This window comes from Lacerta agilis, chromosome 8 (genome assembly GCF_009819535.1).
Source record: "Lacerta agilis isolate rLacAgi1 chromosome 8, rLacAgi1.pri, whole genome shotgun sequence".
Classification (NCBI taxonomy): Eukaryota; Metazoa; Chordata; class Lepidosauria; order Squamata; family Lacertidae; genus Lacerta; species Lacerta agilis.
The window spans coordinates 59,734,517-59,856,192 of record NC_046319.1 but is presented as its reverse complement, the minus strand read 5'-3'; the positions used below and the strand labels follow the sequence as shown (position 1 = coordinate 59,856,192).

The window sequence follows — 121,676 nt, the reverse complement described above, 5'->3', positions numbered from 1 at the left end:
TAGAAAAGATCATGTGTTGCTTTTTGGAAGGTGCTTTGTTTCAAACGCAACACCAGAGAAAAGAAAAATCCAAAATGGCAGAACAACCACCCAAAAGTCTCTGCATAGCTTTGTAGTGTCAGTGTTACACTCAAATGACAGCAAACTCGAGGAGGTACTCTTGATGTGTCTCTAATTGTGTCTGCACTGCACAGCTCAGTAATCCCTGAGCTCTAGTTCGACTTTATTTTATATTTACAAGTTCCCAGTTTTAGGAAGGAATGCATGCAATTAGACCTAAGTCTCTGCTTGCTTGCTTTATTTCTCTTTCAAAAAAAATTAGACAGAAATGTTTCCAAATGCTGGTGCTCTCAAGATACATGAAAGTCCTTAAATATATTTTAAAAAATTAAAAAAAATTGCCCAGTAGCACCTTAGAGACCAACTAAGTTTGTTCTTGGTATAAGCTCGTGTGCATGGTATCTGAAGAAGTGTACAACATGCACATGAAAGCTTATACCAAGAACAAACTTAGTTGGTCTCTAAGGTGCTGCTGGACAATTTTATATATATTTTGACTGCATCAGACTGACATGGCTACCTACCTGAAGGTCCTTAAAGTCTGCTTAAATGCTGGTCATGGGGCACACCAAAACAACAGCCTTACCTGGTTTGATAGTCATTCCCTCTTCCCAGGAAACCTGTGAGGAGCAATGACACATGGGCTGGCAGGGCTGCTGTTGTGACGACGCAACCTGAGGCCATTGCCTCAGGCGGTGGGATTCTGCAGTGATCCAGGAGCGGCAGTTCCTACTGCTGCACCATCTGATTGTCTGTGGGTGAAGTGGCCGCTGCTGCCACCTCCAATATGGCACTGGTGCCAAGGTGGATGCCTTTGGCCTGCCCTGAAATTCCTGTTCCAGCAACTGCCCTCCACTGGCCCTGGCAACAGTGCTTGAAGCCAAAGAGGAGCAGCACCTGGATCAAAAGGAGCCAAAAGGCCAAGCCACAGCTTCTTCAAGGGTCGGTCCGGCGTTCAGCTTACCTGATTGGTTTGCCTCCTCCTTCCGGCTCTTCTCATTGGTGCTCTTTTCCCAGGCGTCCATTCATTTTGTGTTCACTGCTACTGCTGTTCCTGCTGGGAACAACACAGAGCTACTTTTTGCCATGCTGAGATGTACAGGTATTTTGATGTTCTTAAAAAGTTGTGTATTTACTCAGAAGTAAGGCAAGGTGCTTGCAGTGGGGGCGGGGCAGGCGGGTAGTATTGTGTGTCTTGGATGTACATTTGGAGGTCTTTTAAAAACTGCATTTACTCAGGAAGTAAGACAAGTTGCCTGCAATTGGGTGTCTTGGATTCCAGCAAAACTGATGAAGGTTATGCCACAGTCTTAAGCACACTTCTCTGAAAGGCATAGTTTGAGTGCAAAGGTCTGGAGCAGGATCTAGCTTTGCAGGGAGGCAGACCTGGCCAAACTGCAATAACTGAAATGGCAAAAGTTAATGCTTGTACCATTAGTCACGTGGGCTATCAACACTTTATGTGCCTGGATCTTGTTTGCTGAAAAATGGATTGGGCAGATTCTGCCCCCAAATGAGGAAATCACAAAACCATGCAGCTGCCAAACAAAGGAGTCATTCCTGTTAAACTTAACTTTTCCTCATGTTAAAATTATGGGTAGAAATAGCAGAACATCAAAGTGTCCCTATTTTCCAGGAATGTCTCTGGTGATTTAGAGAAGCAGTCCCAGTTTCCAATTAGATCCTGGAATATCCTGCTTTTCCTTAAGACGTCCCTATTTTCATTTCAGAAATGTGGGAGGGTATGGAGTTTTCTGACCCCCGAGCTGTCCGAAGGCAATCCTGTATAGGGAAGTTTATTTTAATGTTTAAAGTTTTATTATGTTTTTATATATGTTGGAAGCCGCCCAGAGTGACTGGGGCAACCCTGTAAGATGTGCAGGGTGTAAATAGTAAGCTTATCATTATGGAATGGGGTGTCCCTATTTTCATCGGAGAAATGTTGGAGGGTATGAAATAGCCAATTTCCTTTGCTTTCTTAATAACAATGCAAAAAAAATGCAGGCCTTTGGATGTAGCAATTGAGGAGCGAAACAATGTCTTTTTCAAATATTAAATTATTAGCAGCAACCATTTTAGGGCTTAGCTGCCTTCCCTGGGTCTCTGTAAAATTAACCTCAAGACTGGGTATTGGATGCAATTTATCTCTGTATGTATGTTGATGTGTCGACACTGCAAGGCACAGTGCAGAGGTGGTCATTTTGCATGCTAGGGTAGGATGGCTTGTTTTGAACTACATTACCTCCATCTCAGTAAACTAACAGGGAGAGCGACATTCTGTGGTTTACCTCAGGTGCCAAAATGTATTGAGTGGGCCCTGTGGGCTAGTATTAGAGATGGGCAAATCTGCTCATTTTAGTTTCTAGTTTTTCCAATCTTAAATTATTCACAAACAAACAAAAAATCCTCATGAAAATTCATGAGCATTTAGTGCAATCTTCTCCTAATATTGTTGTTGTTCAGTCGTTCAGTAGTGTCCGACTCTTCGTGACCCCATGGACCAGAGCACGCCAGGCACGCCTATCTTTCACTGCCTCCCGCGGTTTGGCCAATATATATATAATTTAATAATATATATTAATACATATAATTTCAAAATTTTCGCAAAATAATTTTCCAAAGCCATTTTTACTAATACAATGCATTTTTTCATGCTATTCTCACCAATAAATGCATTGTTTATGCACACTGCATCCTAGGATATTAATCTTTGTATATGTTCCTTGGCTGGAGAACTGCATTGCAAAGTTAAAAGTGCAAATTTTGCAGGATGGTTGTGTTTCAGCTTGCATATTGTTTCAGAAAGTGAAAAATTAGATACGGTTGCATTTAAATTCAAACTGAATTGAATTTCTCCCTAGCTGATACAAAGCTGAAAAATAGGTTTGTGAGACAGCTACGCTCATAACTAAATAATCTCACTTTTTACAACAAAAATGCCTATCTTCAGCCATATTCTGGAAATTCTTCAACAACTATTATTTATTTTAAGAAAGTAAACTTCATTCCTGGGTAAGGTTGCTAACCAACATGTATTTTTTTCTAGTTTCATCAGTAAAACTATGATCTGTCACATGTAACCAGTATGTGTCCCATCAGGTAAGATGTAAAATCTAGATTCTGTCCTGGTTCTCCCCAACATTGAATTGACCAGATTCCATCTTGGCCCCTTATCCTTGCTCCACCAGTGGTTTTGAAACTAGAAGTTAGCAGCAAGGAATGGAAGAGAAAACTGATTCAGTTTGCATTTGAAGGAGAACCTACTTAATTTGTACTTTCCAAAATAATACAAAGCCCTCCTTCAGAATTTGCATTTCTCCAAATTTTGCAGTGCCATTTGCAAGTCAAATAGTGTGTGCCATTTTAGGGTAAACTCTGCCTATATTAGTGAAAATAACTTACATAAATATATGGGGGAAATTGCTCTGAAAGAAAATGTGTTTTTTAGGAGAAATTCACTGTAAAATGCTGGTGAATTTTCATGAGTAGTTAAAAGGGGGGGGGGATCACAAACTGGTGTAAAAATGTGAATAATTAAAGACTGGGAAAATGAGAAGCCCAGAGAAACCCAAATGGATAAATTCACTCATCCCTATTACCTGTCCTCTGGAAATCCAGAGTCTTAAGCTAGTACTTTCTCCACATCATTCACACATTTTAGATTGCAGTTACTTGTGACGCTCATTTAAACGCCTACCTCAAGAGGCTGCGGCCTACTTGCTCCCTTCTGCTCTCTCCAGCTTGGCAATGATTATTGTTTACCTTTCAGGGGCTCTTTTTCTCTCCTAAAAAAAGAAAAAGAAAAGGGGGGAAAGATCATGGAACACCCAGGCTTTAATGTATGTAATGAAACTGATACAGTAATTTTATTCCTGGGTCATAAATGGAATGGGCTGTAAAGTAAAGTTGGGTGTTTTTTTGAAACCAGCCTCAAAGAACGAATTGTTCCAAAGGGTCTGGTTAATGAGACAGTGAAACGTATATGAGGTTCATGTTGAAGAGAGACCAGCTCTTGGTCGCTTTTCCTTCCTAAAAGATCTGTGCTCCCTCTCTCTCTCTAAAAAAAGCCAAAATAATATATATTCCTTTCTCCCTCCCTCTCGGCCTCCTCAAAACACACAGCCTTCGAGCAGCAGGAGTCGTGAGCCCTGAATTCATTTCTGGTTAACAACTTGTGTGGCCTTTGTGAGAGGCATTTCCCAGCTCTAGCCCTCATTTCCCTTATTTTGGAACAAAAAAGGGGTAGCAATCCTTAAGCATTCCCAGAAGAGGGGATCAATTAGGAACCCCTCCCCATGTGCTTACACAGAGAAGGAATGGACAAGAGGAGAAGGAGAAGAACTCCACCGCCATGCACATAGTCAAGAGAGATGGGCGCCATGAGCACGTCATGTTTAACAAGATCATGTCCCAGATCCAGAAACTATGTTACAGTCTCATTTTGGACTTTGTCAGCCCTGCTGCAATACCATGAAAGTGATCCAAGGCCTGTACAATGGGGTTCCTACTGTAGAACTGGATACTCTTGGCTTCTGAAACAGGAGCAACGCTGACAACCAAGTACCCTGACTATGCTATCCCCGCAGCAAGGAAACGAAGAAATTATTCAGCGAAAATGGAAGGAGTAAAGCAAATCTTTCTATGGCACGCACACTCAGGAATCTTCCTACTGTCCTATTTTGCACTGAGAGGCGCAGCCTCTCACTGGGTGGTGAGTGGGCTTGCACGTTCCTATGACCCTTGTGAGCAAAGCCATCAGGAGTCTTGTTTATTTAATACTTTGGCTCTGATAAATACCAAAAGAAGAAAAGAAGAAATTCTGTGTGCTCCAAGAATTTCCAGTGGTGGCACCAAAAACAGATTCTGGAATAAGCTCAGGTATAGATCATGCCCAGTTTAGCCTTACATTTACAAAACATTACAGGGGGGACTTCCTATGACATTGGACACAAACTCACGTTTGTTTTTCAAAACTGGGTTACCAAATGGAGCAATGCTTACGCAAAATCATTCCTCCCCCCAGCTAAACTTTCGGTTGGAATGAAAAGGCAACACTGTCTTTGTCAAGAGGTGGAAAAGGGTGTGCCGAGATCTGGGCACATTTTCATTCACAGCGATTTTTATCTAGGATATCAGCAATCTTTGATTCTGGATCATATGCTTTGTAGAGAAAGGCCGTAGCTAATGATTTAGAGGAGACCAAAACTGGTTACAGAATCTGGGCCTGTGATGATGGGGCTGTCTTATCTCATTGTTTCAAGGAGGTACTTTAAGATAATGCTCCAAACTGTCCAAGGTGGGATGAATTGAACTTACACAACAACTTCACAAGCTCATCAAAAAAAATCTGGGAGAGAGGAGATCATAACAGACTTTAGAGATGCCAAAATTATCAATCTCTCTTTTTAAAAAGTGATAGAACAGATTTGTAAATCACTTATGAGGTTTTGATGACGTAACCATATAGAAATCCTCTTGAATGCATAAAAATAACATTTAGTTTTGTGTGGCATTTATACCCCACCCTATAAACAAAAAGGCTCTCAAATTGTGCTTAAAAATAAAAAAATAGTATTAGGGTGGTCTCTGCCCTCAGGCTTGTCTTCTAAAAAGCCATGACACTCAAGGAAAAAGAAGTGGGAGGGAAGAGGAAAAAGCAAGCTCCAGAACAAGTTCTTAAAGTGCCAATTCTTATGACGCAGTTAAGAGCAGCAACTCCACACTGATATCAGTGGTGGTTCTGGGAGTCTTGTCCTTTATATGCCTCTTCATCCAGTCCAGCCCCATGATGGTGATGAGTGGCTACTGCTGCTGCTCTGCTTGCAGTTTTCGGCCACTGGTGCCACCATGCATGTGGCTGCATCTAGGAAGCCAGGCAGAGGTCTGGTGGGAAACACAGAAATGTTTGGTGGGTCAGTTCTGGACTGTGGGACAACAGCACCCCACCCCCCGGCTGTAAATCCTTGCTCTGCACTGGCTATCCTGATACGCCTGGAAATAACAGCAAGTCAAATTTCCCTCCCCAGTTCCCATTTTCATTTTTTTAAAATAATAATATTTATTGCTTTTTTAAAAAACACCACAACATACAAACAAAACACAAAAATTCCACAATCCATCACATTGCTATTTTCCATTGTGTGGAGACTTCCCTCAATTCCCCTCCCTGAGCTGCATTGTCCAGTTATCTCCTATAGCAGGTTCCTCTTCTCAAATCTCAAATTAAATCATATATATTACCGAAACCTATTTGCACTTCCATAAGGATACATTATATATTACAATACTTCTTCAGATACTCTCTAAATTTCTTCCAGTCTTCTTTCACCTTCTCCTCTTTCTGGTCGCGGATCCTTCCAGTCATCTCGGCAAATTCCATGTATTCAAACATCTTTATCTGCCAGTTATTTATCGTAGGCATCTCTTGCGTTTTTCAGTGCTTGGCTATTAATAACGTAGCTGCTGTTGTGCCAGTTCCCATTTTCAAGGGGCCTTTCAGCCCCCATGAAAGCAGGGAGGGAAACTATGGCCATTTTATGAGAGCGGGAGAAAGATTGCAAAGTTTTCAATAGCGGAGCTAACTTACATTGCTCAGAATAGGTGGTGAGAATGTCCCCCACTACTTTAAAACTTTTTGGGTAGACAATCAGAGCATGTGCAAGGCAGGGCCGTAGCTAGGGGGTGATGAGGTGGGCCCCCACCAGGGGCACAGGCAATCTGTTAGAGCCAGATTTAATGTGTTCCCCTCAAATGTTCTGAGCAATAGATTTTCTAATGGTAAAACCTCTGTTTTATGCGCATGTGATAACAAATCAATAGAATCCCTTTACCATATCTTGTTAAATTGCCCTTTATACATTGTTCCCCAATCAAGGATTCTGAGTTCAATCATTCTGGAAATTGTTGCTAAACCACCTGAATTGCATCTAGCTTATCTACTCCAGGACATTGACTCTTATAGAACATTTCAGGTTGCCAGATTCCTGATTTCAGTTCTTTCATATAAAAGACTTCATGGAATGCTGCATGACTATTAAAAATCTAGTAAACGCTATGCGCCATCTTTATCTTTAAGGCCATAATACGGTACATCTAGAGATTGTAAGTAATGCGAAGGAGATTATGCGATGAAATATTTTAGTTGATATTTTAGAATGTAAAATGCTGTTTTATTTACTGATTTGTTTTACCTTGTGGGCTTATAGCCGAATAAAGTATTATCTATCTATCTATCTCTGTGGGCACAGGCGATGGGGGCCCCCACAAAATCAGCTAGAAATATGTCCATAAATATAAATATTGATTATTGCCTCATAAGAAATGGTTTTAAATAGAGGGTGAATTGAATGGGTGGAGGGGGGTGAAGGAGAGGTGAAAAGAAGAACTAACTTGTCTGTGGCTAGGGGGCGCAATCTGGACAGTTCTGCCAGGGGCGCAAGAACACCTAGCTACGGCTCTGGTGCTAGGTATACTAGGACTTCCCAGTGCTGTCTTGTTTCCTGCTGTGAGCAGCCAAACATGTATGGAAGGATGATTTGATACTTGATTTAAATAAGGTGAGTCAGACTCTTCACACCACCCAAGATGTACGATATTCGCCGCCCCCTTGTTCCTACATAGAAACAACAACAACAACACCCCACACAAAAAGTCTAAATCTAGAAAGCAAAGAAATGCTCCTTGTTTGGCTAAAGAAACACTGGAAAATGCATCACTATGCTACCAGACAAGTCCTATCTGCACTATACATTTAAAGGAGTATAAACTTTCAGTATGCTTAACAAACTACACTTTGCTTTCTTTGGGGAAACTCGTGACTCTTTAAAGTGTTGTGGTGCTGCTTTAAGAATATAACAAGAGCCTGCTGGATCAGGCCAATGACCAATCTAGTCTAGCATCCTGTTCTCACACTGGCCAACCTGATGCCCATGGGATACCAGCAAGCAGGATGAGAGAGCAAGAGCATGTGCAGAGTTGTTTCCATTCTGACAAAAACTATGTCATTTGGTTCATTGTTTGCTGTATCGAATACCACATTAAGGGTGCTGAGAATTGTTAGGAGCCCCTATTCGTCACTACAATTCCCAGAGTTCCATGGGAAGAGAGGTTGATTGTTAAACCACTCTGGGAAATGTCTCAAGGGGGGAAAGGTTCTGCAAACAGTACCCCTAACTGTTGCTCCAGCGCCACGCCCCTCACCCCCCGCTCGCCCCCCCTCCCGAGGGGCAGCCAGCACGGGAGGGAGGCGGGCAGAGAGGCGGCACGCCGGGGGCGCCGAGGGATTGCCGCGCAATGGCGGCCAATCCCTCTAAGACGGCCCTGGCTTCATGCTGATTGTAAGGAGAGAGATCTGGCACAGGGATGCACGTAGCCCTCCAGATGTTGTCGGCCTACAATTCCCATCATCCCTGACCATTGGCTGGGGTTGATGAGAGTTGGAGTCCAACAGCAACTGAAGAGACAGGTTCCCCACTGCTGATCTAAGACACCCATTTTGTTTTTCCCAATCAAGTCATGGGCTGAACTTAATTTTCAACTAAAATCCCAACTGTACTTGGTGCAAATGCTTTGTGTGGGGGGGGGAGGAATATAAAAATACAAGGATCATAAGATCATGAAAACAGGAGCGGGGGTTACACAAATGTACTGAAAGCCCAATTGGGTAAGGACGACACATTTTTAACCAAGTTCCTTAAATCAGCCCCACAGTTCAGTTGTATTCCCTTGGAAATCCTCACAAAGAAAAACATGGTGAATGAAGTTTGGTTTTCATTAAAAACTTGAATGTAAGGGTTTTTGTCGTTTTCAATGGGCCTTTGATTCCTACAGATGGAATGTTTTCAGAACCTTTTTTTTAAAAAAAGAAAGACTGTTCCGTACTTTCCTTTCTTACAACGGCAGAGAAATGTAAGTAAATTTGAAATCTCTTGTGTATGTATATGTGTAACCCCACAACTGCCTCCTCAGTCTGTCACAGATACGCATGGACAGATTCCCACGCACAAAACACATAGTAGTGTATGCATACCTGTACACACAACATGCATGCACAAATCCACCAAATTTCTCACACCCATAAACACGACATCCTTCCACTCTTCCCAACATCTAACTGCTGCTGCATCAGTGTATCCTGGGACCTTGAAAGGATCCCAGCTTGAAATCCTTGTTTGTCAATTCCACAAAGCTAGTGGTAAAGATGGCAAGGAACTGGGGCATCCATTGACAACACAGCCAATCTGCAAGAGGCAGGAAATGCTTGGCTCCGGCCAAGTGGCCACTACAGTTGTTCCAAGAGCAGGCTCTATGAAGCCAGCTTTCAGGAGCCTGATGAATGCTACGCTAAGCAAGTAAGACAAACCATGAACTGAGACGACAGAGGCAACAGGTGTCTGGTTCTATCAGCCTGAAAAACACCATACATACTAGCTTCCCAGAAGCAGGTGCTGGGCCTCATCTCAATGCACACAGAAAATTAGAGTAGCTCCCTACTCCTAAGCACTGTTGAGGCTGAGACAAACCTGCTCACCCACTTTTGTGCACCTTTTTAGCCATGCCGCCCGCACCCCCGTGTTTTGATTAAGTTTGGTGCACCTTGCAAAACAGTTCACCCGATCAGTTACAATGGCTTCACTTGCACTCACTTTCAATTGACTTCACTAGCCCTCAGTGACATCATCACATAGCCAAATATGATTGACTGGACAGCTTCATGGTGATATCACATTCACTATGTAATCTCTAACTGGATAGGATCACCTTAGCATCTAATTTAGTAAGCATTGGCTTCATTTGTCCCCACATAGTCAAATATGATTGGCTATGTAATAATATATGTCATCAGATTTGCTGCAGGGTCCCTGGTTGGTTAGGATTACCTATATGGCTAATTCAGAAAGGAGATTCACTATGGGGGATATGATACCCAATTGGATTTTTAAAAGCGGATGAATATGAACAGTCTAGCACTTCTATTGTATAAAAAGCACTATTTTTGACCTAGAAATCAAAACTTTAGAATTTGTGGCATGAAGCTGTTTTTTAAATCCGCGTAGATATGTTTTTTTTTTACTTCTATTTTTTGTTGATACAAAGAATTAAGAAATGCAGTACATCCTCCCCCGCCCCCCCCCAAGAGTCTGAAGTGGTGCAGTCCTGGAACACATGTTACCACATGATCTGCTCTTCGTGTAGAGCAGTGGCGCAGTTCATTTTGACTTCTGAACGATTTCTTTTTTTTAAAAAAAAAGCTGTTTCATCACTTTCCAAGATGCATTCCTTGCCAGGAAGTTCAATGCCCACTGAGCTTGCCACCCAACATTGCCCTTAGCCTAACTCTACATCAAGAAATTAAGAAAAATTGTGTTAATGTTGCATTCATTAAAGCAGATTAGTTGTTAAAAATAAGAAGGCAAACGCCTTTTCCTTCACAGAGAACAGCCCCAGCTGAATGCCCAAGGAAGGAACAGCAGCACCAAGAGCAATAAAAGGGCACGTTAATGATTTTTCAAAGCACAGTTGTTCCCAGCTCAAGCTCATTCTTTTTTTTTTTCTGTAGCACTTTTCATATGAGGATTTCAAAGTATTTTCCTGGCTGACATTAATTTAATTAAGACTCGCTTCAGCCGTGGGAGGCTGTGTGTTAGCAATGGGCATAAAGCGGGTGTCATCAAGTGCAGCCTGTTACACGGCCTTCTGAGCTTGTTTGTGTTTTGAACCCAAGCACGTGAGCCACCGGCCACTTGTGAAGAAGGTTCTGGGAAGGGTTGGTGATGCAAGCTCCTACAAGGGTGAGGAGGAGGAGCAGGAAAGATCTGGCAGGCTGCAAGAACAACTCAACCCATCCTTATCAGAAAGGAGAAAATGAGAGTGGTTTCTGGGATGATGCATTCTGACACTTTCGGTAAAGGTATGGATTCCTCTAAAGTAGGCTTCCTCAACCTTGGCCCTCCAGATGTTTTTGGCCTACAACTCCCATGATCCCTAGCTAGCAGGACCAGTGGTCAGGGATGATGGGAATTGTAGTCTCAAAACATCTGGAGGGCCGAGGTTGAGGAAGCCTGCTCTAAAGGCCTCCTGGGGCCTAGCAGTGCTTAAACCAGGAGCTGCCATCCTGAAAGCTAAGAGAGTTGGTTAGAGCCTGCTGGATCAGACCAGGATACTGGATACTAGTCAAGTATCCTATTCACAGTGGCCAACCAGATGCCTGTGGGAAACCCATCAGCAGACCACAAGGACAAGAGCACTTCCCCCTCCTGCAGTTTCCAGCAACTGGTGTTCAGAAGCATTACTGCCCCCCAACTGCGGAGTCAGGTGATAGTCATCATGGCTAGTAGCCATTGATTGCCTTATTCTCCATGAATTTATTTAATCTTTTAATCCGAGTTGTTGGCCATCACTGCCTCCTGTGGGTGTGTGTGCTGTGTAAAGAAGTATTTTTTTTTATCTGCGTGTGTTTGTTTGTTTGTTTGTTTGTTTTTGTTTGTTTGTTTGTTTGTTTGTTTAAAACTTGCATCCCACCCTTCATCCAAAGACCCCAGGGTGGACAAAGCTAAACTGATTTTTCAGTGCAAATTGAAAAATAACCATTATTAATATAAATTACTGCTGCTGCTGCTACTACTACTACTACTAATCAGGGGCCTGTGGTGAGTTGGGGACATGCGACTTATATGATTCTTCATACCCAAAGGTCTCAACATAACTTCAAAAAACATATTACAATAATAATAACTAAAAATTGTTGCATTAAACAACTCTCCAAGTTAGGGATGGGGGAGAAATTTGATTCAGTTTTTATTTAAAGGCAAATTTTCACTTTCTGAAACAATTCGTGAAGTAAAACACAGCCATCCTTTGAAATTCATAGTTCTCAGAATTTTGCAATTTAGTTCCCTAGCCAAGTTATGTGTACAAAATGCATGCACTAAAGTATAGTGTGCATATAAATACATATATTAGTGGTAGCAACATGCAAAATGCATTCTGTTAGGAGAAAACTGCATACAAATGTGTATATTAAGAGAAATCGGTACTAAAAAGCTGGTTAATTTTCACTAGGACTTCTTTTTTAAAAATTCACCGACTGCTATGGAAATGTGGAGGACTAAGCTGAAGACGGGGAAAATAAGAAACTCAGAGAAGCTGAACCTGACATATTCCCCCAAGTACACACTGCTGGCCATAAAATGATCAGCAGCAATCACACACAAAAAACAGTAGGCAGCTGTTTTGAGCAGGCAAGAGACAAATTGAAATATTCAAATGCTTGGGTGTATTTTTTTTTTTTAAAAAAAAACAACTCTTAGCCAGCAGGTGAACTTTGAGCCTGGCAAAGTTCTCTGAGAGCATTCCAAAGGTGGGGAGCCATTGCAGAAGAGAATGGTTTTACGAAATGGTGCCAGGGACATGGGCAATAGTGAAGGTGCACCAAATTAGATGTATGGCGATCAGATTCACCCACCCCTTGTGTCTCTGCACATACCAAAAAGAGATCCCCTTATCCCTGGTATATCCCCGCCGTTGGCCTTTAACTGGGGCTGATGGGAGTTGGATAGGATTGATGGGCTGGTTTGCAAGTCCAGAACTTCTAGACAGCACCTGGTTGGGGGAAGGCTGGACTAGAGAGTGTGGGGTTTCAAGGCTTCCTTGCCACCTACCACCACATTCTTTTTTATATTAATCGACAACATGTGCACCCTCTCTAACGAAAACCAGAGTGGTCTTCTAAATCCGCTTTTGTTCACAAGAGGACTTGCATCAATGCCCACCCATCTCCCTCCATAATCTGCCATTTTCTCTTCATTTCCAAAAGGTCTGCACTGTCTAGATAGCACTTTCCTGCGCTAGAACCAGAGGAACGAGTTACAGTAGCCAACGGGGTTTGCATCTCCTTTCAGTGTAACAAAAAAACATATGGGGCAGAGGGAAGGAATCGGTCGCAATACATGAATGGGCAATGTTGTTGCAAAATAATATTTCCCCCCCTCATTTGTTTATTTTCTTTGTTGCTTAATACTTTTGATGATACTCTTAACCGTTGCCAAAGGAGGGGGGAATGGAGGGGGGAGAATACTTGGCAACTGACAGGTTACCGACTCCCAATGCTGCCTTGGGGGATACGAGTGCAGCTCCTGCCCTTCCACAGTTCTCCATTTCAACGCAAAAGAGGCTGCTATTAATACTTTCATTGGCCAGTGTACAATTAAAACAACAGTATTTCAAGCTTTCCAGTTAAAAAATAAGCCCATTCACATCCTAATATCTTGATGCAGTTGACAGAAATAACAGTGCATGCCTCTGAATTCCCAGTTGAGGGGAGAGGGCTGGTCCACTCAGGTCCTACTTTGGGGGCTTCGCATTGGGGCATCTGGTTGGTCACTGTGAGAATGACTAGGTGGGCCGTTGGCTTCATCCAGCAGGGCTCCCATTACGTTCTTAACACACTACCCAATGCCTGGATGCTATGCCCATAAAAAGGAGAACATGGGATGAAACGTTCTCCCTTCCCATTGCATGTTTGATGTTTGCTTCATCAAAACAGTTGGGTTTCTTTTCTGATGGCACAGTAAATCACACCACCTATCCTATCCTAGCGAAGAGAAGTCATTAGAAGAGGAATAGAGGTGGTCTGATCGTGCCATGCCGCCTTCAAAATGTGCATACATTTTTTTCTCGTCCTGGGCCCAGTTTGGGAAGTGATAGGGGTCACTGTTCTGCAGGTTTCAAAGGGGTTCGGCTTGAACCAAGAGACAACCAATTGTTATGGGTGCCTATTGGATAGCATATGCGACAGCGCCAACCTGCAGCGCTGGCACAAGCCATCTTGCTGCTGAGGCAAAGCTGACTAGATTGGCAGTTGAGTCTACCCTCAACATTGGTGATAGGAAGGCATCAGACTAGCTCAGGTGGGCAGGGCAGTTGTGTGGTACAGACAGCCTCATCCTTCAGCCCCTTATCTCTTCTACCCACCACATAGCATCGACCACCTGAGAAATTTACCAGCTTACCAATTCAGTGTTATGAAACCTAGAAAGCTGCCTTATACCGAGTCAAACCATTCATCTGTTGAGCTCAGTATTGTCTACACTGACTGGCAGCAGCTCTTCCAGAATTTAGGCAGGAGTCTCTTCCAGCCCTGCCTGGAGATGTTGGGGGTTGAACCTATGCACTTCTGCATGCAAAGGAGACGCTCTGCCACTGAGCTACAGCCCCTCCTAAGCGCATTATTAGCCAGTGTACTCTTATGATTGTTCTGCGTTGTTATAATTACTATGATTTCAAATTCTTGCTTCAGTTTATTACCAGCCCTTCACCATAAGGCCCCCCCAGGGGGGGTTACAACAATTTAAGGTACAATATTTAAAACGGTCTAAAATTACACTCCCAAGAATAGGGTAACAGTGATATAGCTATAGATTTTTTGTTGTTTAGTCATGTCTGACTCTTCGTGACCCCATGGACCAGATAGCTTGACAACCACCAACCTAGATGCCTTTTAAAAGGGGATTAGAGAAATTCATGGAGGAAAGAGGGCTATTGGTGCCTATTAGCCACAGTGGCAATGATCTGCTTCCAGACCAGGTGGCAGTAATGCTTCTGAACACCAGTTGCTGGAAACAACAGGAGAAAAGAGTGCTTTTGTGCCTGAATCCTGCCTTTGAGTTTCCCAGAAGAGGCATGTCCTGAACCCCTGGCCTACCTGGCAGCAAGTCAGTATGTCCAGCCCCCAGTCCAGGGTCAATCCACATGTCCAAAGTCCAGACTGAAGCACAGTCCCACAGAGACCCTGGAGCATCCAAGCTGAGGCCCACCAACATGGGCAGTTGAGCAGACACAGCACCTCAGCTCTGCTGCCCTTTTGTACTTTGCCTGCTGAGTGCAGCATCTGAGCTTGATGAGGTATGGGACCCTCACCTGTCCTGAACCTACTGCAGCTGAGGAATCACAACCTCCTCCCAGAGCTAGCAAGCCCCACCTGGCCAGCTAGGGAGCTGTGCTGTGCTCCTACGCCTCTCCTGGAGACAGGGGCTCCTCTGGCTCTGGTTCTTGTGCACTGCCAGTTCATGACAAGGCATTTGGTTGGCCCCTACGAGAACAGGAAGCTGGACTATATGGGCCAGATCCAGCAAGTTCTTCCTAAATTCCTATGTTGCCATCTCCAGTTTATCAACTCTGGAGACACTGCTTTGAGTTCACACTGCTTCCCTGAAAGATCTAAGAACATTCCTCAGCTTAAGTGGCTCTGCTTTGTTGTTGTTGTTGTTGTTGTTGTTGTTGTTGTTGTTGTTGTTGTTGTTCCCCCCTGGCAGATAAGGTGCTGCTTATTATATAATATGACATAGAAAACCCCCAAGGGAACACATCATCTCATTCCATCACTTGGTATGATCAAGCACCAGCATCACTAGCTTCTAAGGTGCTCTCCTCTCCTCAGGGGGAAATTGGACAAAGAGCTCCACTTGCTGCCTCAACTTCCTCACAGCAGCCGTACCTGCCTGCAGGTGTCTCTGCCAAAGAGACCCACATGATTGCAACCAATCCATCATTCAAAATGATAGCAGCTGCCGGAAGTTGCCATGCAAGAGTAGCCTGTCTCCAAGGCACCATCTGCAAGTTCTGAGGCTGTGTAGGTGGTGAGGAGGTTTCTGTGAAGTCAAGTTCTTGGTAGAGTCTTGCGTGGGCAGGGTTTCTGTGGAACTTGGAGGAGCAGAATGCTGCTTTCTCTCTCGCAGATAACGTGAAGGATATGCTCCTCAGGAAGCTGAAGGGAGCCTTGGGTAGGGAAGAGAAAATCTGTCCATCTCAGTTTCTCAGCTTCTGAATCTTAAGTTCATTGATTTAATATTCCCAATCTTAAATAGCATTTTAGTGTGGAATTCTCCCAATAGACACATTTTAGTATGCAATTTTGCCTATTATGCATATATGCAAAACATATTTTTTATAATGCATTTTTGAATATTATTTTTCACTAGACAAGGGATAAGTGAGGTTGTATTACCCTCTGTGTCTGCCAGGGCCCACTTAAGATTCCTACGATTTTACATCAACCTTGCAAACACTTCAAACACATTATTGGCCAAACAAGCCTTTGTATCTCTTCAAAAGAACACCACTTGGCGTCAAAACCTATCTGAGATCCTGGTTAGATACACCCTACCGGAGTTTAATACTCTCAAACTGTGGAGCCCGGACAAAGTTCGGGAATGGATCCTGGAGAGAGATGCCCTGTTAGACATCACAAAAATACAGAACCCAGGGTCCTCCCACTGGTTTCCCCGACTGAAAACAGTCAAAACCTGCGCCAATTACTTGGCGAATATCACCAATCTCACCCTTCGGAGAGCTTTCACCATGGCCCATTTTCATTTTTTTTTTAATAAGAATTTATTGACATTTTTTACTTATGACAACATACACCCATAACCACACCTACATTTATACACATACAAAACAAATACAGTTATAAATCAAATACATACATTGCCAGGATTTTCCTTCTTATTTAAGCATCTCATAAAAAATTTCTTTTTCTTAATCTTGACAGTTGACTTCCCCTGCCTTTTCACCTTCGATTTTATACCCATAATCTACTTTTTAACCTCTTCTTTTAAAAATTAAACTCAATTATATATATAGAATAAAACATTCATCTTAATCTTGATCATCTTAGCCTATAAACTCAATCGACTTATATTGACTTTACTTATAACACATCATCATAAATCTTCATAAATCATTCTTGTCAAATCTACACTATCTCCTCTGTCCTTTAAACTGCTGCTAATAACATAGAAACTTCAAATATCTCCTTTCTTATTCAAACAAAAAATAAAACTAAATATAGCTGACAGTGTTCACCCTCCGATTTCAAAATGCCATAACAGACTGTTTTAGATTTTACTTAATACTTCACCCCACTCCCCCTCTGTCCATTGTCCTTCTCCTGGTGACGCCAGAACCAAACTTCCAAATGTCTTCTTTTTCCAAATATCCACAGATCCAGGCACAGTTCAGAACACTCCTTGTAACGAGCCTCAGGGTACCCATCTCATCTTCTTTCAGCTGCTCCGTTTCTTTGTACCATTCCTTTTCTTCTTGTAAATATCTTAATTCTTTGTCCCTTGCCCCCGAGCTCACACCTCGGGGACTGGATATAACAAATCTTGTCGTCGTCTTGGGGCTGCCACCCCCAAAAAACGAATTTTTTTCCCGGAGTAGCCCTGTCATTTCTCTCCATCCTTCCAACAACCCTCTCAGCTCCTTAGCAAGGCTTTCTTCCATAGTATCAAAGATTTTAAAAGCCTCCTCTGTGGGCAATAGATTTCTTTTCAAACCCCCACACAAGACTTTCACTTTCCGATAAAGCAGTTCCAGCCTCAAAGCATTGAGCCTTTGTTCATCCGTTAGTCCAGAGTTCAAAACAAGTTCAAAGACGAAGCCCAGCATAATGGTAGAGGGGGAGGGAGTGGGTGTCAGATTACTATTCCTGTCTCTATGTTCGTCGCCATTTTCCTAAGCCGGAGCGCAAATGCCGCAGCTTTAAACGGAGATATTTTCCGCTAGTTTACTTCCCAAAAGAAAATTTCAACAGTCTCATGTATCAAAATTTAAATACTTTGTAACCAGTTCTGTAGCAGCAGTCGCTCAAATTGGTTAACTTCTTTCACTCGAAGGGAGGGAGGCAGGCTGCCTTTCTCCTTCCCCCCGGATCGTCCAAAAAGCACAGTATCTAATCCAATCAAATACTCACGACCACCGGGTTTCTTTAAATCCATACATCAAAGGTAGAACTTAGACGCTCATCACAGGCTCTGTCGCCGCATTTACATCCCGGTTGGGGCATATCCCCTATGGCCCAGCTCCGTCGTCCCTTCACCCCCACTCCCCCTTTACAGGGGGGGGCGAGGGAAGGGTTCGGAGCCACAACGGGCACAGCCGGGGAGCCCAGGGTGCGGGACGCTCTTCCCGCACCCCAACTGGAGCCCCGCTTTGCGGTAGCGGGGCTCCTAACCCCCGGGATGGACTGGGCGCTTCGCAGCCGAAGCGACCCACGACCACCCGCAATGGCGTCGCCGCCGAAAGTCCATCACCATGGCCCATTTTCAAACTATTCCTACGGCCTATCTGTCAGGCAGATATGCAAAAATCCCGGTAGAGCAGCGTATATGTCCTTGTCATATGAGAACCAAAGAGGATCTCACACATTACATGTTGTATTGTCCCATCTATTCGGCCTTCAGGGATGTGATGTTACAAACTATTCCCAAATCAATAGTCAACTCTGAGGACCAAGTAAAGTTTTTGCTAGTGGACGCTGATCCACGGATTTCCCACGTGGTAGCGGTCTTTGTGGTGAAGGCTATGAAAACTAGGGTATGGTTCCTGGATGAAATGGTGAGGTCCCTTCCATTGCTCTCCTAACCTGTTGCTGTATCTTCTTTCCCACCCCATTCAAGTACTAAACTCTCCTTGCACCTTCCCAACCCCATTTCTGGAGCCCCCTCTTTCTTCTATTCCGCAGCCCCACTTTGCACCCTTTTTCATCCATCTACATTTTATCCTCACAACAACTTTGTGCTGTGTGAAGAATTACTTTCTATTCCCTGTCCTGAATCTTTCCACATTCAAGGTCATTGGATGCCCCTGAGTTCTCGTGCTAGGAACAACTCCAGAAAGTGGCAATAGCTAAACTGTTAGCACGCATCCACAAAAGGCAAAACTAACAGCATAACAGGAACCATAGATTGTTTTTCAGGAAAAGGGCATGCTACACCTTCAAAATAAGGACAGTTTGGAGCATTTCCATAAAATACCTCCATGGAACGATGAGCTAAGGCAGCCCCCATTACACGGCATCGCAGGCCCAGATTCTGTAACCGGTTTTGGTCTCCTCTAAATCATTAGCTACAGCCTTTCTCTACACAGCATATGATCCAGAATCAAAGATTGCTGATATCCTAGATAATCACTGTGAATGAAAACGTGCCCAGTGTTCGGCACACCCTTTTCCACCTCTTGGCAAGGACAGAGTTGCCTTTTCACTCTGGCAGACAGTTTAGCTGATAATAATTGATTTTGTGCAAGCACTGCTCCATTTGGTAACCCACTTATGAAAAACAAATGTGGGTTTGTGTCCAATGTCATAGGAAGTCCCCACCCCACCCCCAGTGAAAACTGAGGGGGCTAAGGATTCTGTAATGTCTCTTAAATGTAAAGCTAAACTGGGCATGATCCATACCCGAGCTTCTTCCAGAACCTGTTTTGGTGCCAGCACTGGAAATTCTGGAGCACACAGAATTTCTTCTTTTGGTATTTACCAGAGCCAAACTATTAAATACTGTATGTATTTACAAAAAAAGAAGCAGAGATGTGAATCAGTAACTGAAGTCGCACTGTTGTTATCCTACTATAGGACAACAATATTAACTACATTTTAATTCCACTTCCCTCCAAGGAGCTCAGGTATCCCCTCCTTTCATAACAATCCTGTGAGGTAGGAAAATAGGCTGAAAGATTATGACTGTCTCAAAGTCCCCCAGTGAGTTTCAGGATTTGAGCTCAAGGAGGATTTGAACCCAGCTCTCTCATATACTGATATGGGGGTGGGCAACCTTCCTTCTGTCAAGGGCTACATTGCTGTCTGTGGATGGAGCCATCCCCCTCCCTCTTTGTTTCTGTCTCTTCCCCTCCCACTAGCAGCCTGCTGAGGGAGCAACATATTGCTCTTGCCAGTTATCTGAACTGATGATTGCTTGCAAATGTATTTTGAAATGAAGCCAAAGGCCACATAAAATTAGGCCAAGGGCTGCACACAACCCTAGTACTACACTTGTCCACTACTGTTTGGTAAAACATGCTTTGCTACTACACCACACTTGGTCTCAAAAGAACTTCCCACTTTTAAAACTGATTGGATACAGACTATTGCAAAGTAAATTAATAGAGCATCAAACAAGCAGATTAGGGGTCCTGCCACACTGCCCATGTTTTGTGGGAGGAATTCGAGTGCAATACTGGAAATTTAGGTTTGCGCAGTTGAAGTGGGTTAAAGTATTCTGTCACAGTGGGACAACAAATTGGCTTCTTCTTTTTAAAGGACTTCTTCCAGTTTGGAAACTGATGGGTACATGAAAAGTATAGGCTGGACAAATGGCTAACAAGAAAATGTGTCGATACCCTGCAAGAAAATCAGGATGAAAGCACATTGTCATTTAAACACCCTGTAAACAAACCGCAACAAATGCTCAGTAAAACCTGCTTATTATCTAACCTTCTGTGTCAGCTTTGTGCAAGCATCTCAGGATGAATACTGAATAATCGGGTCACCTAGAGGAGCCCTAGATTCAAAAGCATTGTGAAAAAGTTGGGATGGGGCTCTTGGAGAACGCTGTTTCATTTGAGAATTGGGGTACTACAGATAAGTCCCTATTTTCACCTGTGAAATATTGGAGGGTATTCTGAATGCAGTCCAAAAACAATGTCTCTTCACATGTACAAAATAAGTGCAAAGAAGTCCAAGCACTCTGCTTTGTGATGTACGAAGCCACATCTAGTAGCATTCAGTGTAGCCCTCCAGAGGTTGCTGAGCTATAACTCCCATCACCCTCGGCCATTGGCCATGCTTGCTGGGGCTGGTGGACGTTGTAGCTCAGCCACATCTGGAGGGCCAAAAATTCTCTAGACCTGGTCAGCAATATAGGACAGTAGTTGGGAACTTCAGACCCAGGGGCCCAGTGTGGCCCTCCAGACCTCTCTACCTGGCCCTTGGATTTCTGCCCAGGCCATACCTCTTCTCTAAGGATTCATACCTGGCTGGAATGAGTCATTGTACTCTGATAACAGCTGTGGCTTGCTTGAACAGAGGAGAGAAAGGAAGTGTGTGTAGAAACTAGTCCACTGCACAAAGGTAACATTTACATTAACTGTATACCAATAATTAAGTAGTCAATTACTATTGGTATACAAAACCCTCATCAGATTGGGACCAATTTACTGGCGGCGTTTCTTTATCCCATAGGTGGCAACTTAATCGTTTCGATCTGGCAAACTGGCGGTACGACAAGTGCCACAAAACACTCCTTTCGCATTTGTGAGATATCCATCTTTTAGTGTGGCAGAGCCTACACTGAGGAACTCCCATCCTGCTGACCTCAGGCAGGCACCTCCCCTTGTGCTCTTTCAGCACCTGCTTAAAACATTTCTGTTTGCACAAGCCTATCCAGATGCCTATATGTTGATATGATTTAATCTCTTTTGTTGTTGATGTTAATTGTCTTGAAATGTTTTCAATTGTTTTCAACTGTGTTTCATCGATAATGTTAATAATTCTTGTAAACTGCTTAGGGGCTTTGCTGCAATCAACTGTTATATATGTTTTGTTTAATAAAATGGTTTGAATAATTGCTCCACCCACTTTTGCTTTTGGCCCTGCCCACTAATAGCATACAGTCCCTGGAAGATTGGTGAGAAAGGAATGTGGCCCTCCAGTTGAAAAAAAAGGTGTCTTATCTGTGGTATAGGAGAACCCTTGTAGGTTCTGAAGCTGGCAGCCCTAATAGAAATATTCCTGGTTTCATTAATTTCTTGCGTTATTTTTTACATCTGCAGTGGGGTCACACACTGAGTCCAGTCTTCATGCTCCATCTGTCCTCTATATGCACGTTTTGGTTCAATTTCTGCCATATTTCACAGAGTCTCCAGTCTCTCTCCCTAGACTTTCTGGAGTCCTCTTTGTTAGATGGATTGCTGGATGATTCATTGCACCCAAGAGACTTAATACAGTACATAAAATATTCTTATTCCTAATTTATTTCTCTTCTTTATTTTCATTCTCTTCTTTGGCCCCTCACTGGATTTTTATTTTATTTATTTGGCCATGCAACGTAAAATAAATATTCACAAATAGAGACTGTAAAGGGGGGGGGAGTAGGAGGTGGAATTGGTTTTGGACGCTGTTTTCAGGGTTCACTGCATTTCAATTTATTTAACCAGGGGGTGGAGGGTTGGGAATAGGGATGAGAGCAACCCCTCCTCACCAGTTCCATTCCTTTATTGTCCCCTGGCTCTGTGCTGCCTTGAACTACTTCTGAATTTTGCTCAGACTGGGATAATTTCTAAAATGCATTCTGAGATTGGAGCATGCATGGTTTGCTTTCAGAGCAGACCCAAGACATTTCACTTCCTGAAGTCAAGGGTGTGCTATGTGCTGCTGGCCCAATTCCATATACAAAAAATCATATGGAATAGCAGCTGAATCTTAAGGCAGATCCACACCATTCAAAGCACATTCTATGCACATTTAAAGCACATGAGTTCTCAGGAGTCTTTGCAGGGTGGAGCCATGTGCTTCAAGTGTGTATTGAATGTGTTTTAAACATGTGGATCTGCTACAACTACAGCACCGCAGAGGGGGTAGTGTCTTCCTTTGCACTTGAGGTAGGGATGGGGGAGTTTTGATTGAATCTACCTAATTTGCACCATCCAAAGCAATGCAAGAACAAAAATATAGCTATCCTTCAAAAATCACACTTTTAATATCTGTTTTAATTTTGTTTTTTGGGGGTGTTATATGATTCTAAGTGTTTTCTGTGCTGTTTTTATTAGGGTTACACACACACACACACACACACATATAGACACACACATGCACTGGGAGAAAATACACACACACACACACACACACACACACTGGGAGAAATGCAGGTTACAAATACAATGCATACAAATACAATGCATCTATTTAAGTTATAGCCATCCCCCCTATTTTTTCCATTTCTTGCATCTATGCTTATAAATTAGCATATTCAAATCAAGCCAATTGGTTTCCTTTTTTGCCCTCTCTTTCAGTGATGCTTAAGTGGCCATCCTAATCAGGCATGTTTATTCTGACCACAACATGCCCAGGCCTCATCCTACTACCCACATCTGCTTCATTATCTAATTCAACTGTGCTGTAATGACAGATGGATGTATGGTTAGTTAAATGGAAACCTCCACACATCCGGATTGCTTCACTGAGCCATGTGGCAACACTCCTACAGGAGCAATCCTTTATCTTGGCAGAGGAGCCCAGCACCAACAGTCTGCTGAATCTCCTAATATGTGTCAACATTCCCACATGTTAGCCACAAGTTCTGAGATCAAACGAGAGCATCCTCCCATTCCTACCATCCTTGCCCTGAGGTTAAATCAATGGAGAACAAAGAGATGTTGGAAGGGCGGCACGCATGTTGCTAAACACCAACAACTCCACTGATTATGTATGTCAGTGTCAAGTTTATTAATGCACTGCCTTTCTTTGAGCATTATGCTCAAGAAAGTTTGCATCAAAACAGACAAAAATACAGCGCTGTGTGTGTGTGTGTGTGTGTGTGTGTGTGTGTGTGCGTGTAACACCACCCTGCTATTCCTCAGTCTATAGAATTTAAGGCAGTGAATCAAAATGTAACTGAATAAAGCTTGGCATTTAACATCCCCATTGGGTAAGGCCCACTGATTTCTGTTTGTTGGCCCTATGTATGAATAAGTCTGGAGCTACCCTCTGTTCACCAATGTGCAAGCAACAGCTGATGGGAATTGTTCTCCAAATCATCTGGAGGGCACCAGATTGGCAAAGGCTTACCTGGGCCTCGAGGAAGGGCTGTAAGTCAGTTGCAGAGCATCTGTTCTGCGTGTAGAAGATCCCAGATCCAATCCCTGGCATCTTCAGGTAGGGCTAGGAGAGGCTCCTGCCTAAAAACCCCGGAGGAGCTGCTGCCAGTCAGTGTAGACAGTACTGAGCCTGATAGGCCAATGGTCAGACTCTGTATAAGGCAGCTTCCTGTGACCCTTAAAATACCTGTGCATGCTTCAGTACAGCCGCAGAATATACACACCTGCAAATAAAATAGGGACGTGTGCATAACCAGTGATCAATAATCTGCAACGGCTGATGAATCAGCAGTTCTGGGTTCTCTTGTGTCAAAGACTTGCTGCCATTTTGGCTCGATTTCTTTCGGTGCTTGTGTGATAAGAGGAAGCTATGAGATTAGGGCTTGTAAAAAAAATGAGATAAGAGTTGTCAAACACTTACAGATGATATATACCGATTCAGTTGACACAGGACTGGTTCTCGTAAACAGCAGCTATGGTAGTAAACCTGCATCTGGGCTGCATCACTTCAGACTGTATGTGGGGACTCACATTAACTCAGTGTGCCGACGAAGAAAAACACAAAATACCATCCTCAGAGAAGAGTACCACATTGGGTTTATATTTTTCTCTGTACTATATTTGCTCTAGTCCATCATCAAACTGTTTTTGTTGGCTGTTTGCCAGTGTTCAAAAGGCAGGGGTGAGGGGAAGAGGAGGGGGCTCGTGTCTGTATTAAATTACTTGGGGTGTAAGGGAGGGAAGGCGGCTCTCTGTGTGTGACAGACAGCTTTCATCTCCAGGAGACAGGAAGATAAAGGAGGAACAGGGGAAGATGGAATTGGGTTGTGGTAATTGTGGCATTTGGAGGAATTGGGTGGGGGGAGATGGTCTTAGGACTCTGGCAATGAGGGGAAGAAAGTTGGAGAGGCAGAAGAATTGGGGAAGGGACAGGTGAAGTGGGTGGCATTAAAGGGGCACTTGCAGTGCTGTGGAGGCACAGAGAGAAATAAAGGAATATGTGTCCCTTCTCACTGTGCTCAAACTTCTTTCATTTCTCAACTACCTCATATGAGGGAGATAAAGGGAATGGAGCCCTCAGATAATCCATAGTATCTTCAAGCAATATATTTCATTCTTGGTGGTGCCATGTGCTGTCTTCAACATGGAATTCCAGATTCAGTGTAGTAATTTAGAACAGATCTTTCATTAACAAGCAAGCATCCACGTAGGTACAACATCCATCAACGGAATTTCACCTTCCCAAACTGAACAAGCTAATTGAGAGGCTTGCTCTTAAGATTTTATTCATCTTACTAGGGGTTGTGGCCCTGCTTGCATTGCTTGCCAACCCTGCCTTCCCACCATCCCTTGCCAACTTTCCCCCCTTTACTCTTTGTGCCCCAACCCCCTTCCCTCACAGATCACCCAAACACCCTTTCCTCATAGTGCAACCAAACCTCGTTCCCAGAGTTACCTGGGAAGACGGATTGATTTTTAAACCACTCTGGAAACTATAGCTCTGTGAGAGGAACAGAGGTCTCTTAAAAATTCTCAGCACCTTAAGGAACTATAGTTCTCAGGATTCTTTAGGGGAAGCCATGACAGTTTAAAGTGGTGTTTTAAATGTAGAGTGCAGATAGGGCCTTAATGCAGATTGCTGCATGGTGCGGCTAAAATCGTGACCACGGTGAGGCCTGATGGGTTCATTGGCAACAGGACAGGGGGATCTTTTCTGTCGTGGTACCAGAAACTGAGAACCCCCAACCAAGGTTAAGCTTTCTCCTTCTGTTGTTCCTTGATTCTTCCTCAACACCCCTCCTTCAGCAAGCATTGGACTTCTCTGCTGCTTCGATGTTCTTGCTTATTTCAGTCTGCCTGTCTGGTTCGTTACTAGTTTTTGATGTTTTATTGCTGCTTTTTTTTTTTTGCTCTTGATATTATTTGATATTTTAATAAAGGTTGGCCAGGTAGCCTGTTTGGACATCTTCATGCAGAGGGAAAGCTGGTTATACCTTTTTACTACTAAAATATACATACATAAACACATAAATTTCATTACCTTGGGATTAATTTAGGACATGGCAAAAGGATTAGAGGGTGGAGTTAATGGGCCAGGGATGAATGCTCATCCAGTGTCCAACCCCTTCACTGTCAGGGATTTTGTAGTTTGACCACAAACATCATTGCCTGAGGCTGGAACTTAAAAGCTAGTCACCTAGTAAGTTCTCTGGGACTCTGCACAATATCCAGCCTCAAAGTTATCTTCAAGCACAGAAGGTAGAATAGAGAAGTGCAATACTGGTTCCTATGACTGGCAGGTAGTATAGTGCCTCTGGATTGGCAAGACCCGCTATTAACCCCAGGAGTCTGGTGTCCTGCTCTGGCCCAGCCAACAGAGCAGTGTTATTTGCCTGTTGAACTTCAACCTCCAGAAAGTTACTTCAAGGACACTGGATTACCATTAGGGTGGGCACTTACTTTGCAAAAAAAAAAAAAAAAGTGGAAAGAGGTTTGAGAAACCAGGTGCAGTGTGCCCAAGCCATCGGGAATGGGATGTACCAAGAAAGGAAAATTACAGGACAAAAAGCATGGGATCAAAATGGCCACATCTTTATTGATGACAGATGTAAATAGGTTTTGGAATAGGCAACTGGGTGAATATCCTGAATCACCCAACCCATTCACTGGGTGATTATTCTTTCAGGGTTGATCCTCGGTTTTAGGATCACACTATGACAAGCATCAATTCCAGGCAATTCCACAACACAATATTGGGGACTTCTATGCCTCGTTAGCCCCCGTCTGGGCATTTGGAGAGAATCTGTCCCCCAGACCTCTTTAAAGGGGTACTCGGAAAATTTGCCCTATGGAATACCCTCTGCCAGGTTCCAACCCAATGTCTTTTTCCGCCAACAAGTTGTGACAATTGCTATGAGGTAGGCAACACTTCCAGAGACACCAAATTTGTCTACAGGAAATATTCCTTCCAGGCCCCAAATATGCTATCTGAATCCTTCCATAGCCAGGTCTTGTATACTCATTGGCCATCTGCTGAGTGCGAATGAGGGCAGACCACAACTTGCTTGGGATTGGACATCTCACTTTTTGGGGGGCTTTTCCTGCCATCCTGCACAATTGACAGAGGGGTCTTGTCCAGAGCTGTCAACCTTCCTTTTTTTGCATTGGGAAACAGCCATGGCTATCAGCTTTCCCTTTTTTTGCAATGGGAAATGGCGCTGGAATAAGGGAATTTCCCGCAAAAAAGGGAAAGTTGACAGCTATGGTCTTGTCATCCGCTGCCTGCATGAGATGATCCCCCTGACTCCCCTGAAGCCACGCCAGACCACGGCTGCCGCCACCTTCAGAACTGATAAGTGGGCCTTGCGCAAAAGTTCTCAGTTGCTAATTTAGATGCAAATTTATAAATTGCTGCCACAATTTAAATAGAAATGCAATGCATCTCACCGTAGCAGGGAAGTCTGTGACTGGGAGATAAGCAGGTGTAAAAGTAAGGTGCGCAGCCAAAAACAAACAAAGAGGGCACAGGTTTGCATCAAAACTGCATGTGGTATTTTAAAAGTATAGGTGCACTTTTAGAAATAATTACTAACATTCAAATAGAAAGACAATCCATCTCACCATAGACTGAGAGATCAGGTGTCCTGGGTGTGCCTGCTCAGTCTGCTGTCCAGGTGTAAACCTCTTGCTCTTCCTCCTTTGGGTTCTTTATTTTTCACCTGGACGTAAACTAGGCAGCCCTTCAGATAGAGGTCTGTACTCTCTATATTAAGAAACATGGATATCCTATATAAATGTGATACAGGTACACAGTGTGGATATACCCTTAAAAATCAAGTCAGGCTGCAAAAAATGTTGTTACTGATTAAGTTGCTTTGAAACACCTGTGTCAGGATGGGATAGAAATTAGATTCAGTTCACATTTAAAGGTGAGCCTACCTAATTCACACTTTCTGAAACAATACACAAACTGAAGTGCAGCCATGTCTCAAAATTCACACTTTTCCTTATTTTACAGTGCAGTTCTCCAAGTTATGTGTACAAAAGTGCAAACACTAGCATAAAGTGTACATAAAAATGAATATATTTGTGAAAGAAACATTGAAAGTGCATTATATTAAGGAACGTTACTTTGCAAAAAAAAAAAAAAAGTTTATATGAGTTGAAATTGCATATAGACCTGTGTATATTAGGCGAAATTCGCTGATTAATTTTCATGAGGATGAAGGGGTGGAATTCTCAGCTGAACTTTAGACTGGAAAAATGAGAAATGGAAATTGTCAGATTTGCCCATCCTTACCTGTAGGCTGCTTTGAACACTTTAGTGTAAAAAGCGAGGGAGGAGGAAGAATGGAGGAAGCACAACTATGCAATATATTCCGGCATTGACTATGCAAGTGGCTTTAAGAAAGCATCAAACACATTATTTCCCCCATGCATCAATGCTGCAAGCCCCTTTCAATTGTTTTTCTAGCTTAGGGTGACCTCTGCAGGCAGCTGATCTTATCAGGATTTCTTTAGACTTCTCCGAGTAACTTTGCAGATGACTTAAAGTCTTTGCTAGTACTGATTTTAAAATACATACTTTCCAGCTGCAACAGTATTTGTACTGCAACATCCTGTGCCTATGTAATTTGGGGCAAGGTAACAACATAAAAAAACAACTTTTTTTGTATAGGAGACAGCAGCACCTCTGGGGCAATGGTGTGCTTTTTAAGTTCAGGAAATCCGCTGTGTCAGAAGGTGGTCGCGGGAGTGGAAACTTCAATGGATTCCATCTCCACAAGGCAAGCTTTGATTGGGAGGTGTGGAGCCAATCTGGTCCCAAAAGCAGGCAGTGCTGTCCTGAAACCTGAAATATAGAGGCCCACGGAACTGACATCCCATTGACTTCAATTGCCTTAAGCACAACTAAGAGGGATCAGTAAAGGTAAAGGGACCCCGACCATTAGGTCCAGTCGTGTCCGACTCTAAATCTTGTTGATATTAACCAAGACGGCTTCTACATAAAATGCATTTCGGTTCAAACTTAGATTAAATTTGGGCATTGGGTATGACACTAACTAGACTTCACAAGCCCCAATGTTGTGGAGATGATGTGATAAAACCAAAAACGTCTATTGTTTCAAGCTGTTCCAGGGAGATGTACAAACCTGTTCTGCAAGGAGAGAGAGAATTATAAGGCATCGTAGGCTTTCCTGCCATGGAACTTGTACCATATTGTATTTCTGCAATGTGGTTCTTTTCTTTCTTTCTTTCTTTCTTTCTTTCTTTCTTTCTTTCTTTCTTTTAGAAAGACTTTGGATGCGAACTAGTGTGTAATGAGATTGGGAGCGTAACATTGATTCCCATCCTCAGTTAACAATGTCCCCTTTCAATGTGGCAGAAGATTCCCAGGCCTCCATCCTTACTGCCATGCCTCTCGGCATGTGATCACTGAGAGCACAGTGTGAGAACCGGAGAGACACAAGGAGGACCTCATCTGACTCTTCTGGTAACAATCAACAGCTACTAGTCACGATGGCTATACACGAACTCCAGCATCGGAAGCAGCCATGGTGGGCTGGTGCCCATTGGGACTGATAGGGCAGGCTGCAGAGAGCCCAACGGTGGGTGGAGCCAGGGGCAATGACAGGCAGAGCCAACTCATTCTGGTTTTGTCCCCGTCCTCTTCCTTGTTGAGTCCTATGAGGGCAACATGGAGACTAAGGAGGAGGAAGCTGACAGCCAGTTATACCCCCTGGGCTGGTTGTAAGAAAGATAGACAGGCAGGTGGGGACTGGCTGAGGCAGATTGAGGTTGGTGGGACAGTACCCCATTCACCCTAATGGACCAGCCTCCACAGCTCATGTCCTGTGGAGTTTGAGGCCTTGAGTCCCATATTCTGGTGTTTGCTATTTTGCAATGAGTTGCAACTTCCCCTCAAAGGGCACCAACAGCAGGGGAGGGCTATTGCGCTCTCAAGTCCTGCTTGTGTCTGGCTACTGTGAAATATGGGGTGGTGGTGCCTGCTTGTTTCTCAGAGTAACAGTTGAGGGAAGAGTTCTGAGGCTCGAGATACAGACATACAAGGAGGGGCTTAACTCGTCCCACTGTCACATCCCCCACTCTCCAAGCCTCTGTTTACCTCAGGTAAAGATGGGGAAGAAATCTGATTCAGTTCGCATTTAGCAGCAAATTTACCTACCGTAATTCACACTTCCTGAAACTGTGTGCAAACCAAAACACAACCATCCTTCAATATTCACACTTCTCCAAATTCTACAGTGCAATTTGCCAGGTGAGTAAACGTGTATAAAATGAATATACTCATAGGTAAGTGAAAGTAAGATCCAGAAATGAATAATACTTGGTAAAATTGTTGAAAACCATGTGCATATTGGGAGAAATTCACACAAAAATACTGATGGATATTTGTGGTTTTTTACAAATAAAAATCACACACTGTTGTGGAACTGTAAACAAACCCTAAAGAAAGCAAAATCAAAAACTGAGAGAAACCAAAATTGACAGATCTGCTCATCCCTAACCCCAGAGCAGAAGCTTCATTGGGGCACTAACCATCGCTGCCTGACACCATCCACAGATCATTTTTGGTTTGCCACCACTTAAGGCCGATTTGAAGTGGCTACTAGGCTTAACCCAACCAACCCATCTTACCTACTGTTTGTGGACGGCTAACATTTCCCTGTGGTCACAAGAACAGGCCTCCAGTTTCCCCAAGAACAAGAACCACCAGGTTGCTGCACTCCTTGTCCCCTCCCCTCCCCCAGGATTAATGGGAGTCATCCTCATAAGATGTTGTGCAAACGATTATAATAATAAAACTAATTTCACAGAGTCATAACTTCACCCTGCTTGTCTGATGGCCTCTCTAGCTGCTGCTGCTGTACAAACACAAATCATCTGTTGACAAGCACCCGGTGCAGTCAGCTTGGACCCACCCTTCTTCCAGCGAGTGAATAAGTGGCACACAGAGCATTTTATAAGGAGTGAGGGGGAATCCCTTTGCTCTTCTCCTGACTTCCTGGTGTGGCGTCAAATTGAAACCCAGTTTTGGTTTCTTACCTCAAAATTTGTTCCTCCTCAAAGTCCGATCTTTGTGTCCATTGTGGGCATCCTCTGGATATCCTACTCAATAGTCTTGTTGTTCCTTATTCATTCTCTCTCTCTCTCTCTCTCTCACACACACACACACACACACACACACAGAGAGAGAGAGAGAGAGAGAGAGAGAGAGAGAGAGAGAGAGAGAGAGAGAGAGAGAGAGACATGGCTAGAGATGCAAAACAAGTATGTTTTAATCCGGTCAGAATCAGCTAAGCTGCACACATGACAGGAGCCATGGTCTCAAAAGTTACACCACAAGTAGCGGTGTTAGGTTTAGAAAAGTGATGGCAGAGTGATTAAGGTAGCCATGTTTCCTACTTTACAGAGGGACAGTCCTCTCTTTGACCTCTATTTGAAGGGCTACCATGCTTATGTGCATTTTATGGAAATCTGTGCCACCTTTTGCCCTTTTTGACTACTGTGCATGCACTTGCCCCAATCTGAGCTCTTCACTAGTGATTGCATCAAGTAAAACCACCCAGCTCCCGGTGTTCCCACTGAGGTAACCTCTCCCTCCTCTAACTGCTCTAAGCCAGCTTTGATTCTAGGGCACCATTAAAAGGCAACAAATGGCCCGGGGCTATTTTTGTCAACAGAGATGAAAACCATTTGGATTTTCTACCTCAGGGAATATATGGGAAGCTGCCTGATACTGAATCAGACCATTGGCCCATGGAGCACTGTCCACACTGACCAGCACTGGACCTCCTGTGTCTCAAGTAGGAGTCCCAGTCCCACCTGGAGATGCCAGGGATTGAACCCGAGGCCTTCTGCATGCAATGCAGATACCTTATGGCTCATCTATGTGTTGGCTCATCTCAAAATTTCCTGTGGGTTGGAGAGAGTGTTTCCAACCATATCTTGGCTTGCATCCACACAAAAAATACAAGGACTGAGCCAAAATTTGTGAGAGGCTTTTTCAATAAATATTTTACCCACGGTGAAACACCCAACATTGGGAATTGCTTAGGAAAAGCTATGTAAACAATAGTGAAAAGTGTCCCCATCTTCTCCAATCATTTAGTGCTTTCCCCGGCAAGGGAAGTGGCCAGAATACCATTGGGACATCTGGTTTGTGGCTGTGGAAACAAGATGCTGGATTAGATAGGACTTTGGTCTGATCCAGCAGGGCTCTTCTTAGAGGAAAGATGGCATATGTGTCAGACTTTGTTTCATTTTATGGAATTTTTATTGCATATTTTGTATGCTGTCACCTTGTACTGATTTGGCAATATACTGTTTTGAGCTCTTCTCAATTGATTTCTTGCTATTTTAACCTGCTGTTGTAATTTCACACAGTTTCTGCTTTCCATTATGTAGATTTGTTTTTGTATGCTACATCAGAAATGATTTTTTAAAAAATAAATAAATAAATTAAATTAAATTAAAAGCCAGATATAAATCCTTAACATCAAGAGTGCTTCCAGACAGGGACTTGATTTGGAAACAGACCATTGAAATATCACAAATAGGTCATTTGGCATTCCTTTATTGAACTTATTTTCCCTGGAAAGGGGTAAGTGCAGATTAAATGGCAGGGTGGAGTTGCATTTTTATATCAACATTGTGTGGACCCTGGAAACATTGCATACCTAAGGAGCAGCGCTGCCAAACCAACAACCACCTGGAATTAACCAAAATAAATGAATAATACATTAATTTTGGCAGAAACTTAAAGAGCTCCAAACAGGCCACCATTCAACAGGTGTAGCTCTCCATCCCAACATAAGAACTGTACCTACAGAACCTCTACCCTCCTCAGCAGAGGATTAGTGGGTTGTCTCCAACTAATTTTTACTCAGCAGCCCTCGTAAAATGATATTAGTCATGTTCATTAGTTCCAATGGTTCTTCTCTGAGTAGGACGGGATAAAAACCCTTTGCCACCCAGTTCTTCCCATGCATAACTCGGCTCCAGCCCTCCCTCCAACTTGCCTGGACTTGCCCTGACTGAGGCCTTTTTGCTCATCCGTTGCAATGACTTGGGCAGCATTATGAAATCCTCACCACAGGAGATGTTAACAGCGAAGGTAGAAAAACACATCAAGCGCATAATGCGTTTCCCTTTTAATAGCTTTCACTGGGGAAGCGTTGGCGAGGGATGAAAGCTGTTCAGGGCAAGACGGATGCTGGGTGGAAAGGAACTTCAAACGAAAACCCTGCCACGTCGGACGCATTGCGAGGTTTGACACTGCTCTCCGGCAGCAAGAGACCCTCCCCGTGGAGAAAGGCGAGCTGTTGTAACCATCCTGAGATGCAGCCAACTGCTCGCCTCTTGGTTATAAAACCAGAACAAGGCTGGGCAAGCATGTGTGCCAGAGCCCTCGGGATCTGCTCTGAAGTCACTTTCCCACCCACAAGTGGGCACTGAATGGGAGGGCTTGCCCACCCCCAAGAACCAAGCCCATCTTTCCAGAATCCTCTGCTCTAGGCAGGGGTGCAGGAGGAATGGGCAGCTGGGCTCTCCATGGGGATGGAAGCAGGCTCCATTCCACTCTCCGTTTGTTGCACGCAGCGTGGTTTCTATTCCACTGTAGTTCGCCTTCTGCCCAAAAACGTTATTTTTGTCTCGCTGTCCGTTGTGGCGAAATTATATAATCATGTAAAGTCTGTTGCCATTACCCCGTTCATTTCAATGCGAAGGAAATACAATGCAAATGGTGTGTTGGGCGTAATCAATTCCATATCATTTGCAGACTGAAAGCAACAACAGTGAATACGGATCATGTTTGCTGCGTTCATTTCCAGTTGGGACGTGTGATAAATAAGTGAACATCACTGCAGGGCAGTTGACCTTTGGGTCACTTCCAACTCTACAATTCTATGACCGGCAATTTCTGCCCCAGTTTCTGTTTTCATTGGAATTCTCCAAACTACCACCCCCCAGCTGCCCCTCCAGAATAATGATGACATGGATGGGAAGATTTCCCATATCCCTGCTCTCCTTCCACCAGCAGCAACAGCAGCTGCTACCACGTAAGGTTTTGTTTTGTTTTTAAGGGGCAGGACAACTGTTGTACCCTTCTGCACTCCCGCCATCCTCAGGAACATGACGGGCTCTGACTGCTTCAAAACCAGCTGCAAAAAAAATTGAGTTGGTTTGCGGGTCGGTAAATGTCTTGGTTTGTCAAGCCTAATTATGAATCAAGGCAGGCCCCAGGGGTACAACCATCATGACACACTGCTGAGATGACATTTGCCAAACTAATTTCTGTTTTGTTTTCAAAGGTGACAAACTCTTCCACCAGCTTCCAGACTTGCAGCTATGGGTGCAGTGGGGGAAACCATCTAGCCTTTCTAAGTTGCCTGAATTTCCCATACTAGCTCTTCCAATGAACACAGAGGTAGGTGGCTGTGTTCTTTCACCATTGTCACCTCAGGACCAATGCCTGGGCAAAATGTGCTAGGCCAAGATGGAACCAGGACAAAACGCCTGGCAGGTTGTGGCCCCAAAGGCCCAAGACAGGCCCCATGTTTAAATGCGCCCACAGCAAAGTGCCCTCCAGTGCCCTCCTGTCAGTAGGTGCCTGGGGGCAGCAGTGTGTGGCTGGAAAATGCTATTTTATATTTTCCACAATGCCTCTGGCATAGCACAGTCCCAGGGCCTTGTGGGAAATGTTTTAATAGTGACCACCCCCCCCAAAAAAATAATAATGATCCAACACTGCTCTAGGTATCTGAAGAAGCATGCACATGAAAGCTTATACCAAGAACAAACTTAGTTGGTCTCTAAGGTGCTAATGGACAATTCTATTATTTTTTATATTTGCTCTAGCTAAGCTCCTCCAGATACAGTCCAACTACAACTCCCATTATCCCTGGCCATTAGGCATGGCAGTTGAGGCTGGTGGGAGTTGGATTTCTACACTATCTAGAGGGCCAAAGGCTTCTCCCATGTGGCTTAGGGGGACATATTTTTCTGTTCAAACTCCACCATCCAAATCCTGTAAGTTCAGTCATGTCATCCAGAGCAGTGTCTCATGGAACATGAAACCCTCTCTCAGTCTGGGAGGCATAGAGTCCCCATCCTGTAGGATCCCCACAAAGCCCTTCTACACCTCCATATACAGATGAGACACAAGTAAGTACATATATCCCCCAACTCTTTAGGCTGCAGGGACGAGAAGCCAGAGACAACTGCCCCTGTCTCCCAGAGTTGCACCATTCTTGCTTCAAAGAGCAATCTAGCTTCCATCAGAGCCTTGGTTTAGCAAAATCCTTGTTTTGAAAACCTGACCAAAAAAACAACTCTGATGATGCCCCACCAAGCCCTCTGCCTGGAGCACCAAAGATGTGGAGATGTCATTTGGCATTCTCCTTTTTGAAGTTCCTTTGCTTGATCTTTGTCTTGAAACCAGTTTATTCATCTGTGTGTCCAGTGGTAAAAACACAAGCCTCCCATCAAAAGGATCATGAGTTTGCCTTTTCTCCATCCTTGGAAAACTTCCAGCATCAGAAGGGAGTGGTTGGCAAGACACACACACGCACACGCACACACACACAGAGAGAGACAGAGAGAGAGAGAGAGAGGGAATACACCCATACCAAGCCCAAGAGCCCTGTCTGTTAAAAGCAGTGCCAGTTTGCCCTTTGTTTCTTTCTGCTCAGTGAACCCCCCTTTTGGGGAGTGAGGGCATTGTTGATATGGGCTGCGATCAAGTAGTGATGGGTCCTGGTCACAGGCAATTTTGCACCTTGGGCATCTCATAAAATATAAGAGCAGTCCTACTTTATCAGACCAATCCTCACTTCCCTTCCAGCATCCTTCAGTGCCCAATCCAACACCTCTGGGAAGACCACAAGCAGGACATGTGTGCAATAGCCATCCATCCCTGCTGCCTCCAAGCAACTGATATGCAGGGGTAGAAGCTGGAGGCTGCATACAGCCATCATGGATGTAGCCACTTATAAGGCTTATTTACCTTGGCTTGGCTTAATTCCTTTTTAAGGTCATCTACGCCATCACCTATGAACTGGGGCTGGATCAAGAGAGTGGCACGGTCAGGTACTAAAATGTGATCATGTATGAGGGGGGCATATGTGCTATCCTGTATGCTGGGGTTGGTTAACCTGTGGCCTTCCAAATATTGAGAAGTGTGTCATAGTTATGTCATAGTTAACATAAAACAGGGTTTAATCCTTAGTGCAACAGGTCAAGCGGACCATTGGCCTGAGGTCACCCATGAGAGCTTGCTTCATCAGGACTATGAAGGTGTTTTATCAAAGCCAGCATAGCACACAGCATATCTAAAAAGGCTGATGGAAGATCTAGAAAGAGGGTCACGGTTTCTGCTCTTCCCCATTCAACAGATTGGCTTTGAAATGTTGTTCGGCTGAGGTTCTAAAGTAACAGGTACGAAGAACCACTTCAAAAGGTGCCCAGAAAGCCACAACCCGAGAGAGAGAAAGTGCATCTCAGACGTGGCTCTCTCCCCCCTGCTGGCTTCAATTATGTGCCAGCCTCAGAACAGTTTTCTGTTGAAAACCTGGAGCCTGTAATGAAAGGACCTTCTTACAACGGCTGCCCAGGGAGTGTTCCAGGCCTGCTTCAGGGTTTATACTGCAGCGAAGGGTGCAACAGCATTCTTCCCTCCTGCAGTTTCCAGCAACTAGTATTCAGAAGCATACCATCTCTCACCACAGAGGCAGAGCTTAGCTATCACGGCTAGCAGTCACTGGTAGCTTTATCATCCGTGCATTTGTCTAATCCTCTTTTAAAGCCATCCAAGCTGGTGACCATCGCTGCATCTTGTGGGAGCAAATTCCATAGTTTAGGTGCTGTGTGGAAGAGAAGTACGACTTCTTTCACTTTTCTGCTGGCAAAATAGGCAGCCTAAACAGTGTGCACTGTTTTCTATTTAGGCTCAACTACTTTTACCAATAGTGAACTTATTCCCACAGCAGTGACCCTTCTTTTTTATTAAATATTTTCTTGATTTACAAAGGTAGTGCAATGTCTCTCTCATATTTTTTCCATGTAACGTTTTTACAAGTCAATTAGCAGTGACCCTTCTGTAACCAAAACATCACCACGCAGGCACAAGAGGAAAGTTTCAGTAACCTCAGGGGAACCCCAAGGTTTACAAAAATACAACATACATGTCACTTTGAGATTCCCATCAGCTGCTGGATTAAAATATCCCCCTTGAGAAACAAAAGGTGTTTCCTTACAGCAAGTCAGTATTGTCAACACTGACTGGCAGCACCCATCTAGGATCTCAGCTAAGGGTTTTCCCAGCCTTACCAGGAGATGTCAGGGATCGAACCTGAGACCTTCTGCAAGCAAAGCAGGTGCTCTTCTCTAGACACTGTGTATGTGTTTTCTAAAGATGGCGGAGGGAGACACCTACAGGACAAATGAAAGCATAGCACCAGTTCAAATTCTGCTGTTCAAATTGTGCCTGCATAACTCACTTGCAAGGGAGAGACTGTGTTGGACCACCAAGGAGAGCATTTCTCCATCTGCCCTGCCCCACCCTCTTGTAGGATTTACTCCTGCTCTTTGTGGCATATCTGTGGGGACTGCCCCCTACATTTGGCAGGAACATGAATGTATTTGAATTTTTTTGTTTTTATTTTGTTTTGATATGTTAAGATCTTGTTGTCTTGATTTTATGGGTATGCGTCATCCTTTGTGAGCCACCTTGGGGGCCATTTTTTGCTATAAAGCAGCATAGACATAAATTCTTAGCTAATGTGCAAATGTCTTGGCTGTTCTCTGAGCAAACAGCTTCCTTCCTTCAAAATGTTCATTTCAAATTCAACTTCCAAGACAATCTCATAAATTTCCCACCTCTGAAGCTCAAATTCAAAAGCTAGCGAAACAGATGTAGGAACATAAGAAGCCACCATATATCGACACAGACCCCGTTTGGGTCTATCTAACTTGGTATTGCTTAAATCAGTGTTTCTCAAACTTGGTTCTCCAGCTGCTGCTGGGACTACAACTCCCATCATCCCTGACCACTGGTCCTGAAAGCTAGGTATGATGGGAGTTGTAGTCCAAAAAGAGCAGAGACCCAAGTCTGAGAAACCCTGGCCTAAACCAACCTTCCACCCTCCAGATGTTGCTGACTCCAATGACCATCAACCCCAGCCAGCATGGCCAATGGCCAGGGCTGATGAGAGCTGGGGTCCAGCAACATCTGGAAGGCACTAGGTTAGAGAAAGCAGGATTACACTGCCTAGTAGCATCTCTCTAGGATTTCAGATGGGAGTCCTTCCCATTTTAGGATTAAACCTGTGACCTTCTGCATGCAAGGCATGCACTCTACCCCCTGAGCTATAGCCCCTGCCCCAGAAATCCAAAGAAGAAATAGCCAAGATCATATTAAGTGAAAAATATAAATTTTATTTTTTAAAACAGCTGCCAGCAGTTTGCCAGTATACCTGTAAAAGATATTCCAGAAAAGTGAAAAGAGAAGCATATTACAATATATCACGAGAGATTCCAGGTATCTCTGTACAAACGCCAAATCAATGCCCTGCCCATTCTGGGAATCTATGCCCCCACCCACCCAGATGCAACAGTCGAGCAGATAAAACAGGATGATATATATTTTTAAAACATGTTTTGCTCAGAACGAACTTTTCAGGTATGTTCAAAAGGATAAGAAGGAACTTGACTGTATCTAAGGAATTGTGGTTTCAACATGGGATAAAACATCTACCATTAGTCACAGCTGGGAGGGGACAGTTATTCATTTTTAGCATGAAGAGTTGATTTAGCATTGCCTCTTAAAGCAACATTTCATGGAAAGGCAGGTAGGCAGATGAGTGATAACCAAGGTTCCACAAAAGCCCCCAAAGAATATACATGCTTCAAGCACTAGGGAATGAAGCCAGACCTCAGCTCTCATATGTAGCCCCCCACTATACATAACACTTTTGGTATGAATTAGAACACCTTCGTGTGTTACATTTAGACACTGGTAGGCCCTAGAATGGCCAGATTTTTAAGCTGGTTGCTGTTTGTCACTGTTAATATTTGCACATAGCTCTAGCATAGTTAGATAGGCTAGACCAATTTCTGTGGCCCATTACCTTTAGAGGCTGATAACATAAACAGAACCAATTTGTGTACAAATGCATGTTGAGCCGAGTCCACAGAAAACACTTTTGTTACAGAGGCCTGATCTTCAGCTGTGCTGGCTGGGGCTCATGAGAGCTGGAGCCCCACAGGAAGGACTTGACAGAGGTGGGGAACCTGAGGTTTGCTTTCCTACCTCTCCATGCCCAGAATGTGGCACACTGGTTCGTGTGCGAGTCAGACAAGTGTAATGATTTCACAAACGCTCTGCACACTTTTGAGAGAAGTGTTCCACCTGTTCTCTCTGTTTCTCAAGGCTCTGTCTGCTGAGCAAAGGTGACCTCGTTAAAAAGGCATACCTTGATATATAAATCATGCAATTTTAATTCCCTGGGTTGTAGTCACTGCAGGTGCTACTCAGAGTAGGCCCAGTGAAATGAGTGAGCCCAAATTAATCATTCCCATTCATTTCAATGGGTCTACTCTGATGGAGCATGACTAACGCTGGATATAACCCACAGCTTTTCTTTTAAAAATAAATTCTATTTCACTATAAACAAAATAAGCAGAATGGCCAATTCTCTTATACAAATATGACCCAACAGAGAGCATGTGGACAATCCATCGTCCAAACTATTGGAATCCATAGTGTTGTGACATCAAAGGGTATAGGATGAGGGCAAAGACTTTTCCTCCTGAATTACGTTTGCAGAAAGGACTTCAGGGCTACCTCAACCCTTCTTGTTACTTGTGAAGCAGAATCCAAGCAGCATTCTGCACTCAGAGTAACATTAGATGCAGCCAATTGGTATGTTCCCCCTCAGTAGGAGCTGCTTCGCAGAGTGGTCCAAGCCAGCAGGCTCTTTCAATGGCACAACTATCCTGTGGCTAACAATAATACATGCACAGAATTTCCCCAGACACACCAGTTCTGAGATGACTTCAATCATTCTAAAAATTAACACTCCTGCCTATTTTTAGGGCAAAAGTGATAGAAGCTGTGGCCTTGTTGCTGGACTGCAACTCCCATAATTCTGACCTTTGACGGTGCCTGCTAGGGCTACTGGGAGCTGGGAATCAAGCAGCATCAAGAGGGCCACAGATTCCACCCTCCACCGCCTGGGTTTAGGCAAAGGAGTGATTCCTCAACTGCTCCTAGACTGACAACTAGAATGGGAATTTAAAACATCATTGACTATAGGAGGGGAAAGACATTTTGGAAGTCACATTAATACACGAGGAACATTTAAGGAATTGCTACAAGGAGCTGCTCTTGCTCACACTTCTGGTTCTCATGCAACTATCATCCCATGTTCAAAAGTCTGAGGATGGTGGGTTGGGGGAATGTCTGTGAGAATTAGACCTACATTTGCTATTCTGGATGGCTAGAAGCAGAATGTCTGAAATTCTGTTAAGAATGCAAATGTACATAAAAATTATCAATTTTGTAAGAAACTGGCAAGTGGCAAGATCATTAACTCTTTAGTTTTGTGCAGGTTAGGCAAGTTCCCAAACTATAAATACAGTAGGTACAACACATGTCTTTCCGCACTCCCTTCTCTCCAACCTTGGAAGAATAAACGTTAAGTCAAACTTGGGGTTTTCTGTGTCTTCCAGAAAGTTAATCTATGTATGAATGCTACAAATTTCATAGGCAAAACAAAGGTCAGCTAATAGGAATTCCTTTCACATTTCTGTTGCAAAAACATAACTATAAAAAAATCCCATTTGATGACAGAAGCCCCCCATCCACAAACACACGCCCATCTCTTTATTCATTCAAGAGGAACACTGAATGCTTTCACCCATGTGGGCTGCTAAAGTTAACCAAATGGTTGATCACTTGCAACCACAAATTATGCACCTTAACTTGTGGGAGAAACTGCCTCTACTACCACACCAAGTGGATAACTGGTCACACGAGGGAACATTTGTGCACATCAATATTCAGAGGGAGAGATAATGCTTCTCTCTAAAATATACCGTACTTCCAAATGACTTCTCTGTTCCAACTTAACAGAATCCAGAGCATAAGATTCAACTGCTGCCTACATTTCAAACCGGAAAGGTTTCGTCAAACAGTACTAAGGCATAATCAGCACCAAATGATAAAGGTTGCCCTGTGCTGCGGTGTAATTTAAAATAAATTGGCATGCTGCTTCCTCCCTTTTGACTGATACTGTTGGGAGGTGCCGAGTTATTTACTTTCATGACTCATTAAAGGTAAGCTTTCAAATAAACACAATCCACCAAGCATTAGTTCCGGGCTAAATGGATCCAGTAACCAGATGGGGAAATAGCAGTTACGTAAGAGGTGGTTATGTGGACAGTGAATTGCAAGAATTTGAGCTAATGGCCCACATCTGACCATCTTTTTCCTCAAATCCCATCTGATCACACTGGTCATCCGACCTTCGAATCTGAAACTTTAAATCTGCCAGGCAAAATGACAACTGGAAGGTAAACAAGTGTGGGCATCAGGAGGACAACCACCCTGTGCATAAGATCCACCACGCTGTACAACACAAATGTGTACACCAAGCCAGTCAACTGACTTAAAGCAAGGCAGTGTGGGCAAAATCAGCAAGAAGAAGAATCTGGAGCAGATTTCGAGCCAGTGAAATTAAACTAAGAGGTAGCTAGAAAAGGTTCTACCTTCTAGTGTATTGTGTCAAAGCTGCAGGATGCTTTGGGGCCACCCTTAAGCCTAAGACTGGCTTTTGTGAATACTGGCAAAGAGAAAGAAGGCACCACAAAGGCATGTATAACAAATACAAAGCTATTACTGAAATCACGTGTCTACTTATTGGATCAGGAGATCACAATGTAAGTATGATTCTTAGATTTAAAAGAAGAAAAAACCACAAACCTAAGGCTCTTAATACCAAGTCCCTCACCAAAATGAAATTTGTACACACGTACTTGGGAATAAACCATGCTAAATGCAGTGCAACTTGCTTCTGAGCAAGCATGCACAGAGTTGGGCTGCAGAAAGTCTGTTAACAGGAGCCCTTATATGTGCTTTAAAAATGTACACTCCAGTGTAAAAGTTACAAAAGGTGTGCTGGCAAGAAGACTAGTGTTGATTGGCTGGAATAGTCTTTGATGGCATTTAAAATAAATAGAAAGTTTGCTCCATGCCTTAAATCCTTGACTTTCCTTTTATTAAAGAAAACCCAAGTCAGCAACACAAACCATTTGTTGCTTTTACAGTGCTATTCCTTGGTGCTGTTCTAGAAATACACAACTTGGACCTTGAATGTGTTAATGATTGTGGTGTGAAAAAATATAGATCAGGTACATATGCAGCAGTCAGATGTGACATATTGAAGGGAGAGAAAAATGAAAGAGGGGCTGAAAACTCCACATCCCACGCTTACAAACTACCAGGGAGAGAATCATCAATATGGAATTATGCATGTAAGGCAAAACAGTTGGTATCTAAAGGCCACTTGCACATATTTAAAAATAAAAAATAGTTATTTGCAGGAGTCTGACATTAGCACAGTGAGAAGAAAGCACCCCTGGCACCCAACTGCAGCATTTCTTGCTAGCAACATAAAAGAGTAGTTACATGTTGAGTAGAAACATCTGGCATATTTAGGCTGCTTGACAGCTCAGGTTTGGAATGATGTTACTTAAGAAATAATTCCCACATATTGACAAGCCTCCTAGTGCCTTTTTTTTTAAAGCAACTTGCTATTATGGCCTTGGATTATTGTGCTTCATCCAATAAAGATGTCTTGCTTTTTTATCCAATCAGTTGGAGACCTGCAGGAAAATGCACCCTCCACCCCACCCATACAAGCATATGCAGTGAACCCTTGTCACCTCCAAGAACAGTTTACTGGGTTCCTGGTGTCTATGGGTCACAGCTTGTGGCATTTGAGCTTGTTGAAATGTGCCTTTTCCCTCATGAGCAGGCATGCTTGCCCAAAGGTTTTGCATGTAGCTCTTTTCAGTGAGGCAGTAAGAGACTTTGGTGCGCTGTTCAGAGACAGACCAGCAGGTACAGTGTTTCAGGAGAGCTCTGGTATGCAACAGCATCTCGAAAATACATAAATAATCCTTAAATCACACCAAGAAGTGCTTCCTAGACAAATCTGAAAATCCCAAGATGCAAATTGAGATTTAAAGGCCACTTTATATAATCAGAAGCATCAAGTGGTAAAAAAACAAAAACAAAAAACTTTCCTTAGGCTGAATCACCTAAGTTTGGAGCTGCGGAGGCTGTATTTGCTCTGCAATGAATAAAATTCTCCGCATCAAAATATTCTATCAGAGAGAGTATGCTGAAGCCATCTCCCCAACAAGCCAAGTGTGTGCAGAAAAGAGAGAAGGTGCCTTCTAATATAGGAAAAGTGTTCAAACTTGCACTCCACTCCCACTACCTTAAATGCTCAATCCAGGAAAAGCTTTACCACTCAGTTCCTTGGACTATGTAAGATGGCTGTCCTACCTAATTGAGACCCAGGATCTGCAGGCCCGGGTAGTAAAGTTCTGGGCCCACTCAGCAGTTCTGGGCCAGGTTCCAGAATTGCTTCACTGCAACATTAACTGCTGTGCTCAGTTTGCTTATTATAGGATACAAAGCAAGCAAACGGCATAACATTGGTTTGCATTTTTTGAAAGAAAGAAAAAATACCTGGTCTACCCAATGTAACACTGAATAACTGCAAGTACATGCAAAGTAAATCACTATCTTAAAAAGACAAAAGGGGAGCAGTCTGTTAAAAGAAGCGTTTCGTTATGAAATGTGTGCAAAACACTGCTTATTTAGTGAGTCTCTTAGCTACATCGCTGTAGGCGATTTCAATCTCTTTGTCTCCAGGACAAGTGTTGGTGAATTCATCACGACCGTAGGCATTTGTCAGGTATCTCCAAATCCCAGTCATTGTCTTGGGAATATCAAAGTTGCGATACTTTTTGGCCACAACCTAGGAGCAAAGAAAGGGAAGAACAACTGTTTTACAATGTCCAAAGAGAGATGAGACCAGCCCATAATTCTTGTGCTTTGAGACTGCAACCAGAACCACAACATAGCATCGGACTTGTCTGCATATAAGAATGACAGAGGAAGCTGCTTAATACCAAGTCAGATTACTTGTCCATCTTGCCTAATACAGGGGAAGGGGTGGAGCTCAGTGGTAAAAGCAGAGGTAGAGTGGTAGATCCTAGGTTCAATCCTAGGCATTTCCATGTAATGCTGGGAGAGACTGAAATCCTGGACAGCAGCTGCTGATCAGTGTAGGCAGTACTGAGATAGATGGGCCAAGGATTTGACACAGTGTAAGACAAAGATTGAACCTGCAACCTTATGCATGCAACTTGGGTATGGCCCCTTCCCTGGAAAATGAATAGGAAGCTTAGCATCAGTGGCAACTTGTAGGTGTGCAGGCACCCAATAGAATTTCCCAAAGCCCATTTGCCACTACAGGAAATTACCACGTTCAGTTAAGCACCAAATGCGTGCACATGTAAACTAGCCCTCAAGGTAGTTCCACCCACCTTGACAATATGTAGTTTGGGCAACAAGTTGCAGTCTGCTAGCGTCATTTCATCGCCATCCAGAAACTTGCGGGTGGAAGCTGCAATATCCTCCATGCTGTTCTCATCGATCTCATCAGGGAGAGGTGTATTCAGGTACTCATCCAACTTCTGCAGAGTTTTCAGAAGGCCTCTCTCCAAGGCTAGAAGAGTTAGCCAGTGAAAAAGGAAGAAGGAAAGCCAATGATGCTGGATAAACCAAGCACAGTTGAAACCTATGTACCTAACCCCCAATGGAAACAGCGCCAAGTAATCTATGAATCACCTACCAAGCAAAAAACAGAATCTGTTCATTTGGGGTGCCGTTTATAATGTGGCCCTTTCAGCCCTGATTAAGCACTCAATTTCTGCTTAAGCTCCATTACTCTTGACGTAACAGCAGAGGGCAGTCTTCACCAACATTTCTCTCCTTACAGGAAAGAGAGCTTTGCCCCGCCTGTTTGAAAGGCCATAAAAAGAATGTAGGGTTGGAGAAGTATTTACATAACCCTGCAAAAAGAGGGTATCAGCAATGCTCCTTCTCTAAGACAATCCAAGCAATGACTTCTAAACTTCAGAATATCAAAAGAAACCCTATGTCTACAAGTACTAATGAATCAAAGTAATAAAGGCTTTGTTGCTTCTACAGGCTAGGCTAGGCAAACAAGATTTTACACCCTTAAGCTCTGCCTCCACTGAACCCAGGAAGGTCTGCAAGATGTAGAAAAAGCAAACCCCAGATTGGATTTCATAGTGGGAGCAATGTGCCATCAAGTAAAGTTGCTCTGACAGCATTGAGATGAATTCAAACTAACCTCTGCACATCTTGCATGGCAATTCAGAGAGAAGCACTGCCCTTAGCCTGGAATGAGAACTATGAGCCATTCTGTGGGATTGTCTGCTTTGGAATTCTTCCATCTACTGCATGCATTCTGTGTTAGTCACAACAGTGTCTTTTCCAGTGTTGAGCCAGTGCTGATGTAAGTTTGACTTCAAGACAATGGCTCCCACCCAGAAGCTCCACAGGAGTAGCCTTTTACTCCCCCGCCCCCCAATATCTTTGATGAGTAGGAGAATCCTTGGAGCATTTGGTGCAAAACTCCTCTGGGTGTGTGCAATACTCCCCCCACACACACCTGCTCCAATTCAGAAGAGAAGCAGCCATTGCGCATGCAAGCTGCAAGACACTACTTGGCAGAAGAGTGAAGAAACAGGCCAGCTTACAGTCAAACCAAATTCATCTGAAACCAAGTGAAGTAGAGTCAGTAGAGGGTTGCAGTACCCAAAGACTACTCCACATAATTCTGGAAATTAACCTACTTGGACCTGTGCCTCCATCTTGCCTTCCAACTAATGTCTATCTATATCTGTTTCCCAAAGCTCAACACCATCAGGATTTATTTTCAGTAATCATGGCTATGTGTATGCTGCAATTCCATGCAAGTGCAGAAAAGCCACAGAATGAGATACTTACTGCAAAATTTTAAAAATAATATCTAATGAAAAATAGGTTTCTAGCCCTTGTGGCTGTGAAGACTTGAAAAGGATTGCCAGTGGGTGGGACTTGAGTGCCCTATGCAGCTCCTCCCCCAGGACTACAGAAGCAGAATTATGCAGAATAAAACACGCATTTCCACATGATTTCCACAGATCACAAAATACAGATAGCTAAACTGCAGAATGCTGATCTTCAGCACAGGGCAAACATGAGCTGGGACTATTTGATATATTCAGGGTTAAAGGTGAGCCTGAGACAATCCTCATCAGTAGCTCAGCCTTGCAAATGACTTAAGCAATAACCTACATGGCCCATCTACCCCTAAGCACAGTATTTTACAGGCCACAAAGGAAAAAAGCAGATAGAAAGTGAACAGAAACTGTAACAGAGTACAAAAGCCACCAGAAAAAATGCACCATGGAAAAGATACTGCTGTCAATATTGTTTCCTTACAATGAGCTGCTGTATGAGGTCCCTGTGGCAAAAGGTCGCCTAGCAACCACAGATTTCTCATTTACTAGCAGGAAACATAATCCAAGGTCTATAGGTCTGTGGGTTCCGTTTAAGTGGCATTTTAGACCACCAAGGGTAGCATATTGTTTGATACAAGAGGAAAAAATTGGCAGAGCATTCAGAGAAAATGCCAATGGTAGGTACACCAGGCAATAAAAATTGTGAGTATAGAATTTTTCAGCCAACTCACAAATTATTGGTGGGGAGCTGAAGCTAGAAAAATTCCAGATTTCCACAAGAGTCACAAAGGACAGATTTAAGCTAAAGTAGGGATGGGAAACCTGGATCCCTTCAGATGTTGTTGGACTCCAGCTCCCTTCATCCCCAGCCACTGGATATATGGGCAGTGGTTGATGGGAGCTGCAGTCCAGTATCATGAAGAGTGTATGTTCTCCACTCCTAAGTTAAAGGAAAGTAGATTTGGCTGGAAAGAGGAAAGATTTCCTAAATGGTAGAAAGCTGGACCTTGGAAAAAGCTGACGGGGGGTATTCATCATAGCTACATTTTTTTTCAAAATCTGCTTCCTGGTGTAGATCATAGCATCCCTAAGAACCTCAGCTTTTCTAGTCTAGTGCCTTGCTACTGCTTAGTGTCTTTGAGATTCCATTGTTCACCTCTCTCTTTACTATCAGAGGATTGGTCTACTATAGTAAACAATCCAAGAAGCTTGTGACACATTAAAGAAACTTGTTTTGGCATGAGCTTTTGTGGACCAGCAGATTCTATGGAATTGGCTTCTTTGACACTCACTCAGAAACAGTTCCATGCTTCATGTCTGTACAATTTCACTTTAATGAGGGTTTCCTCTCCACACCCCATGCCAAATAATCATCCTTGGACAGCAGTTCCAGCAGAAAGAGCCACCATGAGCCCAATTTATAGCTATTAAGAGCTGGCGAGATGGTGCAAAATTCAAACAGAAGTCAGAGAGGCAACAACTCCAATTCCATGCAAACGTAAGTTGCTAGCTTTTGATGAGCATGTGCTGTTGAATACAAATAGATGTGAATGACAGTCCTGAGGATAAATAGTTGCTCTTAGAATGCAACAGCATAAGGGCTGTTAAGCATAAGCAAGGTGGTTGCACAAACAATTGTATGATTAACTTTAATGGGCCATTGTTGTCAGCAGAACTTACAAAAATCTCATGAGGCATATGCACACAGCTGGCACATCTTTTAAATGTGAAAAGCCCGGAACTTCAAATCAAGGAATGTAGAGAGGAAACAGCTGGGCCTTAGCTCAAAAGGTGGGAGTCAGTTCCAAGGACCACAATGTATTTTCCAGATGAGTGAAAGACAGAAGCTATGGAAGGACAATCCTTAGGCATAATGACAAAGGAAGCATATTTGCCCATAAATTAGGGCTGAGGAAACGCACTGAAATTAATGTCCTTCAGTGGGTCTACTCTGAGTAGGACTAACACTGGCTACAAACCTTAGCCTTTAAAATAAGAAGCAACTGGCTGCTCATGACTACACAAACTGGGTGTGTGAGTTTTGCTGACTATCTGAGAAAAGGGCCATGTACAAAAACCACAAAGCTCAACATTTCACAGGGTCCTATAGAACTTCATTCATTTCAATAGGGCTTGTACCTGACTATTGTTTTTTGGGGGTGGTGCCCCATGTATGAATCAAATAAAGTTTACCATTTAGCAGCCTCCAATGGCACCCAGAATCTGCTTTCATGAGATAATATATGCTTCCCTTTGTCTCTGGCTACAAAAGTACATTCACAGAGGTCTCATGCCACCAGGCAAGAGGGCCAGCTTTTACTTGATGCCTCAGACCAAAGATCAATATAGAAAGTGCGGATTCCAGGATTGGCCAGACTTAGAAAATTAGAGCTGGGATAGGCTGCATGAGCTATACCTTGTTTGCTTCCAAACATGAGAGCAGAAGGGTTCTGGCCTTGTTCTAGAGCTCACCTGCTGCTCAGAAGTCATAAACAACGCTCTTGAAAGCAGTCTCGCCAGGGCAGCCATACAGATGTTGGTCCCATTGCCATTAATGCAGTGGAATCGCCCACTTCAGCCCCTCGAGGTCTAGAATAGGGCAGGAAAGCCTGTGGCTCTCCAGATGTTGCAGGTTACAAATCCTATCCCTCCCAACTATTGGTTATGCTGGCTGGGGCTGATGGTAATTTGAGTCCAAAGTATCTGGGGGGGCCAGACTTTCCATGCCTGGTCCAGAACCCTTTAAAAGCCTCACTAAGCCTTCTATTCAAATGCATGCACCAAAACACCAATGACACTGTCCCCTACTCCATTTTTTTTATTTTGCTGAAATGCTAGTTCAGAAAATGACAATTTGAAGTGAACATGTGCCAGGGGGTTAAACTCTGTCTGATTACTGCACATTCTCTGCTACCAGTCACTTTTTCCTTTGCAGAGTTGTAAACATGCATTTGAAAGCTTATGGTGGCAACGGGAGTAGAGGTGGGAGCAGTATGGGTAATTTGGAACACAGAAGGCACAGGAAAACGATTGAGCACCTTCTGCTTCCCCACTTCTCTGCTACTGCAGAAGCAGTTCTAAGAAAAGATAATCAAGGCTTCGCTGAATGTATTGCAAAACATGACATTAGCCCTTAAGGCAGTCCGTGTTTGGGAGAAACCTCTACTTGGGCAAGCTAAGAAACTGAAGAGGGAGATGGATAGCAAAGAGAGCTAATGCCACATAACATACTCAAAAATAGATTCCCTACCTTCATTTGCTTCTGGCCTGGAATTCTTGATAAATGCAGAAAATTTAGCAAAGATGTCCATTCCAGCAGTGTTTGATTCTGGATGTTTTGGTGAAAGCTTTGTGTACCTGAAGAGAAACATATATGCATATATATATATATTTGTATATGAATTTACAGTGTGATTTCAATTGCAGCATGGCATTGTACCATATCAGTTGGGCATATTTCCTTCCAGAATGTTTTATTACTGATGGCATCTATTTGCATCATCACTTTGTAGCTACTTAATTCATCCTTCCTGCAAGCTGGGAAGAGCACAGTGGCAGCATAACTACGACCTTGTTCCTGTGTTAAGCACCTGAAAGAAACAAACATAATGCTCCAGTGCTCTTCCCAGAGCACATGGGAGAGAGTTCCATCTGCCTGAACTCACAGGAGTCATTCATTCAGTGTCAGAGGCCATCTGAAATTTTGCCAAAGCAAGCAGTGGCCAATTACATTACGCAAGAAGTGTGGTGGCTTAGAAATGCTGCTTTACCCTCGTAATGAATTCCACAGATTTGCAGAGTTAGCACATGGAGCTCTGCCTTCCCCTAAGAAATATTTAAAAGGATGCAACTTTTAAAAATACATTGCTACTTGAGCAGCAAACCGTTTAGAATTTTGTCCAAGTACCAGATCTGCCCATATTTTTGACAAGCCTTCAGAAACAGGGTGGGGGAGAAATCACACAGACCATGCAAAGAGGCATCTCATTGCTTTTAAAGTCTGTCCAAAGTTCAGCACGAGGACAGAAATCTCAGGGGATTTCTCCAGAATTAAAGAAGAAGATAGCAGTTGCAGGCAAGTGGGCCCATATTGGAAAAGAAAAACACAGTGAAATGGTTACTAGTCTGTATGGAAACTACTGCATTTCACCTTATGAAATTCAAATAGATTAAGAGCAACCCTACGTACTCTTAAGGAGTTTGTAAATGCTAAGGAAAATTATTGTCGACAACAAGACTTTAAACTAAGACAGACTTGGTTTTATCCAAAGTATCGGCAATATCAGTAATGCCAACTTCATGTTGAGTTTTAAGATGGCAATCGCTGGTAATCATCAATCCCCTTTGGTCTCTCCTTTTACTAGTGAATAAAGACACAAAGACTCTTTTCTGTTCAGACCTACTTGCCAGTCTGTTGCGTTTAATAATTTTCAGGTCATAGAAATGCTTAACCAAGAGTTAACTTTCGGATCCGATCCTCGCTCACCCTAGTAGGAAAGAGCAATGCCAAGAGTGCAATAGCCCAGGTGAGAAGTATGATGGGAAGGAAGAAAAGGGGGGGGTCAAGGCAATGGAGAAGCTGACTGGTATGGCTGCACGACCTGCTTGGCTGAAGTAAACCCCATAGTCAAAACAAAATCGAAAATTCTTTCTAGTAGCACCTTAGAGACCAACTGAGTTTGTTCCTGGTATGAGCTTTCGTGTTCATGCACACTTCTTCAGATACGAAGAAGTGTGTAAACCCCATAGTCACTTCAAGCATACCACGTTGCTCCATAAAAACCTTAACTTCTTGTGTCACAAATTTTGATCTTAGAATTCCCTAAGGAGGACATAAGGCACATTTGCTAATATATATGGAAGTAATTTGTTGTTGTTGTTGTAGTTGTTGTTGTTGTTTTTGGAGCTTAAGGTTTTGTTTCCCACTTAAAGTTATGAAACTGGACCCTTAATAAGCATATCTACAGAACCAATGTGGTGTAGTGGTTAGAATGCTGGGCTCAGACCTGGAATGCTAGGATTCAAATCCCTCCTGTAAAGCGCACTGGGAGATCTTGGGCCAGTATCTCAGCCTCACCTACTTCATAAGGTTGTTGCAAATACAAAATGGGAAGGAATGGAACCTTGAGCTCCTTGGAGAAGTTGTGATATAAATGTAATAAATTAATAAATAAAACTATGGACCAAAATGGCTTTGCCAAGGAGACTGTACAGAAAGTCTAACTTCACAGATGGAAAATACCTTACTTAGGACTGCTCCTGTTCCTTCAACAGAGGAGACAGGAAGACATTCTGCCAGTTTTCATCTGAGACATCACAATTGCCAGAATTCTCTTTGTACTACAATGCTTTTGATGGCTGGATGGCAATGTGGGTTAGAAATTTGAAATCCTAGGCATTTCACCTCTATTGCACAAAGATACCACAGATACAGCTTCAATAGGGTAGGAACAGCTTTTTGGTCCTAAGCCTGTAATAAAGCACAGCTGCCATCTCTTATTGCTGATGAAGTAAGCTTGTATGACAAGTACATAGCAATATAGAGGATTAAGCGATAGCATCCTGAGAATTGGCAGAGACTACCACCACCAAAACAACTTTCTGCAATACATCTCCTCCTCCCGCCCCTCCTTAGCGACACTCACTTGGGAGGGCAGAGGACATCTTCAAGAAACTCTTCAATCTTGTTCACGTCCGTCTTCACCTCATTGTTAAATGTTATGAAGGGCGGGTGAGTCCCCGGTGCCAAGTTCTGAAGGTCTGCAGGTTTCCTGCAAAAGTAGAGTTGTCTACATTAAAACTTTCAGTATGCTGAGCAATTCCGGCAGGGTCATGGTGAGTGCTATATCAAGAACGTAAGAGCCTGCTGAATCAGGCCAGTGGGCCATCTAGTACAGCTTTCCTGTTCTCACAGTTGCAAACCAGCTACCTATAGGAAGCACACGCAAGCAAGATCTGAGCACAAAAGCACTCTCCCGTCCTGTGGCTTCAAGCCACTGACATTCAGAAGCATTACAGTGGTACCTCAGGTTACATACGCTTCAGGTTACAGACTCCGCTAACCCAGAAATAACGCTTCAGGTTAAGAACTTTGCTTCAAGATAAGAACAGAATTTGTGCTCTGGCGGCGCAGCGGCAGCAGGAGGCCCCATTAGCTAAAGTGGTGCTTCAGGTTAATAACAGTTTCAGGTTAAGAACAGACCTCCAGAACGAATTAAGTTCATAACCCAAGGTACCACTGTACTGCCTCCAGCCACTGAGGCAAAACACTGCCATCCTGGCTACTGGCCACTGATGGCCTTATCCTCCATGAATTTGTCTAATCTTCTTTTAGACATAAGGCAGTTATGGCCCAAGTACTCTGGGGAAAACTTTTTAAATCTGAGATAAATTAGGACAAGACATGGGGGTGTCCCTGAGGTAGAAGGTGGCTCTGCTGGGAATCCAGAACTCCAAGGACTTTGCCAGCAGGTTTCCAACCAGAGGTATGCTGCACAATTTTACTTTTAAGGACTATGTAGTAAAATCTTCAAACTAATTTGGAAAGCTAGAAATGTCTTTATTGTTGCAATAGCTTCAAGCTAGGAAACCGTTTATAAACCTGTAAGAGAAAAATCAGCAAAATTATGATCAGCTCTCTGTGCTTGCACTTCCATAGGACGTGTCATATTCATCCATAAGCTCACTTTACACCTTGCATTGCACATTTCTTAGATGCATGCAGGTAACATTTAACGTGATGCATCCTATCTGACTCATAGCGGGGGCACAGCTTTGGCTAACTGGATTTTTGATGTTTCACCCACCTACACCTAAACACATCTGTATGGTGCCATGAAGACTGCATTCTGCTGATATAGGCTCTGTTGTCTTAATCTCTGTTCCACAGGAAGTACAGCATACACACGCAAGCAGGCTAACATGAGGAGAGGAGCTCCATTGTGGGGGTTGGTCTGTTAAGCCAAAACACATTTAGCAAAATGTGCAAGAGCAGGTTATCGCATCAAATTTGAGACTAGAGCTACCCCTCTAGGGGAAATATTTAGTTACTATGCTCCAGCCATTTATATTTCCTCCAACAGACAGTAACACTTCCTAGCTCAAAACAATTTCACCACCCAGGGCAAGTGTGGATTTGTTTGGCACAATCCTATTTCAAGAGACTGTAGTGGCAGTTAGACCTGCAGGGGGAAAGCAAAACAGACACTCAGCTGCCATCAACCCTGCTTCCTTCCGGGCCAGGCAGGGCCTCCTTTCCCTCAACACAGACTTAAAGGAATTACATGAAGGGACAAACTACTTTGAAAGTTTGTGTGCATTGGGGAATTCAGTGACAGTGAGACCAGAGGGATACTGAGAAGTCTGGACTTTTTAAAAGGGGAAATATGAGTGTTATTGGAGGAAAGGTGCTGTTAGTGGACATAGTGAAAGGAACATTTATGTTGTGGTTGCAATTTCCAGCGGTGTACAAAGGCTTTAAAAGGAGATCAAAGCAGGAGTAGAGAGTGGGAGCCTGTACAGAGGTAAGCTGCCTTGATCCACTGGGAACAAACAGGCAGACTATACTGTACACCTGAATAGGATTTTCAATCAACATCCTGCAGCAGGTGGCTGCTTCCAGTTTTGTGAGGCAGGGCAAAACCTCATACATTGGAGGAAGCTGTTGGCACTGCTGTGGCCTTTCCCACCTTTGCTAAATAATTCTGGTTGTCACAAAGTGAATGAGTCTTACATCAGTACTTTCTGCTGCAAAACATGCAAAGGGCAAAAGTAAATTGTGCATATACGCATCTTTAAGTCCCTACATATATCCATTCGGAGGGACTCCAATTAAGCTGGATTTCTCCACATGCACAAAGTTGGGCACTTAATCATGTATATGCACATGTCTTTTGCTTCCACACTTTTGCATGTTGTGCTAACACCACAATAATATTTAGCTGATGCTTCCTGCAACAATAACGTCAAGCACTGCCCTGGATTATTGCCCATTTGACGCACACACACAATGCCCATCGGACCTGTACCGCCTACACTGAGAAACTCGGTAGAGACAGCACTACCAGTAAAATGAACGTCAGCATGGATTTGGCATAAGAGAACCACCTCCCCACCATCATTCCCGTGGTAAAAATCTGGCAATCACTCAGTGATGCAAAAGACAAAGTACAGCCTTTCATGTCCAGCTTAGCTGACTTTCTCACATTTGAGGTTCGGTGATGAATGCCCAGTCAATCATGAACTGACCTCAGCACTGCATTTTGCAGGTTAAGTATTAAGCCAGTATTTTAGTAAGCCAGAAGCACACAAGATCTTCACACAAAACCAGTTTTAGAATTTAGCACTGAACCAGACGTGCAGCAAGCAGGACAGGCAGAAGCTTGGTACAACAAGTGGCCAGAAAAGCCATGGGGAGCTGAATAGATGTATAAACTAATAAGCAAAACTAAAAGGAGAAAAGAACCAATGCTTAGAGTTTTGAAAGAATGAGAAAATAGGGCTCTCCATAAAACAAGGTGCCCCATGCCAAAGGTGGATTTAAGTTATCAAAAACTGCAGCTCAGCCACTGCTTCTTCACCCCAGGTATAAACGGATATGCACAAGTATTATCAGAGACTGGACTAATTCAGCCAGCCTACAACTGTTATCTTGGGATTCTATGCAGCAGCCTAATATTTTGCACGTTAGGGTTTGTTTTCATATCCTCCATCCTCCACTTCCACCTCCACCTCCAGAGAGCTAGTTTGGTTAATAATTTGGAAAACTACAAAGCTTACTCAGTATTTGGGAGACAATTTTCTTGGTCCTACCTAAAAAGTATTGCCTAGCAATAATAGGCCTTACTTTTACATGCTAGCCATGCCATTTCTTGGTAGATGAATTTTGTGCAATGTTACACCAAAACCACTATTCAGTAATTCAGGCACACAGGAAGCTGCCTTACATTGAGTCAGACCATTGATCCATCTAGTGCCTAGTCCAATTCAGCCTCTCCCAGATTTTTGTTTCCTGGCAGAGAATAAGGGCAGAACATTCAGCTGTCACAAACCTGCCCCCAACTGTGTGCACACACTCAAAGTGCCCCTAATTTGTCCTTCTCCAAAAGCTGCTGAGATTTGTGAGTCAGTTTCATACCTTAAGTAGCTTAAGCTTCAATTAAAACACTGCTGTGTACACCCACAATAATTACAGAAAATTACTGGAGTGGCTCTTCTCCAATTTCTCCCATTGGTTAGAGGAGGTTCTTTTCAGATGGGAAAAACAGTGGCAAATCATACCTTTCGGGTGTGAAGGGTGCATTCTGTTCTGGGAGCAGGCAAGACCAAACCCTCAGCAAACGTCAAAACAAGTTCTGAAAAGGGGTGGGGCTTCTGGCAAGCTACACCCCCTCTCCAAAAACAGGCAAATTAAACCTATTGCTGTCACAATCCCCCTTAAGCATCATCAACAGAGCTAGTCAGTTCCCTTCGTTTCCTTTACTGTACTCCTTCCCTGTTGGCCACACCTGTTTATGTTGCATGTTTGCACCAGTCTAAATGAGCTTTTAGAGAAACACATCTGGTGCTAATGATGTCAAATGTATTATTATTATTATTATTATTATTAATTATAATTAGGAATCTGTAGCATCTTATTTCCAAACCAATCCTTCTGGCACCTGGCATAAAACTGAAGCGTATTTCCACTCTGCTTTCCAATGCAAAGCATTTAGGGTGTTAACCAGAGAGCAACAGAAAGTTACTAGAGAATTATGGTCAATGTCAGCTCCCAGTTTAACACCGTAGGTTCAGGCTGTGTGGGTGTCTCCCAACTTTGTTATGTAGAAGCATAGCAAAACCATACCCTGCATCTCTAGGGATAGTCTAGTACTGTTCTGGCTGAGGTAGAGGACGTTTTTAAGAAAGGAGACAGAAAGCAAAATAAGCATATGCGAGTAATCATATTACTCAAAAGGGTGCATGACGTCTTAGCCTGGCAGCCTAATTCAAAGACATTGCAAAGTTTGTACCATCTGCCTGCCAACAGATACTAGTATACATAATAGGTGTGCAAGAGCCTGAAAGAGCCAACTCTCATCCCTTCTACAAAAAAACCTCCCCTGCCTGGAGGCCAATCTTACTCACCACAAGCGAGTGCTTTTTTAAGCCTTTCCTATGGCACAAAGCTGAAACCACATCCATTTAACAGGCGTTCCCACCCATGCTGCAAGTGATGCAGCTGTATGGGCCACGACTGCCATGTTGTAACTACTAACTCTTCTTCTGTGTGTCCATGGGAAGGGAACCTGTGGCCCACTGTCACTATACCAGCCTTGTATTTAACAATTTAAATTCATTGCGGGAGACTGCATTGAATTCCATGCAGGGAAGTAAGCAAGTTGGTAGCGGAGGAGGGGTGGTTTCTATGAGAACTGCAGAAGGACAAGCAGCCTCTACTGCCAAAACCATCATAGAAATGCAGCAGGCTGGCTAGGGATGGAGTAGGACCCCTCCATCGGTCTGCTTGCTAGAAGGTCATTTTGTTTTACTGTACAGTATTTATTTTTCACTCGTCTGCTCAGAGGTAGTAGCCTACATTTCATTTTTAGTCAGTAGGGCTGTCCACAAGTGGTGGTGGTAGGTTGGGCAACTCAGTGTGTGTGGGTCCCACCATTGTCTTAGGTACAGGGCTGGGGTAGTAGCTCCTATACAACAACAAATATATGCGGGCTAGACAATGCTACCATTCAGTGGATTTGTAACTGGCTGACTGACCGAACCCAAAGGGTGCTCATCAATGGCTCCTCTTCATCCTGTAGAGATGTGACTAGTGGGGTGCCACAGGGTTCTGTCTTGGGCCCAGTCTTATTCAACATCTTCATCAATGACTTGGATGATGGGCTTGAGGGCATCCTGATCAAGTTTGCAGATGACACCAAATTAGGAGGGGTGGCTAATACCCCAGAGGACAGGATCACACTTCAAAATGACCTTAACAGATTAGAGAACTGGGCCAGAGAAAACAAGATGAATTTTAACAGGGAGAAATGCAAAGTACTACACTTGGGCAAAAAAATATGAAAGGCACAAATACAGGATGGGTGACACCTGGCTTGAGAGCAGTACATGTGAAAAGGATCTAGGAGTCTTGGTAGACCACAAACTTGACATGAGTCAACAGTGTGATGCAGCAGCTAAAAAAGCCAATGCAATTCTGGGCTGCATCAATAGGAGTATAGCGTCTAGATCAAGGGAGGTAATAGTACCACTATATTCTGCTCTGGTCAGACCTCACCTGGAATACTGTGTCCAGTTCTGGGCACCACAGTTCAAGAAGGATACTGACAAGCTGGAACGTGTCCAGAAGAGGGCAACCAAAATGGTCAAAGGCCTGGAAACGATGCCTTATGAGGAACGGCTTAGGGAGCTGGGTATGTTTAGCCTGGAGAAGAGAAGGTTAAGGGGTGATATGATAGCCATGTTCAAATATATCAAAGGATGTCATATAGAGGAGGGTGAAAGGTTGTTTTCTGCTGCTCCAGAGAAGCGGACACGGGGCAATGGATTCAAACTACAAGAAAGAAGATTCCACCTAAACATTAGGAAGAACTTCCTGACAGTGAGAGCTGTTCGGCAGTGGAATTTGCTACCAAGGAGTGTGGTGGAGTCTCCTTCTTTGGGGGTCTTTAAGCGGAGGCTTGACAGCCATCTGTCAGGAATGCTTTGATGGTGTTTCCTGCTTGGCAGGGGGTTGGACTGGATGGCCCTTGTGGTCTCTTCCAACTCTATGATTCTATGATTCTATGCAGCTTTACAACTTTTGTGGGCTATTTACACAGTTACCATTGGTTTATTTATGGCAGGCATAGGCAAACTCGGCCCTATGTTTTGAGACTACAATTCCCATCATCCCTGAGCACTGGTCTTATTAGCTAGGGATGATTGGAGTTGTAGTCCCAAAACATCTGGAGGGCCGAGTTTGCCTATGCCTCATTTCTGGCATTGCATATACACCTCTCAACATACAATGTACAGAACTCAATATTAGCAGCTAAAGCAGTTAAGATACAAAAAACAACTCCAGATAAATTTAAAAATAATACAAAGCAGACACCCACAGCAGAGACATATTCATCCAGCTGGGAAAGCTGGTTGGGACAGAAATGTCGTCAATTGTTTCTGCAAAGTGCAGGTTGTGGGTGCCTGTCATGTCTCAACAAGAACACTGTTCTATATACTGAAAACCCTGCTCTGATTTACATGCAACAAAAACCCCAAGCTTCTACCCCATCCTTCCTTCAAGAAGCTCAGGGAAGGATACAGGATTTACCCCAAAGTCTTCTAATAGCCCCATGAGGCAGATTCAGCCTAGGTATTGACTGACTTGCTCAAAGCCACACAGGGAGCTCCATGAAGCAAGCAGGGTTTTGAACCTGGATTTCACACATCCGCTGCCTCTATGGCACTGGCTCTCACCAGAGGCAAGCAAGATAGACTAGAGTAGTTGGGAGCAAGAGACCAGTTCTTAAAGAGACTTAATAAAATAGTTAACAGTTTGGGCTATTACCCAATTCGGAGTGAAGTATAAGACAGAAATGGCCAAAAGAGGACAAAAACAAGTTTTGTGCGTCTCGGGTGGAGGCTGTTTAGCCCCAAAAAAGTAACAAGCAGCAATGACCTATGGAACATTGCTATAAATACTCTGGTAAAAAGAACTTCCATTTCTTCCAAGCTAGTAAAGAGGGAGTGGCTCAAGCTGAGAGTCATTATAGCATGCGTCACTTGGTGGTGGTTTAAAAAAAAAAAAAAAAAAAGATTCACTGGACAAGTGCCCAGACAATAGGCTGGCCAGAGCTATAAAAAGGCAGCCTATGGGACAGGTTATATGTTAGTAATAGACAAGTTCCACTAGGTTTCCACTGGAACAGATGAAAAGTTAACTTGCTTAACCTCAGACCCAAGTTAGACAATTCCTTCCCCACAAACCTACAGCTACATCCCTCCACCAATAATCCCTAGTGATCTTAACCTGATGGTGGGACAGCCTCCATTAGGGTCTACAGCAGGGGTAGGGGGACCTGTGGTCCGCCAGTTGTTGCTGGACTCCAACTCCCATCAGCTCCAGTCAGCATGAAGAGTGAAGAAACTGAAGCTGCAGTCCAGTAATCTCTGGTTGAGCATTTAACCATTAGCCATAAGGAACCATGGAGGATATGGTTCCTCTAATCACTAACTGGTCTACCAGGAGCTCATCATAATTCTTCCCCATTGCCACTTCAGCAACAGCAGCAGTGTGTAAACACATGGGCTGACTGATTAAGAGTCAGACTCGTATCAGGTGTCTGGATTCTGCTTAACATGGGCTATGGGGTTGCAAGAGTTCATTTCTGAACCTCTCAATTCTACACCTCAGCAGCATCACTAAACGACATAACCAAGTCAGTAGGTTAGACAACTTGTTTAAAGATTTCTACCTTCAGGAAACTTGCTTCAATTTAGTGATGGCCACCAACTGGGGTGGCTTTGAAAGATTAGACAACTTTATGGACGACAAGACTATCAATGGCCCCAAAGCCACAATAGCTATGTTCTTCCTTCACAGTTTGAGGTAGTATGCCCCTGGAGACCAGTTGCTGGGGATCACATGCAGAGGAAGGGCTGTTGTACTCATGTCCTGCTTATAGGCATCCCATAGACATCTCATTAGCCACAGTAAGAACAGGCTACTGGACTAAATGGTCCATTGGCTTGATCCAGCAGGGCTGCTCTTATGTTCCTATTTCGTCTACCAAGTAAAACCTTTCATTATTTGCCAAAGACTCCTTGCAACTTGGAAAGGGATTCTGCTAGGAGCACTCACAGCTTGCTAGGCCTGTTGGCCTCCACTTTAGCAATTTTGTCATGCCAATGCACCCTAGAATAGAGCACCTACATTGAAAAGAACATGTACTAAAGTGTAAGTAAACTATCATGCATGCTTTCCTGAATGTTATTGCTGACAGAGGAGCTTCCAGACTTATGGGGAATGCCAGGATTTCCTGGAACACCACCTGACAAGTACTTGCTCAGGGTTTTGGAGGTGGGGGTTCAGTTCATTTGTAAGAAAGTAGTCCTCAAGCAATTTTTTTAAAAAAAATCCAAGCCAAAAACTTGCCCTGCATTCTCGAACAAATTCTGCACACTGCAGCTATGCTCTGGCCAACAAAAGAAGTCTAATTCTTGCACACAAACACAAGCTGCATTCCTGAAGAGGAAAAAGAATGAAGCCTCTGTCTTTACTGACTACAGAGAAGCAGAAAACCTATGAGCACTTGGGGGGGGGGCACTAAGCATGTCTCCATTTAGTCCACACATATTTTTGCTTGTGGCCTTAGCTACTAGCAGAATTTAACTGGAAATAACCTCTTGTTAGCAGCGCTATATTTAACAAGACTGCACAAAGGAAAAAGCATGTCACAGAACAACAAGCTTGCAAGATTTAAGTTTTTCCTGTGCCCCACAATTGCTTGCTTGTGAACTTTTGTACCGGGAAGAGCCCAGCACAATGTGAAGTCCAAATCCTGATCTCGTTAGCAAAAGAAAAATAAGTTTTGAACCTCATTAACAGAGCTGTAATACAATACATAGAAGAGCAGTCGTGAATAGCAACCTTATTAAGATTATAATGTTTCTTTAAAAATATTAAGTGGGTTATAAATGCCTTAAATAAAAATCTCATTCAATGAAATGAGCACAGAAGTACAAACATGGCAGGCAACCACACTAGCTTAAGCTGTTTTCCTAAAGTCCAAGTCATCATTCCCTTCAACAGGCACTCAACTAGCTGAGTTTGCTATTGTTTCTAAATTGATAGCAATGGCACTGGACAGCACCTATTCATGCAGGTTATTCAGAGAACTGGAGTACTGTTTATGTCTTCCAATGTTCCACATACCGGTAATATATCCTTGCTTCAGTTATTATGTCTGATATAAACTCTCCGATACAGAGGTTTATAAATCTTCAAGGTGTCAAGAAAGTAATCACACAGGATTTATCTCCCATCAGCAGCAGCTAGAATCTGCTGTGTAGGAAAGAATACTCTATTACTTAAATCTCTCAAAGATATCCAGATATAAAGTAGAAATGTAAGGGAGTGTCATGTTTCCTACCTTTTCAAGTCAACTGTTGTTACACTAAATACCACTCCTTTCAGCCAAAGAATCATGAAGAGTCTCTGAGAAAAGGGGCAGTTGCCTATGCTTTCACCATCACTTCCAGCCTGTGAAAAGAGGAGGGAAAAACATTAATACAAGCGGACCAGATGCCCATATCCATTTTCTGTCACCCATTAGCCGTGATGAACTGGAAAAAAAATCATTTGCAAACTGAAGGTAATTCGCATGCATCAGGATTTTTTTAAAAGAAACTTTTCATTGGATTTTGTAAACATGGATCATAGGAATAACAAACGATACAAATAAAAGACCAAGTCTTCTCATGTTATTTGTATATCACAAAAATAGCATAAACTTTAGTAGTAATATCCATAACATATGGTTCATTATTAATAGTTAATGTTTGTTTGTGTACTGGTTTAAACAAAAACAAATGGGGAATAGGATAGAACTGAGTTAACAGATAACATTCAACATCGAACAGCTGAACACCTAACCAGAAGCCCTTGTGGTTGTGCTTAGATTAAATATGAGTAAAAGCCACTTTTCCTATTATGTTACCAATGACACAATATATAGTGTTGGTCTATTGATGAACCGGGGAGCGGAGGAATTTAAATCGAGATCAACCAGATTGAGCCAAATGCTGATGTGGGGGGATTGTTCATTTTCTGGAATACTGGCATGTGCTATGAAGGTAATACCATTTTTTTCTTTATCTGTCGATGTGTCAACTGTAGGTTATTTGTGAATCTCTCATGGAGGGCTGTTTTCCAAACTGTTTTGTACCAAATGTCTATTGTTGTACCAGTAAGGTTTTTCCAGTGTCGGGTTATATTGTTTCTCGCCATATGTAATAAATGGCTTATTAATTATTTTATTATATAAATCCAGATTGTTTTCTTAAACTATATTTAATAAAGCTAATTCTGGCTTGACTTCTAATTGTTGCTTTGTTGTTTTATCAATTTCTTGGAATATCAAATTCCAGAAAGGCTGGATTTTCATACATTCCCACCACAGGTGGAGATATGTACCAGGTGTGAGGCAACGCCTCCAGCAATGTGGTGGTACCAGGATGGATCACTGCCAGCTTCCTAGGGGTTAGGTACCACCTGTTTGAGTTTCAGTGTTAATTATTTCTTGCCAAGATAGACTAAAAGGGGTTTTCCATCAGAAAATTAGAAATTTTCCCAAGAAAGATCCCCTAGAGTAGGGGTAGGAAGCCTCAGGCCTAGAAATAAATATTGCCCTTGGGACTCTCCCTGGGCCACACCCCTCAGTGGTCCTGCTTCACCCTCTCCCTTGAGTGTTTTGGCCTAAATTGAATGTGTCCCTGAAGTTGGATAACCACTGGCTTTAGAATGGATTGAATATGGCCTACTGTGTGCCATCTGCCCACTTTTGCCTCTGGCCATGTCAACTACTGGTATGTGGCCCCATGGAAGGTTGCCCATGAGGAAATGCAGCCCTCAGCTGAAGGAAGTTCCCCATCCCTCCCCCCGAGAGTGATCTCATTTAGCACACTTAGTTTTCTTTACTAGAAAGAAGCAAAATAAAAACTTTGAAACTGCCAAACTTGTCTAATGTTGTATTTGCAATTGGCATCCATCCATTGTTATGAATGAACTTATGAAATGGAAAAATCCCACATCACTGCCCATAATTAGAACAGGTGACTCAGTAGATAGGGTAAGGACCAGAAGGTTGCATCACAGGTAGTTTCATCCCAAGAGAAAGAGGGAGGGATCAGCCCCTTGTGTAGCATTTCCTCCAAGAGAAGAGACTAAAAAGTTAACGCCTTTGAAAGATTAAAGGAAGCCTCTGTTATCATCAGCACTGTTTCAGCTCAATAAGCAGCTTGCTAGATAGTAATTCTGATTTAATATTGAAACCTTTGGTGATATATTTAATAGTATCTGCCTGTTTAGTGGTATCACAAGGTGGGAAGGACTCAGCCAATATAACCATGGATCATTGGCGCTAGGCAGCTTTGCAAATTGCTATTCTAGAAAAACTGACTTACCCCCTAAAGGTCTTAAGAGAAACTGTGGGCTTGGAATATCGTGTGTCAGTCTTTTCATAATTGCCTTTGTAACACAGAGGGAAAGTAGCGAGGAGGAGTTCTCTTTCCTTTTTACCAGTTCTTTGTTATTTTTGTACCAAACCTGCTATATTTCTGTACGTGTAATACTAGTATTTTAGAATTTAAAAAGCAGTTTGATAAAGCTCACCACCTACCAGTGTGTCATAGTTAGCTCACTGAAGTCAGTCCAAGATGACAGTCCAAGGACAGAAAGCTTTCTACATGCATCAGTATCAAGACTGGTGAAACCTGTGACCCACCAAGTCAAACACAGCTCAGAAAAGCCTCCAGGCCCCTTCTGTTTTTGGTGCCTGCCTGAGAATGCAAAACAGGGTGGTATACAGAGCACCATGCAAACCACAATACCTTGAGTTACAACCGCCTCGGGTTACAAACTCCGCTAACCTGGAAGAGTTACCTCAAGTTGAGAACTTTGCCCCAGGATGAGAACAGAAATCGTTTGCCGGTGGCACAGCGGCAGCAAGAGGCCCCATTAGTGAAAGCACACCTCTAGTTAGAACAGTTTCAGGTTAAGAACGGACCTCCGGAACGAATTAAGTTCGTAACGAGAGGTACCACTGTACATGGCTGAGGGGCTGCATTTTGCTTCGTAGGTCACAAGTTGTGCTGAAGGCAAGCCTACACAACTGTGTGACCCAGAAACTCTTACCTTGGGGGTGGTCATGGTAGCCCTTGCTTCTCTGACCCACACGTGCACACTTCTTTCAGACCATGCTGTGGTGCCTCTGCACCTGGTGATATAGGTCTAAATATCAGAAGCCATATTTTAGGTATTCATTGCTTTAGTCATGTGCTTATTTGTCTAAATCCACAATGTATAAAGATAGCTTTCGATGAAGCAAAAAAGCAGCCAGCAACTGAGAAATGGAAAGTGAGACTTACAGAAACATGAAGGCCTCTGACAAATTTAGCAGAAATGGGCAGTGACTGGAAAATTACTATGACTGTGCCAAGAACACCCAGGGATTTCCAACTCCCAAAACCAAAGGGCTGGAAGGGGCATGAAAATCTAGTCCAAACCCTGCTCTCTGCATGCACTGACACACACTTTTCTATAAAGCCATAAGCTCCAAGTAACCACTTCCAAACTACTATCCAGACAAGTAGCATGAATAAGCTGCTCAAACCAGATGTGCCTTAATAATGAAGTGATTTCAGGAGGACAATCTAGATGCCCCAACAAAGTGAGTCAAGAGGAGGAAGACATAAAGCTTTAGAAAATGCTTTCTAGATTTCCAGTTAGAACAGACAGAAACTTGCTACTTTAGTGGCAATCTTTCACTTTAAAAAAAAAAAAAAAGCTCCAAAACAGTCTAGCCTGCTTCACCAGATTAAGGATATCTCTCTAGAGTATCGTCTAGCCCAGGCATAGGCAAACTCAGCCCTCCAGATGTTTTGGGACTACAACTCCCATCATCCCTGACCATTGGTGATGTTAGCTAGGGGTGATGGGAGCTGTAGTCCCAAAACATCTGGAGGGTCGAGTTTGCCTATGCCTGATTCTAGCCTGGGGTCAGCAAACTTTTTCAGCAGGGGGCCGGTCCACTGTCCCTCAGACCTTGTGGGGGACCAGACTATATTTTGAAAAAAAATATGAACGAATTCCAATGCCCCACAAATAACCCAGAGATGCATTTTAAATAAAAGCACACATTCTACTCATGTAAAAACACACTGATTCCCGGACTGTCCACGGGCCCAATTTAGAAGGCGATTGGGCCAGATCCGGCCCCCGGGCCTTAGTTTGGGGGGCCCTGTTCTAGCCCATGGGTGTGCAACCTATGGCTCTCCAGATGGTGTTGGACTACAACACCTATCATCCTTGGCCACTGGTCATGCTGACTGAAGCAGATGGGAGCTGAAGTTCAACATCTGGAGAACCACAGATGGCCTACCTCTGCTCTAGCAGGTGGCCTTAACTGGCAACTGGTCTTTGTTCCACTTTAACTTTTCCCCCTTGAAGTGACATGTTGGGTTGGGAAAGCAGGTCTGCCTTAATCCACAGATCATGCCTCCTGTCCTATTTTTAATCCAAAGTATTTCACATGTTTATTAAAAGGCATTGTGAAGATTGCGACTGCTATCCCAAGAGATGAACTGCTTCTCAGGAACCACCTTACACTTCTTGATCAACGTTGGGAAAAGGGCTGCTACTACATTCCTAAGGGAACACACAGTTTATTAAATCCATACACAGCTGCTTTAATGAGCCATTGGTTAGCAAACCTTTTATTAAAAAGCAAACTGTAGTGTATCCAATTGCCTGGATGAGGTTAGAATTGGACAAATAAAATGACGCAAAACTTCAAATTTTATTATGAAGAAAGGCCATAGCTCAGTGGTGGAGCATTTGCTTGGTGAAGGTCCCAGGTTCAATCCCCAAGACCACCAGGTATGGCTCAGAGACCCCTGCCTGAAATACTGGCTTCTAATCAAATGGATCCAGTGATTTGATACAGTACAAGGCTGTTTCCTATGTTCCTACATGGGTGGTGCTAGGACACATGGCAAAAAGCAAAACAATGCAAAATCTGGATTTAGTGTGTTTCCTCATTCCAAATTTAATTATTGCCATCTCTAGTATATCCGGATAACTGAAGAGAATACTGCTACGAATGTTTGGATAGGGAAGGCAAAGGAACAGGTGACAAACACAGCACCCGACAACCCACAAATTTAACACATTTTTCAGAGTGACAAAATATCCTTTACTCATAAACAATTACATCAGTAGTTTTAAGAACGGCAGCACTTTTGTATCCCAGGATGACACAAGGGAGGGAGTTATTTTAATGCTAACAGCTTGCAGATGTAAAGCATTCTGGAGAATCTCTGGAATCTGAAACTTGTTAAGTGAAATAGTTTCCAAGAAGCACTCTTCCAAAACAGTTTTAATGTAGTGCAATACTGATGGAATACTCTTCCTGAATATTCTGGAGAGGGAAAGCTAAACTTCTAAATACTAATTAAATACTAATTAACACTATGTTACAACGAGATTCTTCCAGAAGTTCCATCATCAATACACTGCCAGAAAATAAATATTGAACACTGAGTTATTAATAATAAATGTATAGCCCAGTTCTTGCACAACCTCATTTTGGCACAAAGCGATCAGGCCCTGGGTATGGACCCCTCCTCCCTTTAACAATGGGACATCTAAACACATTTCCCAACTCCTATTCCCCAGTGTATATACAGTATGTACATCCAGGCAGCAGGTTCAGACAGCCAATAGCAATACAATTGCTACTACCTACATCAGTGGGTAATCTTTTTCAGCCTGGGGGCCACTTTCCCTTCTGGACAACCTACAAAGGACCACAGGTCAATGGCAAGTGGAACCAGAAACAAAAGTGGGCCCAGCAGTGCATGCCAATTTTACCTTTGAGTATTAGTCTTATTTCTACACACACACCTGTCCTCTATCCAGACAAGCAAGAAGCATGATCGGACACCTCCTAACCAGGCAAAACTACTCAAGGAGGATGCAAAGCAGAACCTGAGGAGAGTCCCACAGGCCAAAGGGGAAGAGAGGAGAAATGAAAAACACAGGTAGTACCTTGGGAAGGTTCAGGGTTAGACTATGATTGGCGTTGCACTGATCACTATTTATCCATTAACTAAATTCTTTAAAATGAGCATTTCCCTTTAATGTTAATGTCTCAGAAGATATGGAAACCTCTCACCAAAACAATAGCTTGAATCCAAAATATAATCCAGACCTAGTTCCAGATATGAAGCCTTCAGGAAGCCACTGCATTCTTATGAACTCAGAAAGCCTTTTCCCCATCTGTATTCCCCAAGTGTACTTTGAGCGCAAACCATAAGAAGAATGTTACAGGCATGCCAAGAAAAATTTGGCTTCAGCTCTCAAAACTGATTCTGTCTACATTCAAGAGCCATTTTTGCAGGATACCTGCAACCATGGCAGGTATAAAGCTTGTTAGCATCAGTTTCTGTGGAGGAAATGCCAGCAAAAAAAATTCTAGCGGTTTTTTAAACGTATGTTTGAACAAAAATTAAAACAAACCAGAGTTCTGGAAGCCTGAGAACACCCAAAAGAGAATTTTGGCAGTCTTCAGGGGTTCTCAAGTAGTTAGAATCAATTGCACGTTTCAATAAACATCTTTGATGGTGTACAAAAAGGTACACTCAATGAGTCATTAACGACATAATCGTAAGAAATTGTGCAACAGCTATCAGAGATCTGAGACAATAATGTTAATAGTCCCATTTTCCGAAGTGTTTTATGCTTGCAGAGTAATGAAGTAGGTTGTATTTATGCACATTTATACAGCTAACTGTAGTTTTACATTAAAGTCACCTTCTCCATTTCATATTGCACTAAAAACACAACAGTAAGAAGTAAAACAAAAGTATTTCCTACTGTGGACAATAAAAAGGAAACCGGGCATACCTGGAGACTTCCTGGGAAATCTCTGTTCAAATTTGGAAGTCCTGCTGCTTCTACGTGTTCACCAGCCCCTCCTCACATGGTTTAGTACAGAAGTAGAGGTTCCATATGTTACTAAGACAACACAGGCCAAGCAAATGATTTCAGCAGCAACCACAGTGACATGTGCTTGACTCCAGTTCAATTCACTGAGCAGAAGAGGATAAATCGCCCTAAGATCTTTTGATGAAGGGTGGTATATAAATTGAATTAATTAATAATCTGGGGGGGGGGGTATAGAAAAAGAGGTGCCGGTACTCACCATGAAGTTGTTACAGTCCGTGCCACACTTTTTAACAACAACAACAACAACTCCCAGTACTGTGTACCTTTGAGTACCCCCTGTAAGAAAGCACTGATAATAGTAAAGTAATAATAATGAAAATGATATCTCCATAAGCAAAATATGGCTTCGGCGGGAGGTGGGGGAGACCTCTGCAACTGGACGCCACCTATGTTAATGGATAGATCATGTAGATTTTCTACCAGTTATACACAGGAGCTACATATGGAAAAATAGCTCCTACAATGGGTTGGGGAATTTTAAATACACCCTTGTGACCCTTTAGAACTGAACTATCAATGGGGAAAATCTAGAGCAACAGAAGTTCTTGCTGCACATTGGTTTGCAGCAGGAGCTAATAAGCAGGGGTCAGCAATGCATTCTGGGTCCAACACAGCCTCACATTTTCTGCATTGACTTCCCATTAAAACCTTCCTCGCCCTCATTTTGATTCTCCCACTTTATATTCATATTGTCCTAGATGGCGAACCCCCTGCACAGGAAATGGAAGCTTCTCAATATTATGAAAGCACAAAGACTGATGTGCTGTGCAGTCACTGATATGAAAAGCAGCAGGCAATCTTCACCCCAGATGTTCCCATTAAAAGCAAGAACAAGCAAAGAACGTCACCATGAGGCGGATGCGAGATTTTTTTTTTGCTCAAGGGTGGGATATCAATGTTTTAAATCAGAAGTAGAGAACCTGTGGCCCACAGGACAACCTTGGCCTGCCAGGGGGTCCAATTTGGCCCATGAGGCTATTTTCCACCCAACCACTCCAACCTGTCCATCAGCTGGCATCACCTCCGATGCCAGCTGATGGGCAGGGCTTGACTGCACACAGACAATGGGGCCTGTTTCCTATTGGCATGCACAGATAAAGCAAATAGACCCTTTTTCTCCAAGCATTGATTAGGTGAGAGAAAGGCATCTGCTAAACATCACACGGTCCAAGTAGGTTCATATGGACCGAGGCAGTCCTTGACATACTTATGGTCCTGAGCTGTATAGGGCTTTAAATTGAACTTTTACTGTTTTTTCCTGCTGTTCTTATGGTTATTACATTTTAAAGATCAACATATATGTTGTTTTTTCTTTATTAGTCATTTTAAACCTTTTGTAAATAAGAGATGATTCAATAAATAGGTTGCCATGAGGGTCCCTCCGCCTTGTGCCAGGGTCTTGCCTTTTATGCTGTGACCTTTGAGAATTAAATCTGGCTCAAGAAGGCAACTGCCTCATTTAAGGCTATAAATGCTCATAAACCTCAATGGATGTTTAAAAAGAAAGGGCACACGAGATAGACTAGTGAATTATCTAACCCTGAAAAGTTTCAGAAAGCTGAATTCTCACCAATATGCTTAAAAAAGAAATCAGTGCAGCAGAAGCCTAAGGTAGGTTTTGGGGCATCAAATATACATAAATATGTTTCAGCTATGGACTAATTGCAGCTAACCATAGTTAACAGAAAGGTGATGAAGGCTCAAAGATTCTACATTGTACAAAACTGCAACGCTCAATTAACTAGATGAGTTAAACCATGCCCTAGAAACTCTTCTGTATTTCCCAACTTCATCAAGGAGACAAAATAGAATCACAGGGAAAATTCGTTCAGCCCAGGAAGAAATTTCCTGAATTTCCTAATCAAAAACCCACCTCACTTCCAAATGCTAACTCACCAAGAATGTGAATGCCATGAAATGATGCCTTAACAAGAATAAAACATTTAGCATTTCTGATAAGGCAGGGTAATCGTGCCAAGGCATTTGACAAAAGGGTGGAAAGTATTTCTCAAGTACTGCGTCTCACCCACACTGAAGAAGATACTCTGGCAATTTTAATACTTTCTATTCAGCAACCAACCGATCAGGACATATGGTTAGCAAAGCCAGTGCTAGATTTTATGTTTTATGTTTCCTAACTTGTGGCATCAAATCATGGCACTGTGACTTAGCATAAAGCTTGCATGGGTTTATTCCACCCAATTTCAGGAGCCCATGCAACACAGGCCTGGAGAGGCTTTTTGGGGGTGCAGGGGATGAGAAAAGGGGGTTGCACAATCTGTCTTCCAGTTACACAATCGCTGGAGACAAGCAATACTGGCAAAACAGGGATCCAGTTAGGCTCTACTCAGTAGAACCGGATGCCAATGTGTGGTTGTGTCTGTGGCCAAGATCATCTCCACATCCCACAAAGGGATCAAGGGTTTCAAACAGAGCACTAGCCATATAAGGAAGAAACACTGCAACGTATCCAGGGGCTGGTCTCATGCAGCCCTCTGCTCCTGCTTTAAAGCAGGTAATAAAGTAATGCATGTTTCATATACATGCCTGATAATTCATGAAGTACAATAAATCTTTTTACTCTTTGACTGGTGCATCTTCTCTTCAACTTTTACAAATTATTATCGCTGCAGACAGGGCCGTCTTAAGGAGATCGGCCGCCCTGGTGCGGCTATCCCTCCGGCGCCCCTGCCATGCTGCCTCTCCGCCGCCTCCCTCCCGCGCTTACCGCCCCTTGGGAGGGGGGTGGGCAAGCGGGGGGCGAGGGGGCATGGCGCTGGAGCGGTGCAGGGCTCTGTGCGCCCTTCCAGCGCTTCTGGGACAGGAGGCGAGGGCGGCCGGCTTGCGCTCTCGCGCTCCGCCGGGCAGCTCGCACTCTGCGAGCAGCCGGAGGGTGTGGCGCAGCTGGGCAGCTCGTGCTCCCGCACTCTGCCGGGTAGCCGGAGGGCACGACGCGGCTGGCCAGCTCGCACTCCGCCGGGCAGCCTGTTGGCGCGGTGCAGCCGGCCGGCTTGCGCTCCTGTGCTCTGCCGGGCAGCCAGAGGGCATGGCGTGGCCGGCCAGCTCCCTTGCTCCGCCGGGCAGTCGGAGGGCGCTGCCGGCAGGCGCTGCCAGCGGGGCTGGAGGGCGGAGGCACCCTCCAGGCCATTGCGCCCTGGTGCGCCACGCCACCAGCCCCAATGGATGAGACGGCCCTGGCTGCAGAGCAATGGAAGAGATTTTCCTCTTACTGTGAAAGCAAATGAGGTAGTGGAGCAGAGAGCCCATTTGCTCAGTTATCTAAGTCATGCCCTATAGTCAAATACAAATAAACAGCAGTAAAATTCACTAGATAAGACTGCAGCAACTTCTGGTCTAATAAGTTTCAATCCTACACCTATTCTTGATAATTAGTATGCACTTCTTGCCACTTGTTCATACCATGCATTTTTAGATTCTCAAAACTTATTGATGGTGCCAAGTTCCACTATTCAGTTCTGCAGCCAGTGTGCCACACTAAGCTTTCAAGAGACTAATTGCTTCCATCTATCTCATTTCTTGCAAACAGTCAAAGAGTCAATAGACCCTTTAAAAGGACAAAAGTGCAAGTTCATGACAGATGAGGTCAATACTCCTGAAAGAATCCAAGAACTCTGATGAAATGTGAAAGATGGAAGCTGAAGGTTAGAAGAACAGAGGTCCAGCCCTTATAGCGAAACAGATGGCAAGCTGCATGGATACATAACATCAGAAAGATTGCCTGCCAAGGTTCAGCTCTGTGCAAATCCATCTTACTGGAGAGTTACCATTTATCCACATTCTGTTCCAAATATGAAAAGAACTTACAACATTGACAGGATCCAGTACAGCAATAGACACACAATAATATCATACATCCAACATACTACTTGGCCAAATCAACCTGTGTATCAAGACCCAGGTAGACACTGCACACAGGCACACAAACAACCCTTTAAAAAGAACAGCAACATGAAAAGTCATTTATATGGAGGCAATTGGGACCCAAGTTTTCAAAAAGCCACAGGGGATGAGAAGCGACATTTGGAATGGGGATGGGAGGAAAGAGGACAAAGAAAGCGAACCCTCCTCCTGTCACTGCTCTGGAAGTGGCTTTTCCTGTTTTAAAAAGAGCTATTGGGTAATGTTACATGCATCTACATGAAAGAACTGAGCCCCAGTTTCTCCTTCAGCTTTTTAAATATATATATTTGGTGTATACACAATCAGCTATATGTTTATGGCACACATTTCAGATAGAAGGGGTATCTATTAAAATAACATTTGCAGGAGGTTGTCATTTACTCCCTGCTGAGTGATACTGCTCTCAAAACTATTATGCTATACCTACCTAGCATTTCCAGTTGGGGGGAAATGAGGCTATATCTGCTTGTATTCTTGGTAGAAGGAAATATACCGGTACAAAACTGCCGAGATTCCTTATTTAAACTCATTAGATTGATGGAAGATTCTGATAAGCACTCACTGCTGCCCTAGACTTGCTGTATGGAGTGGACTTTCATGACAAATACAATTACTGGGAGAAAACATTACATGCAATAGAAACACTCTTTAGGAAAGACAGCTAGCTCTCCTACAGTGCACAACTAACAGCCCTTCAAAAACCAACAAGAGCCTTCCTGGACAGAGATGCTTCAGCATCTGGCATTATGTCTCAAGAGAAGATCAGCTATTTAAAAAAAAAAAAAAAAACTTGAGGTGGCTCGTGAAGGAGGCTTATCGCATCCTCCCAGCACAGGTGCCAACCCTGAGGCCCTCTGACCTCACCTTGCTTCAACCACAACTCAACAAATGCAGTACTGCCACACCCTCTCTTGTGAGCCACTGCTGTTCTGAAATTCTCTAAAAACAAAGGTATGTAAAATAAAATAGCTTTTTTATATTACATAATCCATCACTTTCTACCCAAAGAAAGTCTCAAAGCAACTTAGGAGAATAAATTAACCGAAAGAAGCAAAACCGTGAATAGTACCACAGCCATCAACAAGTACTTTCTGATCCAGTATTGTTAAATTAGTTTCAGCTAGTACCTGTACATATTAAGGTTGCATGTCGAGACCCCAAAACCGCCCTCCCAGGAATGAAATAAAAACACCAGGACACAGAATATAAGGTTAATGTTATTGGGCAAAATTTGGCCACAACTTTATTGGTTACAGCATGTGAGCGGTATTGGCTTAGGCATTGAGTGGACCTGACTATATCTGACTCCTGCCCGCAGAGCAGGAAGTCCAGTAAGGGTAAACCACTGATAAGGGGAGCCCCGTCGATTCAGACCAACTCGAGTTCCCCTTGGGTTCCAATGGGGTCGTGGCATGGCCCTAGCCCCGCCCCGGGCTTCGGACAAGATCCCACACCCCCGGATTCCTTTAACGGACTACCCTTAAGCTTGGAGGGGCAGGCGATGGCCAGGCCTCCCCTCCCCCATCATTAGGTCACTCAATGCCTAACCACCACCATTAAGGATATCAACAAGGTACCTGAATACATGCAGGAAACCCCTTGCATTCTTGCCCTTTGCCCTCATGACTGGTAAAATTAAGCAGGAAGGGAATAAACAGTTGGGCCAGAGAGATTATTAATGCCTCATTGGAAAGGGCACTGAAAGAGGCAGTGGGAAGACTTCTCCTTAAGAAATCCTCCATGGATCTGGAATATCTGACAATCATACCAGTCGCTAATGTCCCTTTCCTAGGCAAGGTTATTGGGTGGGTGGGTGCAAGCCAGCTCCACACACTCTGGGATGAAACTGGTTTTTTTTTAGATCCATTTCAATTGATTTTTTGGCTCAGTTTTGGTACTGAGACAGCCTTGGTAATCCTGTATGATATCCTGTATCAAAAGGGAGATAGGGGGAGTATATCTACAATATTACAAATTCTACAGTCACACTTCTAAAACTCCACTTTGATAACATTTTAAGTACTATTTACAGGCTAGATAATAAGTAGCTTAACACTGAACACCACTTCATAGAAGCCCCAAAGCTTTATTGACAGAACAGGTTAACATTGTTTACCAAATACACTGGATAATAGGTATGATGCAGTAATTTGCAGGGGTGGCTACTACAACCATCAGCTCTGCTGAGACCCCAGCAACTTCTGGCTCTTCCTCTCCTTTGAACTGTTTACATTCCACCTGGTCCTTACTAGAGCTTTAACTAAGAACAAGTGCCTGAGCTTGCTTTTTTCCTCCTCCTTCGCAATCCCTTTTCCTTATGCATCAATGCTGCAAGCCTGAGAGCAGGGAATGTTTTATAGTTTCTCTTTGTGCGCCACTCTGGAAACCATTTTTTACTAAGTAATATAAAAATGCTTATAATAAGCATCATTCTAGGTACATCCATCCAGGATGTATCCAGACTCCCATTTGTTGAGCTCATATTCCCAGCTCAGCCTTGAAGCTAACTGAGTGGCCTTGAGCAAATATATTTCATGTCTAAAGTAGCTCACAAGGTTGTTTTGAGTATCTACACTCTATAATCCTACATAAATGACAATAGTACAGTCTACCACCATTGCAGAAGTCCCACAGTGCCTCAGAGTATATCTGTGCCCATGGCATTTGACTGCCACGAAGAGCTACACTTCTGCAGTATAATGAAACAGTTGTCTAGACTCCTTTTATGTTACCAAGCTCAAGTTCAAACACTGCAGTGTTCCAAGTGGAAAGATTATGAAATTGCCAAAATGGCTGTCTGCTGTCAAATTTGCTTTATATTTAAGAACTACTTTGGATCCAATGTTACACATTACCAAGGGCTCTGAAGAGCTATTGTCCAAGAACTTTGCTCCTTTGAGCTAGTTAGCACAGTACAGTATGTGCTTTGGCAGTAGCACAACCCCCTCCCTTCCTAGGGAGCAGCAGAAGCTTACAATTCCATATTGGAAGAGAAGGAAAATTCCCTCCCACTACCCTGAACCACTGGGCTTTGGGGAGGGGAATTATTCATACAGCCAATTATTCATACAGCCTTATAGCTTTCTTAATATCAGAACATCTTTTGTGAAGGTCTTCTACAATCTTTTTATATGAACAAAGAAGAATTTACAAGGCTAAACGGAGCAGATCTGGTTTACGGCTCTTGGGAGAGTCATTTGCTTAGGCCAAAGCTAGACATGACAATAAATTATTAATTTACTGCAAACTCATGAAAATGTAAGTATGTGGGTATACAGAATTTCAACTAAAACCAACTTTAGACTGAAAATTAGTTTCAACAGGAGTCTTTTATGTTTTAAGTAGACAGCTCGATGAAGATGTCGACCCAGTGTGTGGCAGTTGTGAAAAAGGCAAATTCAATGCTAGAGATCATTAGGAAAAGAATTTAAAATAAAACTGGCAGTAACATAATGCCATTACAGCATACAAATCTATGGTGTGAATGCATTTGGCACATTTGGAATACTGTGTACAATTCTGGTTGACTCACCTCAAAGGATATTCTAAGGCTGGAAAAGGTTCAGAAGAGAGCCACCAAAATGATCAAGGGGGTGGAAAGACTCCCCGTTGAAGAAAGGTTGCAGCATTTGGGACTTTTTAGTTTAAAGAAAAGGCAAGTAAGAGGCGACATAATAGAAGTTTATAAAATTATGGATGGCAGGGAGAAGTGGATAGAAAAAAGGTTTTCTCCCTCACTCTCAACACTAGAAGTTGTGGACATCCAATGAAGTTGAAAGCTGGAAGATTCAGGATAGATAGAAGTGAGTACTTCTTCATGAAGCACATAGTCAAACTATGGAACTCGCTCCCCCAGGAGGCAGTGATGACCACAAACTTCAATAGCTTTGAAAGATAGACAAATTCATAGAAGAGAGAGCTATTGATTACTACTAGCCATGATGATTATGCTCAACCTCCACAGTTTGAGGCAGCAATGCTTCCAGATATCAACTGCTAAAAAACACAGGAAGAGAGTGCTCTTGTATTCATGTTTTGCTTCCTGGTTTCCCACTAACATGTGGTTGGCAATTGTGAGAACAAGATGCTGGACTAGATGGGCCACTGGCCCGATCCAGCAAGCTATTCTTACGTTCTGTCCATCCACCATCACCACTTTCAGCATGAACAGAGAAAATGTGGATAAAATGCATGTAACATATCTAGTTGAACCTTCAAAGACAAATTGGTTGTTATTTGGTCCAGCATGTTATCCTTAGTTGAACCTTGGTGAAGACAGGACAAAAATCAGAGCTAAATTAAAATTAGCAACTTAAGAAAGTGACTTCCACCAGATAACAGAAACCTTTCCCATGACTTTGGAAGGATGACCTATAAAAATAAAGGATTTCCACAGCCAACCACAAATGAACAATCACACCCTACGCCAATCCCAACCTCTCTCACCGCCAAAGAAACACAAGTAAACAGAAACCTACACAAACAACGCTGACACCAAACCCTACATATACTAAGGAAAAAAGAAACATCGTCACCCCACCTCACCCATCCCCCACCCACCTCTTTTCCCCTTCTCTCCCTAATGTCTCAACAACCAAAACTGAGTTGTAAAAATGTTACATGGAAAAAATACGAGAGAGACATTGCACACACTTTTGTAAATCAAGAAAATCTTTAATAATAATAATCATAATATTTTTTTTAAGGATTTCATCCAGCAGCTGTCTAGGGAGAAACTGGCAGAGAAAATCTGAACTCAGTTTCAGCGTAACACTTTTAATTATCATTTTGCTGATGTCTACCTTTTGTATTTAATTCTTTTGTGAGTAGCATGCTATCCCTGGAATCAATAAGGGTGGTAGGAAAAAAGACTTAAGTAAAATGTAGTCTTAAAACATTTAAGGCATTGAGTTTTAGCTATTTCATGTGTTTTACCTAATACAGAATAGTATGGTATACCTTTCATGAATTAGTTTAGATGCAAAGTTCTGTACAGAAAAAAAAAAATTCTCTTGAACCATCACAGCCTCAAGTATTCATATTCATGGTGCGTTCTGCACCTAGGATACAGTGCCTAGTCAGAACAGTTCAATGTGTCAAAGTACTTCTTTAGAAAAACTAAGAAAATGCAGGTGTGTTAACCACCACTGCGGCAACAGATGTGCCCACATATATTGGTGCAACTGCTACAAACACCTATCAGTAACACCCATCTGAATGCCAACAGTACTTTTGAAAAGTAGCATGAGTTTGTATATATATACCTGCATGCCATCTCCCTTTGAAGCTAAAAGAATAGTCAGATTTTTGCTAAGGAAGGTAAAGACTTCTGACTCTAAAGACACTTCTCTTGCACCCAAAAAATAGCTAACAGTACACAGCAGCACAGGACTCCCAAACTTAAATCAACAAAGTGACAAGGTTCATTGGGTGGCCTTTGGCAAGACAGCATATCAACCTGACCTATTTAGCTTCACAACTGTAAAGCTTTGTACAGTGAAAAGTGTTCTAGACATTTTAAAGCCATGTTTGGCTCAGCTTTATTTTTAGCAGAATTCAGTATTTTAAACTATTTTGTTTATTTAAAATAAACCCACAAAGTATGCAACAAACTAGTGGACATTAATGGCAAGAGAAAAGCATTCAAGTAGGAGAGGAAAGAGGCAGAAGGCCATCCAACAACAGTGGCTGATCTCATTGCAGTCTTGAAAATTCACAGATGTGACTTCACTCCTGAGTTCTACGCCTATATTTAGTTTATGCCTAATATGGATGTCAAGTCCAGGACACACCACTACTTCCTTTCTCCGAGTAAAGAAACCTCCTTGCCCTTTGTTTAGCCAACAATGGAAAGATTAAATGATGACTTTAGGGAGAAGAACTGCAGAAAGCTGTAATTAACTGAGTCTGATTTATGCTTAGGGTTGAAATTGGAAACTCAATGTAATTTCTTGCAATCAGTTAATGAGACTACTAAAAAGTTCTCCTGGGCAATCATACAGTTAAGAAACTCATTTCCAGGTCAGCAGTTGAACAGAGGTAGCTCCACAATAAAAACAGAACTGTCTACTTGGGCGACATATTATAATTAAGTCACTGACTTAGGAAGTTTGTTTTCCCTAGGTTCCAATTGCCTGCAGTCATGAGAAGTAATGCTGTTTTCACTAGTTACTCTTTGGTTGAGCAGGGCATTCGACTGGGGAACAATAGACAAAATGCACCATCAGAATTCAAACACACCCTCTATGCATTTCTGTGTAGCACACAAGGCTCTTAAAGTCCATGTTCTCTAGCCCTCAATTATTAAGAGAAGCTTGAAAATTTAAATACAAACATGAAGACTGAATATAATAAAATGCCATCAAAATGCATCTGTTCTAACCTCCTAAGTTAAGCACATATCAAAAAGTGTAAAGGTTTGTTTAGTTTCACAAGACATTTTGACATAGTAATGTAAGGGCATGACCCAGCCAAAGTTAATCACTTAAGCTCCTTTGGTTTCAATGGGAGAGTGAACCACTATGTTTCCAGGCAAGTCAAAGTGCTGTTTTTGATCTTTAAAACCCATTGCAGTCCTCCTTACCATGAATACAGCAAATGATATATCCTCCTATATGCACCCTACTGTACACTGAGATTTGACAGAGGCCCCACTATGGGCTACTGAATCTAAGGCCTTCTCCATGACAGCCCTGGATTCCTTACCTAGGCTTGCTAGCTCTTTACATGCATTTGGGGAGATGGCTTAAAACAAGGGGTGGTGAACCTGTGGCCCTCCAGATATTGTTGGGTCATGTCATCCCTGACCACTGACTGTACTGCCTGCGACTGTTGGAAATTAGAGTGCAGCAACATCTGGAGGGCTGCAGGTTCCTCATCCCTGGTTCAGAGTTTCCTTTTAAAGATGGCTTTCCCTCCTTGATGAAAATGTAAGCAACTGTTTTCATTAGCTACTGGAGTCTGTCTTATGCTGCAGTCTAGCTTTTATTTGATACTGCATGATTTTGTATCATCTTATTATTAAGCTGCTTCAGGGCACATAGTTTGCGAAACAGATATAAATAAACTGCTGTAGGTCAGCTCTCATCAAAACTATACTGGTTATATATGTTAATGATATACACCTAAATACTGTTCATTTGTATTGTTTTACTAACATATTTGTACAAGTCTAATATATTTGCACCGCAAACAAAAGTTAAACTAACCCTTTCTATGAAAACATTGTCTTCATCTTCAAAGCCCTGTAAAAACAATTGCTTATGACAGAGTCCTCAGTTGCATTAACAAAGCTACTATAAATAGGAACACTAAAGCAGGATATACCAAGAGCAAAGCAATTCCTCGCAGCTTCACAAGCTCTTTGAATTTGCTGGAATACTACTGTCAGCTCATATTAAACAGATCACACATAAAAACACCAAAAACCCTACTATCTAAAGGAAACTTAGTTTTATGGCTGATTTGAATAAACGTGGTCATTTGTTGCACTTTCAGGCTGGCAAGGACAAACCAGGGCAACTAAAAGGTTTTACAAGCACCTGAAATTATTGCACCAGTGAAATTTCCTTATAATTCCCATATTTAATTTTGTATCTTTATTAAGGCTTTTATTGTCATTAATTTTTAAATTTAACTGTGTGTGTGTATTTGTCTTAGTTTTGTTTTATAAGAGCTTAAAGCTGAAATAAAGTGATTGGTTGATTGCACCAAAACGAAAAGGAACAAATTTATTGTAGCATAAATGTTTATGGATTACATGTCTTGGGACAGTATCCAAAACTATGTGAGGGAGCTTTCCCCCATACACTGAAACTTCCTCTTCCTTTCCTCAATCCAAATCTGTTCTAGAGGATCCTCCAACTCATCAAGAAGAATTTGGGTGGCCCACCAAGGAAAGACGGGGGGGGGGAGTTCAGATATGTAGGAAGAAGTCTGTTCCACTGATGTCTTGACAGTGGGTTCTATTGCTTAAGTCTTTAAAGGTGCCACAAGTCGCTGCTCTTTTTTCCTGCAAGAGACTAGACACAGCTACTCTGCAAATAGAAATTCTTACACAAGAGTACTGAAAGAGGTAAGCTACAAGTCAACTTTCAGGTAACCTGGAAATAAGACATCACATGCTTTTAACTTATAAGATTCTATGATTTAAAACCAGGTTCTTCACAAAGGAAACTACAGCTTAGCACTCAAAATGCAAACCATTGTGAATAAGCATTCTTCTCAAACATTTACATGCTTTATACAGGATCTGGTACTTGAAGTTTCTGCAAGGACTGGATTATGGAGATAAGGACAAGCCATGTTATTCTGTTTCCAGTCACCTCCTGTATGGTAACTTCACTATGACAACTACAGCAACTAGCTGTATTGCTTTATAAACACCAAACAAGTGCAACCAGAGACTCTCACAAATCCAAACCTTGTTCGCTGAAGACAACGAATAGCTTCAGTCATGACTAATTTAGATGCTGCAGGTGAGCAAAGTGTAATAGGCTTTTCCTCCATCAATGTCAGGAATGGATGTCAAAAGGTGAAAAAATTCCAATCCAGACCTTAAAAGCCTGGCTCCCTCCTCCAGAAGTCCTGACCTGGAACTTGAGGCACTTCAGGTGACAGTACCTTCTCAACTATGACTATTTAGTATACCAATACTGTCTCAAGCTGCCCACTGAAAGATTAGCTGGTGCCATGGGCTCTGCTGCTCACTTTTCAAAGAAGAGCCAGCCAGTTTATACAACTGTTCTACTTTTCATCAATTCACATAAGATGAACACCCAAGTTTCCAGCCTGCCCAAACTGTGTTTGCTGCCACTTGTAATGTATACCCACTGGAAAACTTACCCTTTCCTTGGCAGCTGCAAGACAAAGCAAGAGCATAAGCCAACCTTGGCCAATAGTGCTTATGCCAAGATCTACACAGTCAGAAAAAGATCACAGTTGTAGAAGCTTGGTGCAAACATAATGTACTATCGGCTGCATACTTCAGAAGTAAGTTATATGCATATAGACTTGTGCAAACCAATCAAGAGACCTTTCTACATAGCCCAGGTGTATGTTAAGACTTATTGAAGTCAATGGAACTACTGATGAGTGACTTTGCAGAAGTTACCCACATTTGGGATGCCCACCAAAAATAAAGAATTTATGCAGGAGTGACTACAGTAGACAAATCCTGCCACTGACATTTGTACAAGCATCACATATAGCACTTTGGACATTCCTTCAAAACAGAGCAGCACCTTTGTCCACCTTGCCTTCATGAAGGCCTGAGATGTATGTGAGAAGTTGGGTTTTGCCTACAGTTTCTGCTGATACTGATGTGTGACTGAAACGTCAATACCAAATACCAGATGACACCAACCAAGTGTACCTGCATCACTGACAGAACAGAGCTGCATTTTCTCCCCTTGTCTGGTTAATGGCACTTGACCTAGCCAGCTACTTGCAACTGTGCCCACTGAGGTCCAAACCCTTCATAAATTGTATCCTCTTTTGAACTTCAACATAACAATATATTCTCCAATTCTCCAATATATTACCAATTGCATTTGTTATAACAATGAATCCCAGAATCATGGAAGAAACACCAAGAGAGAGAAAATAAGCAGTATGTTTTCAATTCTAGCATTGCTGTCAGAAGATAATCTTATCAAGAGGTCTGGCTTGCCATCAAAATAATCCCATTAGGCACCATCCTCATGCCAGGTGCAGCTTTCTCACTAACACATAATCTTGTAAAAAAAATGCTTTACCTGACTGAGAAATGGTTAGGAAACAGGTTAGGAAGCAGGTTGTCACATATTTGGGAGTGAGAAGCATCAAGCCCAGGGCCATGAGTGGCCCATACTCAAATCTTAACTAGGGGAATAGGCTCTTCAGCTCACAAGTGTGGAAGGTGGAACCTGAACAGTAGCAGGCAGAGGTTCCTGCATTTATAACAGGCCTGGACAACCCAGAGACTTTTGTGCTGCCTGCTTATTGAAGGGCCCAGAATTGCTTTCTTGTATCTTATTTTATGTGGTGGACAGTGATTTGGACTTGCACTTAAATCTGTTCAGCCAAGAACTTATTAGACCCTTTGGTATTCTCTTGGATTAGAGAATGATCTACCTTCACAAGGTTGTGATATGGACAATAGCCATCCAGGCTGCACAATGCCTATTAAGGGCAATACTGGAATTTAGCTTTTCAGCAACATTCTACAGGCTACAGGAAAATATTTGCCGCATGTTCATTATATGCAAGCCTTTAATTCTACAAGGTTCTATTTAGGTGTTTTAAATATCCCTGCTAGACATTGGAAGCAACTCTGCTTTATCAATTATACATGCGCTTTTGCTAGGAAGCTCTTAGGGAATGAAATCTATTAACTGCTTCTGTTTAATCAGCACTAAGATGCAAATATTTGCACTGCAAGTTAACATGGACTTCAAGCAGACCAGAGGCGCTGACTGAAGGCACAAACTTAAGTTATTAATTACCGCAGACCACCAACATAAGTGCTATAAGCAATGCTGTATTTCAACTATGCATCTAGTTTGCTTTGCAAACATGCTTTAGAGCAGGAAGAGGCCATGAATTATAGCAGCACCAGTGTAAATATTTTTCTTTCACAGGCACTACAGAAATTGCAATGATTATGCTTAACCACTTTGTTGGAAACTAGCAACTTCCATCTGTTTTGGTCCCCTAGAGATATAATCCATTAAAAAAAATCTAGTTGGTTTGTAGACCAGCTTTTTATAAATTCTGTTCAAGGTTTACTTAACGTGTTCATTCCCGAGTTTAAGCCTGGCTGCTGGTGTTCTTTGTGTGCCAATCACACTGATACCAGGCATTTAAACATAGGTATTAGTACAGATTCCCAATGAAATAAACTGTTTGCTTAGGATAGATTCAATCCGCACATTGTATACATGCATATTTAAGTTGATCTTGAACTTGGCTTAGAACACTTGTAACAATTTCCTTTGAACACTCGAATTTGAACAATCATGTCTCAGCTTAATAAACAAAGATATGCACAAATTTCAAATATTTCAAAAATGTTTTATACTACTCTTCAGCCAGAGCTAGCAGAGCAGCTTATAAACCATTAAAATGTACAGTGGTACTTTGGGTTAAGAACTTAAGGTCTGTTCTTAACCTGAAACTGTTCTAAACCTGACGTACCACTTTAGCTAATGGGGCCTTCCACTGCCACTGTGCCACCGTCATGTGATTTCTGTTCTCATCCTGAAGCAAAGTTCTTAACCTGAGGTACTATTTCTGGGTTAGCAGAGCCTGTAACCTGAAGCGTCTGTAACCCGAGGTACTACTGTATTCAAGCTTGAAATGGTCAACACAAAGGGAAAATGGATTGGGAGGATGAAACCTGAATTTGCTTGTTTTCATGTTCTTAGTTACAAGTTGTTCTAATGACCAGCTGTTTGTTAATTCAAGGAGATGAGACACAAGTGCCAGAAGCTGCTGGTCTCTCAGCTGCACTGATGTAGTGGCCCTGACTCACTTCTCCTCCCTCCTCTGCTACAGCCTGATGCCATGACTACTATTGGGTCCAGACAGAGCATCCAGACATAGCCATTTGCGCCTTCTTATGCAAGTAAGGAAACCAGGAAGCCTCTATTAACCATAGCTTCCTGATGTATCTGAACCAGGAACTATGGGCAATGGCTTCCAACAATCCAAAATATGGAAGCCAACTTTAAACCATGGCTCCTTATTCTGGCCTGTTTGGAAACTATAAATCATGGTTACTAGTTCAGATGCACCAGGAAGCTGTGGTCAACTGAATTCTTGGCTTGTTTCCTCACAAGCCAAGAAAAAAGTAAAGCAGCTGCATTAAACTCATGCATTTCCAACCTTAAGCTAAGATTTGCATCAATCCGAATCGAGTCATTGCCAAATTCTTCATATGGTAATGTGTGACAGAAGATTCAGACAATTCACAGCTTATTGGAAGTTATGAGAACACTCATTCCTCCAGCTGACTCTTCTCATAGCTAATATGATCAAAGCTACTTTCAGAACGTTCTATTCAAATTTTAAAAATCATTGCCCAGTCCCTGAAGAGTCTAGACATGTAGTTACAGAAGGCTAATGAGAGGATATTCCTGTTTCCAATACATTATCACTTTTCCACAATGGAAGGGATGTAAAAGATGTGACCCTCCAGTCCCTGGATTCCTCAGGGCTGGTACATCCCCAGTGAGAATATGGGTGTGGAACAGATTGTGCGATAAGGCTCTTGTTTACAAGTCAAAAGATTTCAAAACTCCAAAATATGCATCTTCATATTTAAAAAGAACCATGCCTTTTAAAATGATCCCAGGTAGCTCCTTATTATCCCCCCCCCCAAAAAAAACAGCATTGCAGAAGTAGAATTAGAAATCAAGCAAACACTTTTTACACTATCTCCAACAGCAATTGAGTAATGGACTATTCATAGCTTGTATGAAGTAGTATTTCAAAAGAAAATGACTTCATCCAGATTCAGTCAAGTTGCCACCTCTTATTCCCAGCCCAAGACTTCTGCTCTGAGTGAGAGGGAGCTAAGAATGAGTATTACAGAAGCAGGGAAGAATGCAGAAAACAGGAAGATTTTATTATTGGAGCACTTGGAAACAGCTCTTGCTTTGAAAAATACTCTTCTCATAATAAAAAAGTTTTCGTGAATGTTAAGGCCAGAGTATCTGGTAAAACCCAACAAGGCAAGGTTGAGACCAAAGCACACTCCCCAAAGGCCATTTTTATATATCATTTGATGTACTCTCTACCCTACTGGAAACCAGAAATGTTTATGTTTTTATTTATGGAACCAAGTCTTTATCCTCTCTGAAATGATGTCCACTATTAATTAACTTGTTATAGAGAAATGAACAGGAAACAGAAGAGTGAAACTGAATGGAAAGAAGGAAGATTCACATCTATAACTTAACTTTGCAACACAGGAGTCTCTTTCAAAATACTGCACATAGTGATCAACACATCATAAAAATTGGAAGAAGTAGTTTGCAGATTATGACATGATGTGTTTTAACTGGTTCCTAAGTCTACAGATACAGAATCTTTGAAAAGAGGTAGGTAGAGAAGTGCCTGGACCCGCTAGCTTCAGGGGGTGGGGGAAACACCCTCTGTGAAAAAGCTAATAAGACAATAGGATCTTCAAATTGGAGATCATCATGTATGATGCGAAGGATGCCTAAAATCAAACAAGGAAAGAGGACTGAATATACAAACCAAGTATATATCAGGGGATATATGGATTAGACTGGAAGACAACTAAGGATTAGCTGAGGAATGTTGGGATGGAAGGACTCCAGCATGTCACAAAATCAAAAGATCTGCAGGCCAGGGGAAAAGCTTTCTGACCCCATCACCAAACTGACAAATTGCAGGACAGAAGTGTATTTTTATGAAGAATGTGCAGCAGAAGAACCCACAGAGAAAGAGGGATATGAGAAGTAAGTGTCAGGCTGATTAGTACCCATGCTATTTATGAAGTTCATTTCTATAATAAAGTATGGAATAAGCTATATGCAGCCAACAGGTTTAAAGGCACAGAAATGAAGAGATGACTGTGTGGAACGGCAGGAGAATCTGCCCAAACAACACACACTGCTTTGCTACTTACACGATTTCCTTGTCTTATACTCAACCCACGGAACGCTTCCTTGGAAGTTAAGTCCTGCTGAGTTCACTGGGAATTATTTCCAAATACCCACGCACAGAAGCAGACTGCCCCTCCCCAAACTCCAGTTGTGGACACAGCCCAGCAGCCTCCCCTGGAGAGGCGAGAGGGAACGCCATAGGGAAATACTGAGATTGATAACTGCTACGGGGTATTGCAGAAAGCCAAGTCGACTCCCTCAACGAGGAACAGAGAGGGAGCGGCCCCCACCATGGACTAAAAGCCAGTTGCTCAGCCCCCGCTCCCTTGCCTCAGAGATCTTCAACTGGCTCTTTCGCCGAGTATGTAGAAGCTGAAGGCTGAGACCAAGGATGAGAGCAAGAAATGACACCGGAAATCATCGAGGCACATCGCGTTATTTCTGTTCCCAGGCACCAAATTTGCATGCGCTTTTTACTGCCATTATGTTTTGTAAGCCGCTTTGAGAGCCCCCCGGGATTATTAGATAATAATAGAGTGGACCCAGGAGCGTGCAAGACAAATACCATGGCGATGTGGAGTAAGGCGACGAGTCAAGTCGACTCCCTCAATAAGGAGCAGAGATGAACCACACTCTACCCGAGGGGGGGGGCTGTTTAATAAAGGCTGGGGGGAGGAGAGAAGCACACCACCCCTAAGGAGCACCTTTTACCTTGACGAAGAGCTCGATGAGAGGCTGCTTGTCGCCCTCTTCCTTCACCCCGTTGACCGGCACCGAGAGCGCCATGCTCTGTCCTCGCTCGGCCACCCGCTCTGCGTGGAGATTGACCGGCGGCGACGCCCTGCGAGGAAGCGAGAAAACTCCTCCCTCCTCACTCACTCTGCCGGTCCTTCGCTCGCCCGTCTGGCTCCCCTCACGGCTTGTGCGAGCGAGGGAGGGAGGGAAGGAACGCCCCGCGGATTCCGCTCTTTCTCTCTCTCTCCCTCCTGGGCTTCAGCGCCGTCGAACAAGGCGGGACCGCGACTGAGGAGCCGATTCGAGAGACGCCGCCTATTTATACCAAGGGGCGGGGATTGAGCCGCGAAAGGGGCGTGGCGAACCGCGCGGGGGGTGCAGGGAGCAAGCGAGGAAACAAACAGAGACGGGTAAAGGTTGGGAAGACGCCGCCTAATAATATTTGTCGGGTGCCAGGGCGGGGCGTGTTGTGAAGGAGGCGTGACTTAGGACATCAACCCGCCCCCGGCGGCAAAGAGGCGGGACTCTGACGATAGAGAAGCACCGAATGATCCTATGGACGTGGGTGTGGCCTGAGAGGGGTGGGCGTGTTTCAAGGGAAAGAGGGGGCGTGACTGTAGTGGGGAGCCTCCCGCCCCCTTTCCCCGACTCAACCCAGGCGAGGGGGAAGAGGGGGCGAGTGAGCAGGGGGAGCGTTTGTCTTGGCTGGTGATAGGGAGAGTTACGATGCGAAGGAGCAGATGCTGTGGGGTGTAGGTGAAGGTCTCCTCCTTGCATGAAACTCAGGAACAAGTTTCTAGTCCACGTGTTTGTCTATTCATACCCTTCCCTTTTAATGTATAACTTGGCTCAGAGAATCAGTATCGGATTAAAAGATTAACAAAAATAACAAACCCACAAAATCAAACCATTTCCAGGGGGATAGCTGCACCAGTAATTTGCCCCAAAAACCATAGAACCTGGTGGCCTCTTAACGAATTTATTCGTGCATAAGCTTTCATAGACTTAAGACCATTGTTACTGTTATTATTTATTTCATGAACTGATACCCCAAAGCATCCCAAAGCCCCTGGTCAGGGCTGATGGGAAACGGGTTCCAGCAGCATCTGGCAGCACACAACTGCCTCCCCACTGCTATGGTCTTCAGCCAGCATACCTGCAGGTATAGGGTGGTATACAAATTAATAACAACACTTTAAGGCAGTGGTTTTCAACCTGTGTGCCGTGGCACCCTGGGATGCCTTGAAGATTGACAAGGGTGCTGTGGGCAACGCTACCCTCTGTCCCTCTTCCCTTCCTTCTCTGATGCCCTCTTGCGTCTCTGCCTGCCAAAGGTTTTCATGGCTGTTTGTTGCAGCAGCCCTGGCTACAAATGGTGCCTCAGGCTGGCCAAGATGTGCTTCCAGGCCCCCGTGAGAAGGTACTTCTCTTTGGGGCAGGAGGGGGAGCAGCTCAGAGACCAGGGGCAGCTGCCCAGAGTACTCTGAAGGAGAGGGTGGGGGGAGGCTGGGGGAACACTCCACAAGGGAGAGTGTTTGAAAAAGGGTGAGAGGCTGCCAGCGATGCAGGCAAGTGATGACATAACTGGACTCCTGAGCCCCACAGGGGTGCTGAAGAAAGAATGTAGTTGGTCAAGGGAGCCATGGACTCAAAAAGGTTGAAAACCTCTGCCTTAAGGACAGGATTGTGCCCTAAGCATAGAATAGGTTTTTTAAGATAATTGTGAGTTATGTTTAGCAAATACAGCTGCATGCACATGCTCCAGCTGTTCTGATTTTCCAGGCACAATCCCTATTTTCTGGTCCTTTTTCCCTAGTAGAATGCTGTCCCTTTTCTTTCTTTTTTTCTATCTTTCTTTTTGAAAAGCCTTGTTCTCAGCTTGATCTGAAAATGTTATCATTCAGAAGGGTTCAGCTACCACTCCAGGATCGCTGGAACTTAGACCTCAGAGTAGGACGTGGGTGTTTAAGACAGTAATCTTTTGCATTAGGAAGAAAGAAACATGGCACATTTGTGAAACTTGACGTCCGCTTTGGGATATTCAGATGAAGGGCAGTATACAAATATAATAATAATAATAATAATAATAATAATAATAATAATAATAATAATAAATTTTTAATGTTTCTTTATTAATGTACATTAATTCCACTCTATTTAGCCTACATGAGCATAACTAAGATTGAATACAATTATTTGTGTCAGTTTCTATTGCAATTTCAGAGGGAGTAGGATCACATTTGGGTGACAAATAATATTTTGATTGACTTGCACCCACTATAGTGTCCCATTCCATCTTTGATGTTCACTCGCTGCCCCCCGAATGTCCATGAATGCCATCCCACAAACCTTATAAATCTGCTAGCAAATTTAACCATAGCAGTATCAAGCCTTAGATCCCATTCTCATGAACCATGCTCATACCACACCCAGTGCTAATTTGGGAGTATGACTTTTGCTTTTCTATTTTGAATAAAAGCAAAATCTTTTATTTCCCTACATAAGGGAGGGACAAGCATAGACCGCCAGAGCAAGCTGGCTGGTGCAGTGCCCAATGACCTAATGTCTGGGACCAGCCACCGCATGGGCCTGTGCTTGGAAAGAAGGCGGGCAGGAAACCAACTTCCTCCTGTGTCTCCTTCATCCCACAGCAGGATTTGAGGTTGAAAATTGCTCAGAGCAGCTGCTATAATACCTGTGAGATGAGCAAATCCTTCCCTATGCAATCTAATTTGATTAGTGCTGGACTCAGTAGCAAAACAGTAACTGCTTTTTGTTCACAACCCTATACTGAAAGTTAGGGATAGGTGACTGTCAATTTCAGTTTCTTGCTATTTCTCATTTTTCTAAGCTTAAGTTCAGTTCTCCACATTTTGGTAACCAACTCTTGAGTTGTATGCAAGTCAAGTATATCAGAAACTTCTATTTCAATCAAAATAATGATTTTAAAAGGCCATGTGGACAGGCAGAGAAATATCTATGTGCATACTCACAATGAATTTTCAATTTTCCAGGACTCAGGGAAAGTAGAGAAATACTAGTTATGGGGAGCAAACAACAACAGCCAGCGCAATACATCCCATCATGCACCACCCACTAGTGTGAACAGGAACCATTGAACTGGAGTTCAATTGAAAGTGCACAAGTGTAGAAAAAAGTGGACAGAAGCACACACTGAAAAATAGGATCAGTGTGACCCACATACATGTTAACAGGCAGGTGTATATACACTCTGAATTATTTCCCTACTTTTGTTAAGAGAGATCTGTTTAGTGTTGGCATACCAAGTGGCTACCAGCCAGATTATTTCTGGCCAGCTGTATAAGCTCTCCACCCACTTTCTCTGACATCCGCTGAGCTCTTTTCTTGTTATCAGCCTGACCTTTTCTTTTTCAACGGATCCACTCTCCAGCTCTTGCACTCTAAAGCAGCAACATGGGGGAGGGCGGGCAGTGCTGACTTTCTCTAACATGAAACTTAACAAAAATGTGGAATCTAGATTTCAAGTGTGATCTCGGCCAGGGTTGGGCAGAAGCTAAGAATAGTCTGCTAGAATCTCCGGTGTTCTAGAGCATGGAGCAGATAAGAAGAGTGTTGCTCTATACCGGGGTAGGCAACTTAAGGCCCGGGGCCCAGATGCAGCCCAATCTCCTTCTAAATCCAGCCCGCAGATGCTCTGGGAATCGGTGTGTTTTTACATGAGTAGAATGTGTCCTTTTGTTTAAAATGCATCTCTGGGTTATTTGTGGAGCCTGCCTGCCTGGTGTTTTTACATGAGTAGAATGTGGATTATTTGTTGGGCAAAGGAATTCATTCATATTTTTTTTCAAAATATAATCCAGCCCCCCACAAGGTCTGAACAAAGACTGCAAGCAAATAAATGAGTTTTCATTGCAGCTGAAGACACTTTGAACTATCAGTGTTGCACCACTGACACATATGGCTATCCTTAGAGCAGCCTTCCCCAAGCTGATGCCCTCTAGAGGATGTGAACTACAACTCCCATTATCCCAATTCTTTGGCTTTGCTGGCTAGGGCTGATGGGAGTAGGAGTCCAACAATATCCAGCAGGCACCATGCTGGGGAAAACGTTGATGCCATTGTTGCTTCCCACAGGGAGCAAGGCAGAGTTTCGGCTCAACAACCTATTGTACTCAAGGACACGTAGACACAAAGAGAGTATTGTTCTTTAGGGGCATGGGGTCCTGGCATCAAGGCCCAGCAGGAGCTCCCAGCTGATGGAAGCATTAATGCAGGCCTGCCTCTTCCCCTAGCAAATCCAACTGTCTTTCCTGAATAATTTGTCTGGGAAATCTTTGCATGAAATGTGAAGTAGGCATATAGGCTGATACGACATGCTGAGCTTCTCCCATCTTGCTGTGCCCCTTCAGGCCCAAGTCTGTTGCAAATGCCTCTGCAATGCTGCCGGTCTCTGTATTTACCATGGACAGTCCTTGGTTTTTGGCTCTTATCCCTCACAAGTTGTTGTTGTTTAGTCGTGTCTGACTCTTCGTGACCCCATGGACCAGAGCACGCCAGGCACGCGTATGTAATAAAATACTATGTAATAAATAAAAGAAGCAATTAAAATGCCATTTAAAATAATGTGGCCTATAGCACAGCACATTACAATTGTTAAAGCAATGGAAAGGATTTCAGTAGTCCTGTAAGACTCTCAACAATTTTCAAGTGGCCTGCAAACTGGATGAGGAGTTTGGGAACCATTGTTTTAGGTGTCTCCTGAAAACTGGGTTATTCAGTCAGGCCTTTGAAAGGTGAAATTTGTTTTTCCCAACTGGTATATGTTGTTCTTATTGATTACTACAATTTTCTGTGTTGTATACGTACCATTTTTTTGAATAACAGTGTGGTCTGTAAACATTTTTTAAAATTACTATATAAAATACTTATCAATAATAATCCCATGGGGTCTTTTGCTCCCTAAATATCCTGAGCCAAACTAAACTGAGGCTTGAAGTGAGAGGCTTACTGATAACAGTGTGTGTGTGTGTGTGTGTGTGAGAGAGAGAGAGAGAGAGAGAGAGAGAGAGAGAGAGAGAGAGCTGGCATGAGGTAATTCTTTGGCAAATGCCTCTCTCCCCTTCTCTCTCCCTCCTATCTAGTCTTCCTGTCCCCATCTGCCAACAGCGCATTGTCTACAGCATTTGGGACTCTTGTCTCTCTTGACAGTAACGTAGTTGACATTTCCAGCTGCAGCGTTCGCTGCCAGCCTGGCCCTCCACAAGTGAGCTCATAATAGCAGAATTCAAAAAAACACAAAGATGGCTGTCTTCAACGCAGCATTTTGAAGTGATGTCACAGGCTAGGCCTACAACCAGGGGATCACAACTCACACCAGGGCCTGCTTTTGCATGTTTCTCCTCAGAGGAGTAAATCACTAGTTAGCTGCAGCACAGTTTCCAACACTCCCCCGACTCTGTTTTTTTACTTTCCATTTTAATCCAGGGTCTTTGTTTTAACCCATTAACATAAGAAAATATGAAGAGCCCCCTGTTTATTATTTATACCCCGCTACTTCTACCAGCACCTTACGATTCCTGGCAACTGGCATTCAGAGACATACTGCTTCTCTGACCATGGAGACAGAAGACAGCTATAATGGCCAGTAGCAGTCAACAGGCCTCTCCATGAATTTGTCTAGTCTTCTTTTAAAGCCACTGAAGCTGGTGGCCATCACTGCCTCTAGCTGCCATCCGCTAGCTGCCTTTCCCCCCTCTCTGTGCCACTTCTGGTCTCTCCTTTCTGCAGCCCCCTGCATTGTTCTCTCTCCATCCTCTTTGCCTGCATTTCATTGTAAGCAAGGCCAGGGCCAGCCTTTCTACATAACAGGGGGAAACAACGTGCTTTCTTGTGTCTCCGCACAAGCAAAGGTCTGCACCCCAACCTGCTACCCCACCAGTATTTTCTTCCCCTCTTCTTTCTTCAACCTCTCTTTCTGCCTTTCTTGCCTCAATTTGTCTCTCTTATTGCTATTACTTCTTGCTGAGTTAAATGCAAAAGCATACAAGGCTTTTCACATGCTGAGGGAGTATCAGAAGAGCTGTGGGGCATGTCTGGCTGGCAAAACAGACTGGAAGATCTGTCAACCCCAACACACACACACCCCTGAATCAAAGAGAAGAGGCAGTGAAAAGATGGAAACATCCTCTCCCCTTCATGTTTGATGGGTTTGGGTGGTGTGGGCCTTAGCTGCCAGTTCCCCACAGAAATGGTAAAAGATGTAAATAATAGGTATCTGGGAATCCCCCAGAGAGCTGCAAATCATTGTGGGGGAGCACAGTTGACCCACTAGAGCTGTCCATTGGAGTGTCAGCTGAGCAAGTGTTCACAATACTTGGCATATTTTCATTCAAGAATACTTTGGGGTCTGAGCTGCCCCATTTTAATAACAACAAAGAGCTATCAAAAATATAAATAGGTACCAACACTAGTTCTCAGACCTCAGCTTAACTATTTAACTTTGTAATGGTTCGTGGTTCTCTGATAAATGGAAGAGGGCAAAGAGGTAATTTTGCAAGGTCTTCTCTCTTTGGCAATCACTCGTAGCTGAGTAAGATTGCCTTCCACGAATATGGTCTTAACAATTTGTTCATGGGTGGCTGTGGAGGCCAATTCTGGATCCGCACATCGTTTCACAGTGGGGTGGGGATATAGATTTCCAGGTGGGAGTCGATCACAGTGAGAATTTTTGCAAGGTAGGCATTCTGAAGCTTGTGTCATGGAAAAGTCGTTGTGCGCATTCTGCAAAAGCAGAGTTCTGAAATGCAGTTGGGCCCATTTTGGCTTTTAGGACAACCCACATGCCTCACAGCAACTGAGACTGTAAACCAAGCCTTAGCAGGAGTAACTGAAACCACTACATATCACTTCCCAGTTTAGCCCTGTATCCACTTCTTCTAGGCCTGCACTCTTAATACCCTATCAAAAGTAGCTTTGGCATGAAACTGCTATGAATGACAAGGAGGACCAATTTAAAGAGATGGAGCTATGGTGTGCAAAACAAGTTTCAAGACTGAGCTTCAGCTCAAGTTATGCCCTGATCTTCATTCCACAGACATACATATCACATTCACACACAAGTAACCATTACCCAGAATATCCAGCCTTGGCGCAAATTATGCCTGTTCTGCTCCCAATCCCTACACAGAAAAATGACCAGTCAGACTTCAGAATGAGGATGGTTTGATTGAAATGGACCCCTCAAGCCCTCTGCCCCATTACCTGCTTAAGGTTACTTTTGCCCTCCAGCTTACTCAATTATTCATGGCATCTCCTGGCAACTTGGAAGCATCAACAGAGCTAATCTTGCACACGAGAGCGCGATCCCATTCTCTACCACTGAGCTACAACGTCTCCCTGGTAGCATAAATGGTGTTTGTATCAGCGTCAATGGACCTGGGAATTCACATCACATCTACATATGCATTTTAAGCCTTTGGCATAACCCTCTAATCTCCATATCCTACTCACCTTTTGCAACTGAACCTGTAACCAAGTCTAGGCAAGTCTAAGCAAAGACGCAGCCACCCCCACCCCACCCACCTCCAGTAATAAGTGACTGATATAGTATATCTTGAAGGCATAAAGGGGGAGGATGTTCTATGAAATGCTATTGTTCGTAGCAGTCTTAAAGTAAGTAATTCATAATAAAAGTCATTCAGTACCTAGTTATAGAGGAAATGAATCAGAAAGATCTAGCTCTAGTTCCTTTTTGCTGCTCATGCACTTTGTGTGACAATATAATCTCATTTCGTGTCACCTGGTGATGGTGCATGAAGGACCAAGGAAGAGCATCTCACAAGTGATCAAAGAGTCAAGCATTTGTATTTGTGTGTGTGTGTGTGTGTGATGCTTTAGTCAAATAAACTTTCCCCCCTCAGGCAAATGGTGACTCCATCCACATGAGTTGGCAAACCACTCACGGAATGAAAAATGCAAAAGACAAGCTTGATGAATATTTAATGGGAGTCAAATCCCATTTTTCCAGGAGTGGATGTGTGTGCCAAAGAAGAGGGTGATGGTGCGGGGCGGGGGTGGGGGCGGGGGGCTTTAAGTAATATTAAGAATAAGCTGTGGGTCTTTAAAGTTAAACAGTGTATCCCGTTAAACTTTAAACAGTATTTTTTTGTAGACATTTGCATTCTGACAAATGATTGCCTGGGGATTACCTGTCCTATGGGTAGGGATGAGTGAATCTGTCAGCTTCAGTTCCTCTCAGGTTCTAGTTTCTCCAGACTTAAGTTCAATTCTCCGTATTTCCACATTGCATCAGTTTGCAGTCCATTTTAAAAGCCTCATGAAAATTCACCAGCATTTAAATGCTGATTTCTCCAAATATATACATTTTTCTTTGCATTTTGCATAATATTTGCAAAGCAACCTTCCCTACTGTAATGCATTTTTGTATGTCATTGTTACCAATACCTGCCTTTTTATGTACATTGTGCCCTTGAATGTGCATTTTTGTACACATTACCTGGCTGGAGGATGGCTTTTTTTTTTTTTTTTTTGGTTCCCTATTGTTTCAAAAAGTGTGGATTAGGTAGGTTTGCTTTTGTGTGCAAACTGAAGCAAATTTCTCTCCCATTGCCAGCTAGGGGTGTGCTATGTGAGGTCTATTGTGAGGTATTCTTAAAATATTTTTTTTTAATGGAAATTATGCTGCTTTTAACAGATCTTTATTGTATTTGATTTTCATTTGCAATGTTCATTTGCAATGTTTATAAGGGGTTGTTTTTTCCATATTTATTTTAATATGTATAAAAATTCAAATGCCCAAACCATTTCATAGTACAACTATATTACAGTATCTTAAACATACACTCAAACATATGTTCTTTCACTTGTTTTACACTCTTGGGGCTTATAAAAAGAAATAATCCACACCAACACTTGATATTCCTAATTCTCTTTTCATATGAATTGTTAACAGACTCCATTTATCTAATTGCCTTTGATAGTTGTCACTATTCTTTTAGCATGGTTGTTAATTTAATCAGGCTTAACTGCCACCAAATATTTCTAGCAAGATCTTGGTTGGTTGGTTGTTTTGCAGGCACTACCCCACAGCTTTAGCATATTATAATATTGCAGTGGTTCAGATACATAGGATCTGGATTTTGTAGGGTTGTAGGGTTCTATTCTTAACATAGTTTAATGAGCAGTCAGAGGGTCAAATGGAATTTGGGGCTTCCTGACCCTTGGCTAACTAATAAAGGCTGCTTACAGAGGGCTTTGAAATTCACCCTAGGGTGAGATCATGCAACCCTGCAGGGCCCTGTACAGCCCTGGAGTAGTTGGACCTTCAGTCTGATCCGTACTCTCCTTCTGTTTTTATCCAGGAGCAGCAGACCCTATCCCAAGCAGCCATGTGCTTACACTCCTCTAGAGCAAAGGAGGGCACAGTACACCAGAAGTTCAGAATGACCATCAGACCAAGTGAAAAGAATTGGCTTTTATTCATAGGGCTTGCATTTCTAGCCCCCAGTTTCAGCTCAAGGGCCGCATTCTCTTCTGGGCAACCTTTCGGGGGCCACATGCTAAAGTGGATGGAGCAATGCATGTAAATCTTGCCTTCGTATGGTTGGGTGGTTTCTACTCACATTCACTCACGTTTCTCTGCCCTCCAAGCAAGCAGAAGGCATTTTCAGTGTTCAAGGACATACTGCAGCCAAACAAAAACACTGAGAGTGTGAAGCAGAACTGGTGATGGGTGTGGCCTGGGGAGAGTTCTGAGGGCCAAATGGAGGGTACTTGAGAGCCACAGTGGGCCCCTAGGACTGGGGTCCCCCACCCCTGCTGCAGAACCACAAATTCAACTTCTCTCCAGGCTGGCCCAATAGATTTTGCTGCCTGATGCATCCCACCCACTCACCTTCTCCTGCATTCTGCATACAGAAGCCAGTTGGATTGGCAGCTGAATCTTACTCCCACATCAACAATGGGACAGCCTCCTGCTCCAACCACACCTGAGGGAAGCAGGCTAACTTGGGAAGTGGAAAACAGGCCATGTGGCACACTCAGCTCTGTCCTCTAACAGAAGAACTCAGAAGAAGTGACTGGGGACTTACACTGCTCTGCTTCCTGGGGTGGCAGGTGGCTTCACTGCAGTTAATTGTAGGGTTGGCCCCTGGCAGCCAAATTAAAGTGGGGCAAAGTGCTGCAAAAAAAAAAAAAACACCTCCACCCCAGTTGCATTTCCTCATTTCTCAACCTCCAGAAGCCGGTTTTAACAATGCTTCTGAAACTTGCTCAGGAAGAGAGCATCTCCAATTAGTTTCTGTTAATTGGTTTCTGTTTCTTCTGCAGAGGGCACTGACATTTCTCAAAAGCCCTCTTGTTATTTTATTGCTTTATATCTGGGGGTCTCCACACAGGCACTTGTGCCCACCGTGGCCTTCCACATGTCTTAAGGTGATGTGCAAAAAAAATTCAGCTAAAAAACATTTTAAAAAACAACTCAAAAAGTGACAGCAGCTTGATTCTTGAACAATACTAAGTAGACTCCCTTGGCAAAGACCTGTTCATCCAAGTGTGGAAGCTGGTTGAAACAAAAATGTCAGAACAACACACCACCCCAATCTCTGAGCGGTGTAAGATTCCAGGGATGGGGTTTCAGGGAGGGCCCTACCCATTTGTTTTCCAGCTCAAAGCCCCCTTTCCCTTGTTTTCTTAATGACATCTTTAGTGGGCCATTACCAGGCTGGATCCAGGAATGAGAAAGATTGATTAGATTTTTGGGGGGTTACAAAAGTATGTACATTGTTTCTGTTTTCAGGTCATGGAGTCTTTTATACAGATCATTTGCATTTGATATGAGACATTTTTATACAGATCATTTGCATTTGATATGAGACATTAATGTTGTATACAGTACAGTGATACCTCAGGTTACAGACGCTTCAGGTTACAGACTCCGCAAACCCAGAAATAGTACCTTGGGTTAAGAACTTTGCTTCAGGATGAGAACAGAAATCGTGCGGCAGCGGTGGCACAGAAGCAGCGGGAGGCCCCATTAGCTAAAGTGGTACCTGATGTTAAGAACAGTTTCAGGTTAAGTACAGACCTCCGTAACGAATTAAGTTCTTACCCCGAGGTACCACTGTATACGGTTGGGGGAGGGCAACCAACCATGCCCTGGACTCCCCCACAACCAAGCCCATTCTCCTCCTCCTCCTCCTCCTTCTTCTTCCCCCTTTTGAAATGCCCCTCCTCGTTGCTTATTTTTCAGCACCTGGTGACAAATTTGTATGTTGCTGTTGGCCTATTGTTTGTTACTATTTGCTTTTGCTTTTTTTTTTTTTTGCTATCTTCTCGCTAGTTTTACTTCATTATTTTCCACTATTGGGTTGTTGTTTTTGATGGGTCCCCTCTGCCCTGCTGTTATTGTTTTACAATTGTTTAAATTTACTTAAGCGTTGTTGGTAGCTACTTTGGCTGTTGACAAAGGAAAGAGGGTTGCACATTCACTGGAAAAAAAATGTTTGCCTCTGATTTATTAGATCACACTTTATTAAAAGTGTTTGGCTTCTTTCACTCAGTGCCTTTTGCCATTTAACTGCTCATGCCACTGGAGATGTTGCTGGACTGCTGCTCCTAGCAAGCTGTTAGTTCTGGTGCACAAAGCTTATGAGCAGAATACCTAAAAGATCCCCTCACTCCTTATATACCCAACCAATCAAGAGGGCTTCCTGCAGATACCACCTCATCAGGAGGTCTGCTCCAAAATGGTTTCTGTTGACTGTGAGACATTTTATGGGAAGCAATCATGAATGGAATCAAAGAAATGTTAGGAATACATTCTTCATGAAACAGAGTAATAGTTCCTTTAAACTTTAAAAAGCATTCCAGAAGTTTCTTCAGTATGTGGGAGTGGCACTCCAGGCTTAATTGTTGTCAGTTGGAGGTGCAGTTTCAGCACGAGGAAAGCACAAATACATGCTGAGTTTATACCATGCTGGAGAGATATAGAAGGCATGTAAATAGTTTGTATATATTTTGTAAGAGAAATGCTTGTGCAAACAGTCAAGCAAAAAAGCTCTTGACTGAGGACTTTGTCTATGACTACTGTTCTTGTCGTCTGCCGCCAGGGAAATACTCTGCTATAAACAGTAAGATGAGGTTTTACTGAAGTGCCACTACACAAGCAGAAAGCGCAGCGGAAGTGTGTGGGCGGTAACCTCTAATAAGAAATACCTGACCATTGGCCACGCTGGCTGAGGCTGATGGGAACTGGACTCCATCAACATCTGGGCGGCTTCAGGTTCCCCATTCCTGCTTTAGAACAATGTGCTGCTGGTGTGTTACACTAGCATAGATGGACACACAATAACCACCAACCTTCAGGTGTGGGCCTTTAATCTTAAATAATGCATTATGTACTTGTACATATGCCGTTGTTTCTGCTGGGCAGCTAGCTCCCTCCAAAGAATTCAGATCCTAGTGAAAAACCTTTTAAAATTCTTAAAAAGAAACCAAAACATCTGAGTAGTAACCAGGACCGGTGCTAGGGCTTCTTGCGCCCTAGGCGAGACCACCTTCTGCTTTAGCGGGAGGTGGGGGTGGTGGAGAGGCAAGCAGCAGTTTCTCCGCTGTAGCAGAGAAGCTGCAGCTCGCCCGCCACGCCGCCCGCCAAAGCCTGCTTTAGTGGGAGCTGGGGGTTGGTGGAGAGGCAAGCAGCAGTTTCTCCACTGTAGCGGAGAAGCTGCTGCTCGCTCATCCCACCCCCCGCCAAAGCCTGCTTTAGTGGGAGCCGGGGGGTGGTGTAGGGGGCAAGAAGCACCTCTCCGCTACAGCGGAGAAGCTGCTGCTAGCCCGTCCCGCCCAAGCCTGGCCAGTGCCCCCTCCATTTTGGCGCCCTAGGCAATTGCCTAGTTTGCCTTAATGGACGCGCCGGCCCTGGTAGTAACGATTCTCCCCAACCTTGATCCATTCATGAGCTCTGCATTTATTTGTACTTAACATAGCCCTAGTTTAAGTTGGAACTCCAGCCAACCTTCAGTAGGGCTAGACCATTGCACAGTCAGTGGGTTCTGATTAAATAAAAGCAGAAACAAAATAGGTTTGGCTTACACCAGCGGCACTTAAAAGCAATCCCCAGGCATCCTCTATATAACTAGGTTTTGGGTGTTCAAGTAGCTTTATGGAGGAAGGTTTTCTTTTCAATCTACAGTGCCCTATTATTCAGGAAACCGAGCTTAAAGTCACTTTTTGGTTACAAAAATGAGCAAAAAAACATAGAATCAAATCTTTTGATTTGTGCCTTTAAGTTCATGATGGTAGGCAACTGACTATTAAGGTCCATATAGCTCAGAGAGCAGCTTTTCTTATGACACTAACAGCCAATGATATCTATTAAGATATGCTGAGAGCTGCACTGCTTGTCAAGTTGCTTCTGGACCAGGTTCAATATTCTAAGGTAAATTCACAAAGGAACCAAAACACCTGGGCCCCAAAATACCTTAAAGACCGTCTGATTCCTTATGTTCCACCTTGATCACTGTGGTATTCTGATGGAGCACTTCTTGGGGTTCCCCATATCCCCTAGTTTCAGTCAGTCTTTAATAGAGATCACGCCTTTAAGGTGGCAGGTCCTACCTACCCTGTGGAACTCCCTGCCAGTAAAGTGTCAACAGGAATCCTCCTGGCCTTCTTTTAAAAGGTAAAGGTAAAGGTACCCCTGACCGTTAGGTCCAGTTGCAGACGACTCTAGGGTTGCGGCGCTCATCTCCAGAAAACCTATTACTTAGACAGGCCTTTGAAACGAGGGTTTTATTTTTACCAACCAATATTTATGGATTATTTGTGGGTGCTGGCTGCCATTTTTGTATGGTGCCTTGTGGTTGTTTACAAAAGCACCATCTGGTATTGCATGTTTGTAGTGCATTCCAATCGTTGTTTCTTTACTGATGTAGCAGAGTCCCTTGTTAGAATAAAATACAACTCAAAACAAAAATTCTGTCAGTCCCTAAGCAGGCCTTCTGAGCCAGCTTAGCCTTCCGAGGGCAGGGGCAAGTATACACGTTTGCCTGCCCCCCCCCCTGCATGGGCCTGCTTTCCTGCATGTGTTCCTCTCCACATGCTGTTCATCACTCAAGGCCTTGGTCCAGATTCTCCAGCTCTTCAGGTGTGACAGGCTGTGATGAGTAGAATTTCCCATTGTACTACTCACTTTGTGGAATGTCCTTATTAGTGTTGACGCACAGATCTCATGTGTGTATTTGTTTCATTTGTTGTGGCTACTGATGTTTCCTTTATGGATCACTGCTTTATGAATGGTTTTTGTTGTTTTTCAATTGATTTCTGGAATTGCATTGCTAACTGCTGTTTTCTGATTGCAATTCAATATACATTATGTAAGTTGCTAGACTGTGGCCAACTTTAGTCATAGCAACTTAAATCCAGTAATTTAAATGGGTCTACTCTGAGTGGAACTTATTTGGAAGCCTGTTTTATATACTAGAAGCTGTGCATTCAGTGTTGTGAGCCCAATCTTGTGGAACTCCCTTCCAGTCAAATTAGACAGGCATCCATCCTCCTTGCTGAACTTCAGGTACCCCTGTACATGACAAGGACTTTTTATTTCAGCAGGTATTTTCAGGCAAGAGCTTGGATTTATGTTCAGTTTTATACTTGATCTTTTTACTGTTTTATTCTCTATGGGTTTTTTATGTACACTGTTTAGAGATGCTAATGATATTAAGCTTTAAATTATTATTTACATATGGAAGGCATTTATCTTCTCAAACTTGCTGCTTGATCCATCTTGCCCTCTAGTGGTCTTCAGCTGGCACTGCAAGCCAAACAAGTGAAGAACTTGCAGCAAATGGCCTGCCAGACACCATCAGTTTAAAGATGCTGGTGCAAAATAGTCCTTGGAACATGCCATGTCCCACCACAAAAGCAAGAAAAACAGAAAACATCACACCCTGCAACACGAGCCCGTCTGTTGGGCCTATCGTTTATTAGAACTATGCCAAGTCTGAGCAAAGACGTAGTTTGGAAGCATTGACTTTTTTATAAGTGTCAAGGATCCAGCTGGTATGCGGTTTTTAAATATGCTGTCATCGTTTACATGAAGCTCTTATAACCAAGTGGTTCCATACCTGGACCTGGGTCTGAACATGGGGTATATGTGAATACTGAATATGTAAGTACTGTACTGCATGAGTACAAAACCCCCATGGTCCTCACACTCTTCCAGATATTTATCCTGTTCATTACTGGTTTGTTTGTTTTTATTACATTTATATCCTGCCTTTCCTCCAAGGAGCTCAAGGTGGCATACACACTTTTCTTCCTCCCCATTTAATCCCTACAACAACCCTGTGAGGTAGGTTAGGCTGAGAGGCGGTGACTGACCCAAAGTTACCCAGTGTAGTTCATGGATGAGTAGGGATTCAAACTCTGGTCTCCCGGGTTGTAGTCCAGCACTCGAACCATCTTTTTCCTCATTAAAACAAAAGTGAGTTGTAGTATGCCTGGTATAGTAAGTGAATCTCACAGAAACTCTGCAATCATGATATTTTAATATGTTGTTAATCATTATAGATGTGAGAAAGTGAATGAGCCTGCGCACATGCCAGCTCTCCAGTTTCATCTATACCTTTCCGGTTCTGAATGAAACTGGTATACTAGAGATCAAAGTGTAGCACAGCCAGGAAAAGAGCAGGAGGCGGTGAAGAAAGGACTGCCAAGTGGCTCTGTGAAATGACCTCCAGGTTTGGGCATGGCTTAGAAGAAGAAAGCCAGAACGACTGGCTCCCCACTCTCCTAGATCAATGTTTAATGCTAATTTGAAGCCTCTTTAGCCAGGCAGCATTAAAAAATGGTAGTAGAAACAAGGATGAGTTTTAATGAAAAGAAAATGGCAAGCTATGGTAATAGAGAAGTGATGGGGTGGGGGAAGAGCCTGAATGAATTCTCTTCAAGAGCTCTTCCTGCCTGTGAATTTTAAAACAGTGGCATGTTTCTAGCTCCGACTGTTGTGAAGAGGAACTGCCCACTGGATAGAGAGGAAATTCTGCTCATGGAAAATGGTATGCATCTGAAGGCGCCCCTCTGTTAAGAGGGGCAATACCCACACTCACGGGAACTCTAGTGCTCTAGAACTGAGGCAGCATCTGCAAAAGGCTCCATTGTACGAAGGCCAGAGATTTCCCCTATCATTTCCTGGCCACAGGCTCTGCTGGCTGCGTCTGATGGGAGTTGTGAGTGCAGCAACATTTGGAGAGCCACAGGTTCCCCATCCCTGTACTTTAGGACTTTCGTGAAAGTCTTTAGCTCAGTGAACAAGATTAGAATCACACACTTTTCTGCAAAATAAGCAAATTTGTTTACTTGAATTTTGAGTGGGGAGAAATTACATACATAAATCACCAAGATCCTTTAAATTTAGAAATTTATTTTGTTTAATCCACAAGCTTTATAATAGCTTTAGTTTTTTAAAAAAACAAAAAACCCCAGTGAGAACATGACAATATCCAAAGTTCAGGCCCTTCAGGCTTTCAGAGATCACAGCTCTGAAAGTTCCACACTATTCCAAAGGACCGCAACAAGACCAAAAAAACAAAAACAAAAAACAAAAAAACTATGAATGGGGCAACAACAACATTTCACAGAACAAAACTGTATGCCAAACTCTGCTGAGATTGCCGATTATGGAAACTAATTTAAAAAGAAAACAAAGAGGGAGGGGGCGGGAAAGAGAAAAAACAACAAATTAAATTCCAGCATTCCAGATAAACATCATTATAAAACCCACTGGCAAGAGCAGCAGGTTACCATGTAGATACCGTCCTCAAATACTAATCCCGGTTTTAAGCATAGACAATACAGGCAAACAGAGAAATCTGAGAATTTGCAAGTGTTTCTATGCAATTTCTTTGATAACTGAACAGACCACAAACGGCCTAGGGCAAGAAATCAGATTAGAAACTCCATAAGCATTTGTACAACGGCATTTTAGAGGAACTGTGGGATCTGTAAGCTTTGTTTTAAAACCCTTGAAGGGAGGGGAGGGAGAGAATTTCTTACTGCATAAGAAAATTCTAGTGAAACCATGTCAACTGTTGAAGGAGGTCACTAGTACACCGTGAATGCTTTTTTTGTAATGAAGATCCATGCCTTTTTTAAAACATGAACTTCAACCTAGCAATTATTACAACCAATGTTAAAGTCTAAAGCTCAAACACATTTTAGCAATTTGAAATTGAAGTCTGAGTACAAACCAAACAAAATGTACATTATATCAAATGCTGCTTCAGCCTAAGATGGTGGAGACGCTTGCGCCTTCCTCATTGACCTCAGAGCCTTCTCACGCAGATGCTTTTCCAAGTCATCCAGGTTATCTTCTGCTTCACTCTCAGTCTCCTTAACGCAATGGAAAGTCAGCAATTACTTCTATAGTCACAGAATATGAGCCTGAATTAGATTTGGCCAAAGAGCAGAAACTTGCATGATACAAACAGCAAAATTCCTTAGAGTAACACTATCAACATTAGGAATTCTAGTTTGAGACACTGAAGCTATATATAAAATGGAAAGCAGTATTAATAAGTATCACACTTCAGCAGATTTTGGTGAAACACCATCTTTTTTGTGTACTGCCTTTAAAACAGGGATGGAGGACCTCTGACCTACCAGATGTTGTAGGGCTACAATTCCCAAAATTCCTGACAATTGGCTATGAGAGCAAGACTTCCACAACATCTTGAAGGTCACAGGCTCCCCACCTCTGCTTTACAAAGGTCAAACAAGCAGGGCTTCATTCTCATTCACATGGTACAGAGCCCCACAGTGTATTACTAGGCCTTTCCTGCATTCTGGTGTGCCTCTAGCAAGGGTGCCAAACAACCTCCCTCCATTCTGTACTGCTAGTATGGAAACATGTCATCTCCTTCCTTGGGACAGCAGCTACGCTTGCTTGCTGGGAAGATCACAGGTTCCTCCTTTCCAGTTTCTCTCATCACAGCTTCCTTCTTATGTTTTATATATGAACTCACGTTTTATATCAGCATGTTTCAATACTGAAAACACACAGGGAGAGTAGATGGACAGTAGTGAAAGAACTATGCCTCCTTAAGACAAAGGTTCTCAGGATGCCAAATACGGCAAAAAGCTGATCCCATGCAAGATCACAGCCTGCAAATGCCTGGAGTACACAGCTCGTGGGTATATTCAAACAAAGGTATTGGACTGTACAAGGAAGAATGCAAGCTTTGTGTGCCATTCTATAATAGTTTGTAATCTGATTCCTGGACCCTTAATATTTGAACCATGTCAGTCAGTTTCCAACCCACCATCTGGAATATAGAAAAGTGGTTTATAAATGTTTTGAACAAATATTCACCTTTTGGGGCTCCATATTTTTCTCCTGGTCTTCCTGTGCAGACGTGGTAAAAACAGTCATTGCAGCAGCAACTGCAGCCTTCTCTTTCTTATGCTTCTTATGCTTCTTGTGCTTTTTATCCTTTTTATGCTTCTTATCCTTCTTTTTCTTCTTCTTCTTGCCACCCCCTTCCTGATCAGAATTCTGTAATGTTAAGCAAATTGTTTTGTGAGTGTTTGTTTTGCTCTATTTATGGAAAGGCGGCATATAAATGTTTTAAATAATGTGAATTTGAACATACACCGCAAAGGAATACATTCCTAGACAATTCCCTGACAATGATCACTTGCCTGTATATTGGCAAAAATACAACTTTCTCGTGTGAAATTAAAGCAGTAGGAATCCAGTAATAAAATAACTGTCAGTCTAGCATTGTTTCGGTCAGCGTAAAAGGACAGTTGATTAAGCCACATGCATGAATCGAGAGGTGGCCATCGCAGTTGCACTGCAAGATACACACCCTTACAGGTGATGGACTCGCTGTAGGACTTTTAGCCTTCTTTGCAGGTGCTGGTGGCGACCAGTGAGCAGAAGGCGATCGAGATCGAGCAGGAGATGGAGGCACTGGATGTTTCTTGGGAGGTGGCTCAGGAGATCCTGAAACAGACCTGGATGAAGATCCCCTTCTCACAGAATGTGGACTTGGTGTGGAAACCCTTAGGAAAATTGGTAAAAAATAAATAAATCTTGATTTCCATGCTAAGAATGATGCAATTCAATTGGATATGCAAATACACAAGTTTAGTTTAAATGTTCTCCAAGTACAGACTTTATCCTGCAACTGAAACTTCAAGACCCCTTTCCATTTTCCAAGATATATCCTTTCATGGCTTTCCAAATGAAATCTCTTTTTATGTTTATTACAGCTCTAAAACAATTCATTTGAATTTTAAGGTCACAACCAATTTTTATCTCATGTGGACAGAGGTCATTTGCCACATCTGTATGGTAAGTACGATTTAAAAAAAATATTGAAATGGTACATAAATATATGTAAAAAATAAATCATCTTTCCCAGAGGGTTACTCTTAAATCAAAACTATATTGTTTTGACAGCTGATTTCCCCCCTTATGTTGGTTAAAATTTAATAAAGATTTATTTTTTAAACTATCAATATTTAGTCAAACTTTTATGTGCCCTTTAAATAACCTCCAAGTTTTCATTTCTATTTTTTTTAAAATTCCAGTATGTTTAATTTACTCCATTGCTCTAATTATTTGTTTTATTTGCTCTTATACCAGAGGTTCTTGGGGTTTCCCCCCATTTTTCTGTCACCAAGGTATGGTCAGAAACCAACATATTCCCAACCATATTTAATATTTGACTGGAATCAAGTATGCTACAGTAGACTGTAGGATCCTTTAATAATTTATATTCTTTTAAGATTTTGTTACAAATAACCACTGATGGAACAGATGATAGAAAGGTACTGTATCCAACAGGAGTCAGTCCGAGAAGATCCACTCAAATTAACGGAACTGACCAACTTAAGTCCATTAATTTCAATGGGTCTCTCCAGTGTTCTGTCGTGAAATTCCATGTCTAAGTCTTATCAAACAAGTTGGTATTTAGTAGGGAAATTACACAATACACCTCAGGGTTGGTAATATTCTCAGACATTCCTTAGTGACCTATCCAAACTGCTTTTCAAATATCAAAAGCAGCCCTTTGGCTGCCAATGAATTACCGTACTTACTTCTTAGACTTTTTCGGCTCTGGGGTTCTTGAGACTCTTCTGATGGGCCTAGTGCTTGGTGATGGAGAATGCCTTCGTTGGGGAGAAGATGAAGGTCCCCGACGCAGCAGCGGGGGACTTGCAGAAGGACGGGAAGGTCTAGGCTGTGGCGAAGGAGAATGCCGTTTGTTCTGCAGAGGTGAACGGGCTTCACGGATGGACCTGCTGGGCGGAGATCCTTTCCTGTGCTTGGAGGATATTGATGGCGAGCGTCTCTTTGGGGGTGGAGAACTTCTTTGTTTTGGTGGTGGAGAACGGGAGACTCTAAGCTTAGGTTGAGGAGAAGGAGATGCCCTTCGTTTGGGAGGAGGAGAAGCCGTCCTTCTCTTTGGAGGGGGTGAAGGAGAGTATCTTCTTTGTATTGGAGGAGAGTATCTTCTGGGTGTGGGAGAGTGCCGGCGAGGTGGTGGTGATGGAGACCTTAGAAACAAATATGCAAAGTAATTTAAGGGGTACATGAAGGTGTTTCCAAATAATAATAGATAATTGTGTGCACACAGTTTTACTTCACTATAATTGCCTGTAAATGCCACTGCATAATTAGAAAGCAATACCACCTGCTATTTATACAATTTTTCTAAATGTTCTATAACATTTTCACTATCTTTTTTAATTTAAATATGCCTATTGAAATAATCTTTGTAAACCACTGTTCCATTCACAAACAGATACCGTTGCATGTAATCTCTAACCTTTAATTGTGATTGTATTTGTGGGCTGTTTCAGCAGTATTTATTGTTTTAATCTTTTTATAAACTATTGAAACCATTGGCATGTAAAAAGTTTGAACTAAAGTCAATATATAAATAGCATCAATAGTTTCATTGCCAATTTCAAAATAATTAATATTGATGCTTGTATCAAATGTTGATCAAAGGCCATTTCTAAGTTAACAGCACACTTTTTATAGCGATGTGTGTTTCATAAGGTAAGTAGCAAGCATTACCTTCGGCGTGGTAATGAAGGTGACCTACGCCGTCTTGGAGGAGGGGCAGGGGAAGGAGAGCGCCGTCTTCTGCTAGGCTGTGGCGATGGACTGCGCCTCCTCCTACTAAAGGAAGGAGAGAGGGAAAAGGCTCAAGACAGATCCTGGAGAAAGAAGCATACGCACAACATCCTATGCACAAAGTAGCCTACTGCTGGCCAAGGCAACATCATCCTGCCCTTCAGCTATAATCCCTTTAACAAGTGTTGCCACTGAACCATTGGGCTCATATTAGTCATATTAGTGGTAGCCAGCAAGCACAGAGGACAGGGCTTGAACAAAGCCACATGCCTAGCCTCCTGGGATCACTAGGCAAGTTTTTTTAGAAAAGAAAAGAAAAGAAAAGAGGATCAACTAACAACTAGCATAGCCATTTTTGAGCATACAGGCTAGCAAATTTGTATCTCTTTGGGGACACATTTTCAATGTTGCTGTAAGGTGGCACATAGACAATATGTTCTGCTACTATCAGGCCCTCTTTCCTCCAACTATGATTCATTTAATTTACAATATAATCCTGTTGTGTTGCACATGACAGTGGCATGTGTATGAAAAGCAACAACACTGACTAATCCACCACATGCTAGTATGCCAACACCAATGCAATTCCCTCAAGGAGCAAAACCACTGGCAAAACAGTGACAGACCTTCAACTTAAATTATTCCCTTCCAGGCACAGATGTCACAGGTACAGAAGCAACGAGAAGTCTGTTTAGGTGACAACTGAAGTGCATTTAAGCAGGCTTGCCCAAGATTTTAGCTCAGCTCAGTTTCAATATGCATATAAATTTAATGTTATACTGGCCTGCACTTTCCCTTCAAAGGCATATGGTGGAAGTGATAGAGAATTCACTTGCAAGTCACCTGTGCCACTTTACTTTCTTATTTTTTAAACTTTCTGCTTCTTTCCCTCCACAAACTAGGATCCTCTGATCACCACATATGTACATAGCTGGCAACATCCCAAAGTACCCACGTTTCATGAATTTTTTTTACATAGCTTTCTAAGAGACTTGGGGTGTCTGTAATATTAGAGCAAAGTGAAGCAAACAAAAAAAATATTGTACACAAATAATCCTCAAATACAAGTACACAATGCTGTGATGAATTGTGGTTTCTTTTGTAACTAGAAGTTTATAACAATGCAGAAGCCGATTTAATCAAAACAGAAACAATCAAGTTTTGCAGTCTATCCTAAACAAACGTTTAAAAAACCTGAATGTAACCTTTTTAATATCATCATACACTGCTGCTTTACGGGAGGCAGTAAACTATTTTAACTACTTCTGAATATCTATTTGGAAAACACCAAATGTACATTGCTAGACTGTCATCTCATTTTATTATCCCATTTTGTAACTTTATTCTATTTTTCATTTCCTTCATAGCTGAATTTGTGGCAGAGGTGATCAAAGCAGACTTAGGAAAGACTAAGGAGCACCCGCTCCCTACTTCACCACCACCTCCCACAGGCTTAGCATCCCCCCCCTTTATTTTTTACATGGTGGGGCTATGTTAAATATACAATAGGTACTGCCTGCAATATGTTATAGTGCTGCTTTGAATTGTTTTTATTTGATTAATGGAAGCCACACTGGGCTCCTTTCTGGAACAGTGTGTTATAAATTTGAAGTTAGTTAATTAATTAAATAATAATAATAATAATAATAATAATAATAATAATAATAAATGCACCCTTTCTAAAAGCCCTTTAAGACTTTATCCTAATTAGCAGATTAACCTGCTAACTGACCTTTTAACAATTGGCAACTGCCACCTCTTTCCCATCTGCATCCTGACAGCAGTGGAGGGGAGGGAAAAAAATTGAAAAGTCAAACATCCCCCAGAGTTACTTGCTAGGATGAATTAGCAATTATTAGCCCCAAGAAGCTCCCATTATGAATCCTAATGATTAAAATCAGCCAAAGTCATTAAAGTAAGTGGAACAAGAGAAACAACATCACTAAGATGAAACATTAACATATTCATGTTCTCATGGGACGGGTGCTAAATTTAGTTCTGACTGCAGAAAATGCAAAAGCAAAACAAGCTCCAAATGATATAATAAGGTCAGAAAACAATGGCACATGGACTGCTAGAAGTAATTGCCAGCATAAAATAAAGGAAGTTACCGAGGGGAAGAATCTTTTTGCCACTTTCGTGGAGATGGAGAAGGGCTACGGGAATGAGAGTGTCGCCGGCGTCTACCCACTTCACCATTCTTTACGTTTGACTTTTTTGGCCGTTCTTCTTCAGAAGATGATGATGAACCAGAATCTGTAAGAAAATGAAAGATTCTTGTTTCTAAAATGCAACACAATAAGGACTTTAGAATTAATGATATTATTTTAATGACTCTATAAAAAGCAGCTAAATTCCGCTAATTTTTCTTTCAAAACTGTTTCAATAACCAGTTTAAAAGGAAATCAAACTGTGAATGAACCCCTTAAGAATTAAAAAAAAATCAAAATGCAGCAAACTTCTGTAGAATAATTAATAGCAGCTTTACAAATCAATTTGTGCAATTATGTATCTGTGGCTGATTAAAGAGTTGGAAAAAAATAATCTTATGGATTCAATTTTCAAACATCCTCTCTCCATGGATTCCCATCTCCACCCACATGGCTGTCCTTCTAAAACTGGCATGTTAAGAGATATTAGGAACCAGAAGTAATCTAAGCTATAAATATTATATGCTGTTTCTAGCAGGCTTCTCTAAGTTCCCATTCAGTTCATGCAAAAAGCCTACTTCTATAAGCAACCAGGTGCCATTAGCTCCCAATGGCAGTGAGCCAACAGTTTTTAAGGATGTGAAAAAAGGAAAAGATTAAATTATTTCAATATAATTTCAATATAGGTCCATAACCATGAGCAATGCAAGCAGAGAGGGAAACACTGTCATCTGGTTAAGATGTAACAATCTCATTCTAACCAACCATGGTTTATTAGTTCTAAAATGAGCACTGAAGCAATGCACTCCCTTTGTGCTTCAAATGAAAGCCTTCATCTGAACTGGGAAACCCAGTTATCTGCTGTGTGAGAGGAGGTAGGGGGGAGCATATGTCCACAGCGCTCAAACTAATAAATCAGTGTACAGTGGTACCTCGGGTTACGAATGCTTCAGGTTATGTATTTTCAGGTTACACACCATTTTAACCCAGAAGTAGGTTTCCCAAGCGTTCGGAGGCCTTGCTACTGCCCGGAGCAAAGCCCCGACTTCCGCAAGGCCTACAGAGGCCTTGCGGATGTCGGGGCGTGGCTGCCGGTATTGGTAGAGGCCTCCCACGACTGCGCTCCGTGCAGGGAGAAGGGAATCACGGGGCTGCCGTTCCTCCCTCCTCCCTGCACGGAAAGAAAGCGGCAGCCGCTTTCTTTCTGTGCAGGGAGAAGGGACGCACAGAGCTGCTGTGCCTCCCTCCTCTCTGTATGGAAAGAAGTGTAAGCTGCTGCCGCAGGGATGGGGCAGCAGTTGGGAGAGGCGCTGCGCTGCTGTGCCTCTCAACCCCGGCCCCAATCCCTGCTCTTGAGAGCGTCAGAGGCGGGCAAGCGACAGCAGATGGCCGAACGCTTGTCCGCCCACCCCTGCCCCCCTCAGCAGGGAAAGGAGCTTGTGGCTGGAAGAAGTGCAGCACAGCGTCTCTCCCAACTGCGGCCCCGATCTCTTGTGAGCGTTGGAGGGGGGAGGGGTAGATGGGCGAGCAGCCAATCCTCCTCCGCTGACCCCTCCGACACCCGCAAGAACAGGGAGAGGAGCCGGCAGCAGAGGCATCCCTCCACTTGCGACTGCAAGGAAGGCATCACCAGCTGCTGCAGCCACTGCCACGGTAGCAGCAATGTTTGTGGCATACTCCTTGGAAGCTGGATCTGCTGCCTCCTCGCCAGTGCTCCCCCAATGCCGCCTCTACTGCAGCCTCTCAGCAAATAGTACAGTACATTGATTATTGCCTTCATTTTATGGATCAATGGTCTCGTTAGACAGTAAAATTCATGTTAAATTGCTGTTTTAGGGGGTGTTTTTCATCGTCTGGAACGGATCAATCCACTTTCCATTACTTTCAATGGGAAAGTTCGCTTCAGGTTAAGAACGGACTTCCGGAACCAATAAGTACTTAACCTGAGGTACCACTGTATTACTATGATATTGCTGCGTCTAAACTGTGCCTATAGCTGATACATTAGCTCAAAATACACTTTTCAAATGCCTACTGAAACATCTCCAAGGAAACAACAACAAAAAAATATGCCCTACTAATACTCAACACATCAGAGAAAGGGGATAGGGCACTCTCTTGAGCCATTAAAGGCAAACATCAAATACCTTATACCAGCTCCAACAAACCACCTACAACTCTCTAGGAAGGTGCACCTATTTTTTAAGAACCAATGATTTAAGAAATAATAAGCCTGAGGTACAGGAGTGGGGGCACCTATGGCCCTCCAGAGGTTGCTGGGAATTTGAGTGCAGTAATACCGTATTTACTCGAATCTAATGCTCACCTTTTCTGGCCAAATTACGTTGTGAAAAGTAAGGTGCACATTAGATTCAATGGCAGATTTACATTTGCCAGCAAATACTTTTTTTGGTTTCAATGTTCTGAAAATTGAGGTGCGCATTAGATTTGATGGTGCATTAGACTAAAGTAAATGCGGTATCTGGAGGGCCACAGGTTCACTACTGCTGCAGTCCTACATCTGTGAATTTTGTGTACTCAGCTATCTTACCCACATATGCCACTCTCTATTCTAGCAGGGGCTTTTGTGAGCAATAGAAAATTGCACCTCACCCCTACCCCTAATAACTGCAATGTCCTACAGAGCAAAAGTTTATATAGTTAAAAGCCAGCCTCTTAAATAAAGTCTATGAAGGCTGCCACTAATTTCAAAATGCATAAGCTGGTAACAAATATTAAAGGGTTGGGGAATGGTCAGCCTGCAGGCCAAATTTGGCCTGCCAGCCTCTCTTTTGAGGAAGCCATGGCCAACCACCCAGCACCTGACATTATATATGACACCAGGTGTGCAGCAGGTAAGGGTGGGGCTTCAAATGAACAATTAGGATTTCAAAGTGAGCTTCCAGTTTTTCCTTTCCATCAGCAGTTGGGCGGGTGGTAGTGTGCCTTGCTCAGAGAGGGGAAAGCAGTTTCCCTCCCAGCACTACTCTTTGAAGCTCCAGACACCAGAGGTTCAGACCAGTTCAAGGCTGTCTGAAAGCCCTTCTCCAGCTGTTTGGAATCTTTGAAGTCCTGACAATTGGGGCTTTAAAGCACAGCACCACCTGATGTTACTATGGCATCAGGTGATTGACAGGTAGGCAGCCCCACCTATCAAACTGGGCAAGCCACAAGTGGGGAGATAAAGGTCTGGCCCACTGGTCGGAAAAAGTTCCCCACCCCTAAAATACTGGATAGAACCAGAACAGTCCACATAAAGAAATCCAAGTGACTTAGCCAAATTATAGGTTTGCAATAGAAGCCATTTATAACAACTCATATTAGGACATTATTTTTTTTGTACACTTACTTGGGAAGAGGCCCCAATAAACAAGACGGAGCTTATTTCCAAGTATACATTACAAGGATTCAGTCTGCAAAACTATAAAATACCGTACCAGATGAAGACTGCTGGTTCTGCCTTCTATACTGCCGTCTTTGTTGCACAGAATCTGCAGCTGCCATTTTACCACCTTTGTCTTCTTCTGAAAAGTGTGCAAATTAAAAGAAAAACACATTGAAATATTATATTTACAAGTGTGTTTCATAGGAAGTGTTTTTATACTGTCAGACCATTGGTCCATCAGGACTGTCTACACTGACCGGCAGTGGCTCTCCAGTGTCTCCCTACCTAGGGATGCCAGCAACTGAACCTGGGACTTTTCTCATGCAAGGCAGGTGCTCTACCACAGAGCTATAGCTCTCCTTCTGTTAACAGTAACAATATGGAATACATTTCATATTCACAGAGCACAATCTCAGGGCTCTTTCTTAAGACATGGTTCTTTTACAGTGCTTTGGATGTCAAGAGAGTCTAGAGATGATTATGTTTGAACTGCTGCTGCTTTTTCACTCTTATTTTTGCTTCATTTTATAGTGTTCTTAAATGGTTAGCCTTGTTTTAATGAGGCATCTTCACATAAAAAGGGACACACTGGGCACCTAATGCACCAAAGTCACACAAACCACTCCCAATATCACAGAATCTCAAAATAACTCCATATTAAAAATGTACAGACATAAATTGAGGAACTCACCCGATTCTGACAATTCTACTTTTCTAGGTTTCGGTGCTGGTGAGGGAGATTCCCTTTTTTCAATACTTTTACGTTTGGGTGCTGAAAAGAAACAAATAAACAGAATTCTGAAGAAGAGCCAGGAAATATTGTGTGTGTGTGTGTGTGTGTATAGTAACTTATACTATAGTGTTAAGTGCCCTAGAAGCCTTCACAAACCATATGTGATTCCACCACCCCCCACCAAAAAAAGCACACCATTCTGGTGCAGATCCGGTAGTTCAACCTAAACTACCGCATAGGAGCTGCTGCAAGGATGAAATAAGATAAAACTGCGAACAGTTCCCAAGCCCCTAGGACAGGGCAGGTAAGAAACTCAAAATTTAAAAAGAAGCCCCAAAACTTGTCAGATAAATCTTCATTAGTGCTCCCTGTAAGCAGAATCAGAGAGGGAGAATGTATAAAATGCTCCTGCTCCAACCACATCCACTGTGCTGCAATTTGAAATCAGAACTGACATCTGAGGCCATTATAGGCTAATCTACAATGATTATATTTTTAAAAATCTTCTAATGGTGGCATTTTTAAACATACGGTACTGGTAAGTATGGTGTAGTATAAGCAAAGGAACTGCTACTTAGCCTTTGAAACAGTTACTAAACACTGCCAGCCTGCCACCAAGCTTCCACTGAACTCAATTCTCCGAAAGAAGCAATTGAGGTTGATCCCTGTGCTCAACCCACTCATGCAGATAGCTGCCCAAGCAAAAGAACATATTCCACAGAAGTGAAAACAAAATAAAAAATAAAATAAATTCCTTCCAGTAGCACCTTAGAGACCAACTAAGTTTGTTCTTGGTATGAGCTTTCGTGTGCATGGACACCACAGAAGTGTTTTCCTTAGATCTAGGAGCCCAGAAGCAATGTCATATGAAATAATGCTATTGGCTGCTACTGGTGTGCATGTCAAGTAGTCCTTACAGCAACAAAACCTACATGTACTTGTCTAGCATGGTATCTACTCCAGCTCTCTTTTGAGCTACACGTGTGGCCATTGTATTGTGCTTAACTTACAGGTGTACCTGGCCAGCAATACATGAAGTTTACTGCCTGCCTTTTCTGGTCGTCTAGCCTGGGGGACTGGTTTTGGGCTGGAGAATAAAACACAGATGGCCCCTTACATTTTAGTATTTATTATCTCTCTCTCTACAACCTTTCCACTTTAGACAGGCAGGCGTCCTAAGACACTCCACTCATTAACTACTAAAGAGCTATACAAAGCCCCATACACACAATTAGAGCGGCTTGTAAAATTTTTAATTTGCTTCTCTGTACCTGAGGTTCTACTGGGAGAAACTGAGCCTCGGCCTTTTCTTGCACGGTTCGATTGCTGAGGTGTCGGAGATCGGCGGGGCTTTGGGGGTGGAGTTAAGGGTGGGGAGGGGCGGTGCCTTCGCCTAGGAGGACTTGCTGAAGGTGACAGTCTACGTGTCTTACGAGGAGGGCTGGAGACAACTCTCTTAGGTGGTTTCTTTGGTGGAGATCGGGAACGTGAAGAGGAGGAGGAGGAACTACTTCCTGACAAAGATGCTGACGATCGTCTCCTCCTGTAAAATTCAAGTTGACATCAAGTATTCTCTGACTAATCATAATAAGATACTGTAACCAATCTGCATTGTCCTGGTTTCTCAAAGATCTTACTAGCTTCTACTACGATATTTCCAAGAACAGTTGAATAGCACTTTCAATTTAACACATCCAGCAAACCTTAGTAGTTAGTGATGGGAAAGGTTTCAAATGGTTTAGGAGTTGAATGGTCTAGAAGTATTCTATTTAAAGGACTGAATTAAATGGACTCTTTCATATAAGAAACTTGTCTCAAAAAGCCCAATGCAAGGGGATTAAAAATTGTTGAGTTTTCATGTTTGGAAAAACCATCAGTATTGAGAGTTAAATCAGTCAAGTTTCTTTCAGATTACACTTTAAAGTAGGGCCTCTAGAATTCTGCGGCACAATTTGTGGTCAGTACTGTTGCTATCATGTACCTGCTGACTCCACCTTTGGCTGCAGAATTCCTGAGAACCTGAAAAAAAGAAACCCTACCTTGAGCAATTTAGTCTTTGGAAGTGATATCACAAAGCTAAACAATTACGCTTGTGTTAAATTTCCAAAAGCTTTTCTAAGTCCAAGCGCTCAGTATCCAGTCACAAAATTTGCAAAGCAATATTCAAATGTCAGTTTGTCTGTGCACATAAGTTTTCACAAGATAATGGCATCCTATGAAAAGAATAGCAACGAAGTGAGTGTATGTTAATTCTTTAGGAGCAATGTTTTAAAATGGCATTCTGTAGGAAACGGGGGGATCTTCCCCAAAAGGCATTTGGGGTGCTACTACACAACTTCCCTGCTATGTACATTGTCAGATGTACCTACTATTCATGCAGTGGTGACAGAGGTCCCACAGGTCTGGTCAGTGCCCAACATAAATTGTGTGCCCTAAAACATGTCCCAGAATCCTCTGCAAATGCACAGAATTCCATGAAAGAAAAATGGTGGACAATGGTATAAAAGTAAAGACATCTGTCCCATTTGAATCCTAAAACATTTTGCTTTTACAGTTGACAACCCCTACACTGACTCTTTGAAAGTACAGTCTCAAAAATAGTTCAGAAACAAACACACTTTCTAGGAGACCCCGGCCTGGTGGAACGCTCTCTCACAAGAGACCAGGGCCCTGTGGGATTTGACATCTTTCCGCAGGGCCTGCAAGATGGAGCTGTTCCGCCAGGCCTTCCTTTCTGTATAAGAACAAGCATTAGAGGCCTCCTAGCCTGCTCACAGGTGCTTTATAAAACCAGTGGTAACAGTTGGCCCTGGAGAATATTAACCACTCTCAATTTTACCCATGGACTGCCACCTGTCCAGATTTTAATTTGCTCTGAACTAATTTTAAGATGTATTTTAATTAACTGATTGCAGTTTTTATGTTCTTTGTATACTGTGTTAGTTTTATGATGTTAGCCGCCCTGAGCCTGGCTCCAGCCGGGGAGGGCGAGGTACAAATAAATTTATCATCATCATCATTATTATTATCATTGTGTCAACCTATGCTGACCACTCAATATATTTAAAAAGACAGGCCATGGAGAATTGTAAAAATGACAGCGTTCAGTTTCCTTTGATGCAACTTTCATGGTATCTTATTTATTTATCTCTTCCTACTGAGGAAGTCAGGATGTAGACAAAACAGTCACTTATTCTTATTCAAGTCTCTTATTTCTCTGTTTATCTTTTGTCCTGAGCACAAAGAGGAAAGTATTTCATGACCAATTTCAGACCAAATAGGAGACTGTTTTTGACTCTCATGAAGGGGGGAAATGAACTGAAGCCACTAAAATATGAGTACTGCTACATCCCTTAAATACAGGTGACTCTTGCTTCTAAATTAGAGACTCTTACCGTCTCACAGGAGACCTACTCCTTCTGTGCCTGGGTGGAGGTGGAATGCGTCTTGGCGGGGTTCTTCTCCGAGGAGATGGGCGTCGTCTTGGGCTAGGCCGCCTTCTTGGTGAGTAAGACCTATCAATTCATGAAAATTCAGATACTAAATTTATTGATTTACAAGGCCAAAGCTTTGCCAACTCTCCCACTGAAGGGAGTTCCTTATCAGTGGAGCCACACTTGCTTAGTATATTGCCGCTATAAAACTTAATGGTGAGAAAGGATCCTTCCTCAAAGCTAAGCATTCTACTGAGATGGTGATGGAGATTGCCTGTGCCACTACTGTACTGATGCAACAATATATAACAGTTTACTATTCCTAAGGTCAGTGATGGCGAACCTTTTTGAGCCCGAGTGCCCAAACTGCAGCGGAAAACCAACTTTTTTATTTCAAAGTGCCAACACTGCAATTAAACCTGAATATCGAGGTTTTTAGTTAGAAAAAACTCCTACAGTTGTCCAAACATCTGCAGTCTTAAAAGTAAAACACAATAACAAAGTTTTCAATGTTACAGTTTTTTATTAAAAAACAAACAAACTATACATGTGCATGTATTTTAGACAAAGGGATACTCAACTTGTAATAATGATTATATGCCAGAACAACACCTGAAGGTTGACGTGTGGGGCTGGTATATACCAGGTTTCCGTGCCCCTCTGAGCCACTGGGAGTCAGGGAATCATTCACTCCAAGAATACCGGTAGTACCGGTATTGAAAATAGCAAATACAATCCTTCAAGGTGGTGGTGGTTTTTTTTGGGGGGGGGGGTTAATGCTCTCAAGCCACACTATTCTTTTAGAATCAAATTCTCTACTTTCGGATGACTAAGCTCTGAATACAGCCTTGGGTGTATGTAACTTCTGTTTTAGATGCAAAAGTCAGAAGAGTTTTCAAAGGAAAAAAATCACTTGAAGCTTAAAAATAAAATGCCATGTTAATGACAGTATATTAAAACACACTTTTTTAAAGCACCCTAGGTTCTTTAGGCTGCAATCCTTACCTGGGAGCAAGTCCCACTGATGTTAATGGGGCTTACTTTTGAGTAGAGCTGTATTGGCTTTCCCTGTTACTGTTGTTTTTAACACTTGCTTCCTTCCCCCTTGCCATTAAAGAAGAGAACAAGATCTCGGCAGTAGTGCCTAAGATTAATCGCACAAGTCAGGGGAAAGGGAGACCCATGCAATACATTGGGGGGGGGGCTTGCCTGCAAGGGCTTCCTTTGCTTTTATTTTGAAATGGGGCCTGAGCCCAAACAGTGGCTGGAAATCCCTTTTCCTTGAACTGCAGCCGACCCTTCTCTCTACCAAACAACCCCTCCTCAGCCATTAAAACAGACATATAGATGTTCTGTAGAGCGATCCCAGCACAATCACTGTTTTTTAAGGAACAACACGATTCTCAACACGATTCTCCTTTATGGGGTCTCCGTTTGCTCCACTCTTTGTGCAAAGCTCTCAGCAACAGCTCCATACCCAAACAAGACCAAAATAGGGCGTTTGGGGAGAGAAAAAGAAATTTATGGCCACTGCATTAAAGGCATTTATTCTGTCGATTGCTCCTGCTTCCCCCCCCCCCCGGAAAAAACCTAAATCCTTGTCTCCCCTCAGGCTGTCAGCAAGGAATCAAGGAATCCCCGGGTTTTGGCTGTGAAAGGGAGTGCCCTGCACGCTTCTTGCAGGAAGAAGAAGAAGAAGAAGAAGAAGAGTTTGGATTTGATATCCCGCTTTTTCACTACCCGAAGGAGTCTCAAAGCGGCTAACATTCTCCTTTCCCTTCCTCCCCCACAACAAACACTCTGTGAGGTGAGTGGGGCTGAGAGACTTCAAAGAAGTGTGACTAGCCCAAGGTCACCCAGCAGCTGCATGTGGAGGAGTGGAGACACGAACCCGGTTTCCCAGATTACGAGTCTACCACTCTTAACCACTACACCACACTGGCTAGCCTCCCTCCTGATCCCCGTGCAAAAGCCGCTACGGTGAGGGGGTGGGGTGGAAGGAGAGTTTGGAAAGCGGCAGGCAAAAGCGACAAGTGGGCAGGCAGCTTCTTCCCAGGAGAGAAGCCAAGGAAACGCTCTTGCGGGGCCGGTCGGGGGCTTCTGGAGAGTGGAGCGCAGCAGCCGCCGGGCACAGTGTGTACCGGGGCACAGCAGGTGAGGCTAGGGATGCCAAGCGCTCCCGTGGGCGAGACTAGTCCTCCTCCTCCTCCTCCAGCAGCAGCCAAACACCACTTGGACAGGCGCCAAGGAGGGAAACTGCTGCTGTCTGCTGCTGCGCCTGCGCTGGCAGAAACGAGGCACGACGCATGAGCACAGCAGCAGCGCCCTCAGCCTCCGGAGGGCGGGCCGCCGGCCAGCTGGAGAAGTGGATGGGCGCAGGCGGGCCACGGTGCAGCGCAGCGGCGCCCCCCATTCCCCCGCCCCTGGCGTGCCGGCAGAGAGAGCTCTGCGTGCCAGCTGTGGCACGCGTGCCACGGGTTCGCCATCACTGCCTAAGGTTAAAGTAGTATTTGGTGAAGTAAAGGAGCAGGAGCTCTTTGCATCTATGTCAGTCAAAACGACTTCCTCTGGAAGCACCCAGCATGCCCTGGAAAATCTCAGTACACAGGCAACAGAAAACAAATTGAGAGCTGAAGGAGACCAGTTTGTATGTAAGCAGCAAAGCAGTTGCTCTCTATGTCCTGTACTGGCCCCGCGTGGTTAACTATTAAGTCTTAATTCATATTTACAAGAGTGGGGGCTGTTTTGACATGGTGTGATCACAGGCTGTTCCCATGACCACACACATGAAGAAACAACATGGAATGATCCAAACTCATAAATAATAATAATAATAATAATTATAGAAATGATAATGAGGAGGAGGAATGCTTTAAAAAAAATCATCCAAACTGGATGAGGCAGATGTAACTTAGAAAGAACACATATGCTGCTCAGCAGGGCAAAAACACCTTTCAACCCTCTAACCTGGATCGTGATCTATGACGCCTTCTTGGTCTTGAATGAGATGCAGACCGTGAGCGAGACTTTGACCTTGACTTGGATCGGGAAGGAGTCCTTTGACGGTTCTTTTCCTTTTCTTTCTCCCTTTCCTTCTTTGAAATTCTTTCTGGAGATGGCTCCTTGATATCTGGCACAGGCTCAATTTTGGGAACTTTCAAAATATCACTGTTGAAGATTAAACCAGATTACAATTGGAGGAGGGAGGGGAAACTTTACATAACTTAAGGGTGCAATCTGCAACACTTAACAGGCACATGGCAGGTAATTCTAGATCACCCCCTTTATGTTAGCTAAGAACTCTGAACCAAAACTGTATGTCCAGTGTTCTATGAAGAGATTTGTTTAAGGCACTTTCACGCCAAAAGCACCAACTCCCAATTCATCGATTATGCCTCAGGCAAAGCTTCTGGCACCCTTCATTTCCATGTTCAATCTTACATTTTCACATTTCTGTAGTACTGTGTCCAACATGTATGCAAAAAGTAATGAAAGCAAGCCAGAATGAACAAATAACTATATAAAATTGGTGCAGAATTACAGTTTTCTGAATTATATTCACTACTCCATATGACATTGACTATCACATTTCAGAGTAACATGAGAACAAAACTGGAAAGGAAAACTTCTCAACAAGTAGATATACCTAGTAGATGTGGCCTCCTGGATCAATGTTTCTTTTATTTTGATTGAAGGTTCTGGCTCAGGAGTCTCTTCTTTCTTTTCTGGTGCAGGAGTAACACTACGACTCTTTGTTTTATGATGTGGGGATCGGGAATGGCTGTGTTTTCTCTCTTTCCTGATAGGGGATGAGCGTCTTCTAGGGGAAGGAGACCTTGATTTGCGCCTAGGACAAAGTCAATTTATATTCAAATTTCTTGTGGAATTAAAAAAATATATTAATGTCCAATCCAATTATCCTTTTCACTTTTGCTACTTGCTTATATTTTAACTTTGCTGAAACAGCATTTATATACTCTTGTCACTTTCATTTCAAGTAATAAACCAATTTTTTTATTCTTCTTGCATGTGAGCTTCTGGTGAGCGCAAGGTTGAGGGTTAACATAATTTTCCAGCTGAGGAAGAATACCGAAACAAGGCCTTGTCCTGGCGTTTTCATTTCATTTGTATTATAAACCTCAAGGAATTAAACCTACAAGAGACTTGTTATTTTGGCCTGAGTCCTTGGTGTCCTTTTCGCCACTTTCCCCACATTATAGCTCTAGCAAAAAGATCCTGAAGATCTCAGCTTAATATTGAGTGTTTGCATAGATGATACATGGGTCATGGACACACATGTAGGTTCAAATGCACACCTTATAGCACTATCAACTGGGAAAGATAAAATGCTTTAGCCGGAGCATTTAGACTTCAAATACTAAAAGATTCCCAAGAAAATTTAACTATTAGAGCTCTCTACCACAGCTCCAGCACATGCAAGGGTCATTTGGAAAATAACAACACACACATATTTAAGTAATACCTTCTAGGACTTCGGGATCGGTCCCTCTTTTCTCTATTTTCCTTATCTTCCTTGTCTCTCTTATCCTTGTCTTCATCTTGTTTCTTCATGGAAGCCAATTTTTCCTGTTCAATCTGAAATAAACATTAATGTGCCCTTAATTCAGAAGCATGGGTTGAGAAGAAAATGTTGAATCCACTGAAAGAATAAATATTAACACCATACACATTGATATATGTGTTCTTTATATAGTGTGTTCTGAATGCTTCAAATGCATTATCTTGTCTTTACAAACACCCAATAAGGTAACCAAATATTTTCCTCAAAATGCAGAAGCAAGTGGCTTGTCTAAAGTCATCTGGTGATGTCAAAGCACAAAATTACAAAAATAAAACTCTGATCTGGGTACTTGTGAATTCATAGCTCTATGAGTAAGCCGCTATGCTACTTTAGCTCAGGTACATTTACATCAAGAAT

The 121,676-nt window shown here is 43.0% G+C and overlaps 2 protein-coding genes and 1 long non-coding RNA gene across 10 annotated transcripts in view; all 3 read right to left on the bottom strand.

The window, feature by feature from the left end:
* Nucleotides 1–1,051: 1,051 nt before the first annotated feature.
* Nucleotides 1,052–24,293, bottom strand: LOC117052222. Its single transcript, XR_004427232.1, has 3 exons — nucleotides 24,137–24,293; nucleotides 3,758–3,845; nucleotides 1,052–1,117 (listed from the first exon to the last, which is right to left on the bottom strand). It is a non-coding gene; the product is annotated as an uncharacterized LOC117052222 (long non-coding RNA).
* Nucleotides 24,294–38,154: 13,861 nt separating this feature from the next.
* Nucleotides 38,155–86,064, bottom strand: CLIC4 (chloride intracellular channel 4). Its single transcript, XM_033157783.1, has 6 exons — nucleotides 85,861–86,064; nucleotides 60,981–61,090; nucleotides 51,495–51,620; nucleotides 49,100–49,206; nucleotides 44,362–44,543; nucleotides 38,155–43,790 (listed from the first exon to the last, which is right to left on the bottom strand). The coding sequence occupies exons 1-6, from the start codon at nucleotides 85,933–85,935 to the stop codon at nucleotides 43,626–43,628; spliced, it is 765 nt and encodes a 254-aa protein (XP_033013674.1). The 5' UTR covers nucleotides 85,936–86,064; the 3' UTR covers nucleotides 38,155–43,625.
* A 16,155-nt stretch (nucleotides 86,065–102,219) lies between these two features.
* The window catches only part of SRRM1 (serine and arginine repetitive matrix 1), a 31,429-nt gene continuing 11,972 nt past the window's right edge, over nucleotides 102,220–121,676 (bottom strand). For 3 of the 8 annotated variants that reach the window (XM_033157774.1, XM_033157781.1, XM_033157782.1), the window contains 14 exons: nucleotides 121,221–121,333; nucleotides 120,384–120,584; nucleotides 119,705–119,905; nucleotides 116,699–116,818; nucleotides 114,575–114,846; nucleotides 113,262–113,342; nucleotides 112,623–112,709; nucleotides 109,147–109,291; nucleotides 108,768–108,809; nucleotides 106,976–107,080; nucleotides 105,991–106,449; nucleotides 104,754–104,949; nucleotides 104,255–104,437; nucleotides 102,220–103,275 (listed from right to left, as the gene is read on the bottom strand). In XM_033157774.1, coding sequence (XP_033013665.1) covers nucleotides 103,171–103,275; nucleotides 104,255–104,437; nucleotides 104,754–104,949; nucleotides 105,991–106,449; nucleotides 106,976–107,080; nucleotides 108,768–108,809; nucleotides 109,147–109,291; nucleotides 112,623–112,709; nucleotides 113,262–113,342; nucleotides 114,575–114,846; nucleotides 116,699–116,818; nucleotides 119,705–119,905; nucleotides 120,384–120,584; nucleotides 121,221–121,333 — 2,310 coding nt within the window. In that variant the 3' untranslated portion in view covers nucleotides 102,220–103,170. Of the gene's footprint in view, nucleotides 103,306–104,254; nucleotides 104,438–104,753; nucleotides 104,950–105,990; nucleotides 106,450–106,975; nucleotides 107,081–108,767; nucleotides 108,810–109,146; nucleotides 109,292–112,622; nucleotides 112,710–113,261; nucleotides 113,343–114,574; nucleotides 114,847–116,698; nucleotides 116,819–119,704; nucleotides 119,906–120,383; nucleotides 120,585–121,220; nucleotides 121,334–121,676 lie in introns of all 8 variants that reach the window. The other 5 variants (XM_033157775.1, XM_033157778.1, XM_033157780.1 and 2 more) reach the window with 5 other exon arrangements.

Bases quoted from the DNA above. Each gene is read 5' to 3' on its own strand.
- CLIC4 (XM_033157783.1), bottom strand. From the start codon at position 85,935: ATGGCGCTCTCGGTGCCGGTCAACGGGGTGAAGGAAGAGGGCGACAAG. The intron at 61,091-85,860 runs GTAAAAGGTGCT...CTCTTTTCACAG, and splicing joins TCATCGAGCTCTTCGTCAAG to GCTGGAAGTGATGGTGAAAG. The intron at 43,791-44,361 runs GTGGGTGGAACT...CTTTGCTCCTAG, and splicing joins CCAAACTACATATTGTCAAG to GTTGTGGCCAAAAAGTATCG.